Consider the following 144,179-nt stretch of genomic DNA (forward strand, 5'->3'; position numbering starts at 1 on the left):
ATTTGTGAGAGTAATCAAACGCGGTCTCGGGTTTGTGAGAGTAATCAAACATGATCTCATGTTTGTGGGAGTAATCGAAAGTGGTCTCATGTTTGTGAGAAAATACGGTGGATAGCAACGCGTAACTACGCAGATAAATCTATACTACATTTGATTCGTCAATGTGCCCAGTTTGATTGACAGATTGGAAGTATTTTTTCCCCATAAATTCTCTCTTGTATGTACCGTATATTCTCGCTTTTATATTGAGACAAATTGCAAAGTACAAAGATCCTGATCTGCTGCATCATAATGTGCTTGCAGATTAGGATCTATTTTGTTTGTTCTACTGATTCCTCTTACCAAACTGCACAGAAGCAGATCTGCCTGCACATTATGCGACGAAAGATCTGAGTCTGTGCAGTTTCCAGTTGGACTCGTCTGTATGCTGCATTGCCTGCTTTGGTGTTTAATACAAAAAATAACTGAAAAAAACAAAGTATTGTTCCAGATTTTGTAATACAGAGAAAACAAGAAAACTCTAACAAAACTTATTTTGAATTGAACTCTCTTTCTGCACAGCAGGGTTACAATTAGAAGACTTAGAGAAAAGTTTCAAGAAACATTATTTGTTCTTTTTCATTAAATAATTTTTCGTACATGATTTCGAAGCACTTCGAAGCTTTTTTTAATGTTTTTATATATCAGGTTCGTTATCTGGAACATAGTTTATATCTAGAAATAATATACTTTTGCATACATCGATACTAGCCAGGAGCGACCTCGATAATTTGCTTTAGGTGCATTGGTACTGCAAATATACATGTGTGTGTGTGTGTGTGTGTGTGTGTGTGTGTGTGTGTGTGTAAATAATGTATGTAGCTGTCTAATGAGGGATATTGGTTATGTCCCTTTTTTCTCATATAAAAACAGTGTTTGCAATCATTTTCAAAAAACATAAAATTAAATATATAGAATTACATCTTTTATTGCTGATATTAATCTTTGAGTAATTACGCTGACAGTTCTTTTCCAACATCATTCAGCTACCATACAAGACCAGAATATATTACTAAAATTTTGAATTTGGTTCGCTTTATATTTCGCCACTGTACCGATCTCGCTAGTTTTCTTGTTGTCATCGATAACGTGAAACAAATGGCTTTGAGTCGGCAGATGGATTTTGGTGTCGGAACTGAATAAAAGTGATGATTCGAAATGTTAAACACGATCCCTCGAGTATCTGTGCCAATGAACATGATTGAAAATCAGTCAGCCATACTGGCCCTGGCAAGACGCGTTGTAATTACCTTGGCGTCTCTCGCTCTTTCTAAGTTATGCTGTCAAGGCAAATTGGGATAAAGAGAAACGCTCCAGCTCTAGCTCAAGGCCCACTGAGACAGAGAATATAATATGTTGGATGCAAAGTTTAACTCGAAATAAATGGTACACAAGACAAAGATTAACGAGGAAATAATTTCGATCCCTAACGACTACGAGAAATTGCATTATTCTAACCGTTACAATATCGTAGCAGACTCCTTGTTGAAATGTGTTTAGACAGAGGCGTTGAAATAGTCTTGATGTTGAAGTACCTTTTGCTCTCTGTTAACCCCAGAAGTTGAGAGCGTTTAGTGTGCGTAGTTATAGACCAAGCTGTATATGTTTTGCTGCGAAATGCATGGTACATCTACACGTATATTTTTAATGTTTCCGGATAAAAACGATGCCATATTACGCACTAAGAAACATCTGAAATGAAACGCTCACTTTTTACCAATATATCTTTAATTTTTATAACCAGAGGTATTCTATTTGATTGGTCAGTTTTCGGACGGATATCTAGATTACTCGAATCTAGCCTTAAGGTTAGGTTTGCTCTTAAGATTGGTGTGTAAAATCCAGGCTTGATGAGGTACATTTGCTCCATTTAGATTTTGTGGAGCAGTACAACCATTACCACTCGTTCGTGTCACATACCTCAAAAACTCAATGCCAAGAGGCATATCATTTTAATTCTCCAGAAAGTTTCGATTGCAAAGGCAATGTAGTATGTAACTGACAATCTTTAGCGTGTGTGTGCTTGTGTGTGTGTGTGATTTGGATTTTTAACCTAGCTTTAACAAATTTTCATTCATTTCGCTACGATGTTTGCAGTGTGGCAATTTATCGTGATGCCTAGCACTGGGGCATCATGTTGCAGACATGTAGCATGATGTCCCACCCATTCACATTATCCTGCCGCCAGGCCGACCAGTTCTAACACTAGCCTCTTAATGCTGAGCGCCAAGCGAGGTAGCTGTTAGTACCATTTTTGTAAATCTTTGGTACGGTTCGGCCGGGAATCGAACCCACGACCTCCCGCATCCGAGGCGGACGCTGTAAGCGTATGGGTGTATTGCCCTCGATGTCTGCGGAAACAGTATTAGTGATCTAAGCCATACAATGGTGTCTTGCATTGTTTGTTGAAAAGATGAAACAAAGAGATGTGGCTCGTTAGGTCAGAGAGTTGATAATATGATAAATTGATTATGGAACATTGCTTACATGTGTAAAAAAAAACAATCTATTCAATTATTTCATGATATATCTGACTTATTAAAAACATTGTACACCTCTGTTGTCATTAAAATCCATATCTGTTTTTAAATTAACTTCACAATTTTACAAAGAATAGATTTAAGGAATGTGGAAGGGGTAATTTTAAAATTTATTTCAAACAATAATTGTCATTACGACAGATTACACATTATGAAAGATTCCAAACGGTTATCTTGCGTAATTACTACATCCCTTATATAATAGCATATTATTAATACGATACATAAGAACGGCTACATGTGTTTTTTTCTTCGTTACAATATTCATCCTGTGTACATTTTGTTGTAAATATTCGTACGTTTGCAAGTCAGGAACGGTTTTCAAATGTTAGATGATTTTTAGTGTTTGCGCTTAAACGGAACATAACTTATTTGTCTTATTCTAGGAAGTGAATCTAGAGATGGTCTGTGTGGTTCTATAAGGTGTCCCATAAACTAAACAAATGTTAAACACGTTGCAAACAATGACCTTTTAATACAACCATCAACCCTTTCACTACAAAAATTACAAGAATGTGCGTAGCCAACACGATTGCAAATATTTATGTTAGAACAAATATTAGTTTTTGTAAAAGGTTTTCATTCTTTGAGATGAGCACGTCGTCTGCCGTTTCGAAACTCACTGAGTTCTGGCTAATAGCCAGGTGTGTTACTGAAGAGTATTTGGTGAGTCTCATTGCATTTGCTACATGTCGTCGGGACGGAAGGTTTGATGAGTCTCGTTACGTTTAGTACATGCTGTCGTCGGGACGGAAGGTTTGATGAGTCTCGTTACATTTACTACATGCCGTCGCGACGGCAGATTTGATGAGTCTCGTTACGTTTAGTACATGCTGTCGGGAGGGACGGAAGGTTTGATGAATCTCGTTACATTTACTACATGCCGTCGGGGGGGGGGGGGCAGGTTTAATGAGTCTCGTTCCATTTACTATATGCTGTCGGGACGGCAGCGTTTTGTAATACGACACGTTTTGTTTAATGGCGATTCTGTATCTCAAGCATGGATTTTCAAGTGTTAGTTTTAGCTGTTAAAGATTATTTAAAAAGTAAATGTTATTCATTGCAGAGTTTACGGAACGAACTGGGGTTTTCATTTTATGTACATTCTAGAGAATTTTAATGTCATTGTGCTTTGTATTTTATCTTCCTGTACTTTATCCGAGCACCTTTATATTTCCCGAGGAAATAAACACTTAAATTCAATAATTTGAAGAAAATAATTAGCTCATAGCTCGAGTTGAAATATGTACTCCCTTCCTTTTGTTGGGATAAAAAAGTGGGCCTGGTTTCTATATTTTCTCCTTTCTTAGAACTTAGGATAGTACAACATGCTCTTTTGAAACAAAGTCTACGCGCCAGTTTCCTCTCCCATTCCCTATATGTTTTTTTTTTCGGTTTAGAGTGATTTTGCGAAAGTCAAGATAATCCTTGTGTTGTGTCATTGTGTGTGCTCTTGTTGTATTGTTGCTTTTTGTGTTAGGACTGTCACTATCTAGGTAAATTTTTCAGAGTCTTGTTTCTTATCTGAGTCTAAAATATAACTGGAAAAAAATTGATCATATTTACCAAAATTAAATTTATAAGGAAATACCAAAACCTAGCCCCAGACTCAAATAAACATATTGACTTCTTTTATTAATAATCATCCTATTATTAAGCTCATACACATAGAGAATTTGTTCGAGGTTCATTCCCAATAAATGATATTTCATAAACGTGCTTTGTGTTCTGGTTAATAATTGTCATAGTTTCCATTGTATTTCTATACTATTTTCAATACCCACTCTGAAGAAATTAACGAATGCAGTATTACATATATAAGAGAGTACAACGAACGCCGTACTATTTATAACGGACATGAACGATCAAGAACAATGGAACATTATGACATGCATATCATAATTCTTTTCAAAGTTTATTCTACAAGAATAGCATATCATAGCATCCTGCAATAAAAGAGATACACAAGCTAAACTACGAAAAGTATTTTCTCTGTTTTTACCTTAAAGTTAGTGTTCAATGTCGCACTTCAAAGTTGCAAGGTGTACATTAACTATAGAAGGAAAACATTACAAAACCATACACCTTAAAACTAAACAGACGTTAGTTGGTTAAGAAAAAAAAGCAAATTTGTACTGAGAAATACATTTGATGTGAACTTTTCACATTTCATGTAAAAATGGTTTCTAATCTTAAATGAAAAACTAAATATAGTTACTATGTATTTTCCCAATTAAGAATAGCAGATTAGCTTACGATTAGAAAACAAGTCTTGATGAACGCATACACTTTGCTATATACGAATACCTTCGTCAGTCGACTTAGAATATGACTTGGAGAGTATAACAACGTTCTAAACTCGCCCAATTCGTTTACACATTGTTGAAGTCAGCTCTCTGTCAGTGACTGTTCATGCAAGAAACGAAGTCATGTTTATGTAAAAGTTAACTGTGTCATTTTTCTCATGAATCTATTATCAAGCATCAGCAGAGAACCGATAGTTTTGTTTTGAAATCTGCCGCTACGCTTGTTAACATTAGCCAGTCAGGAAGGTGTTGTGCCTCGATGTTATTTATTTTTAGCACCGACATTACAAAAGAAACATTAACTTCTGAATGCAGATGTTTTATGTTTTTATGTAAAAAGTTTGAACTTATGGACTGAGAAACGTTATTTTATTCTTGGGCTTTTCCAAAACATTTAAAGGCTTTTATGTGTTTTATGTACCAATGTCCGGTGTTTCCTGTTATTTTCTAGCAAAAATTTAAAAGTAGTTTTGTAAGAAAATTTATTTATTAGATCGTTTTTGTTTGCAGGGGTTCTAAGATTCGTACTCCAAGTTCTCTGTATTCAAACGTCATCTGTTTCCTTCTCTATGCCTCAATTGTCTATTCTTTGTCTCTTAATGTATTTGCACACGTTACATACTCCCCTTTAATAAACGTTTGTCAATGGTAAGCTTCCTTACTCTCGTCACTATTTCCCGTGATCATGGCTAGTGAACCTCCTGCTGTCCATGTATGTTATGTGTATGATATAATGTCTTGCTTGCTATACATGTTTGTGTTTGGACCAGCCTGTGTATGGTCAAAATATTTTTGTGGTTAATTGATTTTTACATCCTTGAAAGTAATATCTCTTTTATCTTAAATCTGAAAGGTGCTGAATTTTCAAAGTTATATGTGCACGCATCGTTGCCTTGGGCTTTTTCTTTCTTCTCCAATACATGCATATGTATATCCAATCATTTAATGGCCTTATTTTCTGATATCAATATTTAATTAAGAAGAGAATTGCATTTGTTTATGTGTGCGCAAAGATATAACTAGTACAAAAAAAAAACCACATGTATATGCCGTGTTTGTTGATACTGCGTTTCATTCCAACTGCGCTCTTTTACTTATATTTTATATTATCAAAGTAAACATTCTGCCCAAATGTTAAAAAAAAATTTAAAAAAATGGTTAGTTCCTATAAAAGTGATAGCTTTTATTTATTTTCCCATACGTTTGTGTTTGTATATCCATATTTATATGTGCATGCTTTTTAATGACTCTCTCGTAAGCCTGTCAACCTCAAATAGAGCCATATAGTATAATATTACGAGATCATGGCATCTTACGTCCCACAATACGTGGAACCCAGTCACGTATTATTTTCTTTTTGTTACCTACTGTGATGTTAACAATTAAGGAAAAGTTAGTCTTCTACCGAGGAGGAATGTTTCCTCGAAAAATTAATATCCTATTTCTATACAAGCATATTGCATTTTAAAAAATAATATTCACAACAAATGAATGACGACAAAAAGAACCAAGATACCAATATACAAGACGAAGTCAAACAAATACTTTCATAAGTTAAATTACAATTTTTGTTCTAAGGTTTACTCCTTCATGATACTGTTTTATTTAGCCAATATTACGTTATCTTCTATTATCTTAAATATTTTTTTATTTATAAAACTATGATCAAAATCACGTCTAGTTTTTAGCTTATTAGAGTATTAGCTCGAAATTTGTAACAATTGCTTTATTTGTTTTTTTTTTTATCAAAATATATTAATACCATATCACTTTAAAAATTCTGTTATTTCTGTTTCAAATATGTAGCATTTTTGGTTTCTAGGTCCATAGAGTGTCGACTTTCAGCCCCCCTTCACCACAGCGATCGAAACTCCATGCAAACGACCAACAGGAACAAAATCTCCAATGGGCGACAAGTCATCCAAGATAAAAACGAAATAAAGATTTCATTTCACAAAATCTACTTTCCGTTTACAAATACACTCACATTGTGAGGTTTATTCCTCCATGGTACTGTTTTACCGAGCTCATTTTTTTTCTGTAATCAAAACTAAACAAATTTCTCATGTATATTTAGGTTAATGGAGCAGCAGCAGGGAGGGTGAACCCTATAAAAGTTAGGAGGGTCCTTTCGTGAAACTAAAGCTTCCTACGAAAATGAAAATACGAGGTCAATAACGCCAAACCGAAACCTCTATCCGACACTCTCTAATTGGGTTAGTTCATTTTTGATGTTTGTATTTTCATTTTTTATGCATGTTTGTTTACCCACCCGCCCACTCAACATTTGTCGTCACCCTCCCTGTTGCTGTCTCTCAACCAAAACTTGAATTAAGACCTACATGATATCGCGACCGAGAATCATGTAACTTTATCGTGATAAATCCGTGTGGGGTAGCTTGCGCACGTGAAACGAAGTTTTTGACTTAATCATATCCATATCCACTGAACACCATGTTTGATGAATGTTTCGCAGATTAATGTGTATCGACTTCTTTAAACACAATTAAAATATTGTAGTAATCACTGATCGTTTTAGGTATTTGTGTATATCGCTGAGTAACATATATAACATCGGTGTTTTTGTGTCTGTCTCGAAAAAATATCTGAGCTGGATTTGATTTTTTGTCCAGCATCACAGCTTCGTAGACTACGAGCTTATTAATAAATCCATTGAGGTCATCTACAGATGGGGCTTAATGAATATCGGTGATACAGTCAATAATATCAACGTCCAACAATTTTCCATTTTCATTAAAATCCTTAAACACATTGGACCATCTGGGGTCGTCTACGGATGGTGCCACTAAATATAACTTAACCAATCTGAGCCATCTCATTATCAGATTAAGCAATAATTGCGTCTTACCAGACCCAGATGGCCTATGATAATAGCATTGATAGAATTTGGTAGCGCTTTATGATGTTTGACTGGCTCTTGCTTTCGTGTATCTCTGCAATATCAATGACATCCATGTTGTTGAAATATAATAAATAATATTGATTTATATTGTGTTCGATGCAGAGCAGCCACTGCGTGCACTTACCGTACGAAGACGGGTGGTAATATCACTGCTTCATTAGGAAAATGACCAGGAGCTCCATGTGCTAAGTATCCAGGAGAAAGAAAAAAAACATCTTCCTTGATATAATTATTGTTGTACTGGAACCCGACTTGATATCCGACTTGACAAGCGAGATCAACCAAGACATGGAGAGTATCAAATAAATGCGATTATCAAGCATGTCACATTCATGATGTAGCGTATAAAAATAAAGATTTACAACAACCACATATACCAGATGTCAAGCTGATTCACTCGTTAAATTCCAAAAAAAATAAATATCTCAGAGAAACATTTGCTAGCTTCCTAGTAGGCAAACTAGTATTAGGGGCCGGTAATTAATAAACAGATTATAATTATAGAATGGAATCGATTTATTACAGCCCAAGAAGATTTTGGAGTGGTAGAGCAGCGATTAGTAAACTTGTACAAAGCAGCAAATGTCACGTGTTATGTTGCTGCAAAATGGGTAGCAAGACAGGCAATATGGCAAATTTATCTACCACCACCTAAACAAATTTAGTATGCACATTTTGATGTCAGCTCTCCCAATGAAGTTCATCAGGCAGATATTTTGTTTTTACCACAAGATACTATTAAAACACGTATACGTCTATAACGAACATATAAATACGCGAGAACTGTCGTTGAAGTTTCAAGCAGGTATAAAGAAGCAGAACCACTATCAACTAAAACAGCAACTGAAGTTGCATCTGCATTTGAACGAATTTATCAACGTGTTGGCCTACGATGGCTATGGTTGTTACAGGTTGATCCTGGCAAGGAATTTCTTGGTGCAGTATCATCTCTGACGAAAAAGATAACATCAAAATCAGACCAGGGCACACCGCAATTCATCGCGATCAGGCAATCGTTAAGCGATTTAGTCGAACACTTGCTGAGCTGTTATCTGGATATCGTTATGCCAGGAAATATCCCTGAGCAAAGGTAAGCAAGACATGAGGTCTTGTGAATGGGTTGCAAGACTATCAAGTGTGATAGCTGCGTTAGATAATGAAATTACTCGTGCAATTTCTATGAAACCCATTAATGCGATCACAAAAATACATATACCAATACAACGACATGAATTATTCTCAAACCAATCAGTACTAGTTAATGTAACTGTAATATATTAATATGAACCTGTGAACATGAAGGTGGTAAATAAGATCAACTGATACTGTTTAGAGTGTTGACGACACATACAATGTCCAGTGTGGTATATCTGCATTCTTCGGACTAGATCTGCAATCTACAGACTAGATTCAATTGCTCCTCAACGTGGATGTGTACACGAACAAATACACGTAATTTCTGAAGATACACAATTACCAACACCTTCACTTTTGTTAATTGGCGATTCGACATCGATTACATTCAAGCCAGGTCAGCAACCCAGTTCCGCGTGTATGACCAAGACTACTATTCATTCTATCTACTGTAAACGAACTTTTTCAGCCATTCATTTGGAGATGATCTAACAAGAGGTGGCGGTTGACAATGTTCGTCACACATGATAACAGCAGTATTTTAGTTTTAGTCAGTAACCAATCAAGAAATATTTATAATGTCTGCAGCGACACTGTACATATTTCATCCCAGATAATAATCTTTGGAATATATTTTTTACTTACTCGTTCAAGAGTCCACGTATCACCCTTCAGTCGGAAGAAGCTGTGATAAGCATGAGATTTAATTCCTCGTTCGTTTATTTCTCTGGCGAGTCTATATGTGGGCGTCAAAACAAACATAAAAAAATTCCCTGAACAACTGTTCAGGAATATTTCAATCACACGTGTTGTTTTACCAGGACCTCCCGGTCAAGTGATATCAACAGTCATATGTCTGGTCACATGATCATATACCGATGGTGTAGATGACAATTCTGATATTTGATTATTGTCGTAATAAATATCCTTGATTTCAACATCGGTAGATTCAAAATAACTATGTTTTCTCGTTGTATTCTCCATTCGCCCCATGATGCATCAGCGCCGATATGTAGTTGTTCTCGCAACTTCTGTATTTTTAATGATATAAATTGAATATGTGGCGACTTTAACATCGGCATCAAGAAATCTGTTTATCGTCGATACTAAATTTATCGAAGCGGTCGCATTAAAAATCTTAAATGGGTAAACTGCGGTGAGTCATTATCAATATAGCTCAGACTTGTACCCAATTTAGTTCCATCCAGCTAGTAATGATTACTTCGACTTATTAATGTGTTTCTCTCCGTTGCATCTGCAATTATAAAATCGAGCTCAGAATTGTCTATAACTAATCTTGTAAATTGTCGTTTATGATATATGATCCTCCTTGCGTAAATTTACTAATTATTTTTCTGCCACAAACTTTTGCGATTTTATTCTCAAAATCAGTTATGTCAGTAATTTCATCAGGGAAATTTTTCTTTTGTTGTGGTAACCAAACTTGTTTCTGCGGGCGATATGATATAATTGCATCACTTACACCAACGATAGTAATATTTTTACATCAAGCATATATCGCAATAAAACTACTGGAGCCCAGCCGCGTTCGCTAAAATGTTTTCGAAGCCAAACAGAGACAATCGGATGAAGGGTTTCCGGTACAAATTCGAATAACTCAATGATTGCACATCGAGTAAATTCAAAATCCGGTAAGGGCCCGTTTGTCACAACTCTGCTCATCTCGTGTTTTGGATGTCCAAATCTCTTAAAATATGCAGAACACTCTCTCATTCCAGAAGTCTTTGTGTGTGTGCGTTGTGATCAATAATCTCTATCGAAGCTCCTTTTTTAAAATATTCCGATTTCTAAGAAATCTCTCCGGTTAATGTTTTCATTCTTATTGAAAATCCTAATATTGTTTCCACTTCAGTGACGTCTTTGATGGATGCTCCGATATCTTTAACTGTTTCTGCCCATTCAATTATTATTTTACTTCTTAGATCCGTTAAACCGTTTCCACATATCGCGTTTGTGAAGAGTTCATTGTAATATCAACATCGGTCATGATTTTGACTCCACGAACACTTTTGATCAGATTTTTCTTCGTCTGATCAATCCAAAGCCCGCCACGACAAGTCAGATGATATTTTGTCAAGATCGAATCTAGCTTTAGAGGATTTAATCGCAGATAATCTCTCAAACTCCTGCATATTATAATTTTGGCAGTGAACTTTAAAGTTGAAATAATTGAGCATTAAAATTTTATCGCATTTAAGCCAGAAAAGTCTTTCTGAAGGATCACTTCGACTTTCTTCGTACATCTCCACCCATATAAGTGTAAACTTCAAAGGGGCATCATTGCAACTCAGTGGAATTGACCGGGGTATCTTAATACGGTCCTTAGAATGTAAACATTTGAGCTACCAGACCTAATGGTTGGTAGGAATCTATGTCAAATTTTCATGTTTTCAAAGGTTAATTGTTACTCGCCGTCGTTCACAGATTCTGAGCTGTCTAAACCTGATGGAAGGAATTATTTCTTTAGGAAAAATTAGGGACCGGTGCCTACGATTGGGCAGAATACATTAAGGCGTACACCTTAGAAGCAATCAGACTTTAAAGTGACGACCTTAGTCGAAATTCTTTAGCCTGAAATTTCCTGAAAGAGGAAAGTAGTCTTGACTCCGTTGATGCTAGAGTTGCTATGCAATTTATTTTTATTCTATTTCATGGAAAGTGTTGATGCTAGAATTGTTATGCAATATACCTTTTAATTTTACAGTTATTAGTTCATTGGTAGAATTGATTGCATACGATCCAAATGTTCATATGTACAGGAGATCATAGGGTTATATGAAATAACATCCTTTGTTAGGACGATACGGATTATCGTGAGTTAACGATACTTACCTAATTATGTCTTATTTTGTAACGTTTGAATAATCTTGTAGATTAAGGATTTTTGTGAGTTAAAATTTGTGAATTTCATGCAATAGTAATCGAACATGTAGTAGCATATGTAAAAGAATACGGCAATATTCGATAGACCCTCGTGTGATAATTTAAGACCTGCTGCTGCAAGCGAGGTAAATGTCCAACCGTACTAAGTCATTGCTCTGTAATGTGAGGGAATTTTATGTATGTCTATAGAATGGGGTATACAGAAATTTAGAGGTAATTTTGTCCTTTAAGGAACATCTTTCTGGAAGATAGGCGGGGCAGTCTGAAGACAGAAGTCCAAGGAAAAAGAAGGACGAGGTCAGAATAAAAGGACCATGAAGTCCATGAAGGGGAAAAGCATTGAGCTTAGGAAGACAATGAACTAGGAAGACGTTGTTACACGGTCAAAGGAAGGAAGGTGACGCAAATGGGTCGTGGACATTACGCTTGTTTCACCTCTTGTTATGATGATGAAATAAATCCAAATTTGACAATAGAGTTAAATTCTATTGACATAATCTAACTTGAATTGGAATTGCCGTTATTAATTTGTTCTGATAAAATTTGTTATTTTCTTGTCAAATCCAATTAACCACCCCTCTTACTACGAGGGCGACGTTACAATGTATATATATATATATATATATATATATATATATATATATATATATATATATATATATATATATATATATATATATATATATATATATATATATATTCTGGTTCCCTTCTATAATCGTTGTAACGCCTACACGGAATTTCCAGAGTCAATCAATCAATCACGTGATTATAAAAGGTAAGCAGAATTTTTCTCCGTAGTCATTCTGCAAGTATATTCATGAAAGTGAACAGGTAAGGAAAACATTCATGTGGTAATCTAGGTATTGTATCTGCGCTATACTGTACAATTGTATATCGTCCTGTTTGACGAATACAGTTTAAACAGATATGTATCATATAATAAAACTAGTAATGCTATTATTTCTCCAATTCAAACATTACAACATGACGAAATACAAATATCTAATCAACTTGATCCTGATTAAGATTATTTGTTAGTTTGAATCATTATAACAATGAAGATTCGAAAATAGATATACATTACCAGGTGATTATCGATTCATTAAGTAGATTCTGCAGTCTATGTTACGATCCTTGGCGACAGTCGAAGATGCACAAGTTAAATAATTCGTTCCACTTGCACTCGCGAGTGAAAAAATAAGATCAGAATTGTCTCACGAATAGGAAAGAAGAAAGATTGTGAATATTCGCCTAAGGCAGTTGAAATAGATTAGTCCGATTGTGAAATGAGCCATTGTAAAAATGAAAATGAAAGTGACTTTGAAAGTGATGGTAGTGAAAACGACAACAACAGCAAAACAAAGTGAAAGTATGAAATCCTTGATAGTGTAGATGACGAAATCGTTGGGATATAATTCCTTTTTGTGACTGTAGTAAGAAATATATTTTTTAAATTCTGAATTTTAGAATCAGATTAAATGATTTTATCAGTGTAATTTTTTATTTTTTACTGATAATCTGAAGAATTTGACTAATAACCATAATAAATGTGAGTAATATACCCATCACTTTGATGAAATTTAATAATAATCATAATAAATTTGAGTAATATACCCATCAATCTGAAGAATTTGACTAATAACCATAATAAATGTGAGTAATGTACCCATCACTTTGATGAAATTTAATAATAATCATTATAAATTTGAGCAATATACCCATGAATCTGAAGAATTTGACCAATAATCATAATCATCACGGGTAATATACCTGTCAAATCTGATAACGATGATAAAATCATTGGGTCAATAATCACAATTATTAATAACAATGACAATATCATTGAATCCGAAAAATAATTTTGAATTATAAATATTAATAACAATGATAAAATCATTAAATTTGAAATCATAATAAATTCGAATAATTTACCCATCAATTTGATGAAATTGGCTGATAATTCGAAACATTATTGGCAATATACCCGTCCAATCTGTGAAATTAACAATTAATATGAAATATTATTAATAACGATAAAGTCATTCTAAAATCTGAAATATAAAATTATTAATGAATTTAACTAATAATCTGATTTAATTTGAGTTATATACCCATCAATTTCATGAAATTGTTTGATAATACGAAAAAGTATGGTTAATATATTCACCAATCGGAAGCAATTAGCCTTGATATTTTATTTTTTTTTCTGAATCAGATTATAATATTTATTTTTATTCTGATAATAATATTTGTTCAGAATCAGATTATAATATGTTTTACTCTGATCAAATTCAATGCAAGGATGTGCATAGTTCAGAATATGTTCTCTTTGCAGTTCGTTAAACTGTTCATGCGTTAACAAAAAGTTTCATCGTCGTATTCATCAATAATTATATCAACACAACATTTTTCTGCCTTGACTTTTTGAGTGTCAATATTGTTCCAACGTCACTTTCATGTATCTTTTTGTTGTATAAAATATCTCTCACGTGTTAATACATATACCGCATAAATAATTATTTACAGATTCTTTTTATTCTACAAAATACTGATCTTAGTGTTTTCAACATTCTACGAACGCACATACAGGTTTATATTTAAAATTTAATTTCTTAAATAAAGCAAGTATCAGGTTTGGTCAGCACGTTTGAAATGTATCATTGATAATAGCGGATTGTGACATCGCAGATAAACCGGATTAACGGGCTCTAATACGATAAAACTTCAGAGGGCGCTTGAGACATAAATGTGTATAAAATATATCGCTGATGGGCCTGACTGGATCTCTTTGATCTTATTGATAACTACCATCAACTGCATCATGTTCAAAAATGACTACGATCATTGACGTGATATTAACAATTCTTGATGATATATTACGGCCTCCACCATCTGGATCGTTCTTGTGCTTTAGAATATTCGGAGGAGGGGTTATATTTCTCCACAATTCAAGTATCTTTGGAAAATATTCATCGATAATATCATTGACTGACTGTTTTAACTCATCAGTTTAAAATCCTGCAATTATGAATTTCGTTAATTCTTTTTCGATTATTTTATAATGATTGAGAAACACTTTTTTAGTGTTCTTAATAGGGAACCGAGATAAAATTTTCATCGACAATTATTGATTTGACGATAATCCGATTGACATGCTTGAGGTCTGATGCAACCATGTTCAGATGTTTTATCGTTTCAATCATCTGTTGTTCCACGTCGTTATTGTAGCATTGTGCGACACTGGAAAATAAATTTCGTAGATCACCAAGTACACGTGCATCCACAGGTTCAATGTCGTCAGAAAATGATTTGATAAATTTTTCATTGATAAATGGATTATATTTTTCGTGATCAACATCAGATACAGCTATTCTTAATTTATGAAGTTTTGTACCATCAGACGCAACAAAATATAAAAATTCGTCAGAAACTATATTACCACCCGTATTTCTCCATTGTTCTCTTGTCCGATATTCTGGATAATTTAACAATATTCAACATTGTTTATTTCTATCGCGGCTGAACAGTGATAGCAATTTTGGATTCTTTTGTAGATTTGTTTCTGCGCTGGAAATCATCGTTGATTTGTTCGATGTGATAGAACGCCCATAGGTATGTCCACAACATTCCAGTCTGGGGTTTAATTTGGTTTATTTTTATACGCAAATACCAGTGAATTATTTGCTTGCAACCACCGAATGAGTTTGATCTAATATTTGGCCAAGTATGATACACTCGTAATTGAGCTAGTTTATTTTCTTGGCTGGAATCGCAGTTGGAAAGCTAACTCTAAACTGGTTGAGCTTGATGATATCATCGTGGTTTTTTGACAAAGTCGTATTAGCGACGATCTGTTGCATTATTTCTTGCGATGACGACATTATCATTATTTGTTAAACCCCGATTCTAAATCCCGAATTTTTAAATCGGTGGTCTAATATCGTTTCTCGTAGATTCTGACACAGTCATTGCCTCATGATAAATCTTAACTATTTCTGTGAACTCTGATTTGATATTATTATATAGTTGAGACTTGATTAGATCAACGAAGATAATTTGGCATATACTGTATATAACTGTATTGTATATTCGTGTATTTGATCAACCGCTTACGTGGATATTTCTCTTTCGCGATGATATTAAGAATATCAGCGACGCCTGTCATAACGGAATCACCGTTTCCAATTGCTGCTAGAAATGCTGGTGCTATCACGTATGCCGCTGACATTGCGCGAATGACCGTTACGTTCCTGCGATGACGGCAGATGAAGAATACAAATTATATCAGCAACAACGGTATTTTTTGTTTTGCTGTATACTTATCTATGATATTTTTCAGTTGGTTATGTCACGAACACACTATGTCGCATTTTAAATGTTGAACGTCGATTGGGGTTTGATTCATTATATTTTAAGTAGGTGGTAGTTTAATAATTAATTTAAGACGCCAATAGTACAACACGGGGGTGCCTTTTCCTTCAGGTTCCACTACAAATGTTACTTCGTCTTTTTGATCTAGTAATACTAACAATACAGAATGTCCAGATTGTTGATCACGGCGTAAAATTGTGGCAAATGCCGTTAATTTTGTTTCTCCGATTACTGAGAACCGGTGTATGCCGGTAACCTCAACACAATGTTTAATGGATTTATTGAGTGGTGACAATAATGCTGATCCAGACGCTACTGTATATACTACACTGTTGGTAATCTTTTTGATTTCGGAGAGTTTAATGCCGATAACTGTTGGCTTTCCAAGGAAATCAACGATTGCATTTTTTTTTTTGCGAACATTTGTAAACATGTTTATATGATTAGGACATTTAGATCTAAATGTGATCATTCCTTCATTGATTGTCTTTAACCATGTCATCATAGGGATGTTGCTATTATCGACGTATTTCTTCCTTGCAGCTTCGTCGTTTGATTCTGGTTCTCCAAGACCAGTAATGTTATTATCAGTCATATTGAGTGAACCAGTCATTGTATCACCGGCGGTTAGTAAACAATCATAGATCTTAGTTATGATCGTGTTGTTGCTACTGTCTACGTTTATTTTTGTTGACACATCTTCGTCTGATTTTGGTTCTCTCACATTAATAAATGCATTTTCGTTAATATTGAGATCGCAATGCAAAATATCTAAAATTCTTCTGTTGCGTCCAGTAATCTCTTCCATGACTGTTGAAATCGATTCCTCCGAATTTTTAATTTTACCAGTTTTAGCAAACACCACTAAGTTAACTTCTGTCGCATCTGGAATCCGCAGAATAATATCTGTCAACGGTATATTGCTCGTCTTTAATTGTCCCTGTTTATCATGAAAAACATGGACTTCATTTTGGTCTACATTTGCGAGACTAGCGAGTTCATCCTTGACCTCGTCAAGGGTTGCGTATTTAGATAAGTCACACTGAGGTTTGCCCTGAGTCTTGCTCAGAGTAGATCTTCCGTAAATATCTACCATTGTATATTACACTTAGATCTGTTTAAAATTCCTGACGACTATGTTTACTCGTGCACGACTTTATGAGGTGGTGTCAGCGACCTTGACACAGCGTCGAGCTTAGAAATTACTTCACGACCACATATTGGCGAACCGGTTATTGTCTGTATTGGTAATGTTAGATACCATATCGGCGCAGTACTTCGCACTGTGCTTATATATTTTAAAAATTCTTTTGGTGGTGCCAGTCCATACGAATAACAAAAAACTTCTCGTGGATCAATCGCATATGCAACCCAATGGGTACCTGGACCAGAACTTCCATCGAGATAAATGATACCCGTTTCAATACGGTTTGGTTATTTTTGTAATTGGTCACGCATAAAAAGCACCTCTGAAGTTTTTTATGTTTAATTTTATCGACATTTAGTAAATCAAAATTGGAAATGGGAAGTATCAACGAAGTGTTCCGGGAAGTCATAGACCTCGGCCGTACCACTAATGTACAGTTTCTGGCAGTCATAGATATTTGCTGTTTCTTTGGAAGTCTTTATTGCGTGACCTGTTGCTTTTTTATGCCGTCCCATCAGCAGCTCCAACAGCACCAAATGCATTTGCTTTTGCAACGGCTCGGGATGCAGCGGCTATTAACACTGGTATAGCTGAAAGAAGTGGAAATATACCGCCCGTCTTGACTGCATCTTTAATAGCACCTGCAGAAAGATTAAATATACCTCCGGTCTCTGATAGTTTGGCGTCATTGCAGTGCCTGAGTTGACATTCTGTCAGTGATAGTTTATTTGGACCACCTGAGTTCTGTTCTGAATTCAACAATATCTTTATTCCACAATTCCTTTTTGATACTGATTGTAGCTGTTTGATCCGACCGGGAGTCAGACTGACACAAAAATGATGAAATGGCATTATAATATCATGAACGATTTAATTACATGTTTTCTACTGGGGCATCAATAACTCTCATTCGTCCACCAAAACCTTCACGTAGCAGTGTTTTGTCTGAGAGTATGCTCTGTAACCACCAGGAATAACTGGTGAACCAGGTATTCTTTGTGGTGATCGTGCTACACGAGCTCGGAAGTGTATTTCAACGACAGATTGCCTGAATAAATCTAAACGTTCCAACCAAAAGTAATAGATTGGATACAGGTTGTAAAATCACGTTGAGCTTTCTGCAAACCAGAATCAACATTCTGATCACTCCCCATAAATGTCAACAACCGATGCTACATGCTTGCGATCAAAATTCAAGTATATATTTTTGGATTGTTCTTGATTTCCATTTATCCTTAAATAAACCTCACTAACTCCAATTGTTTTCTCGTATATTTTCCTGAAATGCGATGTATATATGTGGCGGTGCAGAAACACCCTGTTGTGATGCTATCTGCCATATAAATAAACCCACTTCACTTGAAATATTGTCTGTTGTCATCGTTAACCATGGCAATGTTTATTTACCACCTTGACTCATAAAAGAGAGTAACCGTTGTTCTTCGTCGATCGATGGAGTCATTACTAGCATCCACAATGAAAGTTTTGTTAGTTTTACTATACATTCACCAACTGCGCCGGGTCGCCAGATTGCATCCTTGTTGTTGACATCAACGATTTCATTGACGAGCCACCGATAAACATTAATGTCAATTATACCACCTGTAAATAATCTCTGACAAACAGCAGCTGCTTCATTTATGATTTCTTGGGAATTATTACCGACCCGTATTCCGCCAATCAGAATTTCTAGTCTGTCCACGTCGGTAATGGACATTATTGGGACAAAGTTTATCGGGCAAAGGAAGTGGATTTTTTTCTCTCTTTTTTTTCAGCGCCAGTGGCAGGACATTTTTTTCCGGATTTTTTGCGTGGGTGTTGTAATACTGGCTGTTGTTGTTGTAACGTGCAAAACATTATATATTCCATTAAAAAATGCAATATATCTTGCATCATTATTACGGGCCTGATCAACTCCGTAATCTATGCGAAGTATCCATTTATACGAAGCTTAGCAGCAGAGGGGGCGAATCCGACAACTTTTTAGACAAAATTTGATTGAGGCTTTAAAACGACAAATAGAGCCTTCCTTCGAAATCTCACTTTTCGAACAAAAAAAAAATAAAGTCTCCGTTTGGCAAATGGAGCCTTAGCGTTTTTTACTCGAAAACGCTATATTTCGCCACAACATCTCGTTGGTGTTTTCCCGTGGTAATCATCGGGCGTCCCGCGTCGATGTCATCGCCCCCTCTGCTGCTAAGTGGTTATTTACAATGAAAATTATTTACAACTAACCGAATATTTGGTCAAGTCCGATACGATATCGTGTCCGAGGATCATGTAAATTTATCGTTACGAATCCATGTGGGGTCGACTGAGCATGACTAAAAAAGTTTCGAAAAACATTAAAGTCCATGTCACCGCCGCACCATGTCTGCCAAATATTTCGTAGCGTGTGTGTATCAACGCCGTTGAACACAGCAAGAATATTACAGTTGTCTCTAATTACTTTTGGAATCTGAGTGTATCGTTGAGTGACATATATCACGTCAGTGTTTTTATGCCTGCCTCTGGAAAATATCCTAGCTGGGTTTTTTTGATTGTCTAACATAACATCATCGTACACGACTAGATTGTTAACGTCGCCATCAATATCATCAATACCCGGTGCATCATTGATATCCGTAATAAACTCAATAACATTTTTTTTAGCGATCGCTGATGCATTCTCGTTGAAATCTTTCAACACCTCGTAGCATCGTTGATCATCCACGCTAGGAGCAACCAAATACAACTTATCCCACTTCATCCATCTCATTATTAAATTGAGTAACAATTGCGTCTTGCCGGATCCAGATGGTCCGATGATAATCATCCGGATCGAGTTTGGTAACGCTGCAACATGCTTAACTGGTTCTCTTGTTTTAGTCGCCGAAAAATCAATTATATTCATATCTCTATACATAAATTATGGATCTATATTGTGTGAAGTGTAGAGTGCGTACTGGCACAAATGATATGACAACCGCTACAACAAGAAATAACAGATCGGCGCTTACTGGTAAGTGTGTACAATGCGGTACAAAGAAATTTAGATTTATTTCTATTAGACCCGGAGATGTTTTAAAAAAAAGCGAGGAGGTGACATCGCAGCCAAATTGGCAAAACTCCCCGGAACACCGTGGGCAAAGTATCCAGGAGAAAAGCACCTCCCAGGATATAACTACTGTGGCCCCGGAACACGATTAGATATTAGACTCGATGATCAAAATCAGCCCAAACCCGGTGAGTATCCAATAAACGCTATCGATAAGGCGTGTCATGCTCATGATGTTGCTTACTACAAAAGTAGCGATCTGCAACAGCGTCATATCGCGGATGTAAAATTAATTCACGCGCTAAATGCTATTCCTGATAAATCCTTCAAAGAAAAATTGGCCTCATGGTTGGTAAAATCGGCTATGAAAGGTAAATTAATGATTGGAAGCGGAGCTTCTCGCGCTGGTAATTGAAAACGATAGCGTTTATAATAACAACATGGATTCCATCTATTATTCTCCGAGAGGATACTGGAAGGGGAAGGCCGCAATTGGTAAGCTTGCAAGCGCTGCAAAGGTAACAAAGACCACTGCGGCTAATTGGTTATCCAAACAGGCTATATGGCAAATCTATCTACCACCGCCTAAACAAATCAACTTCTCGCGCTTTGATGTCAGCGTACCTAATGAAGTTCATCAGGCTGATATACTATTTCTGCCGCATGACAACGGTTACAAATACGCGCTAACCGTAGTTGATGTTGCGAGTCGATACAAACAAGCGGAGCCGTTAAAAACAAAGTCAGCAACTGAAGTAGCCGCTGCGTTTGAAAGAATTTATCGAAGAGGCCCTCTGCGCTGGCCAAATCTATTACAAGTTGATCCCGGTAGTGAATTTCGCGGCGCTGTTTTATCAACGCTGAAACATCATAGCGTCGCGATACGACGAGGTCATACTGCGCTACATCGTGATCAGGCAATTGTTGAACGATTCAATCGGACTCTTGCTGAACGGTTATTTGGATATCAATACGCGAAGGAATTCATCCAAGAAAAACGATCTCGTGAATGGGTTAAAAGGTTGCCAGGTGTAATTGCCGCGTTAAATAATGAGATTACCCGAGCAATCAACATGAAGCCCAGCGACGCGATTAAATACGAGTATATACCCGGAAGATCAAAAATAGATAGCGTTTCCAAGCCGATTCTCGGCGATGTCACTGTTAGATATCTGTATGAACCAGGAGAGCTTGAAGGCGGTAAAAAAAGAGCTACTGATCCTATTTGGAGTGTTACCACACATAACATATCAACGATAACACGATCAACTGGTAGACCACCGATCTATAGACTGGATTCAACTGCTCCTCAGCGTGGATTTACACGCGAGCAACTACAAGTGATACCTGACGATACTCAATTACCCCCGCGTGGTCTTAACTAGCGCCGTTGCGTCTATTGCACTCAAGACAGGTCAACCTCACATTGTTTTTGACATGACCGAGACTGTTATCGATCCTATCCACGGTAAATTGGCGAGTGTCTTTATCCGAATAACGCCAACTCATTATACAATTGCAACTCGCGCAGTGATTATTCTGTTGTTGTCGTAGCGAGATTATTAATTCGGCATCAATATCAAAACGCCGCTGTTTTTTTTTATCCTGTTGGCGGTAACCCGAGAGTTTTCTATCAATGACGCTTGCATCGATGGTGACTTTGTCGCCGGCTTCGTCAGTGACTCCGTCAATAACAATTCTTCGAAGCTGATTTATCCTTCGTACTCTGGACACTGCAAGATAGACTAGATTTGACCATTCGATGCGATTATCAACCATCCAAACAATTGTGTCCGTGATGGTTAGTCCCTGCGAGGAATGTATTGTTGTTGCGTATCCTAGCGTCCACGGGGATTTATCAGCACGTAGCGCGTCCTCGACGACGCTGATATCAACGAGCACAATATCATTCAGCACGAGAATTTGTTTTTTTGTCCCCGACGCTGTCAGGCCTGGAATTTCAACTTCAATGTTCTGCCGCCGTGTGTCCGCGGGTCTATAACATAACGGCACTGGACGCGTTGGAAACTTTTCCTTATGCAACGTAAACAACTTCCGCTGAAGTGTGTCCCTGACTATCTTTCTACTCGCTACAATCAAATCGTTTGGTCTCCATGTTTCCCAGAATTCATTTAACGGCGTTTCCGGAATCACCTCGCGGATTATTTCACACTGAATTCTATCCGGCTGTAATCTGATTAATTTTTTAACCCCGCGCAGTTGTTCATCAAGTGCTCGGTAATCAGTATCGGTTTCTTCATAATAGTCCACAAAACCCTTTAACCAATCATGTGGACCCTCGCCGACAAATGGTGGTGGTTGACCATGGTCGCCACACATGATCACCGCTGTATTCGCGAGCAGCAACCAATCAAGAAACATTTGTAAAACATCTAACGAAACAGTACATATCTCATCCCAAATGATAACCCCAGGAATAAATTTTTCACCCATTCGATCAGGAGTCCACTCACCACCGCTGTATCGAAAAAAGCTGTGATAAGTAACGGCGTCAACATTTCGTTGTTTTATCTCTCGCGCTAGTCTATGGGTCGGTGTAAGCACGATTATACTTGCCCGCGTTCGAAATAATTCAATTGCCCGAGTCGTCTTTCCTGACCCGCCACAGCCGCTTAAATAAACTGTTTTATGTCTACAAATTGGATCAGAACACGGTGGTGCATTAGACCATTCTGACAATTTATCACCGCGTAAGTAGTCGTTCTCAACGGTGACATCTGCTGACGGGGAATAATCGCGTCGTATTTCATTTTTAATTCTCCATGTACCCCAACTCTCGTCCGGACTAGTAAACTCGGCTAAGTTTCCCTTATACGCTACGTCTATATAAAACGAATCAACGGCTACTCTAACCGCGGTATCGGGGAATCTATTTATCATCGAGAATAAATTGATAGCGGCATAACCCAGCATAGACGCCCTCAAATGTGGATAAGCCGGGCTGTCTCCATCGCTGTAGGTAACAACTGTGCCCAACCTTGTTCCATTGGACAAGAAAGCTGTTTTGCAGTTCACGTATCTATTTTTGGCCACTGCGTCCTTGATTACGAAATCATATTCTGCGTCATCTATAATCAGCCGTGAGCAATATCGTTTGTAGTCGTGGTTTTTTCCACCTTGTGTGAACTTACCAATTATTCTTCTACCGAGATCTTTTGCCTCGCGGTTTCGTTGGTTGAATATCCTCCTGGACCATTCGATGATATATTCCTCGTCGGCATCGATGTGTTTTCTGGATTCGTCAATTATGCTATCTAGACGCTCCGGTTCTGGTAACCAGACTTCAGTCTGCGCCCGGTATGATATAATCGCGTCACTGACAATCAACGAAATTAGCATTTTACAATCAATCATATACCGTAGCAGCGCTATTGGCAGCCACTTCTTTTCAGCCATGTGTCTACCGATCCAAATATAACAACAGCGATGGAGTCCTGCCGCGAATTCAAATGATACTATGCGAGCGAATCCGGTTAAATCAAAATCAGGCAGTGGTCCATTAATAGCAACACGAGTCATTTCATGTCTGGGGTGTCCAAATCGTCTAAAGTACTTAGCGGCGGATCCATACCCGAGAAAACTCGCTGGATAACAGGCAACCATATCAACCGAGATCATAGCGTCGCGGTTGTATTCAGTGTTCCATAGTCCACCGTGATAGTATTCCAAACAACTGGATTGTACATCCGGCAGAAATTCCTTGCGCGTTGGTCTCCACGCATTTTTCCTTGCTGCAACATGAGCTACAACCGATGGAATCGTAAAACAATTTGTTAGCAGTTGTTCATCATGCTCCTCAAATTCCATGGCGGTTTGTTTCATCTTGTTGTGAAACGCTTCAGTGCGATATAATTCACCGTTTGGTCTTACAAACTGATCAAAGGTATCCGCATCGTTTTCAGCGCTGCGAAGTAACCACACTGATACAGGGTCGTTTTTACACAAGTAGGCAATAGCATCAAATAGTTTCCTCTCCGCGAGAAAACCATCCTTGGAGAATTGTTCTCCCAGGAATTCTTCGGGTATATACTTTACTGTTCTATCCCGTGGAAATATTGTGATCGCGGGCGTCCATGCGTGTTCGTTATGATCAATAATTTTGATTGGGGCCCCATTTGATTTGTACTTTGATTCGTATAATACTTCACCGGTTATCGTTGTAACGGTTATTGGAAATCTCAGCGATGTTTCTAATCTCGCTATGTCGCTGATGGTTGCTCCACGCTCTTTTACGGTTAGTTCCCACTGGTTGATTTTGCTACGTCGTAAATCAGTCAATTTGTTTCCTTGACACGCATTTGTAAAATGCTCTGTTACTCGTTCTGCTACACAATTTATCCCCGTTGACTGTTTCATCGGCGCTAGTTTTCCGATATCAGGTTTCTTATTTAACGGGTATATTCCATAAACAACTGCTGTTTCAGGATACGCTCGTTCATAGTATGGTCTGTCAATTCCGGTTAACAGCCCCGGCTTGGAGTCGCGGCTAACAATGACTGTTTTCTTGTCGCTGAGAACTGGTTCAAATTTATCACGTATGATCCAATTACCTGATTCCACCCGGACAATGAATTTTACTCTGAAGAAATACCTTTTACCGTCAAGTTGTGATATTATCGTTGCTGCGCGGTTGTCGTTCATGGTAGCATCAACAACACCATCAATTCGAAATGTTGACCAACTATGAGATGCACCATCACGCTTGAATTCATTGATACAATCGCGTATTTTACTCAACAGGGTTTTATCGTTTATTAACGCTTTTGGTGTGTCCTTGAGGACTCTATCAAGATTGAACTTAATATTTTTCCAGGGCTTAATTGCTGCTAATCTCTCGAACTCATCCATATAATTAAAACAAGTATTTAAATGAAAGAATATAGTATAATGAATCACTGCAAATGGTTGATGATTGGGTCGACAACCCCGTGCAATAAATCATGTAGAGGTGAATTCTGCGGATATCATTTACAAAGCGTCCGTAATGGTTCTCTTGGCCCCCTCCCGTGCTTGGTTTGCCACGTCGGTGTAAGAGGAAAATCGCAGTTGTGTATCAATTGTGGCGGAAAGCGATACAGGGAACTAAAACGCTATTATGACAAGCGAATTAAAAACGCCGTCATTGACCCCACCGCAGACTTCGTCATCAAAACCCCCCAGGACTACGTTGAAAGATTCATAATTAAACCAAATAATAAATTAGACAAGTAGTATTATTATACAAATGGACCAAGAATTTCAGCCGCATCCTGTGCTCGTCAATTACGAGGCATCTCGCGACGGCATTGTTAGAAACCGCAAACTGAAGAAGCCGGTTGGTACCGTAAGTAATCAGGGGTATCTGATGTTTGGTGCCGGAAAGAAGAAGTACCATGTTCACAGGGTGGTATTTGAAGCATTTAACGGATTAATCGAAAATGGACTTGTGATTGATCATATTAATAATAATAAGACTGATAATTCTCTTATAAACTTGCAAGCCATCTCTCAGAGTCAAAATACCAAAAAAGGCCAAACTGGTAAATACCCAAAGAAAGCAAAATCCGTAAAGTCATTTGATACAACAACTCACGAGGAAAAAATATTTCAGTCGATGAATGAAGCCAGTAGATACTTTGACATTTGTATCGCCTCAATACGAAAAGTAGCAGAACGAGTATATCAAACAGCAATCTCAAAAAAGACCGGGCATATAATTCGATTTTCATATGTAGATACGAAGTCACCGGCGCCTATGGCGCTGACGAAGTCGCCATGACAATAAATTGTCCATTCCGGAAGAAAACGAATTATTAAACACCTCGGGATTGATACACGGGGTTTCATTTTTTTTTATTTAAAAACAAGATGTTCTATAAGAATAATGAATATCGAAGACATCAATAATATATTAGCCGAGATTTCAAAATTAAAAAATCAAGGAATTGAATTATCTGATGGTCTCGACAGTGAAAAAATATTATCCGATTATGAGATTATTAACGAACAATCGAAACGGGGGCGTTTTACCCTGGCCCGCGAGTATTTTTTTGTAAAACGATTACAACATACGATTAATGAAAACTTGTACCACAATGACGCAAATGCATTCATTGGACTATTTACTGCCGTTGAAATAATACGAAAAAAACTCGGACGTGTTTATGAACGACGCCGGGAGATTTCTAGTAAGATCAAAAACATTAGAAGGATTATAGACGAAAACTCCGTGGAGCCCCCGATGGTACACTCGGCGGAAAATTAGAAAATTGCGGATCAATTTACAATAATGGTAGGTGAATCACTTACTACTCGGCTAGCCAGAGAGCGGCTAGCAGCGCTTAAAAAGTTCATACCGTTACGAGACAGAGTGAGAGAGAAACTTCAAACGCGACAACAAATGCAAACCGATTTTACTGTTGGAAGCGAACAACTCTTTGCCCCGGTAACTAAAGCGACTAAGGATGTTACAGCGGCAACAGAACGAGCAATATATGGGGATATTCCTAAGGAAGGCGAACGGAAAGAGGCACCTCTTCTTCCTGTACTTGAAAAGATAGCAGCAGAGACAGAACAAACACAGCAACGGATAAAACAACTTTCCAGTGATATAAAAACCCAACGAGAGTATGAACGATTAGCTGATATTGATGATTCTGAACAGGGTGATGTTGGTGAACTTCAAAAAATTTCCACTCAAAAAGGAGTCCCCTTTATAGATAAACTCACTGAAGGGGCTATAGCACAAATAAAACAACCTCAATTACTGAAATCCGACGAGTATAGGTTTTTTGGTAATTTTGCCGCTCAAAGCTATCATTCAAGAAAAGACTTTTTAAAAGACGAGTATAAAAACAGTAATATAAAACGAGATGACTGGGTTAATTGGTTGTATAAAACGAATAAAGGGGTTGATCGCTTGGATACAAAAGAATTGGGATATAAAGAATTTAGAAGGGGAATTGATGATTATGATATACTACTACAACAACAAAAAGGAGAAGTCCGAGAAAAACGTCAAAAAAAAGCTGGTTCTAAAAAAACAAGCGGAGAGGGGTATCCAAGTGGTAGTGGTCTAGTTGAAAACGCTAGTGTTACCTGTCCTGGTAGTGTTCTCAGTGATATATCACGGCTAGAGGTACTAATCGGAGGAAAACGAGCCGGAAATAACTCTACGGAAATAATCAATGAGGCCGCTGATATTTGCAAGCGGTTATTTGCAGGTGGTATCATAGACATTAATTCATATCGAACGCTCATAGACGAACTCGTGGATGATTAATTGGAAAACTGGTGTTTTTAATAAGGATGATCATACACTACAACCATGATAAACCAGTACTCGTCTACGTGGTAAACTCGCGATTGCCTGTTTACCGCGCGTACTATGGAGATGGTCTTGGTAGCACCATTGCGGGGTTATTTACAAGAATGGCTCCAAAAGTAGCGCCGTTAGCCAAACAATTAGGAATGAAGGCTATTGATGTTATTCGTGATAAGGGTATTAGTGCCATTGGAGATGTTGCCGGAAAGGCGCTTTCTGCAGCAAAGGACAAACTAATGTCGTTGGTGAAATCCAAAAGATTTTCAAGAAAAAAACAGAAACCACCGGTGATGCCATCAACGACGGTGATGCCTGCAAATGTCAGTAAAGTAATAAATAACGCCGTGGAAGAAAAACTAGAGTCGTTGGCGGCTCAGTCATCCACCAACGCGCCCATGAACACAATAGCGGGGGAGTGGTCTTAAACAGAATTCAAAGAAAATCGCAATTGAAAACATCAACATGATAAATAATAGAATGTTTGCGCGAACCGCTGATCCCGCGTTTGATATGGATGCCCCAGTGCGCAGGGATGATTCTGTCCGTGATTATCAATATTATTCTTATTATGCAGCGCAACCCGACCTACGATCGCGAATTGAACTTCAAGTCCAAGATACCAGTAGATACTTTCTGCCATGTGAAGCGTTTATCGAAATTGAGGGAGAACTCGTGACAAATACTGCCGATAATGCACCATACGCAGATAACGATCGTGTTCGAGTTGGCTTCGTTAACAACGGTATCATGGCGTTATTTGAGAGCGCCAGATATCTTATTGACGGGCGAGAAATTGAATCAATAGAACGCGAGGTTGATGTTGCAACGACGATAATTGGGTTAGCGAGATACTCGGACGATTATACGAGATCGACGGGCCCATCTATGATGTTTGCGAAGGACACCACCGATAACGCCGACCATTTTCAGTACGTTAACGTGCTAGTGGAAAAAGATACCGCAGTTGACCAGGTTGAAGCAAATAACCCAGACCGCAGAGCAAGACCAGACGCTAATTTCACTGTTATAAAAAGTCTTAACGATAATTACAATATGGGATTCGCAGCACGAGTAACAATGTTGCAAAGACCACGCCGACAGTTTTCATGCGCGATTCCACTCCATCACATATTTGGATTCTGCAGAAATGTCAGGAGGGTTATCTATGGGGCTAAGCATACAATCGCGCTGACGCGAAGGGGCGATGATAACAATGCAATATGGCATGCTGCTGGCGTCGCTGCCGGTAAAGTCATTTTAACTAAAATGGCATTGTGGATGCCGGTGCTGACTCCATCAGTTACCACGGAAGCACGATTGTTAGCATTTATGGAACAGGGAGGAAAATCGTTGTTGAGTTGGCTAGCGGTAACAACTGATGCTAAAGAGGATAACGTCGCCGATACGTTTACATGGCACCTGGCATCAAAACAGGGTGTTTCAGCCCCGCGTCATATTTTTATAGCGCTACAGAATAGGGAACGATTGGGCAGTCAAGAACGCAGCCATATGATATTTGATAAATTAGGAGTCAGGGATGTTTCGCTGAGAATAAACGGACAACAGGAACCATCCGAGGATATACAGCTTAATTACGGCGACAACCATGTCGCACGTGTGTATCATCGATTGCTGTCATACATGGGTCGTGATCAAAACGTCGACACTGGTTTGCAAATATCACAACTTGATTTTAAAAACCTGTATCCGATTTATTACTTTTCGTTGGAACATCTTGATTTAACGAGACAGTCCGTCGTTGATATACACTTCCGAGCTCGTATAGCCCCGGGTGGTGTTAATTACAGAGCGGTTGCTGTCATCCTCAGCGATAAATCAATGCTGCTAGAAGGTGTTGGTGGACGAATGAGAATCGTTGATGCGCCAGTGGAAAACATGTAATTGAAAGCACAAACACGTTTACAATAAAATGTCGTATAGTGTCGTCAGTGTAGAGTTGACTGATGGTCAAGTCAAGAAATTACGATCAAAGTCGGCTAAACAGTGCGGGACCACAATAACGCTGAAGCCGTCACAGATGGCGGGTGGTAATCATAAGATATCGTTGACGGCGCGTCAAATAAAACATTTCAATAATGCGATGAAGAATAAAAAGGGTGTTCAAATAGATTTTTCGGCCGCAGCGATTAAAAACATGGAAAAGACCGGCGGGATATTTCCGTTGTTAGCTGCGATTCCAGCGTTGATTGCCGCGGCCGCACCAGCAGTGGCGAAGGCGGCGGCGTTAGGAGCCGTTGGTACCGCGGCGGGGATGGCATTGAAGAAGGCAACCGGGAAAGGCTATAAAAAAAAACGATCCGTGGCCGGAAAGGGTCTAAGACTACCGGGAACCCCGTATTCATGGTACTCGGGAAAGGGTCTAAGACTACCGGGGACCGTTTAATGACCCCCATGTCTAATTTTGATTTAATAGACGCCGCAAACGCGCTAGCGATAAAAAACTTCAGAGGTGTTTTTATGAGGGATCAATTATCGGCGGCACCAAGGAATATTGAAACAGGCATAATTAACCTCGATGGGTCCTCCGGAGCGGGAACTCATTGGGTTGCATACGCGATTGATCCGCGTGCGATCGTCTATTTTGATTCATACGGGTTAGCTCCGCCAAAAGAGTTTATGCGGTATATCCGGGCGTGTTCAGCCCGGGCGTTTTATTCCACGTTGCCAACACAGCGATTAAGTGACCCACCGATATGTGGCCGTGAGGTATTAAACGTACTTGCGGCGATTTCATCATCGCGAAAACCACCTCATGTAGTTGTAAACGAATACACTAGTGGGGTCGTAGAGGCCCGGCGGGTTAATTAGAAACGCCGTTTTTTTTACAATAACGATGATTGATATTTGGGGACGACCGGTTTCGGCGCTGAAGGAATCCACGGAAACGCTCGCCACCGATGACATAAAAAAACTAATCGAGGATGAAATCGCCGATACGTTGAATTTAACCAGTGTTGACCCAGGCGAAATAGTTGTATTTCAAGACCGCCAGGGTAAATTGAAATCCGGTAATGTGTCCCTGGATGACGTTTTAACACGACAGCGTGACGCCGCCGAGGGCACTATCGCGCTGTATACCGGCGACGGACGACTCAAACCGGGTGAACATATATCGGCGGTAACATTAGTCAAAGACGGTTTTATAAGGTTGGATAGATCGGTGACCGAACTCGACGCGCAGGTGAAAAAATCTGCCACCGAGGTGAAAAAATCTATCACCGATATACAGCTCACTACCGCTAGTTTTTTCGGGACCCCGACGGTAACCGAACCGAATATTACAACAATAAGGAATACTATTTTGGATTTTGCAACGCTGTCGGGCCAATTTTACACGTTGCGAAAAAATGTTAACAGGATCGATGACAACTTTGATAAATTCTTTGGTAAAAAAAATACCAAGCTGGATGAGATTACAACAACTATAAATGATATCACTGCGTATGGACAGGAAATAAAAACAATCAAAACTGATGTTGCAACAAACAAAAAGAGTGTAGACGCGCATGAACGGGAAATAGAAATAATCGGCGCTAATGTTGCAACGATCATAAATAATGTAGACTCGCATGGACGGAAAATAGAAACAATCAAAACTGATGTTACAATGATCATAAATAATATGAGCGCGCATACACAGGACATAATGACAATCAGAGCTGATATTGAAGCGAACAAAAAGGGTGTAGACGTGTATAGAGGGGAAATAGGAACGATCAAAACTGATGTTGCAACGAGCAAAAGAAATATAGACGTGTATGGACAGGAAATAAAAACAATCAAAACTGATGTTGCATCGAACAAAAGGAATATAGACGCGCATACAGGGGAAATAGAAACAATCGAACTTGATGTTGCAGCGAACAAAAGAAATATAGACGCGCATACAGGGGAAATAGAAACGATCAAAACTGATATTGTAGCGAATAAAAAAAGTATAGACGTGCATGAACAGAGAATAGGAACGATCAAAACTGATATTGTGGCGAACAAGAATAATATAGACGCGCATGAATGGAGAATAGAAACAGTCAAAACTGATGTTGCAGCGAACAAAAAAGATGTGGACGCGCATACACGGGAAATAGATACACTCATTACTAAGGTTGCAGCGAACAAAAAAGATGTGGACGCGCATACACGGGAAATAGATACACTCATTACTAAGGTTGCAGCGAACAAAAAAGATGTGGACGCGCATACACGGGAAATAGATACACTCATTACTAAGGTTGCAGCGAACAAAAAAAATGTGGACGCGCATATACAGGAAATAGATATACTCATTACTAGGGTTGCAGCGAACAAGAATAATATAGACGCGAATTTGCGGAGAATAGAAATAATCGGAACTGATGTTGAAGCGATTAAAGACGGACTACCGAGAGTAGCACAGCAATTCGAAAAAATAAAAATTCCTCATGAGAACATCATCAACACAGTATACACAATTCGGCATGGATCATTCGATTGGACTCCTACACAGAATACAGTAAATACTACCGCAACTGTTAAGGGCATTTATCGATTGACACTGGTTTCAATGATGCAGTTTAATATATTATCGTCGAGTTCATCCGGGTTTAACAATACAATATCAACAATTATAGACAAGAACGCAACTGAACAGTTTACAATTTATGCCGTTGATGGAAATTTAGCCCGGGCAAACATCACATGGTATGTGGAATTTGTAGCGAATCTAAGTAATTAAAAACACTAGCTCTTTTAGAATAAAATGACCACCAGGGTAATTGAATCAGAGGTATCACCGACGTCACATCAATATCGATTCGATACCGCAAAAGAATTCTCCGCGAACTTAAAAACGCTTTCCGAACAATACCGTGCAAAAATAAAAAAATACCGTCGTAAAATAACCGCCATCGACGCGGTCGTGTACTCGGTGTCGGGTATAGTAGCTGGCACCGGTGTTATTTTATCCACGGTGACCACGATAGCCCCGATCGCTGTTCCAAACGCTGTCTCCGCGATGACAACAGTTGCTGGAGTCGCCAACGCAATCACTAGAAAGATATCATCGTGTTTTCAGAAAAAACTCAACGAGTATACAGTAAAACATCAAATAGTATCCGACGCATACTCGAAATTATCCGGGTTGATCTCATTATCGATTGATAATTTGTTCGTATCCGATGTTGAATTCTCCGCGATGGTCCAGTTGTATAGCTCCGCGATGTCAAAAATCGAGGATTTTTAACTGGAAGCCGGAACCACCTGGTTGCTGAAATTAGACACTAAAGACAACGAATAATAATAATGTCGCTGAACCCCGAAGGGTTTCAGTTGCTTCAGTGGATCGCGGAGAACACCACTCCGGTACAAACAAGTATGATATCAGTGACATCAACGAAACCCGAATTCAGTGTGAACTTTCCATCACCGGTTCCAGTGAAGGAAATAGCGCTGGCAAAATTGCGAATATATCACAGTTGGCCTAATATCCGAGCGGACGCATTTAACGGACAACAACCTAATAACTCGCTGGTTTTTGCATGGACAAATAAACCCGATGGAACCCCAGACTGGAAGGAGGTTACAATACCAACTGGGTCATACCAAATAGAACAAATCAATAAGGAATTTCAACGCAGGATAAAATCGATCACAGGAAAAGAATCAAAAATCGCTATTACGGTTCATGAACCGACGTTATCGTCGACGATTGAAATAAGCACACCGGGGTATATGGTTGATATTTATAACAGTTCAATAAGAACCATACTAGGATGGCCTAAGAATCCACCCGCGGACGCCCCCCCATCAACTATCCTCAGATACGATAACGGAGATGGTGGTAGGCATATTGCTCCATACAACGTAAATATTGCATCGGTGATAGCAATCAATCTGGTGTGTGATGTTATCGAAGGGAGTTACCAGGTGGATACCAAGCAATCAAATCAAGCTCAACAGGGGTATATCCTTTATTCGTTTTCACCAACAGCCCCTCCGGGATTTTTGATCATTGAGAGTCCGATTAATCCGGTCTATATGCGATGCCATAATCGGCTTTTAACGAGAATTAATTTCAGACTTACCGATCAGTCAAATAACCTAATTGATCTGCAAGAGGAGGAGTTAGTGATCACTCTGTTTGTAAGATCATAGCAGCAGAGGGGGCGATGACATCGACGCGGGACGCCCGATGATTACCACGGGAAAACACCAACGAGATGTTGTGGCGAAATATAGCGTTTTCGAGTAAAAAACGCTAAGGCTCCATTTGCCAAACGGAGACTTTATTTTTTTTTTGTTCGAAAAGTGAGATTTCGAAGGAAGGCTCTATTTGTCGTTTTAAAGCCTCAATCAAATTTTGTCTAAAAAGTTGTCGGATTCGCCCCCTCTGCTGCTAGCTTCACGACCTACAAAATCATCACAAATATTAAGTTGGAGGATTGGGTAAACAAACACGCATAACAAACGAAAACACAAAAACACAAAACTGAGCTAACCCAATTAGAGAAGTGTCGGTTGGTTAGAGGCTTCGATTTGGCGTTATTGACCTTGAGTTTTCGTTTCCGTAGGAAGCTTGTTCTTTTTTTGCGAACGGATCTTCCTATCTTTTGTAGGGTTCACCCTCCCTGCTGATGGAGCATTGATGGGAAATTACTTCACCTCCAGACCAGCCTGACCAGCCAAGGCCGTCCACCATCAAACAAACATGTAACAACGACTGAAAGAAAAAGAAAAAAAAAACAACAATATTATTCACAAAAAGAGAAGAAATAAAGAATTGTTTTTATTTTACTATCATATTTTATCATTTGTTTATAAAATGCTTTCAAAAACATTTTTTTTGTCGATACCTTGTGCAATTACCTCGTTGTTTACCTTCTTTATATCGTCGCTCTGGTATTGCTTGAATTATATGCCATGTATTTTTAAGCGCAATGTTTTCTTGTAACAATTTCCCAGTGCTCTAAAATTTTCCATCATGTTATATTTTTTAAATTAATTATACATTCGTTTCTTATTGCAATAGCATCCGAATGCCACCCTACATAGTTACTATATCCCTATTTATGATACGTATCTCTTGTACTATTATTATAATGTATTCTCATAAGCTTTCTTTCATAAGATCTACTTTCATTGATACGTGTACATTTATCGTTGCCTTCTGAGGTTCATTGCCTCCATGGTACTGTTTTTTTAAACATATTTTATTCCCTCCAAGGTACTGTTTTATTTACGCATTTTGTTCCCTCCATCGTACTGTTTTATTTCCTTATTTCGTTCCCTCCATGGTACTGTTTTATTTTTTTTTCCCTCCATGGTCCTGTTTTTTTTACACATTTTATTCCATCCATGGTACTGTTTTTTAACGAATTTTGTTCCCTCCATGGTATTGTTTTATTTACGTATTTTATTCACTCCATGGTCGTGTTTTACTGCCTTATTTTATTCCGTCCATGGTACTGTTTTATTTACGTATCTTATTCTCTCCATAGTACTGTTTTATTTACTTATTTTATTCCTTTCATGGTACTATTTTATTTACTTATTTTATTCCCTCCATGGCACTGTTTTATTTTTTTATTTTATTCCCTCCATGGTACTGTTTTATTTATACTGTTTTATTCATTTATTTTATTCCCTCCATGGTACTGCTTTATTTATTTATGTTCTTCCCTCCATGGTATTGTTTTATTTACGTATTTTATTCACTATATGGTAATGTTTTATATACTTTTTTTATTCCCTCAATGGTACTGTTTTATTTCCTTATTTCATTCCCTCTATGGTAATGTTTTATTTTCTTTTTTCCCCTCCATGGTCCTGTTTTTTTAAACGTATTTTGTTCCCTCCATGGTCCTGTTTTTTTTACGCATTTTATTCTCTCCATGGTACTGTTTCTTTTGATACGAATTTTGTTTATTTCCTTATTTCATTCCCTCTATGGTAATGTTTTATTTTTTCCCCTCCATGGTCCTGTTTTCTTTTACGTATTGTATTCACTTCATGGTCGTGTTTTACTTCCTTATTTTATTCACTCCATGATACTGTTTTATTTGCGTATTTTTTCCCTCCATGGCACTGTTTTATTTATTTTTTTATTCCGTCCATGGTACTGTTTTATTTACGTATCTTATTCCCTCAATAGTACTGTTTTATTTATTTATTTTATTCCCTCCATGGTGCTGTTTTATTTACGTATCTTATTCCCTTCATGTACTGTTTTATTTATTTATGTTATTCCCTCCATGGTACTGTTTTATTTACGTATTTTATTCACACCATGGCAATGTTTCATATACTTATTTTATTCCCTCCATGGTACTGTTATATTTACTTATTTTATTCTCTCCATGTTACTGTTTTATTTCCTTATTTTATTCCCTCCATGGTACTGTTTTCTTTACGCATTTTGTTCCCTCCACATTACTGTTTTATTTACGTATTTTATTCACTCCATGGCCTGTTTTATTCACTTATATTAATTACTCAATGGTCTTGTTTTTTATACTTATTTTATTCCTTCCATGATAGTATTTTATTTACTTATTTTATTCACTCCATGGTACTGTTTTATTTATTTATTTTATTCACTCCATGGTACTGTTTCTTTTATTTATCTTAATCCCTCCATGGTACTGTTTTATTTATTGATATTATTCCCTCTATGGTACTGTTTTACTTACGTACTTTATTCACTCCATGGTCCTGTTTTTTCACTTATTTTATTCTCTGCATGGTCCTGTTTTATTTTTTTATTCATACCATGGTACTGTTTTTTACGCATTTTATTCCCTCTATGGTACTATTTTGTTTACGTATTTTATTCACTCCATGGTCCTGTTTTATTTACTTAGTTTCTTCACTCCATTGTCCTTTTTTATATACTTATTTTATTCTCTCCATGGTACTGTTTTACTTACTTATATTAATTACTCCATGGTCCTGTTTTTTTTTACTTATTTTATTCTCTCCATGATACTATTTTATTTACTTATTTTATTCACTCCATGGTACTGTTTTATTTATTTATTTTATTCCCTCCATAGTAGTGTTTTATTTACGTATTTGATTCACACCATGGTACTGTTTTTTTTACGCATTTTAATCCCTTCATATTACTGTTTTATTTATTTATTTTATTCTCTCCATGGTTATGTTTTATTTAAGGTATTTTATTCACTCCAGGGTTCTGTTTTATTTACTTATTTTGTCCTCTCCATGATACTGTTTTATTTACTTATTTTGTCCTCTCCATGATACTGTTTTATTTACTTATTTTATTCTCTCCATGGTACTGTCTCATTTACTTATTGTATTCCCTCCAACGCACTGTTTTTTTACGTAATTAATTCCCTCCATGGACTATTTTATATACTTATTTATTGCTAATTTTCTCAGTTTGTTCGCGTATTGGTGTTCTTTAATTACTTTTTTCTATTGTCGAATCTGGTCACAATTAAGTAACTTGTACGAACCTAAAGCTCCAGAAATGTAATAGAGTGTAAGACGAATGAATGATCAAAGAAATACAGTGACAACATTCGATGTTCAAGATAAACAGGAAATTATAGGGATTTACAACATTTGAATCCCAAACCTCTCAAATCTCCAGTTCGGATTATGTGCAGTTAACGAAGTGATACTTGGGATATCCGTTTGATGTTGAGAAAAATAAGAAACCTCATTTTAATAGCAATCAGTGCAATTAGAGATAGACTTTACAACCTGGGCAAACACTTGGTTTGTCCATTTAGGGCGATCTACAGGGCACTATTGATTGATATGTGTTCAGCGTATTCCTAATACCATACAGGTCAAACATCGCGAATGAGGGTGGTACCGGCAAGAATTTTGAAGCAGAAGAAGAATTTCCACTTAGATAAACCAAACCAACATACAGAATTGGGGGTCAGTCTTAATAGTACATCCGATATAATCGTCTCTAGTGGATCGTAGTGAATGAAAAACTGTCAAGGAAAACATATAATAATATTGATGTTAATGTAAAAATGTCAAGAAAACATAAAATAATATTGTAGTGAATGTAAAATTGTCAAGAGAACATATAATAATATTGTAGTGAATGTAAAACTGTCAAGAAAATATATAATAATATTGTAGTGAATTTAAAACTAGTTTGGAGGCGACAACGACAATGTAATTTTCAAATCCAACGTGCGAATGCTTTCGGAACAAACGTTCTAGGATAATAATAGACTTCAACTTGGCTACAAGGTCATGTATTTCCTTACAGTGACGGACATCGATGAAAACGTTCTCAAATTTAATCTTGGCTATGTACACATTTGTTCCTTATAGTGATAGACATCTATGAAAACGTTCTCAAATTTCAACTAGGCTACATATACATGCATTTCTTTATAGTGGTGGACGTCGATGAAAACCGTCTCGACTTCAATATTTGAGGATCAAATGTGTTAGGGGTAGAAATATTTAAACAAAACCGTCTTGTCACTGAGTTGGCGAGAAATCATTTTTAAATTTAATGTCATTGAGACCAGTGAGAAAATGCGACATTCGATTGATACAGTTTGGTGGCATTTCTATCTTCAAATGCAATTTGGAAATTAAGTCATCAAGCAGAGTCGAAGTAAAGAAATATGCCGCAGATGTTCTTGTTTCGTCTGATAAAAATAAGATTTAATCAAGACTGGAGAAATGGTATTCAAAAATTAATAAAGGCGAGAGTAATTGATGACAACATTTTGAATTACGGACTACAGAAATCACATCAAAGTATTGGAAAATATTTCTCAGACAGGGAACATTCATGTTGACAAGGTGAAGATATATATAGGACTAATCTCTAATTTAATATAAAAGTAAATTAAATAAAGCAGCGGTAATTCTTCAATTTTGCCATTGACATGAAGTAAGGAATACTCCCAGCAATTCATTAGATATCCGAGATACGATTATTAACTCCAGCACTTTCTTTTTCGGAAATTAAGACGTCTGCATTTCAAATCACGTGATTATCACTGGCATGCTTCTTCCATAGCTACTGTTTTTTTATTACCACTATATGTCCCACACAGTATATTCATAGCAACAGCGTTATCGGCTATATCAAAGTGAGCATTTTGCAGCCTTGTCGAATAGTACGTCATCAACTGAACCGACTTACAAAGCTTTTCTTATGTTCGTTTTGAAAACCGCCGAAGCATTTTTGATATAACATAGATATTGCCTTGTCAGTTGAGTAGAACGGAATAGCAGCTTAAATCAAAACGCTACACTCTAAAAATAACTAATGTATCACGACATAAGGACACATTATTAAAATTTCATGCTTATTGTTAAGATGTCACATTTGGGACCAGTGAGATTTTATCGATCGGTTTAGGAAAGGAATAAGTCTAAAAACAGTTTCAATGATTTCGTAATAAAATCAGTCAAACAGAATTTGACTTGAGTAAAAGGGCTCACTGTGTATGTCCAGGTGATTGTGTCTATAAAAATATGTCCAAGAGATTACGTCTATATAAACATATCCAGGTCGTTATGTTTATATAAAACATCTAAAGGTGATCATGTCTATCTAAAATATCTCCAGGTGATTATGTCAAAATAACATATCTCCAGGTGATTATGTCTAAATAATATATCTCTATATGATTATGTCTAAATAGCATATCCCCATACCATTATGTCTATATAAAATATCTCCAGGTGATTATGTCTAAATAACATATCTCCATATGATTATGGCTTTATACAATTTCTCCATGTTATTATATCTGTATAACATATCTCCAGGTGTTTTTGTATTTATATATAACAGATCCAGATGATTATGTCTGTCTAAAACAAATCTCAGGTGATCATGTCTGTGTCAGATATCTACAGGCGATTATGTCTATATAACATATCTCCAGTTCATTATGTCTATATAAAATATCTGTATATGATTATGTCTATCTAAAATATCTCCATGTGAATATGTTTTTCTTATATAAAATATCTCTAGGTGATTACGTCTCTTTAACATATCTCCATCTGATTGTGTCCATATAAATTACCTCAATAATATTATGTCTATATAAAATATATCCAGGTGAGTACGTCTATATAAAATATCATCAGGTGATTACGTCAATATAAAATATCTCCAGGTGATTATATCTATATAACGTATGTCCAGCTGATTATGTCTAAATAAAATACTTCCAGGTGAGTATGTCTATACAAAATCTCTCACATGTAACTAAATATCTCCAATATACAAACTTCTTGTTTTTGAATTGCAAAGACGTTCCACATTAAACAACTCAGTTTGATGGATAGATAGATAAATAAATAGATATATAGAGAGATAGATAGATAGACAGACATACAGACAGACAGACAGACAGACAGATAGATAGATCAGAGCACAATAATTCAATTAAACATTTAAATATGCATTCCATCATTTATCTATTTCACTCGAAACTCACAATAAAACTGTTTAGAATACATATACAAATATCACGGTCATATTCTTGTACTCGTTATACGGTGTCTAAGATACATAAAGAAAAGTTACGCCCTTCCGTATATAAAATTCAGAGGCTGATTTGAGCGATTTAGTATGGCTCTTTCTGAGCACGATGTTGCATGCATAGTAATATATGGTGAAAATTTACAAATTGTGTCCATGCACATTTTCCTCCACAGGCTCATATACTGTATAGAGGATTATGTATGAGCGTAACAATCAAGCCTAGGATATTTCAATGTTGAAAGTTATCCCAGGAAATGAATTAGATGCTGAGATCGATTCTTCAAACTCGCAGCTTAGAATGTCTTATTTAAATAAAACATTCATCATAGAGTGTTATTTCCCTAATTTGGAAGCCTGTAAAAGATTTTTTCTTATGGAACTCCTGTGATGGATTATAAAAGAGAGACAGAGATGCAGAGAGATGAGTTATTGTCGCTTTGCTTAGTGCCGCAAACATAATTTCTTGCTAAAGTTTGTAGTCATTACACTGACTTTACCTTCGATCCATCAAGTGGTATTGATGCTGAAATTCCGAAACCAACTGACAGACACTATAAGGAATGACCAATTTTATACGATGATGGAAAATCTAGGGACGGAGAAGTGATCGGTCGTCACTTGTATTAACCTTTATCTGCTTCGGCAGGCCTTTGGCAGTGTGAAGCATATTGGATTTGAGGCTTGATTTCAATGTATTCATCATAACATGCTACAGCTCAGATGTCATCATTTGTTTGTCTGGAGTCTGGTTTTATTAAGGTAAGTAATGACTGGTTGATGGCGATTTTAAGATAATTTAGCATTGATGAAGTTATGTTTTTACAAGGCTTATAAAAAGTCAATAGGTGACAAATGTAAATTAAAAAAAATTGTGCGTCTTAAATATGAAAAACCAGATGGATAAATAGACATGTGTTGTCATTTTAATTATCATCCGAAGTACTTACACGACAGTAGATATGGAACCTGAAGAGACTTTTCTGTCAATCTTATTGGTATGATTATTAAAATTAACTTATTTATATAGACTGATGACTAAAAATAGGAAGAGTCAGTCTTTTAACAGGAACTATCAGAAGCGTGCACCAAACAATGGTACAGGGAAATTCAGTGAATTGTCAATTTTTCAAGTTTGGAAACATTGAGATGGTGCAGTTTTATAAATTCACAAAGATAGACATATAACGAAAAGATACAGTTATTAACATTTCTATCAGACAAGCGGAACTGATGAGATTATAGAAATATTCCGTGAGACTGAATGTTTCATGTTGACATTTAGAATCAAGATTATTGTCAACCTTATTATAACTATTATGTGGCATTACGAACTAAAATTTGATGTACGCAATGGTTAACCTTTGATGTACGCAATGGCTACAGTGACATCATCCACAGGTTCATCAGTGTTCTCTGATAGTGAAAACGAGCGTTGAGTACGGAATATTCGTCAAATCAGATTGAAACAATGTTTTAATTCAAATCAACGAGAACATAATGAAAATGTAGAATTTATGTAGCGTCATATTTGCCTCAGAGTTAAGGTGCCTAGAGTGTTTGTTTCCTGTTAAAGAAAGTGCCGCTGTTCACATGTTGCCTCTCTTTCCATTTCTATTTACTGGAAGCCCGGGTTGGGCATTTTTAAAACGTTGTTGTTGTTGATATGTGGTTTAGTGCCATTTTCAGCACAAGATAGGCTATACATGGCGGCAGGTATAACTGGTGGAGGAAGAACACGGGAAGAAACACCGACCTACGCGAAGTTACTGGCAAACTTCCACACCTATTTAAGACGTGAGAGGAATTATATAAAAATGTGTTGCCATCAAATTGTACCTCTTATATCATGTTTAAAAACAGTTCATACGTTATGGAATTCTTTGATGGAGTTTTTTAATACAGGGAAATACATAACTTTACTTCCCATAACACTTAAACAATTAACCATATTTTTCCTATTTTGACAATTTTGTTGAAATGGCTTGAAACAAAATTTAAAAATGAGCCATATTTGTAATACTTGAATCATCCTAATTTTTGCATTATTGCGAATGTAATAAAATATCTTAAAGTTGGGAACAACATCTACAGAAGAGATACAATATCCGATCTATTTATACGCCTCGGCCAAATAAGTCTAATCTTATCAACTACTATAAAAAAGCTAACTTTGACACCCTCGGACAAATTATTAAGTTTAAAGTGATCTGAAGAGATAGCAAATATTTTTAAACGATGATTAAAGCTTAGTAGACACAGTTTAACATGTTCTATGGTGATTTTATAGTTTTTCGCCATGTTATTATATGAGTCAAAGTTTACGTTAGAGGCAGCACGAACCAACAGCATATCTAATATAAGACAGATCTCTTTAAATATACTTATTTATTCCAACAGAGAGTGATCCAAGTTTATCTCAAGGAACACACTTTTATTCTGTAAACAATAATTCAAATATAAATGAGAAATTTGTTAATCATGTTTTCTAATAATGCAGAGGCGATATGAGGAATGATAGTAAGTGGCATATGAACAAAAAAATACGCTTTTATAACTGATGAGAAACTGTTGTTCAAGTGAGAAAGGTAAAATGCATCTTCCGATTTCACAATCGAAACAGTCTTTTGAACTTTCATGATGATACACGCATGATAAAATATTTATGAATTTGTGATCAATATATTACAACGGTACTATCAAAAAGCAAATAGCTTCCAACCGCTAACCTCCACATTCATGTTAAAATTCCAAGTGTTTCCAGCTATATATTGAAGACAGAACTCATATTTGAGACCATTCTTGCAAAAGATTTGCATGGTAATTCAAACGCTGTCGTGAAATGTGGTCAACAATTAATGGAAATTTTTAACACATCCTATCCGAAAACAAATCATGGAAATTTTAGCATATCACATTCAAAATCAATTAATGGAAATGTTAACAGATCTCATCCAAAGCGAAATAATTGTAAAACAGTTGTAAACACCGTGTGGTTGTGCATATAAAATTGCCTTTGTGTAAATCCCACAGATGTTATATTTTGTCTATTCATTAAGATGAACCATAGGCAAGTATTTACAACTTACTATGTATCAATGTTATATTTTTATATTATTGGAGAATAATGGATGACGAAAACATACAGGGAGATACTGGTGTTATAAAACAATGGGATTATATGGCTGATCACTGTGTTCAACTTCATTAGAAAGTCGCATAGAATAGCTCCGTCCCAAAAAGAGGAATTGGACTTGATTACTCAATAAAAAACACCATATTAGGAGAATGAGGAAATACTTTCCAAGAGAGTGCCGAAGGACTCCTTTGTGCATCGTTTGATTTGTTCCATACACGGGAGGACTCTAAGTTATAATGTAAAATGGAATAATTATTAAACTTCAAATTCAAAGACCAAATAAGCTATACAAAATCAAACACGAGAGTCCCTAAAGTCAAAGAAAACATCCTAATGGGTACATCACATAGCTAATGTATCTATGTCAACAGGAGAAAAGAGCAAAAATATTGATGCAATTGTAAAACAGATTACTTAGGAGCTAACAGCAAATTTCGGGCTAACTATAGGAACTGTTTGATTTTACTTATTATTTTGCTCTCTAAAAGTCACGAATCTTAGTTCTGTTTAGAGCCTTTATAAGTGAGCGGTCATAAAATAAAAGACATTCAATCCTTTAAACTATTTTGCCTCAACCAGAAAAAATAAAATACTTGATTTCCCGTTAAAGCGCGTCCAGACTACAAACTATCTTTCTTACAGCCACACACCATAAAAGCTGGTCCGTGGCATATTGTTTCATTCTCAGGAGTTCTGCTATCGAGTAAAATGGCTTTCATCTATCTGGTTTGTAGTTCGAAAGTGACGTGCAAATAGAGAAATATTGAGAAGATTCCTACACGCCTTGCACTATGATGATTTCAAGTAATATTAGGCAATATTAAAAACATTACAAGAGATGTGCTACTAAAGTAAAACAAATACCAACTATACCAATAAAGTAACATGATGCTTTTTATAATGTGTCAGTATGCTTGGTGATCCATTATTAAGTGTCAGTATGCATAATGATCCCTTTTTAAGTGTACCAGTATGACTAGTGATTGGTTTTTAAGTGTGTCAGTATGCCTGATGATCCATTTTAACTGGGTCAGTATGGCTGATGATCCATTTTAAGTGGGTCAGTATGGCTGATGATCCGTTTTAAGTGGGTCAGTATGGCTGATGATCCATTTTAAAGTTTGCCAATAATGCCTAATGAAACATTTTGGTGTGTCATTATGTCTAATAATCCATTTTTAAATATGTCGGTATGCATAATGGTGCATTTGGATGTGAAGATGAAGAAATGTGGTTTTTATAATGATTATGTGACCTTGACTTGCCAGGTTTGTTTAATGAATTAAATATTTCTTTTTTATTAGGAGATTCAAAAAGAGCAAGTCAGTAATGAAAGAATGGTACAGGCAGTGCCTATATATGTGCGTGTGTGTGTGTATCTGCGTGTGTGTGATAGAGATTTGGATTTTTAACGTAGCTTTAAATAGTTTTCATTTATCGCTACGATGTCTGCAGTGCGGCAGTTTATAATTATGTCTAGTACTGGGGCATCATGCCGCAGACATGTAGCATGATGTCCCACCCAGTCACATTATCCTGACACCAGGCCGACCAGTCCTAACACTAACTTCTTTATGCAGAGCGCCTAGCGAGACAGCTGCTAGTACCATTTTTATGTCTTTGGTATGACTCGGCGAGGGTTCAAATCAGCGACCTTCCGCATCCGAGGCGGACGCTGTAACTACTTAGACCGCCGAAGTGACTCTATTATATATTCACTTACGTATTGGTGCATGGAAAGGGTGTGCTTGAGACACATGTAGTCTATATTTGTCATGTCAAAAGCAGAATACGATTCAATCACCCTTTGAACCCCTCCGGTTGCCTCGAGGTTAGAGCGTCCGCCCCGGATGCGGGAGGTCGTGGATTCGAACCCCAGCTGAGTCAAAAGGGTTTAATTGTCTTGTGATTAGTTGCGCCTTCAAGTGAATACAGACAAAATAATTTTTTTTTTAAAAACAGGAATGAAGAATAGCAGATGATACTTTATCCTTTTATAATGATTTATAATTAGAGGATGTAAAAACAATCCGTTTCTTTATGTCACAGCGGGTGTTGGGTTATTTAACACTTGCTTAACAAATGCAAGGTTTACACACGACATGCATAAATTTTAGATAAAGACTACAATTTACCACATTATATCAAATGAAATGAATACGTTTTTAATGAGGACCATAATACTCCAACTGCTATGTGCCTTTTTTTAGCAAAGACCACAATTTATCCGACTACATCAAATGTCGTGTACTTTTCAGTCCTGTAAGTGAATTAAAAAATAAATGTTGTTTGCCACTGAAATAGAAGTATATAAACTTTTATTTCTGGAAATGACCTAAGCTGAAATTTATAAAATTATTACATTTCACGAAATCTGACGAGAGCATACATTATGGAAATGATAGAGCACTAATCGAAGATAATAAGATACTTACAATTGAATAAAATTACACGATTCTCTCTCTCTCTCTCTCTCTCTCTCTCTCTCTCTCTCTATATATATATATATATATATATATATATATATATATATATATATATATATATATATATATATATAGTATTGATTGAATGGTTCTACAAATGATACATTTGATTTTATTGTTTTATTGTATGTATCAAACGAACCACCATCAATGTCTGTAACAAATACCAAACGTATCTGCCTGCTGATGGCCAAAAGACTACATGCAAATAAGGATTGAATCTGTAATTTATAACGGGGATAAATGTGTCAGGCAGCAATATATAATCAAATTAATTCATGATTGTTTCATGGTACACACAATCACCAATAAGCGGTAATTAATTGAGAGTAGCTGATAGGTAAAGTAGTATACAGCTCCGAACAAAGCATAACTGAGTAACTAAAAATAGGCATTTTACGACTAATGTTTGTATTTTTCATGAATGAAAACAGGCTTTTCGTGCCTGATTGTATTTAGCATGATAACGGAACAACATATATCAAGCCATAAACCTTAAGCAAACAGAGAAAAAGAGGTAAGCCGGAACACATTTGGGCTACCAGTGATGAAAGCTCTCGTCTTGTACCCCAAATCACATCGGTAACATCTTTCTCTAAACTGCTTAGAAGAAACAGAAGAGATAGAAAGAAGAGGATAGAGAAAAGTCAGGCAATTACATGGGTATATTGTTTGACAAGTGCGATGCTTTAAATGAGAACGTGGGTCGAAATATAGCAAGAACTACTTACTATTTATATTTCTTGCATGAGCACGTAATTTGTTGAATATATATTCGATTGTACAGTTTAAACTGTCACAGTAGAGCGAAATGACGTGTTCTATAAAAACAGCGATCTTTTCAAATGTTATTCACATTTTTTTTTTGTCTTGTTTTGCCTCTCTGTACTCGGTAGGAAAGGGTTTTGTTTTTGTCTTAAAACAAAGGATTTGGTTTGGTTTTTGGGGCTAAACGCCAGTCTCAACACAATTTAGGCTATAGGTGGTGGCCAGTATACATTTAGTGGAGAAGAAACCCGGGAAGAGCCAGGGAAGAAAATCTTTATCTCACTAGGTCCCCTTAGCTTCTTTCAGATCATTTAACAATTTTCACACTAATTTTGCAAGATTTTCAAATAACAGGTGTGATGTCGTTCATGATAAAACATAAGCTCCGGATAATTCCGAAAATTTCAGTATCGTTGAGATATAAGGGTATATTATCCTTTCCTCTCTTTTAAAGAGTTGTTACGAAATATGAGATCTAGACGCTGTATACATTGGATGTAGATTGCACAGTCTTTATATGAGAACTAGACACTGTATACATTGGATGTAGATGGCATATTTATATGAGATCTAGACACAGTAAACATTGGATGTAGATGGCACAATATTTATATGAGATCTAGACTCTGTATACATTGGATGTAGATGGCACAGTCTTTATATGATATCTAGACACTGTATATATTGGATGTAGATGGCACAGTCTTTTTATGAGAACTAGGCACTGTATACATTGGATGTAGATGGCAGTCTTTTTATGAGATCTAGACACTATATGCATTGGATGTAAATGTCACAGTCTTTATATGAGATCTAGATACTATATGCATTGGATGTAAATCTCACAGTCTTTATATGAGATCTAGACACTGTATACATTGGATGTAAATGTCACAGTCTTTTTATGAGATCTAGACACTATATGCATTGGATGTAAATGTCACAGTCTTTATATGAGATCTAGACACTATATGCATTGGATGTAAATGTCACAGTCTTTATATGAGATCTAGACACTATATGCATTGGATGTAAATGTCACAGTCTTTATATGAGAACTAGACACTGTATACATTGGATGTAGATGGCACAGTCTTTATATGATATCTAGACACTGTATATATTGGATGTAGATGGCACAGTCTTTTTATGAGAACTAGACACTGTATACATTGGATGTAGATGGCAGTCTTTATATGAGATCTAGACATTATACATTGGATGTAGATGGCAGTCTTTTTATGAGATCTAGACACTGTATACATTGGATGTAGATGGCACAGTCTTTTTATGAGAACTAGACACTGTATACATTGGATGTAGATGGCACAGTCTTTTTATGAGAACTAGACACTGTATACATTGGATGTAGATGGCAGTCTTTTTATGCGAACTAGACACTGTATACATTGGATGTAGATGGCAGTCTTTATATGAGATCTAGACACTATATGCATTGGATGTAAATGTCACAGTCTTTATATGAGATCTAGACACTGTATACATTGGATGTAGATGGCATAGTCTTTATATGAGATCTAGAATCTATATACATTGAATGTAGATGGCACAGTGTTTTTATGAGATCTAGACACTGTAGACATTGGATGTAGATGGCACAGTTTTTATATGAGATCTAGACACTGTATACATTTGATGTAGATGGCACAGTCTTTTTATGAGAACTAGACACTGCATACATTGGATGTAGATGGCAGTCTTTATATGAGATCTAGACACTGTATACATTGGATGTAGATGGCACAGTCTTTATATCAGAACTAGACACTGTGTACATTGCATATAGATGGCAGTCTTTATATGAGATCTAGACATGCATTGGATGTAGATGGCACAGTCTTTATATGAGATCTAGACATTGTATACATTGGATTTAGATGGCACAGTCTTTATATGAGATCTAGACAATGTATACATTAGATGTAGATTGTAGTCTTTATATGAGATCTAGACAATATGCATTGGATGTAGACTGCACAGTCTTTATATATATATATATATATATATATATATATATATATATATATATATATATATATATATATATATATATATATCTCTGTGTGTGTGTGTGTGTGTGTGTGTGTGTGATTTGGATTTGATTACCTTCAAACACAATAATAGTGTTCTGCAACATCTGAGAAAAAGACTTTGAAATGCACTAAGTGGCAAAATGTAAAATTGTGCAAAAATAAGTGGGTTTTTCTTTTAACCCGTAAAGAAGAGTCAGCACGCTGAATTTCTGCAGTCTTGTTTATCCAACGCTTGGATGACTGATTTTAAGGTCTGCAGTCCGCAATGCGCCGATTCTTCGTCCAAAAATGATTATGGGTAAGCAAGTAGAGGAAGCCCATGTCACTTGACTTCAGAGTTCTGAATACTAAAAATATATCTTCAACTGACTGACGTTAAGCTTAGAAGACCTCGGCTCTAGTGTATCTGTACAACACAGAAGCTAATGCATGATACAACCCAACTCAAGTACATAGGAAGTCAGAGAAACCAATGTAAAGCATACTTGTACAAAACATTCAGTAAATAAGGTATGATAGCTGTCAACTACCCCGGATACTCGACCTTATGGAAGTTTATGCAGATCTATATCGTAACATCGATACCATTATATAGACTGGGTGCGAAAATGGCAATCTGTACCTCTGGTATTCCCCATAATGGCATTTCAAAGAGCAATAATTTAAACAATGTGCTAAAAGGTGATAAAAAATCCATATGTTTTCCACTAGATCTTTGACTGTGCTTGCTTGTGTGTGACCCCCTCACGATCGAAACGTTGGCCATTGTGCCTTGTTGTTATTGATATGGTGTTTTCAGTGTCGTTCAAAATCTACTATACATACCCATCCCATCTAAAATGAGGGTATAAGCTGACATAGAAAACAGAACAAAGATACATTTTGAAGGCAGATTTACACCACTCCGATGACCTAAGTGATTAGAGTGTCCGTCTCGGATGCGAGAGGAAGTGGGTTCGAACCCGGCTCATATTAAAGACTAAATCGGCAATAGCAGCTGTCTCTTTTGGCGCTCAGAATTACAAGATTAGTCTTAAGACTGGTCCACGTGGTGTCTTGATAATGCAACTGGGCGGAACAAGATGCAAAATGTCTGCGGCTAGATACCCTAGTGCTTGACATCATTATAAACTGCCACACTGCAGACATCCCAAGCGATATGACTAACATTGTCAAAGCTATGTTAAAAATTCCAGAAACACACACACAGACACACACACACACCCACGCGCGCGCGCGCACTTTTACACCAGACGTATTCATACCTAGTTTACCATCTGCAGTAAAATCTGTCTTTTAGTTATGTCTAGCAATAATTTGAAGGGTTTATGTATTTAAATTATTCATTGGAATTACAAATTGTTCTGTGATACATTAGCAATGGAGACATCGCAACTATTTTACTAGAGTTGTTATAACTACATTAAAAATAAAAAGTACAATACACACATGAGATGTGTACGAGTCAAAAGAATATATATCATTCTTTTTTTTTCTTAGATACGATGCTATAGATATTACTTTGTTAATGTCTAAACTCATCATATGTCTAGCTATTAATTGTCTATATCTGAAGCCGTTCCGAGTCCAGTAAACAGTAGTCCATTACAATAACATGTAATGGAAAAAATATTTTAAAACTAACAGACAAACAATTAATTTAAATATACATAACAACATTCAAAACGCCGATCCGCTGAAAATTTCACTATTTGTTGATCGTAAAATAGCAGCAGAATCTAGACTAATATGTCATAAAATTCCCATTTGTTTGAATGATACCTAGCGGGAAAAACATCCTCTAAATCTCACTGAATACAGCCATAACCACTCTATTAGCACTGTCGATCCAGAAGAAAAACATGATGAAATAACGATTCTACAGAGAAAATCTTATTCGGGGGAAACCTTTAAAGCACGCGTTACAACACTGGTTATGCATCTGATCTATGGATATAACGCAAAAGATATAACTCGATATATATTCATTGTTTTCTCTTTTTGTAATATAAGTCGGCATATATTTTCACTTTTGTAGTCGTGTTTGCGTGCATGGTGTATTATCAATATATAAAGTCCTTAAACAAGCTAGACACCAATAAATAGGACATTTACTTTAGAACAAACGAATAGCATCACTACCTACCTATATATATACCAACCTACCTACCTACCTACATAACTACTTACATAAATACCAACCTACCTACCTACCTACATAACTACCTACCTACCTACCTACATAACTACCTACCTACCTAACTACCTACCTAACTACTTACCCACCTACCTAACTACCTACCTACCTAACTATCTACCTACATACATACATAACTAAATTCCTAACTACCAACCTACCTACCTACATACATAACTACCTACCTACCTACATACATACATACGTAACTACCTACCTACCTACATACATACATAACAACCTTCCTACCTACCTACATACATAACTACCTACCTACCTACATACATAACTACCTATCTATCTGCCTACCTACCTACCTACATAACTACCTACCTACCTACCTATCTACAAACATACCTACCTACCTACCTAACTACCTACCTACCTACCTACATACATACATACATACATACATACGCACGTACGTATGTACGTACGTACCTACCTACATCCGTACGTACGTACGTATAACACAGTGCTGGAGTTTTTCAGTTCATCCGAATTACCCATGAACGTAGACACACACACACACACACACACACACACATACATACATATTACATATTAATGCAACATACATAGACAACACTATGTGCCTCTGGGTGCTTCTCATCATTCATATGTACATACGTCTTAATGTCATTCCATCAGTTCGTCCAAACGTATTCAAAGAGATTAGCATAAACTGGCGCTAGGAACACTTCTACTGACTTATTATATGGATTGAAAATGTAAGAAATCTAATTAATTTGAATATTTAGATGGATTATAATTTGTTTAAAATTTGAATTTTCTCGACATTTCTGAATTAATGGCATCTTTTCTTGGCAGGCTTCTTATACTATAAACCCGTCTCTTTTATATTAAGTCGATATATTCAATATAGTTTGACTTTTCTTTATATTACAAATTGGTCGATTTCACCTCTTAGGTGTTTTGTTCGTAAGATTTCAAACAATTGTCCTTAGCACCAAGCCAGTCGATCCATTTCCCTTGAGTCAGTTCACTTTAGTCCGTGATTAATTGATAAATTTCACATTTGTATTGGAAGTTACAGTAAATAATTCATTTAAGATTAAATTAATCCACAGTATGAATTTCATACACCGTTCCATTAAGGATCAATGTACAACATTCTAACGATTCTCCGGCAAGAAGGAGATAATGTTTGAGCTTTCAAACATGTTAAAAAGAACATTTTACACCCTGTTCACGAGCAAATCATGTTTGGCTTTGTTAGATTGCTAATTTAGTGAGCTATTCGTTTTAGGTGTTCTACGATTGTAAATATAAATAGTACGCCTTGTGCAGACTCTCTTGGATTTTAGAATACCGTTTTCTTTTCATCATTTGTCAAAAATAATTAAGCATTAAAATTAAAAAGCATTAATAATCAATCCATCAAAGCACAAACTTCTAATCAATTTTTTTCCTTCCTTACAATAGGAAGAATAAGACTGTATTTGATGCATAACTGTAACGTTGTAACTTGCAATTCGGTATTTCTTTGCATATAACACTTTGCAAGTAATATCCAAAGACTCCCTATTAATTTTAAATAGTTTCCTTCTTTTTGCATTATGAACTCGACGGCATAGCGAATACAACAATAATTATTTGCAGAAAAGTATTAAATGGACACTCTTCCGTTCATTCATTTGTCTCAGGAAGTTTCATAGTATGAAAATGGGCAGGGAGGAATCAAGCTTTTGGGCGGAGCGGAAACAAAACAACTGGAAGGATTCATAGAGTAAGTTGCCTTGGTTAAAATTATACCCTGAAAATGATTAAAATGTACGAGCTTCCGAGATCTTCGCCCCCACGCCCCAACAGATGATTCCGTCCCAAAGACTTCTGATATGTCCTAGGGGTTTAAATTATATAACAAGAAAAGGTAAAGCCCAAGAAGCATTCAATTTTGCAAAATATAAATTATACAGCCAACAAAGTGAAAGAATTAAAAAATATCTTATAGTATGGTGTTACGTGTTTAGGCTCTAATAAAGAGTAACAAAAGAAAGAGTAAAAACAACACGTTTTGAAAAATTTAACAAATAATGTATTTCCCAGAAAAAATACTGTCAAAATAAAAATAAAAGAACTTACGGCTTTAAGAATCAAATCCAGAACTAATCCAAGCATTATCCACGAATCAAATTTAAGAAGTCCTCGTAATGAAATGTTCTAATGAATTCATGTTTGAATCCCGACGAAAAATTCAAAATGGAAGGCGATGACGTATACCATATTCAGTATGGTGTTATAGTGTCTACAGTTCTTTGCTGATTCACAAACAATACTATTCCGGTGTTTTAATTTCCTAATAAAATTTAAATAAATGTCTTTGTCCAAGAATTCTCTATGAGCACTCAAATATTTCCAGGAAAAAGAATTATCTTTTAGAATTCAAATAATTTGAATCAAAATTAAAATGTAACTCCAACTGGTCAGAAACACACACTTTCCAGGGCTAAACCCCAAGTTGAGAAATATCTCTCTAAACATCGTTAATAAATCGAACTACTGCGCAATTTCGGAAAACCCATTATTGAAAAATAGGGCTGTTTACAATCTAAAGTCACATAGTCCTAGTATGACCTTGATAAAAACCGATCATTTTACCCGATAATAAAATAAAAATAGAAAGTTGTTTACACGTTTCAGTGATTTCTGAATCAAGGTCGGGAAATAAGTCAAAAATAGAAACAATGTTTCTATTATTAGATGATTATGAAAAGAGTCAGGTCACACTGAATTTTCTGGAAAAATACTAGTATCATATTCCTAGTAAACAAAATTACATTACTTTGATATGTAATAAAATTTAAAATAATTTAAAACTTACACAATCAAATTAAATCAAATATAAATTAAATCAAATAAACCTAAGATATGGTTTTAATTCCTTTAATATTTCCTAAATGCACCATCGATTTCGCGTTAATCCGGGGAAGATCCAGTGGTATTCCGAATGAAGGTTCTAATGTGAGTATGTACTTGCACCACAGGGAATCACTGTTCCAATATTCATAAGTTTTATTTAAAGAAAAAGCAAATGAAACTTGAATGTCACAAATGTACTTCACTATTTCACGATAATCAAATGAAATCAATTAAATATATATGTCATTGAATAATTTCACGGTATTAAAACGAAATTAAGAATATCCACGTCCTTGAATAATTTCACAATATACCAGCACGGTACTGTTTGTTCAAATTAAATGTTTTCTGCTCTGCAACTTCAACATTTACAGTACAAGTAAATCACAGTTCCTTTCATGATTCTCACAAGGCTGAATATAAATGAAGAATAAACCGCTACATACTGTAGTATCATTTATTTTTGTTGGGCTCGATAATCGTGGCTTTGTAAAAAAAGGCATATTCGTGGGTATTTAAATTCGTGGATTCGCCTGACAGAGTTTGCATATTAATAGGTATTTAAGTTCATGGGATAACGCCTACAAATACCCAAAATAAAGAATAAAAAAGAATAAAACCATGCCGACGCAAACGGCAGTCACTTTAATGTTCAAAACAATACTACAACCTGTATGAGCACAAATTGAAGACCTGCCTACATCATGTGTTTCGACCACGTGAATCGCATCAGTCGAAGCCGACGCAGCCAACAACACTAAAACAATATTTCCATCTCGATGAGCACAAATAAAATATCTGTCAAGATTAATCACTTTCGACGTGTTTTCGTTTGAATGCTCAACATCAAAGGAAGCCGACGCAGCCAACAACACTAGGCCAATCGGTTATTAAAGTACATATGAATGAACTCTTACTTGAACCACTGTCCATCAAGTTGCACGATCTGTACTTTCTGACGATCATGGTGTTAACACAGTGGTTAAAATAAGGTAAAATTCAAACAGTGACAATATTTTATATGTTTAAAGCCCACCGAAGATGCTAACTAAATTCAAAGACGGTGGAATCAATCCTTTGTTTGTGCCTGCCTCTTGTACAGAACGACTTCAACTATTCAGCTTGACAGTAAATAGTGTGTGTGTGTGTGTGTGTGTGTGTGTGTGTGTGATTTACATTTTTAACGTAGTTTTAACAATTTTCCAGTTACATCGCTACGATGTCTGCAGTGTGGTAGTTTACCTCTGTAGAGTGCATGTATTCCTAGGATCACGTGATGTTGACATGACCTGCTTTCAACTCTCATGGCCCACGTTTTGTTGACGATCTTTGAAATCATTTGAATTAATACGCTACATCATTACACAATGTGACCTCACATTTAAAGTGACTTCTATTGTGTTTTAATTATCAATAATTATAATATTGTCATAAAAGCAAATTACTTAAATAAAACATATATATACTATATATATATATATATATATATATATATATATATATATATATATATATATATATATATATATATATATATTGCTAATAGTATTTGATAATAATAATAATAATAATAAAGAGGACTTTGTGTAGCGCCTAATCTTTAGAAGCTCTAAGCGCTTTACAGCATTAGACAACACCTATAACATAAAAAAACCAAACATATAATAATATGATTACAAAAACATATATGTGATATAGAAATCCGTAACACCTCTTGCAGAATTTCTTCATGCGGCAATAGTTCAAAACAGATTATTTCTAATTTCAGAATAATTGCAACTGGGTATTGCACAAGCAGTTTACATTGTTCCGTTTAAACCTGTCTTCCGTTCATATTTAGAGCTCTTGATTTATTTTGAAAATGTAACACTGAACTAGATCTGGATTCTAACCTCCAGTCCTTGAACAAATCCTTATTTCATGTATCCAAATAATAGATGGATTAGTGGTTTCTCTTTATTTTTCTATTCAATTTTGTTTTAGTTTTAATTAACCTATATATCATATGTCATCAGTACATTTCAATAGGATTTTTTTTAATATTATTATTACTACATGACCATCATCAGCATTATCATCATTATCTTTTCAGTATGCCGCTAGTAACATAATAAATGAATCACTTAAGTCACTGAAGTTGCTCTTCTAATATTATCAAATGAAACTATTTATTTGACATCTCTCAATGTAATCACGTTTTATTGTTATTTCTTTGTTCTCAGGGCAAAGAAAGGAAACTACAGAGGAACTGTTGCACTTGAGATGTTCTATTTCGTTTTGTATCCGGTCTATGGCAAACATCGCTATACTTTGTTCACAAAACACAAATTTGTCAAGTATCTGAATAGATTTTCCATTCAAAGAAGACGTCCGTTGATTAATGTCAGGGCAATAACATTAAATCACCTTCAATACGACTGACATCACTCAATAAGAATATTAGATTTTATATGATACAAACACGCTGTTAAGGTGCCATAAAGTCTGTTCAATGATATTTTGTAGAAAAAGACAACGATAAAAACATAAAACCTGCTAACAGATGATAACGCTGACTAGACAGTCATTTTCAAAACCTACCAATTGTATACTTTTTTTTCTCGTCTTGCATCGAGGTATGGTCTACGTTTTGTCATTTTTTCTTTACTCTGTATGTCGTGTTTTAGTGGAACACTAAATGATATCAACTCAGCTGAAATTTATTTATGCCCTGATCTATGTAAAACTGATATGTGAAATATGCACCATTGCAAGTTATAATTGCACGTAAATGTGGTGGGGATTGGCGCTGTGGAGAGTTAATGACACTTTGAACACGTTATTGGCTATCTCATACCAATGAAGTGGGAACCAATACACACACACACACACACACATACATACATACATACATACATACATACATACATACATACATACATACATACTTCTCTTTAAATACATTCACTCATACAGATATACAAAGACACACATACATATATACCTACAACATACATAGGAACAGATAGATACGGAACATATACAAAGACAAGGTTGAAAAAAGCAAACACCATGCAATTAAAAACAAACACATGCTGACGATAATTACGGAAGTAAACATTATTAAGTCTTTTAGTCTCCTCTTGTAGTCAAAATAGGTGAGTTTCAAGATCACTGTTGAATGAGATCACGGTGCCGTTGTGTCAAAGACCTATGGGCAATTCGTTACACGTAGATGGGTCCTAGTTGGCAATAGAACGTTGTCCGTATGACTTCGTTTTAACGGTAGGTACAATGAGAATGCTAGTCGGAAGAGGAGTGTAAGTTTCTAAAAGGGTGTACACATGGGTGAGGTCAGAGAGTTATATTGGAATGGAGCCAGTCAACGAAATGTAGCATAGTGAACAGATTTTGTGTTTGACTCAGATCAAATGGGTAGTCAGTAAAAGGTACAGAACAAGGGGATTTGTGTTGAGTTCTTCGTACTCCAAGGGCGATCCGAGCAGCGGTATTTTAAACGTTTTGAAGTTTTATTAGTAGAAACCAAACATAAGTGAATTACAATAGTCTAGTCTTGAATGCATTAAAAGATCACAATGTTCATTAGCATCAAGAGAAGGAGAATTGCGAATAGAGCTGATGCATCTCAGCTTCAGATAAGCATCCTTGCAATTGTTCATTACATGTTGGTGTAATCGGAGCAAACTGTCTAAAGCAAAACCTAGGTATCTTACTGTCTGTGTAAATTTAATGTAGGCATTGTTGATACTTATTGCTTGATGTTAAGGATAAGAATAAGAACGTCTTTGCGTGGTGATCCGGATGGCTTCAGTTGTATCATATTTCATCTGCAGTTTCGTACGTGCCATCCATGACTTCACATCGGAAATACAACTCATTACACCTTATATGATAGCATCAACTTCAGGGGCCAGGGGCCAGTTTTTATGTACAAATTTAATACCGCAATCAGCGACCTAGTATAAAAAAATCATAAAAAATCAAATACACAAGTGAGGTCAAAAAGGTCCATATCTTTAGATACCTATATTAAAACAAAGCATAAGAACAGTATTCACTTGACCAGAGAAGTCAATGGCAGTTCATAGCAGAAGAAGTTTATGCACCCCAACCCCTATTTTATACATGCATTTTTCACATCCAAAGGTCATTTTTGACAGCATTTAGTGCTCACAGTGCAAACGCAAGCTCTTTCCCTGCATGAAAATTTTGAAAAACATTGTCTACTAAATTGTTTGATGCAATTCAGAATAGTTGTCATCCAAGCCGTTTTTGAGATACTCTACTTGCCTTGAACCCACGTGTCTACTGCTATGGGAGGCTAGCTCTTCTTCCTAGCCGCCTATTGGTATTTCACTATCAACATACTGCAGAGCAACTATGGAAAGTGTACATGCCTGACATCAATTTCAAGAACAACACAAGCCCGAAACACCTAGTTCACAAATATATTCATATCTGTAAATAGTAAACAATAATAGCTGAAAAAGTCACACCATAGCCTTAAGTTAAGAAATTTGCCAGGGGCCAATTTACGAAACTGGACCCTGCCACCTCAGCTGATCAGCTAGATTTGTATGTATACGAGTCATCAGCGTACAATTACTGAGGCACCGGATGTCGAGAGCTGCTGAGTTTATAGAGTGAAGGGAACGGGGCTTAGAAATGAGCCATGAATTCAGACCATATGGAACAATTGAACGATATTTGCTAGGAAAGAAATGAAATCACGTGCTTCACACACACACACACACACACACACACAATATATATATATATATATATATATATATATATATGATGACAGAGCAACATTGTGAAACAGCCATAGTAATGCTTAGAAAGAGAAATAAGTGTAGAAACAAAAGAAAACATCAGATATTAAGAGACAGATGTTGCTGATCGTATAGTCATCGTATCTTGTTTTAATAATTTATTTTCTGTAGTGTTTGTTTCTATTTGCTGATGTCTTATTTACACTCAGTCTTTATACTAACCAAACAATGCGCAATTAAGTGTGCTCTATTCACAAGGGAAAACATGTTCTTTTAGCCGTTCTGATTACAGCTCGACGGAGGTACGCCAGTGTGAGAATAGCAAGACAATGCAGGAAATGTCGGCAGCGCTGGACCGAATGCTGATGAACTATGACAAGAGAATACGTCCAGATTATGGAGGTAAGTAAATTAGGATCACAGTCAATGTATTCACATCATGTTAACACACATGTTTCATTGAATAGGTTTACGTAATGGCTGAAACTTAAATACATTAAAACAGAAGAGAATATTATCGCACAGTTAAAAATAATTTCAGGAAAGAACAACTTCAAAATGAAACGTTCTCATTAACATGATTAACGCTTTTATACAGTGGATATTCTTTATAAATGTATTTAAATAAAATTTGGTTGTATAATAGTTCATTATAATCAGTTCTCAACATTTCTTGGTTCAGGACGTTTTGAAAAATAACTTTCGATATGTTTTCTCAGAATTTATCTGTTTTCGTGAGTATTCTACGGACAACTTTCAATGAACAACAAACAACGTCGAACGTTGAACGAACAACGAACAACATTCAACAGCTGATAACTAACAATTACCCTTTGGTCGGTACCAAAGGTTGTTGATTGGGAAAGTGATCATATCATTTTCATAGAAGTTATCAGGTTGTGTTCACAACCGTGAAAACACTTAATACAAGGCCTTTAAATTCGTTCTTTGTTGGAATCACGAAATCCATAAAAGTTATTACCGCGCAAAAATAGCGAATCCACTGTGTCAATAAATATACAACTTGAACATCCGGGTAACTATAGGAATTTACAATGTCTACACTATTAAATCATCAGGAAAGGAATTTAAATTTTACTTGAATTGGCAATTATTGAATAGCAAAATAAATTATAAGAGACTTGGGTGGCCCTTATAAATACCGTATCTTTAAAAGAAAAAAGCAATTTAAGGACATGACATTATCAGTATTAACTGTCATAATCTCTTTCCACGGCATAGTCTTGCACTTCCTCCTGTTGTTTTGCTGCTTTGGTAATGCTACTAGTTACTGCTGCTAATGGTGTGCCTGGATGTAGTGATGGATGGTTTAGAAATCTTGGTATCTGAAGATGTATTTGTCTTATGTTTACTTAGAAGTTGAATACATTTTTCTGGGATACACCCATCGTGATATTTTTGTCGCTCCTTTTCTTCCGTCCTTCGCATCTAAAAGTTTTCCTAGTGTCTTCTTTATCTTCTTTTCCCCTCTTCTTGGTAATGTACAATAAGTGCTTCGTCTGTTGTTGTTTATTTTCCTTCGGATGCTGCAAAACCTTTCCAATGTTTCCTTATGTCATTTCTGAAATCATCCTCCAACTGTAATGATGGAGAAGGAGTTCAAGGTGGTATTATCGTCCCAGGCAAACATTCTGGCAAAGACGACAAGGAATCAGCGAAAGACAACTTTAAATTATACTCTTCTTAAATAAGAGTATCGGTTTCAGCTGTATTAGTAGTTGTAGACATGGAACTGCTACTCTGAGTATGCAAGTTGTCCGCGGCACTTGCACCGCAATATATTATCTTTATTGTTTAAGCCGTAGATATGGTACTCAAACTGCGCCGCAATGGTAAATATTAGCATAGCCGACGCGACTATATATTGACATCCGGAGATTTCTAAAAATATATCTTATAGCAATAACAACTCACCAGATCCAGACACATGCACAACAAGGTAAAGGAAAAATTGGATATAGTAGAATATGTTTAGCCGAAGAGCATTTACTATCTCAATGTGGAATAAGTTTTAGTACCAATTTGTTGTACATACATAGCAATTCCTATCTGAGACATCAGTCTGTGTATATGTGCGTTAGAAAAGAGCACTTTGAGCATAAAAACAGATATTTATGCGTTTTGGAATACAAATTCATGGACACGATCGAATAAGCAGTTCAATGACATGTATGCGGCTCTGAGAAAGAAATACAAAGGCTATCTGCTATTGAAGTATACCGCAAAGATAACAAGTTCCGGATATTCAACGGCGGTCAACTATTGAACACGACCATGATGCTGTCTTTCATCTAGATAGCAAGGTCTCACCCCCACCCCACCCCTAAAACGTTTAAACAGCCCATTTGCTTATTTTGATGCCTTGGATGAGTTTAATTGTGACGAAGCTGCATATATATGGCATTTTGAGACTAAAAGTCTGATTTATATTGCAAGAATGACCGATGATCGTGCAGCATCCATTTAATAGTTTCTGCAACCCAACAAAAGATAGTATCTCAGAATGAAATTTATCAAACTTTACAATAATGGTGAATGGTTTGACCAGGGTAAGATGGATTCAGTACGCAAAGACTACAAAATGGTGTATCGGTTGTTTTCATAATGTCTACGTCAAGGCCGGGATTATTTACTGGCATCGAGAATGTTTATAACGAAATAGGAAATCCATCCACCGTTGTGGTATATGCGATCGTTCATATAAATGATTCAGTAAAAGAGTCATTGACGCACATGAGAACATTGGATGACATTAATTGTGTCTGCACGCATCATGGAACATTTTACAAAAGCGTTGCGGGGTGCCATCGTAACATCGCGAATGCATGAAATAATAAATAAGTTGGAAAAGAAAAGTTAGAGAAACGGGAGCTAGCCTAGAAGATGTCGCTGAGTTCGAACGTAGTTTAGAAACTCCAGTCGTGGTAAAGACAATAACCTTCAAAGTTGTTCGTGACTCTGGCAAATACACGAGTACTTGGGGTGCAATCTGACATTTTGATTATAACGCCCATGCAGTTCCTGCTAAAAAAAATAATCCAATACTATATCGCGGTCATTTACAGTGCTATCGAAGATGTCGTCAGCAATGACCAAGCTTTGGTCAGGTTGCTGCGAAGTGATGTCGATTTAGAGTGTATTGCCACTGTTATCGCACTGATCATCTTCAGCGGCAGTTTATGGCGCAGGCGTACATACATATACTAGCCTGATGTGATTGGCAAAATAGCCAAAAATTCATTCATTTAGGTACTTGTTGTTCATATTTCCAAAAATAAAATGTTTGGAAACCCACCCCAGATAGTTTTCCCAAGGATGTTCAATGTTCACTGGGTCCTTTGGAATACAACACGAATGATGTTTCCATAGACACGGTTGACTGTAACCCATCAAGTTTTCTCAGATAAGGAGAATGTTGTTCATGGTTCACCGGGTTTGGTGACCCCGCATATGAACTTACGCGAATATCTATCAACGGCGTTCTTCCTTACCTTGACTTAACTGATTTTAGCGAAATTAACAGTTTTATTTTTAACAAGGACGTACATCTAGTTATTCCAATGTAGTGTATAGACCACTCCTATAATGTTGGATGGGCCCTGAATGTTATTCTGACGTTTATGCAGGATAAAAATATCATATCCTACAAATCACAAAAACAAATATGGTTTCAAGAAGCTTGAGTGCTTAGATCCAGTATACCTTCACTAACTGAGGAATTCCCATCATTTTTCAAAGCTGCCATTGTAAAGCCTCTGCTGAAGAAATCAACACTAGACCATAACGATTTAAAGAACTACCGCCCAGTTTCTAATCTCCCATTCATATAAAAAATCTTAGAAAAAGTTGTTCTCTCTCAGCTTGTATCTCATCTAAATTAAAACAGTTTTTTTACAATCTGCATATCGCCCTTGCCACAGTACTGAAAGTACTCTTCTAAAAGTAGTTAATGACATTCTCTCTGCGTTGGATAGCGGAAAGATTACAAGATTACAGTTATCACCCACCTTTATTAGTCAGCAGCATTTGACACAATAGACCATGATATATTACTTCACCGTCCCCAGCATGTATTTGGCATTCATGATACAGCCTTACTGTGGTTCAAGTCCTACTTGGTCAACAGAACACAAATTGTGTCTGCAAATGGAATACACTCCAACCCAGTTGATCTATGTTGTGGTGTTCCACAGGGGTCTGTTCTTGGACATGTTCACTTCCTTCTGTACACTCAGTCGCTCTCAAGTGTCCTAGATCATCATCCAGTGTCTCGCCAATTGTACGCTGATGACGCCCAAATATACAAATCTAGCCACCCAACTGAAGTTGATGCTACCATCCAAGGTGTAGAGATGTGCATTTCTGATGTGAAATCATGGATGACATGTAACAAGCTGCAGACGAATGATGATAAAACTGAAGCCATTCTGATCACAACATAAAGACTTTCTCATTCACATTCTTTACCTCAAACAATAAATATCAGCAACACCAACATTACATTCACACAATCAGTACGAAAAATTGGTGTTACTCGGGACAGTACTCTCACATTGCAACAACATGGCATGAACATATACAAGGCTGCATATCTTGAGCTGAGACCCATCAGCTCAATTCGCAAATATCTTTCAGTTGATGCCACTAAAATACTTGTGTGTTCATTAGTACTTTCAAGACTGGACTATTGTAACTCAATTCTGTCTGGTTCATCTCAATATCTGCTCCAAAAACTTCAAAAAGTTCAAAACACAGCTGCTCGGATCATACTTAGAGTACCGCGATCAGAGCACACCTCCCTACTGCTCTGTACCCTACACTGGCTATCCATTCAATCCAGAATGAAACACAAAATTTGTTCTCTGTGCTACGTGTCACTGTCGGACACTAGTCCAACATACCTATCCGACCTCACCCATATGTACACACCAACAAGATACTTACGTTCCTCTTCTGACAATCGTATACTCATTATTCCAAGTATGAAAACAAAGTCATATGGGCAGCGTTCGTTTGCATACCAGGGCCCACCCAGCAACGTGGAATGAATTGCCCACTGAACTTAGACAAAAAGGACACAGTGATCACATTCAAGGGGGCTCTCAAAACTCATTTATGCAATAACAGACTTAAAGACCTAATAAAGTTTCCTACCTTAAATATTCTCAGCATGTTTTTCAATGTTTTCTGATTTCATGGTGTTTGTTTTTGTAATCATGTCATTAAATGTTTTTTATCTTATAGGTGTTGTCTAATGCTGTAATGCGCTTAGAGCTTCTAAAGATTCGGCGCTATTCAAAGTCCTCATTACAATTATTATTATTATTATTATTAAGAAGCATCAAAAGACTTTACGCCCGGAAAAGTTTTAGACACGAAGAACATAGGAAATAATTACATAAGGAAAATCACACAAGGCGCGTCAATCGATTGTAAATGGGTTAGTAACAGACGTTCGATGATACCTATGACAATTTTAACGAACCGTGAACGGCTCCATCAGTAAATGAGCCGTTGACCAAGTACAACTTTATGTATCTGAATGGAGGAGGTAGCTCGTGTATAACAACGCGGACCATTAACGTGTTCAAAGGCCTCACTGACACATATACTCTTGTCATTTTGACGCCGACACATAAATTCTCCGCAGACCACAGATCAACAGGACAAGTACAGTACCAGTGTTCCTATATTCTTCTGCAAATGTTAACTTCGTTCATCCTCATCAACGCGGTTACTTCTCTGAGAAATTCTAAGCCAGGATTAACATTCAGCAGATTAGCCAAAGTAATAGCCCATGATAGAAAAGTATGTAAACCCATCTGCAACCTCGGATGCTTTCAGGACGTCAACGGCGAAGCTTCATTGTAGAGACTGGCCACATCAACAACTGTCAACCCGTATTTGTATCTGCCGTCGTGTGGTAGAATCACAATATCAGCCTGGTGAACTTCGTTGTTAGGTGCTCTGACTTCAAACCATTTTTTTGGTGCCGACGAACAATCTCCCATAATGTCTGTCAAGCCAACGCAGGACCCACAATGATGTTTGCGTAAGACATCACGGATAATTTTGATGACATACCAATATTGTTGTTAGTGAATACTGCCAGAGTAAACAAGGATGATAAATAATTATCTGAAGATCAGTTTGGAAAGATAAAAACCAGGGACGCTAAATTAACTGATTAAATCAGGATGCTACTCCTGGATGTAATATCTCACAATCTTGTTGAAATCTGCGAGGAGCATATGATTAGGGATCGGGAGAATCGAAAAGGTCTACCTCATGCAAAGTATCTGTGAGTGGAGATCCCCCAACATAGGAGGCAACAAGGTAGTTACTGTACGTGACCCAGGATGTGGCTACAAAAATATGTTGACACGGCAGGTGCTAACAAACCGAACGTGATGAACACGTTCAAGCATTTATTTACTCAATTACGCAAAAAGGCGCAAAGAGACTCTATAGTCCTGGATGTTCCCCAAACCCCTGTTGTTTCGATAAAACGTGCCGAGATTGCAAGGACAGACTTTGACCCGCGATTACTCCGCGTGGTTGCTTCTGGAAATTAGATATGGAAGTCACATGGGCCATTCATTGGGCCTTTTAAATTGTCGCAGGTGGATATTACATATTACCTTGTAAGTAGTTTTATTGGCATTCGTATGATGATTTACCCTTGAACTATTAAATACAGATCTTGTTGCCTTTAAAATGATACCAATGGTATAATCGACGCGGTGTCAGGCATAGCATCAGCTGCCATTGAGTTTGGTGTGACTCAAATCAAAACCACGTTGATAGTAGATATGTCCCAGTCAGAGTAGCTAACAGTGCCTTATCGTTAATCGCTGAAGGATACGTCGCTGAGGAACTATGTCAACTAGTCTAACCACGACATTTCAGACTCATTGCGATATAGAGAGCTGCGGAAGGAAACTCCGGCCCTCCATCTCACGATCCAGCCCTGAATATATTTAATTTAATTTACATATCTAAGCCATTTGAAATCAGTAGATTAATAATAATCAAGCAATTTCCTTATTTTCTGCCGCTTGTGACAATTTCGGCCCCACGATCAAAAGACAGTAGCGTTGCACAAACCTGAACCAAGAAATCCTTATGCAGAGCCTACCATGACAGTAAATTGTCACGTTCACCTGTCTTGTCAGCACACTATCGCTAGAATTGCTACACCAAACGTGGCCTTTGGCAGATTTAGTGCAAATGCGTGGAAGCGCGGAAAAATCAATATACAACCAAAACTTAAGGTCTACAAAGAAATTATGCTGCAGGGCATGTTGTTTTCTTGCGAAACATGGACATTGTACAAAAGCCATGCCAATACTCTGAATCATTTTCATATGAGCTATCTGAATAAACTGATGAGGATAAGATGACAATACAGGGTCCAAGACACAGAGGTTCTCACAAAGGCAGGCATTTAAAGTATTCACGCTATGCTGATGAAATTTCAGATGAGATGGGCAGTCCGCGTCACCATGCTGTTCGAGGAGCGACAACCAAAGAGGATCTTCTGCAGTGAGCTGAAAGAGGGAACTCGATTTGAGGTTGGTCAGAAGAAGAAATCCTTTAAAGAATCCCTCATAACATCCCCGAAACACTTCAACATTGACACTGTGTATTGGGAAGGTTGTACACAGGGTCCCTCAAGCTTGGGTAGTCTGTTCCAAACTAGAGCTACAGACTGTGAATGGAAAATACATTGCAGAGGCAGACCACTGGAAATTTCAGAATTGCAGCACTCCTGCCACGGCTCAAGCTGACCCAAGCGGCATCTCTTGATTAAAATATACCTCGTCTTATTCCAGAAGAAAGATCTCACTCCATGATTTGCTTAGCTTTATACAATTATCTTCTCGGCTATTTATATGCAGGGATTATGCAATAAAGAAAAAAAAAAAAAAACATTTCCGATAAAAACTTACTTCTTAGCTTCATCCCATTTAACATAATAGGGTAATTAAAATAATGTGATGTTCAAATGCATTGATTGCTTGCAAAAGCCTATGGCGTTGACGTTTTTTTCGGCAATTAATTATTTGCACTCGCGGAAAGACCCAAACATCTAGATGAAATTATAAAAGGCGAAAGGCCCAGATCAAAATAGGAGCAGTAATTTCTACATTAAAAGGCGAAGGTATACATAACGTGTTTGGTTTCTTTTTTTCAAAACTAAATTTTATTTGAAACTTCTTTTTTAATGCATAAAATTTGCAGCAGAAACGTAATTTTGTTTTAAGAATTTTTTTACCAACCATATTGTCACTCTTGAACCTTACCTTCAACTATTGATTTTATTTAATTTAATGTGTTTGTTTAATCACAAAATTCACTTGTCTAAGCCTTTGGAATATATATATATATATATATATATATATATATATATATATATATATATATATATATATATATATATATATACATCTTAGAATCATAGAATCCTAATTATTTTAAACTCATCTTTTTTATTGTCTTTGAAAGGATATTCATTTCGATTGAATTACAACACAGTTCACCGTCTAAAAATGTTTCACTTGCATTGCATCAGTTCAATGAAGCAAATACAACAGTTTTATTGGCGTTACTATGTCTAGTGTTTACGTATCTATCAAGCATGGGTATCAACGGTAAAGGTTCCATGTAGACATGTAAATACTTCTATTTGCAATCCTCCAAAGCGACGCAATATGCAACGACACATATTATCAGGAGTGCTGTAGACATAATTGTTAAAATAAATATTTTTTGAAATTTCTACATATAGAAGAGGACTTAGCGAGAATGGTCTGTTATAAAAATATCTTGTAAAAATTTAGAAGTAAAGGAGACTTTGAATCAGTGATCCGGAGGTTCTGTTACTACACTTTATGCTAGAGGCGCGCAGGATGATGTTCCAGCTATTTGTGTAGTAATTTATTCAGTAACACACCAAAAGCAAACCATGATAATTCTACTCTTGCACATTTAGGAGATCCTGTCGAGGTGACTGTTAACTTCAACGTGCGCTCTATGGGACCCATCTCAGAAATGGACATGGTAAGAGGACATTCCTTAATTTATTGATGTTGTAACCGCTTGGAATTCTTGATCTGCATCATAAGAATTTTTAAAAATTTAAAAACAATGTTTTAAAAACAATTTTCCAACTGTCAGAAAAAGCATTGAGCAATTTGCATGTGTTCAAGTGGCTGTCAGGAAAACTCTTTCAGCGTTAATATTAGTGTATTACTTAATTGCATCATTTCTGAAGTTTAACCTATGTTTTCCCTCTGCCATGCTGACAGTAACACACAGGTGCACTTAATCAATATGAGATTATATATTCTACAGCAACAATTTGAGCCCTAACTTCATCAAAGTCACGTGATCGTCAAAAGAGAAAGAAAAAATATATTTGCTGTTTTCTTTTCCTCGTTCCATAAATAACTAGACAACCAAGTATACCTTTAGTTAATGTGTACAGATGAAATCCGTGATATGTTGACCTTCGAAAAGAGAGGTAAAGGAGATGAGTAACAATATCCAATCATCAACCGAAAATAGTTACAAATACTTAGTCAACATGCAAGTATTTAAGTATATTTAAATCTCTATAGAAAGTTGTAACACAACAATGCCCTTTTTCGCTTGATAATATGAAGCGAAGATGTGCTCCAAAGGCAGGATAAAGAGTCTTGTTTTCTGACAAAGGAAAAGGGTCATTAGATCATGAAAGACTTTGGACCAAGACTGACTCTTGTAAACTTTTATGAATCTCGAATTAGTTGTTTATATCACCTTTACAAAGAGTCAAAAATGATTTTTTTTCCTTTTGGCATGCCATATCGAATCACATTTGTTTTGGCTATTGTCATGTGTCACAAAAAGAAAAAAACGTTAATGAAAGCGAAATGGATGCTTGCGTCATTCTGTGAAAGCAAATTAAATCAATTATTGTATATCAATGATTTTATGTCTAATGCAGAGGGATTTGCAAATTAAATGTATGAACCTGTACGTATTTCGACCTGTGTATCAATTATAAACTTTACAGTGATCTTTATGACATGTGAATTAATTACTTTACATTTTGGAGCATTTTCGGCGGTTTAAAGGTCAATACGATATATATTTCTTTTTGAATCCAGATCTTCACCATGGACTGCTATTTCCGTCAGATATGGACAGATAAGCGGTTGGCGATGAACATAAGCGGCCTTGACACCGTGGCGTTGAACATACAAATTCTGGACCGGATATGGTTCCCGGACACCGTGTTCTACAACGGCATGAAATCCTTCTTGCATATGATCACCACTCCTAACCGCTTTATACGCATACATCCTGGAGGCAAGGTTCTCTTCTCACAAAGGTCCGTACATGTTATATTTTGTAGTGTTATTTTACTTACTATACTTACATAATGTTAACTAGTGGTCATGACACATGTTAGAATATGTCTTCTTTTCTACCATAAGATGAGATATATCTGGAATTTACGTAGGTAAACACGATATTCTTTTTATTTACAAATTTGCTCCTAAATCGATGCTTAGACAATTAAGTTTACTCTTCGGCACCTCTCGTGATCTCACCAGTTTCAACTGTATACACAAATTGATCATAAAAATATCAGCTATTCAAGAAAACGGTAGGTTTTGGATAAGCAAATATGCAAGCTATTTTACTCAGTCGAGCCTAAAAGCATGTTCCTTCAGTAAGTTCATGTAATCGAGCGTGGCATAGCATGATGGATCATTTTGTATTTTCACTGTTGAAAATATAAAGAGATATTTTTCATTTACAAAAATATAGGACTGAAAAGCAAGAAAATCACTCCACCAACAATGTCACTTACCTCACAGTTAAATATATAATAAAATGATGTTTCTTTAATGGAAAAAAAGAAAATATTTTAAAGTTAAATTTAATTACCGTAAGCTTTTTTCAAGCAGCATCTACTATAAGCACCGTTGGCGTCGTTCGTCGTCGTCGTCGTCACCATCATCATCATATTTACCAATATTAATAGCAGTCTACTTGAACAAAATCAATTAGATACTAAATGAAACAGACATAGTTTACATGTAAGGTACTTTTTAATTGAACATATGAGCTTTATACAAAACATTGACTTAGTATATACGGCAAGAAAGCAGAGACTGGTTGTTGTGAATGGAGTACACTATGAAACTGGGTCATTCACTTTAGTTACAACTACATATGCATCAATATAATACATACTAATTAACAAGAAACATACTAAAATAGTTTCATATGCATGGGCATGAGTAATACTAGAATTCGAACGAGGATGTTTAATTAAACAGCCTTACAAACTTTGCAAAAATTAACACAGACCCTCCCGCACATGGCACCCATTGGTTTAAACGGACATATTAAACTGCATCTGACTGCTTTGTGAAGGCATCGGATTACTATTTCGCCAAAAGTGGTGTGTAAAACCATATAAAGAGGTAAATTCAATACGATTGGATATTGTATGATGGGAGAAGAGCTAGAAAGGGCAATGTACATCTTTTGGAATTAATGTTCAGACATTTCGATGAAAACAGGGTATTCGCTCTTCCGTCCTCCCGTTTCACCTAAATGTCTGTATAATAATTATTATTACATTTCAACTACACTTTTAATATCGATTAGACATTGACGGTTTTCGAGTATCGGCTGTTTGTTCCATTGCTTGGCGGAGTTGTGGGCCTTAATTGTTAAACCAGCACACTTTCATTCCCGCACAATGAGTCATTTAATTATCCTTGCATTTCAACCGAATCTGGAATATTGCTTGATATTGACAAGACCCTAGATGAGTTTATTTGCCAGTATTTTACATTATCGCTTGCTAGCGTTTTAGACTCTGATTTTAATACCCACTCACTCTTGTCTGAGCACAATAACGTTCTTGATGATGATGACGACGACGATGATGATGATGATGTTTTTATTATTATTATTATTATTATTATTATTATTATTATTATTATCGCATTTGAACCGAACTTGGCATGCAGCTTGGTATTAACATGACAATAACAGTTTCATTATTCGCCTTTTGCATGATCTTTTTGCGGAATTAATGTCATGATTGTCAGGCCGATCTTGCCACCCACTTTGATTTCCCCACAGCAGCTTCATTAATTATTTGTGGATTATAACCAAACTGTATTGGCTGGTTGATAATAATGTGGCTTTAGCTCAGTTTTATTGTCAGTCTTATGTTAGGCTCGAATAAAATATAACAAAAGAAAGAGTGAAAGCAACAAGCTTTGAAAAAATTAACAAATAAATTATTTCCCTGGAAAAATATTGTAAAAATGAAGAAAAAAATAAGAACTTACGGTTTTAAGCATCAAATCCAAAAATAATCCAAGAATAATGCACGAATTACATTTTAGAAGTCATGATAATAAAATATTTCAGTGAATTCAAATTCGAGTCCCGACGAAAAATCCAGGATGGAAGGCGATGACGTATACTTTATCCTTTATGGTGTTGTAAGGTCTACAGTTTTGTGTTATTCACAAGCAGTAATACGGTGTTTGAAGTAATGAAATGTCTTTACTCAAGAATTCTGTATGAGCGTTCAAATTTTTTCCACGAAAAAGAATTAATCCTTTTGAATCCAAATAATTCAAATAAACATTAAAATATAATTCTCAAACTGTCGCAAACAAACGAACACCTTGGCATCAAGTGATTTAAGCCCAGACTGACCAATTATCTCTATAAACAAAGATTATACAGTAACCTGAAACGCAAACCAGATTCCCGGATAAGGGTCAGCTTTCCAGAATCTTCGAGAAGTATTTTTCGTCTAAAAGCACATAGTCCCAGTATGATCTTGACAAAAACCAATCATTTTACTCTAAGAATAGAATAAAAATAAAAAGTTGTTTACTTGTCTCAGTGATTTCTGAAATCAAGGTCTGGAACTAGGTCAGCTTTAGATGTTTAGAACTGAAGAGTCAAGGTCAAACTATTTTCTGAAAATAATATCAAGTTCCTAGTAAACAAAACTACACTATTTTGACATATAATCAAATTAAATATTTTTTTAATTATTTTTTTGTTTTTGCAAACAATTAAATTAAATCAAATATAAATTAAATCCAATATATATAACAGTCAGTGTTCTATTAACCTATGGATCCATAGGCCCACATGTCAGACTCACTCACCTCGATATTTACACAATGACTCGTTTATTTGTAATTGAATTTCGACTAGATGTTAAATAATAACTTGATAGGATCTTCACTGTATCTGATTAATATGATTATCAGTGTCCTTTTTAGCGTTATCTGTCAGATATGTAGCCTTTGGTTATCAGGTCAATTTTTTCTGCGAAATGAATATCTCAATTATTATTAGATTTCAATCACATTTTGTATATAGCTTGATACTGATGTGTTCTTGGCTGAATTTGATTGTCCAAAATCTACTTTACTCTATCTCGGAGTTATAACTCCTTATTCTTTGACTCATCCATATTCCTTTCTGCTCTAAGATTCCTTGGCTTAGTTATGGATTTGAAACAAACTTAGTGAGTTGCTGCATACTGATAAGGTTCCATCGTTGATTATCAGAGTTACCAACTTAGATTTGCGACATATAACCTGATTGTCCGGTCCATATATAACATGATTGTCTGGTCCACATATAACATGATTGTCTGGTCCATATAGAACATGATTGTCTGGTCCACATATAATACGATTATCTGGTCCACATATAACATGATTGTCTGGTCCACATAGAACATGATCGTCTGGGCCACATAGAACATGATTGTCTGGTCCACATATAACATTATTGTCTGGTCCACATATAACATGATTGTCTGGTCCACATAGAACATGTTTGTCTGGTCACATAGAACATGATTGCCTGGTCCACATAGAACATGATTGTCTGGTCCACATATAACATGATTGTCTGATCCACCAACTTTTCTTTCCTTTAATTCTTACTTGATTTCAACCAGATATTGTTTACAGGTTTATCTTGAAGCACCTTATCCAGAGTCGATTTCCAGCATTCTGCAGCATCATTTGACAAAGTAATATCCCCTGGTTTTTAGACAAATTCACATGTGTTGCCATTCAATAATTTCCTTAATTAGTATTTGATTTTTAGCAATTTTATCTGCAGCTCTTACTAATACAACTTAAGAGGGATTTGATTCAGTATTCTCTGTTATCATTTAGTGTAATTTTGGCCATTGAATGTTATACCCATGTTATCTTTAAATACAATTTAGAGTGGCCGAGTGGTCTAAAGCGCACTCTGTTACAAATCACTGCCATCTCACCTCTGTCTGCGTAGGTTCGAGTCTCGGATTCGGTCAATGTGGGTATGTGAGAAAGTTTGCCAGTAGCTTCTTGTGGGTCGGTGGTTCTTTCCGGGGTTTTCCAGGGTTCTTCCTCTACCATTAATACTGGCCGCCATACATAGCCTATCGTGTGCTGAAAAATGGCGTTAAATCCCATAACATCAGCAACAACAACAACAAATACAATTTTGCCCTATGAATGCAAGACCCGTGTATTTGTTGCAATCTCTCAATCGTGTTTTAATTTAAAACATATTCTTATGCAATTTGACACTGCTGATACATGATATTGTATCGATTCTTAGTGTTTTACGTCACCTATGTCTTTCTTTACAATTCATTGACTATATCACAATTGTCATTGAACTCCTTTCTCTTCAAAACAACTCAACATATTGCAACTAAAAGTGGAAAGCAACCATTGTATGAATTTGTAGAGTTTTGGGCTTTAATTTCTCAGTATTATCAGCATTTTACGAGATAGGCTTTCAATTGCGATCCATTATATATCATAGCTATGCGTGGTAAATATTATTAACTATGATGTAACTATTTTCAGCAGTGCTTAATAGCCTCTTGTGTGCAATATTATTTTCTGGACCACAGTTTAGTCGTTCTTGAAAGTATATGCAATTTTAGTTACGTTTACTTATAAGCAAGCTTCTCTTTAATACATACAACTTGAACAGTCGCATATATTATCTTAGTTGTCAGACAGATATTGATTGTAAATGATTTTCCCATTGGTCATCTTCAGAATCAAAGTTGTCCTCGAATTCATGTTTGTTATAACATCCGTGTTACTTCGACCAAAATTATATTCCATCGCGTGTTCCATTTCAATCCTGTCTCTAAAGAAATATACCGCATTTCATGCTTTTTCCGTTTTAAATAACCTGCAACAACGGAATTTTATTGATGTGATTAGGACGTATTTCAGTCATTAGGAAGGATATCCTGTTTTTCATGCTGTCATGACCATGATCAATTTAGAGGGATCAAATGTGAATTACGATTTTCCTCTAGTGATGCGGAAATGCAATATTATGTTATAAACTGAATGCACCATTGCTATATACTTTCAAACGTTGTTAAACCCGATGTTCCAATTTATATGTATGTGTTTATTTTTAAATTTGCTGTCCTCTACTTTCTCAATTAATATGTGTGTGCACCAGTCGTTAGAAGCACTTGCATCTCATTTGGTCTTAGCGGTTTTTGTCCATTGGTTTGTCGAGGAAATCCTCTTAGAACGAATACGTACAATACATATTGCACAGCAATTAAAATTTATTTGGCCTGTTTGAATGTCCAAATCGAATCTCCATGCCATGGCATGTTTGAATGCGTATGTCACTGACCAAACTAGGTCTCATGCCATGGCATGTTTGAACGCGTACGTCAATGACCAAACCAGGTCTCATGCCATGGCATGTTTGAATGCGTATGTCAATGACCAAACCAGGTCTCCATGCCATGGCATGTTTGAATGCGTATGTCAATGACCAAATCAGGTCTCCATGCCATGGCATGTTTGAATTCGTTTGTCAATGGCCAAATCAGGTCTCCATGCCATGGCATGTTTGAATTCGTTTGTCAATGGCCAAATCAGGTCTCCATGCCATGGCATGTTTGAATTCGTTTGTCAATGGCCAAATCAGGTCTCCATGCCATGGCATGTTTGAATGCGTATGTCAATTACCAAACCAGGTCTCCATGTCATGGCATGTTTGAATGCGTATGTCAATGACCGAATCAGGTCTCCATGCCATGGTGGATGTAATTGCTCCATTTCTATAATCTTCTGAACTTCCTGAACTCAAATAGTTTGGGGAACAGCTTGCCATAATTATTACAAAAGAAAAAACCAATCAACTTTACAAACTTGAATTCAGTTGGAATGTTATTACGAAGACGTTCGGGTTAGATTGTCACTCCATTGTAGCAACCTGTGTATTTTGGTGCTCAAAAAGTGTGCATGTGTGTGCGTGCGTACATGGGTGTGTATGGGTGTGTGATTGTTTGACAATGGTGAAAAGCTCACTCTAATAACTATACAAAAAGCGCATGACGTAAGGAAGTAAAGTCCGATATGCAACTTTAGGTGTATATGTTATGACCTGGTTAGATTTTTTCTACTTATTTTTTTCGAATCCAACAGGTTTTCAGTTGTTTTTTTATTCAGACGTTTTTGTTAGCATTGCGCGCATAAGAGTTCTAAAAAAAAAGAATCTCTTTCTAAACTGTAATCGTTCATATATTACTTTATTATTGTTATGTTACGTAATGATTTACTGCATGATTTGATTTGTTCTGGTTAGCGGTTCTCTTCCATGATGGATTATGTTACGAATTTATTGTCTTAAACTAAGTAACAAATAAAAAGGTTAGTAAAATTCAATAATTTCCTTAGAATACAAAGTCAAAACTTAAAAAGAACTTTCAGTATTGTGAATTAAATCCCAAATAGTCCTGAAAGTTATATCACAAGTCCAGAAGTGCAGAGAATGCCTTATGAATTCATGTGGTATTCAGAATGAATTCCAATATTGAATATTCTGATGTGCCAGTAGTCTTGAATGTGCTAATGCGCCAACAGTATAAATGTATCATAATGATATAATCCAAAACGTCATTTAATGAATTCACAATAATTCAAAAGTAGGGATTCAGCGGCTTATTAGCGTGTGTATACAGGGGTTTGAGGTCATAATTTTAGCTACCTATAAAACTTAATCGTTGGCACCGTTTCTAAGATTTTACACAGAGTCATGCGTATTTGTGGAATTGTACATGAGTCATGTGTAATGTGTAAGCAGGTGCATATTGCATATCATAGAAAGAGCATTAAACTGACTATCTGTTAACATAATCAGTTTGGCATGTATAGAATATGTATCTGTATTATTTCAACGGTATCAATTATACCAACATTTTAATTATAATTTTCATTAAATATAAGTTTAGTTGCAATGGACACTACTGCACTTATATTGAAAGGGCTCCAATCATAAAATACTATATTTCTTGCTTTTAATTTATGTGAATTATTTTAGGGATTTATTCATGTATATTTTGTTTTAACGTTTTTTTTTTGAATATACAAATATGAACAAATCTCAAGCGTATCTCAATACCAGGGACTGGATTTAAAAAAAAAAATAACTAACTAAAATACATAGGTTCCTTTTCAATTTAATGTATTCTTATGCTAAACCATTCCACAATTTAAATCTAAGCTTAATTTCTACTTAAGACATTTCACCTTCGCCTCGCACTAATTGTTACGAACGTTAAGTAATATTTAAGAATCCCCTCATTTGAAAACATATCCAGGGAATAATTCCAATCGTATACGGGATGAAGCACTAACAAAGAATTAAAACTGGCTCCAGAATCGCTCGTTTCTTAAACTGACAGGGAAACAGCGATTATGCCGACTACAAGTGATGCAGTTTGCTTCAGCTGTTACTTGGTCATCAATAACACAGCGAATAAAGCTTAGCCTAGCTTAAGACGATCTCCTTTAGGAATGAATCAGATCGGCAAATTGCCAATTCCATTACGCGACTTGATAACACTTCTCAAGCTATCCTTCGTTTCCCTGGACATTAACGCAGCACTGGTGATTGAAGTGAGCGCTTTCCTATCCGATTTAGATTGTTATAACAGCCATCCTCGACATTTCAACACTTGTAAGTGGGAATCGAAATCATTGCGATTCGTTTTATTGCATTTGTTGAACAGCTTGATGTGCATTATAAGATGAAGTTAATCAGCCAAAACTTGTCGAAATGATGATGACGAGATGCCTAATGTGCCAATCTATGTTAACCAAATTTGATTTCTATATTTTAATTATCTTTTCGAATTAAACTGGAGTAAAACTGTCGATTTTCAATTGACCCTATGACCATAGATACTGGAATTTGGAGATAAGTTATAGTGGCGCATTAGGTCCTATTGTAGTTAAGAAACTTTTGATGTGTAATTATTACGTATGTACAAAGTTTGATGTTCTTTAACTATATAGAAAGAAACGTTCGAAGTTGCGTGGATTTTGCGTGTATTAGAAACGTATTTTACAGACGCTTGATGCAAAAGGTATGGAGACTGTACTTTGGATGCACTAGTGAAATCTATTGGATGAAATTTTGAGAAACATATATGTTTTTCATAGATAAAATTTTGAATTAAAAAAGGAAGAAAACAGCTCTTTATTGTTACTTTTTCAATAATGTCGTTATTGTCTTTTTGAGCATTCACAATGCACGAGGCGTCGAGGTTCCACGTTTCTATACAAGTACAGATTATTGTATTGGTTAAATTATAGCTTTTGTTGTAAGAATATACGGTAGTATGGTGGGCTGTTTACAATGATAACCCCAATGTCATTCTGAGGATACTGTGCCAATTTTTATGAACATTTCTCTATGCAAATGGCGGATATGGCCAGGTAAGGATTAAGGTTAGGAGGGATCTAAGGCTAATATGAGAGAAGGTCGACAAGCTGTTAATTCAATTAGGAATGCAATCCCTAAAATACGATGACCCACGCCTATGTTCTTGTCAACCTATGAGCTAATCCAGCCCTGGATATGACCATGAAAAGGTTGTTTTTATTCGAGACTATCCTGACTTTGTGAATGTTTTAAGCTAATTTTAGTTTATGACTGGTTCATAAATGTTTGGATTTTCTCTCTTAAAGTGTTTCGCCAAGTATAATTCAAAATTGCAAGTCCACTTTTAACTTTGCGACTAACGAGTTTACGTAATCATCTGTTTTGTGCTGATTATTGGTTTAATCGCTTAATTAGTACGCCAGTTTCAAATTATTGAAGACATTGCTGATAACGAAAATCTTCATAAAAGTGTTTTTATTCAACAGGCTGACAGTGCGTGCCCTCTGCAAGATGAATTTGCAGAATTACCCGCTTGACACTCAGATTTGTCCTCTCAATGTTGGAAGCTGTAAGTCTCTCTCTATCTATATGTAATATTAATAACTGCATGTATATACCATGTTTATTTCGAAAATATATTATTTCAATAATACGGACTTTTTGCCTTGTTTTCCGTTCATGGCATTGACCCGTGGTGAAATAGTCCAAAAGCTAACCGTTTTTCTTGCTTATTTTTGATCTCAATATAGAACATTTCAACCTGCTTCACTATCTGCTTATCTTCAGCTATACACAACTAGTTGTGCGTGTACTGATAATTCATCATGCCTAGTACTGCATATAGTTTCATAAGAAATTAACTCGCTTCACTCGGATACAATTTATTTAATTTTGTCGGTACCAATTGGGAACACAATTTTAATACAGTATTTAAATTGGTATTAATAATGAACTTGTTGCTGAAAGCAAAACAATTGTGAGAACTGGGCTATATCCCCAATTATTCTAGTTAGACCAGACATGTTCGTCTTGAACTCTGAGTGATCTTAATAGATTCTCCCCGATTAGGTCACTAGACGATGGGCAACCTCGAAGTTTCTCCTACATGCGACCACCAAACTTGACCATTTTGAACAAGGCACACTGAAGCAAAATCAAATTATAAATTACAAATAGAGGTAATAATAGAAAGCCTGATTTGCGTTCAATTTACGTATGCATTTTATGTAACAGTACTTTGAGATTCAAAGAAATGTATTTCAACTTCCAAACACCATATAAACACAGTTGTAAATCTGCCAGCACGCTACAAATATGTTTGCTGATGACGTCATTCGGGAACTATCTACATAGATGACACTGTATTTGGTAGGTTCCTGTTCTCAATTAGTACTCATGTGTTACCGAAATAATCAGAACAACGCTTTATTTTCAAGAAAGGTATAACAACAGGCATATGAGGTTAAGCATAAAAGTGACTTATTAATGGCCATATTGCGAATGGAGTGAAGTAGAAAAGAATAATAGAAAGAGGCGTATTGTGACCAATGTATTGGACATACATAACGAAATGGGAAGACAAAATTGTACTAGACGTAACAAGTTTAAATGGAAACAAATTATTTAAATATAGTTCTATAAATTGAACTAATTTGAATAGTACGTAAACATTAGTGTTACATAGCAACGTACAAAATTTGTACGTTTTAACAGCTTTTTCAGATACTTTTTACTATATATTGTTTTCCTATTTCAGCCAGATGTTGGCACTGAAAAATGAATGAAATATTCGTGGTCTATATCTTGTGTGGGGCATTATTCACATTTTGTTTTACAAACATCCAGATATTGCCAAAGTCTAGTTTCAGTGCGGAACGTATGATTGGTTATATGGAACTTTGTTAAAATTATTCTTTTCTTTCTCTAGCATATTTGTTACAAAGGGTTTAAACTTAAAGAATTTTTAAAACTATCCGATCAGTTCTACTAATCGGAGAATAGGAAATACTGGTATCGGCATACTGAGTTTGTATAGATTGAATTTTGAGTAGACTGTGATTGTTTTATTTAGTCAATTGACACATGGCAGTGATTGTGATATTGTTTTCTTTAGTCAACTGACACATGGCAATGATTGGGATATTGTTTTCTTTAGTCAGCTGACGCAGGGCGATGACAGTGATCGTGTTTTCTGTAGTCAGTTGACACAGGGCGATGACAATGATCGTGTTTTCTGTAGTCAGTTGACACAGGGCGATGAGAGGTATACTGTATTCGTTAGTCATTTCACAGAGGGCGGTGACTGGTGTATTGTAGTCTTTAGTCAATCGACACAGTGCGATGACTAATACACTATTTTTTTTTAGTAAATTGACACAAGGCGATGACTGAGATACTGTGCCAATTAACAGAGAGGAATGAACTATTCAGATCTGAATCTCACACAATCTATTTGATAGAGGAAAGCCGTTTAAAACAGATTATACCAGCAGCAGCATCACATTCATAATGTCGTACAATAATTGTGAAATTTTGCTCATTTTGCCAGTAACCAGTCCAGACCACAATGAAACAGCTCTACTTTTGATAAAATTCTCGTTGGAAACTTACCTGTTTCTCATTACAAAACGTATAAATGGAGTATATTTTATGAAAAATAAAACTATTTGTAAGAAATTAGAGTGTGCATATTCAATAATCACTAGAATCCATGATCTCGCATTCATATAACAGATATTAAAACATTGTTGTACAGCGTTATCATCAGCCGCAGAAACGACAGTTTCTGTCTTACAGCCGGATTGGGCACCATAGGCAATTCTTTGTCATCCACAAATCTTCAGACTTTAACCTCATCGTTGGCCTTCTGACAATACGCATCGAAATGTTTGTCTCGAGAAAGAAAGGTCGAAGCTTTTACTATATAATATCACGTGTTACAATTTTCTATCCCTAGATGGTGTGATTGTATTATTTGTTTAGACTTGTTCTTTGTTCTGAAGGTTTGATAATGAGATAAATGTCTGTAAAGGAAAGCAAAAGGTCCGTCTGAAGTACAAATGTCACGTGGGAGTGGTGCCTATAGCTTGCGCGAAACGCCATAACCAACTCTGATGCGACTAGAAGTGTTTTGGTAATTATAAAACCTTGAAAATGATATACTCTAATGTGTAATTTGTTTAAAATTATTGTTATGAGAAGAGTTATATTAAGATTTTGCATTATTTACAATAGCCACATGTGGGCAAACAAACTTGAGAGACAAATCGCAATTGTGTCTGTTGCAGCTCTTCAGCGTTAGGAGAGAATCGCAAATTGACAACTTTCCGAATCTGTGATATTTTATTGTCTAATAAAGCCGTCTGTGTCCAAATTTGTAAGTCTAATTATATGTTTTATATCCATAAACTATAATTTGCATGTCTTTGTGCAAGGCACGCCGTGTACCTCGAAGTCTAATTAGACACTTTTGCAACCGGAAAGTTGAGGAGAGGGAGAGTGGAGATATAACTATGTCTCTCCGACCGAAACCATTTCTTAAAATCGTTAAAATAGCTCTACGAAATATCGCATACATGTCACAGGGTACGTTTTGGGAGTGATATTGAGAACATCAGCAAGCAAGAAAGTGGAAACAAATTTATACACACACGTGACGGTGATAAAAGACTAATAAACAATGAATTGGTATTTATATCTTGGACAATAATAAGTCAAGTGTTGAGTGAGACGACGAGGCAGTCGAACGCATTGAAAGACTCAATGCGGATTGACATTTGTTAAAATAAAATGTTTCTGAATTAAATTTCAACATATCAAAAATAATTACATGAAACTTTAACTTTCTATTTTCCCTTGTCCACTCTGCTTTTTCATGTTTCATTCTGCCCTTCTCCCTATCCAATGTACAATGAACAATAATTGCATGATGCTTACATTATTTTGGATTTAGGTAGCTGTGTTTGAAATTACTTCAAACTGCTTGATATTTGTTGATAATTAGTGGTGACGGCGAAAGAAAGTGCAGTGCTATACAAGAATACAATTGAAAGAAATATTTTCTTTCATAACATGAAAATAAATATGCTCATGCCTGCAATAAATAAGGAATAATTCAATTATTATTTAATGAGAGAAGGTGACTTTAACACCTTGGATAGCACATGCGTGCTGATTAAGGCCATATTACAAGAAAAAAGTATTGTTTTTATTACCGCAATTATCAGTGGAGAAGAAGGATATAACGGTCAGTTCAATGTATATTTTAATTAATACGTTTTGATATGGACATGATAAAATAACGAAATAAGCAACAATGAAGAGAATATATATATATATATATATATATATATATATATATATATATATATATATATATATATATATAGATAGATAGATAGATATAAGCAAACATTTTTTGTATAAATCGATCTTTTTCTGTATGATGAGAGATCTTGTGTATATTTAATTTGTATTGTTTATTGGCTTTTCTTAATGATTATGTGTTATGTATATCTTTGTTGTAATTGACCTTTGTCTTGAATCAAGCTAATGGTGAACCTGACCAGTGACATTTATTTTGTAAACAGTATAACACTTCGCTAATATATCTCTGTTATAGATTTAATTCAATCATTATCAATCCAATCAACAGTGTTTACTTATATGTGATATAAGTTTTTCACTTGGAAATTCCTAATTTTTTTGGACAACTTTGAATGTTTTAGAGATGAGACTGACCTACATCCTCGCTCTATTGTAGTGTCTTAGCTTTTTATATCAATGTGGTTTACTTGAAATATTACTCATTTTTGCGTTAACATCGGAAGCGGAATAAGTTGTATTGTTGTGTTCGGTTTTTAATTCAGCGGGATTTATTTAGTCAAATTTGTATTCATTGGAATTAAAGTTCTAAACCATATTCTTAGGCAAAAACATTAATTTGGTATTATAGTGGATTCATTCAAAAATATTTCGTATTATATTATTGTGATACATCAGATGGCTGCTAACACCAGAACAATGGCACATTGGCACGTTCGAGACTACAGGCACCTTAGCAAATTAAATATTGGAATTTGTTTAGAACACCGCCGGAATGCAATCCAAACTTCATATATGTGAACATGTGATAGAAAATTTAGGGCTGTCCAGGAAACTACTTTAGGACTATTTCGGATTTAATTCTCAATTTGGTAAGTTCCTTTCAAATTTTCAATTTGTATTCTAGGGAAATGTAAATTACGTTTTACAAAAGCTTTTGGTTTCGCTATTTCCTTTTACTTAGTTTAGGACCATAAAGTCGCAACACCATGCCAACTAGTTCGAGATAAAAAAAAATACAACAGTCAAGATATATTTGCATCCGTCTCTTTGTTATCATCATATAATAGTTTGATATTGCATACGACTAGCTAACCACATGACTGACAACGACCTTTCTGTTAGGAAAACATACTTTGGCAAAACGTCCTTCTAATGTCTGGTTTCATTTTGAACGTAATAGTGTCACATGATAGTCTTTGGAATTCTGTTTAAACATTTCCACCACAGATGTATTTAGTTTATGTGAGCAAGTTGAAAAGTATTTAATACCTTTCTGCAAGAAATCCACAACTTCCCTTTTGTATAATCATTTTCCATCCTATTTCGATTTTTCCTTGTCTGAACTCTTTCATCTTTTAAGAAATCATGTCACCGTCCGGATCTATTTTTAATCATCGCTGAATGTTCGTACGTTTGCATTTTAACAATGTCTGCCTTTCATTAGTTATACACGTGACTAATATTGACCTTTATCACGGAACTATTGTTCTTGCTTGCTTATTTAATGTGTAAGTAGATTGCTCATTTAGACATTTCTTTCTATTCATTATGCTGTTGTTTTGTTTATGTGACATTTACTTAGTTTCCGTAAATTATATATATATATATATATATATATATATATATATATATATATATATATATATATACATATATATATATATGGAATTAACTATACTTTCGGTTTAACGAGGTCTTAATACTGTTCTCTTATAGTCACTGTTCCCTTATAGTCATATAACACTGTATGAAAACATCCATAAAATTATGCTGCGCTTAAAGATGTGTTTTAGACATTATTGACAAGAGAGCAGGATATCCATCTACAACAGAATCATTAATTTTCCACAATTTGCAACTTTGATTCGTTCTTTAAAACCCGCTTGTCTTCAGATTTGTCATATTTTATAATTCATTTCGTTAATTCAAACCCGCTTCTTTATATGTTTAATCATTGCATGCTGTTTTAAATCAAACTTTATCAGCCGCATATTCTCTGCTTTAATCGATTTTGTTTCTAGATTGGTTTTGTAAAATGACTTTGTAACGATTACGAGGTCTTCGAGTTGCAGAGCAGACGTATCCGTGAGAGAATTTGTTCATTAATCAGCGTCAACTGACTAATTTATGCCTTTTCATTGCAACATGTTTGAACAATCCTACTATTAAATTTGATAACTTATTAGAAAGATCTGCGAATCTCGATATTTTCTAGGAAAATTGCAGGGATTCTTTTCATACTTGAATTAATAAATCAACATTTAAATTCGTTAATGCATATTATTTCATAGCACAATTAATAACAAGGAAAATTAACATAAAAACTGTATTCTGAAATACGACAGTTGCGGCAGAAGAGCAATATAACGTTATTCCATAGGTATAATATTAATATGACGCTTGGAGTACAAATCAAATTTAACATTGGTCTTTAAAATCACTTGCCATTTGTACTTGTATTTGTTTGAAACAAAGAATGTGAGGACAAGAAAATAATACCGATACATGTAGACAAAACTGATACTGTAAGCACCAGCGGAATTGCAATGTTAAACTTAAACGATATAATTCCCTTTGTACCCATAATTGTTTGAAGAAATGACAATATGAGCTAAAGGAGATTGTCAATGTTATTAAATGATATATACACATACTAATCCAAATACCATTTTGACTGACCATAACCCAGTTATCTACGGACCAACAAGTACTTTTACTAGCCAACACGCCCGTTGACTGATCGGCTCCTACATCTACTAACCAAAACGATGTCTGACTTACCAGCACGCATGTTACCTACCAACCAGCATCAACAACTACTAACCACAAGCGGAAACTAAGACTGAGAGAAAAAATGTCTTAAAATGCCTCCAGAGCCATAACTGGAATTAAACAATGATTCTATAAAAATGGTTTCTAAAAAGACCCTATAGACTCGAGGGAATATATAATTTTAAAATATCCACCATTTTATTGATCAACACGCCACATTTACTGACTAGTACCACAATCTAATGACCAGCGCACACCTATACTAGCTAATAGATAGGGCTGAACGAAGTAGAATAGAGCACATTACAAGCCAAACAATTACTCCTACAACTGTTATACTTCTGATAATACTAGCAAAAACGAGAAAGGAGAAAAAGGGTAGGATCATTCAAGCATGCACAAATATAGTATCGCCCATGAAGATGTTGGGAAGTGTCACACACACATACACACACACGTTCGACACACAAACGTGCATATTATCACCGATGGGGTGAAATGAGGAAGAAGACTAGGACTGATCACATACACATAGTATCACCCCTGAAATAGGTATGCATGTTCACACGCACTAAACACGCATATATACTTGCATACAATCATTTATAAATTGCGAGGAGAAAGAAGTGCAGAACAAAGCGATTGTCTGTGCGAGAATTCATTTCAGCTTAGAAAGACATATAAAACATTTACGTATTGTCGATTCGGTTGGTTTAACATGAGTACGATACTTTTGGGCATAAAGAGAACGGTAATGGTAAAAGGTTTCCTTACTATTGACCACATACTGACCATCACCTACATCACTAACTAACACACTATTTAACAGCCCACCTCTTCTCACCATCACCTCTGAGAATTAAACATTGAGAGACACTATATCCTTCTGCATACATTAAACAGGATAGAGAGAAGAACAACCGCTTATGTAAGAATATGTACTAGCTTGCTTTTACAACCCAAGAAATATGTTGCAATATATCAAATTTCAGCGCTATATGGAGCCAAGTGGGATTTAAAATTCGTAATACTGTTGCCGTTTTTGTGGTCTTGGATGTCAGTCGCTCGCAGAATGGCTGCCTTTTGTCGCGTCCATAAATATCGACAGGAAGTGTGTTAAAAAATATGCATCGTCTGTTTGACTCAATTTGTTACAAATGTTTTTGTCGCTCTCGATTCGATACGCTGAGTGAAAGTTTACCTCTGCCAATGAGATTCGAGATTTAGTTCGCATGCATGTTCAGACTAGGTCAGAACTAGTCAGGGAAAGCTTTCGTTGTACTGTAAAGTTATGGCGTTGTCTGAGTTTGAAATGAACAAAAATAATATATCATATTTATTTATTTACTTGCATCTAGTCTTGACATAATATAGTTTCACATGTACTTACATCTGAAACCTGTTTACAGCTCCGTTAGAACCTACCTGGGGACTTTAAATGTGATAGGGATAAAATGGATTTATAAAATAAATCGACTTTCTACTGGATAAAAATATCGTTGATCATACAATATTATGGCGTGTTATATATTTAATCTGCAATATTTACTATTTTATTTACCCCTGTGACAGTCATTTAAGTAAGAAATAATCAAACGGTGTATGAAGCATAAAGGATAAAAATAATACGATGACATAAAATTCAAAGAAAAGAAAAGAAAGAAGCAAGTAACGTTACGACGGTCTGGGTTATTCAAGTTACTGGGAATGAATCAGTGCTGGACATACGTGTAGCTTAAAATGGTGATTATATATAAAACAGCATCTGAGAAAATAAAGATACAAGATACTTTAGATTACACGCTGCGTACCTTTTCTAAATAGTATCGTTCGCAGAATGATGTATCACTCGGATTATAGAACATGAAGCGAGTATGAGAGTATTTTTAGTCCGTAGCTGGGGAGGAAAGGGAAAATAGATATGGTCCATTGCATTTATTTTAAATGGCTGGATGGTGAAGTTGAATGAATAAATTAACGAACAAGGGACAGATGTTGGGATCCTTAAATCTAATGTAGGGAGATAAGGCTATGCTATGATTCCGAATACATCTCTAGGAAACAAATACTCGTACAACAAAAGTGCTCAGCGCTAGCATGTTGTTGGAATTGTGTAATAGTAATATAATTCAATGTTCACCGGGCCACCTATGGTCGGATGTCTCAGTGTATCATTAGCTAAAACGTTTTGCTCCAATTTGTGCGTTATAATTAAGTAATAATGTATTGAAAGCGTCGTTGAAACCATCAACAACAAAATTTGTTCTTTTAAGGCAACCAGTGGCAATGAACCGTGTACTGTCGATTTAAATGCCGTATGACACAAACTGGGCTCTTTGATTTGTTGCAACTTAACTTTTTACGTTTTGCCGCCTTTGAATTTATGTGCTTACTAACCTACTACATACTGTGTCTTTGATAAACATTGATATAAAGTGTGTAAAAAAAATATCCAGTGTCAGTGCTTTGTACGGCATGTTTGGTTCTTCGTTTGCTATATATTTAGGATTTACAATTTGCCACCCTCGATTTGATAGGCTGATTGACTGTCATCCATTGTGTTTTTGAAATACGTTGCCCGAGTTTGTGTTGGAAAATATCCAAAATGACTTCTGTATGAGGCATGTTTGGCGCTTCACTTTGTTTAAAATTTACGGTTTACGTTTTGGCTAGCTTGATATATTACACTTGCTAACTTACTACACATTTTCGCTTTGAAAAACACTGGAAGAAACTAGGATTCTTCACTTTGTAAAAATGTACTGGAGTGTTTGCATGTGTTAAAAGAGAAATTTTTCGATGCCACAGAAACCCGAAACTTCACGATAGGCAGGTCCTTTTGTCATGCACTGACAATCAGTATCTGTAAAATATACTTCATAATTTTAAATTCGGAAAAAGGTTTTGATTTTCGAACTGATTTTAATTAGCTCTAAAACGCGTTTTACAAATTTATTGGCTAGATATGAAAAGGATTCTTTTGAAATTCGAGTAACTAGGTATTAGTGCAATTTCTTATTGATTAAGGAGTCACATTTATGTTTTCTTACAACAACAAAAACTGAAATACATTGTTGTCGTGTATCCTACATGGATTGTATGTACTTATAAATAAAACGTCAGGGTTATGCGGGTTACATGGGTGGTAGTGGTGGTAGTTTGGTTAAAAATATGTTTGGTTTGTATTTTTCCACCTGGTCTTTATATCAAATCCGTACATTATAACCTCATTGTTAAATCCCCCTTCAGGAGAATGTAAGGGTGCTGGTCAGTCAAATAGCGTGTTGGTTGTTACGTGTGGGTGTTGGTCAGACAAACTGTGTATTCTTAATAAATGGAGATGTTGATCAGAAGATAACTGGGTGATGGTCAGTCCAAACGGTGTGCTGTATAGTAAGTGCAGCTATTGGTCAATGACGTAGTTTATTGAAATCGGACATCTATAAAAGGATCCGACTGTAATATTCGTTTCTTGTCCGCAACATCTGTACATTTACCAAACGTTTATGAGCAAGACAGCGTTATTACTTTACGCTATAAATTTATTTTTTTGAAAGTGTATATCAGTTGGGGATGTGAGATAGATCATGACAAAACCGTGCATTGTAAATCGGTTGAATGCACAATCTAACTAAACAAAATAATCGCATTTTTTAATGAAACGCCATTGTTCCGAATGTTTCAACGTCAGTAACTGCACTTGGATTCAATGTAGGTTTCTCTGTGGTTTTTTTTCTTTTTTTTGTTGCTGAAATATTCTGCAACAAATAAGAACACCTTAATTTTTAATAAAACACTCAAGTGTATAGGTTATTTGCTTCCATATGCACATAATATTTTCCAGTCGCTTACTCGAAGAAAGATGTCGTATACCTATGGCGACAGATGGATCCCGTTGAGATGGCATTTGACATGATGCTGTCCCAGTTTGATCTGATGGGCTATCCGGTGTCGAATTCTACTGACTTAATAAAGGGAGGCAAGTTATGTTGTACTACTTAACGTTTACCAAGTTTATTTCGCTGTTTATAGTCACTGGTGCCTAGCTGTATCATGTTTCTTATTTTACCTATTTTTTTAAAATTCCTCTCCGTATGATTATTATAATTGTTGTTGATGTTGTCATTCTTATTGCTGCTGTTATTATTATTATTATTATTATTATTATTGATGTTGTTGTTGTTACAAGCAAAAGCTATATTTCAAACGTGCGAAAAGTCCATATATTGAAAAGAACTTGTATAGTATATGGCAAGTAGAGAAAAATCTGTTGAGTTCATCATCCTCTCATAACTTTATCAGCATGCACAAAGAAGCACGTATACTACCGTCAGCTAGATTGAATACATTTATGAATGGGCTGTACATATATACGACCTATAGACGCACAAACACACACACACACACACAAACACACACTACCGTCAGCTAGATTTAATACATTTTTGATAGGGCCTTACAGAAATATGATATACAGACACGCCCACATATACACAAATATACCATCAACTGGATTTAATGTATTTAGGATAGGGCTGTACAAGTCTGTGATATTGAAACACACCTACAAACAACACCCTTATCCCCATATATATATATATATATATATATATATATATATATATATATATATATATATATATATATATATATATGAGTGCATGTATGTATGTATGTATGTATGTATGTATGTTAAAGCGTTTACGTCACCTCAGCACAATATTGGCTATATGGTACCAATATAAGGCAGAGTTCAAGAAACGTAAAAATGGAAAATTACACAAACGTTTAAGAACATAAACGTTTCATTTAATTGTATATACTTCGAGATTAGAACAGGCGAAGATTTTTAAATTTCAGTAAAAGATCCTTTAAAGAAAACAAAAGTAAGCATGTAAAATCCTTATCTTTTCTTTCAAGTTGTTATTTTAACCGCATTCCCTCAACATTGACGAGAAAATTGTCATACCTTACATCTTTTAACTGGAAGGAATTTACATACTTTAATCTGTTAACAATTTGAATTTTGCTGTGTTACCTCAAGCAAGGCTCTATAATATAAAAAAAAATGTTGAAATGTGTTAAGGCCTCTACCTCCCTCTCTCTCTCTATCTCACAGACACGCACACAGAGACAGACAGACAGACACCCTCTCACAGACCACTAGATATTAAAGGTTCAAGATCGACTCGAGTGGGATACATGCAATGAACGAGTTGCCGTAAAGCACTTTGTGATAGATTGTTTTCATCTCGAACCTACACGTGATGGTTACTACAACGTTCCGCACATTAAGGATCTATTTTACACAATAAATTTATCCTGCATTTTAAATTTATATTAATATTCTCAATTGTCCTGGCATATCGCGTTAGCTTAGAATAGCTTTTTGCATGTTTGTATCAGAACACTTGCTGGATTTGAAATCGATTTTTGTGCATAATCCATTTCTCAGCTCAATTTCACATGTCTTTCCACTGATTATGCAGTCACACGCTTAAGGAAATTCTATGGAGTTGTTGAAATCTGTCCAGAAAGGAGGCGATTGGCAATAATAGCATAATGCATAATAACAAAGTTTAAACAGCATGGTCAAAAACGAAGAATGGAGACATTTGATGCATACATATAATATGCATGTATGTATGTATGTGTATATAGATGTGGTCTTTTCAGCATCCCTAATGAGCGACTACGACTTTGATGTTATTAAAAACCTTTGCTAATTGATTGCAATAATTCTAAGAAGACAGCATATTAGTTTTAAAGTAGATACTAAATTATGTTGGAGCCAGGATATAAAGGTTTTCTCGGCACAACTAAAACTTGCTCATTGAATAAATCATAAGAAGGAAAAATGTGTATTAAATGGAGTAAACAAGCATTAGGACTTAAATGTACTTTGATTTATATATTTGGACATACCCAGAGTGACTTTATCAGAATTTTTTCCAAGCAATTGCCACTGGCCACATACATATTTATGTTCCGTACAAGCATTGACTTATGTGAGTGAATCTCGAAGAAATATATTCTTAACTGAATTATCATTGACACTAAAAGTAGTTGCCCTATTTGTTTCCATTTCTATACATCAAACGTTTGCGTCTGAACGAGACTCTAACCCACGTCTCCTGCTATTTGACATAGGACATCTTTATTGATTACGTTATATGAACAGATAAATTTGAAAACTTGCTGAAACAATAGCTCATTTATTCACTTCTTTATGAGTTAATTGACTCCATGCAACTCGCAAGAAAGCTTTGTACATTCCTAAATACACATACAAGTCTATTCCAAATGAGAGATGACCGCTATTATTTTGTTGCCGAATATTTACCAAGTATGTTTTTCTTTTCTTTCTGAGAACTGTATGACTATTATATCATTTGATACAGTAAGACTCAGTTTCTATTTGTCTGCTATTAAATTATAAATAATCTCGAACCATTTTTTTTTTAGCGATGCATACTATCCTGTATGTCCATTTCAAACTGAGGCGCCATATGGGGTATTTCTTGATTAATGTTTACGTTCCGTGCTGCCTCCTTGTAGTTTTATCCTGGGTGTCTTTTTGGATCAACAGGGAAGCTACCTCAGACAGGATCGCTCTAGGTATACTCATTTATTATTATTATTATTATTACTCATGAGTAGCAGTAGTATTAGTAGTGGCAGTAGTAATATGTATAGGTATTACTACTACTACTAGTACTTTATAATTCTGAAGACGCATTAAAATTATTGTTCTGCCTGCCAATGTGATCAGGACCCATATATGTTAAATCTGTCCTAAGATCTCAAAATACAAGTTCGAAAATCGCATATTAATGGGAAAGAACATGAATTCCTAAGTTGCATGAAGAAGTACGCTTGGCCATATTGCTTTTGATGCATATCCTCACTTGCATGAAACATTATCCATAAATTAAACCTGACGGCAGTAAATTAATTTTCCATACACATTTAGTGTAATATATAATACATAATAATCAGCTAAAATTCAGCCGAATATTCTGTATTTCTGGTTATTGCTGACGCAAAACCTAGTCCACCTGTGTCTTAGAATCATTTGTAATGTCCTAGGCCATTTCAGTCGCACTGCAGAAAAGGTTTCGATTGAAAATAGTGGCCAATTTGAACTACAATAAAGCCCGTGCCCGCTACTTCGTCTAGCAGCAGAGAGGGTGAACGGACTACTTGTTGGAAGGTCCATTTTGAAAAATAAAACTTCTTCCTACGAAAAATGAAAATAAAAGGTCAATAACGTCAAACCGAAACCTTTAAACAAACCCGAGAGTTTCTCTAATTAGGTTAGATTTTTGTTACTTTATCTTTGTCCTTTGTGTTTTTTAAAATTTTGTTTACCCACCAAGACGCTTATTTGTGGTCGCACCCTCTCTGCTGCTATAAATGTGTGAGTAATTAAATCATTATTATACCAATAATGGAATCTTACACCAGTAGATTAGCTAGAGAAAGATTAGAAGCAATTAAAAGATATCTTCATGTTCGTGATGCTCTCAAACAAAAACTGCAGGAACGACAAGAAACACAAGTTGAATTTGCAGAAGGAAAATATTTTTTAAAAACCTGTTATAAAGGTTACTGAAAGAGTTGCAGAAGCTACTGAAGATCTTCTTTCAGCATTAAAACAAACAGGTGAGCAAACGGAAAAGATAGCAAGAAGAACCAAACAGACACAACAAATTTTAAGAGAACTCCACCAGAACTTGAAAGTGAAGAACCAATTACAAAGAAAAAAGAAAAAAAAGGAAATAAATGAAAGAAAAACAGATTTACCCAAAGGACTATTATGGCATAAAGCGATATTAAAAGGTAGGCGATTTAGCTGTATTTGCCGCAGAGAGTTATAGTAAAAGAGATAGATATTTAAAACCTGAATATGCTCCTATATCAATATGAAAAGATACTTGCTATAAGTGGATATATTGAATAAATCAAGTATATGATCAAGTCAGAGATAAAGATGATGTTAATTATATTGCTTACAGACATAAAATATATAACTATCTCAGATGTGCAACAATATGTTAAATCTCAAAGACAAAAACAACTTGAAGATCAATCTCCTCAGCAAAAATTAGACAAACTTAAAGGTAAATTTAAAGTTAAAGGTTTACAAGATATCAAGCATGCAGGATATGATCCACTAGTAGATATTGATAAAATGGAAAAATATGAAATAAAAGAGATGCTAAATCTTGGACAAAAGATGATTGGATCGAGAATGTTTATCTTGTCAAATCTAATCAAACCTTTACAACTGATAATGCGGATTTTGTAACATTCAGGAATTATTTAATGCAACAAGAACTAAAACCTACTTATCCTCAAACGATACTAAAACAACAACATGTAGATACGTGTGAATCTTTTATTATACATAAATTTACACCGGACGGTTTAGAAAGTATCAATAATGAAGATTATTTTGGGTCATCAGAGGTTGCTGCGAAATATGATGAAAGAAATAAATATTTTAAACCTGAATATGTTGTATCTACGCCAGAAACAAATTGGATTAACGATATATGATATAGATAAGCTTCGAACATTTACAGATGTTGTAAAAGGATTACAAAAATGCATGAAAAATATAAGTAACAACTAGAAGATGTAATTGATGAAAGCGCTGCACCAAAACCCGTAAGTGGTTTAGGAATTGGTCCTGACAGTGTTCTTGCCGATGTTAATCGATTAAAAATTCTGATCGGAGGAAAACGTGCAGGAAATAATTCTCCAGAAATTATTAATGAAATATTTGATATTTGCCGAAGATTATTTACAGGCAGTGTTATGGATCGTAATGTTTATCATTTTCTCATTAACGAAATTGTTGATGATTATTACAGCGACTGAAATTTACTCAATTAATTAATCAACTTGTAATTTTTAAAAAAAATCATTATACACAATGCTCAGCGTGGATCTCTAATAGTTAGGGTAGTACATTCGCGATTATCAACGTACAAATCGACTTACGGAGGTGGACTCGGTGATGTTGTTCAAGGCTTATTTAACAGAACAGTTCCAAAAGCAATATCGATTACAAAAGAGTTAAGAATGAATGCTATTGACGCCATCCGAGATAAAGGTATCGTGTTGTTGGTAACGTTGTCGGTAAAGCATTTTCAGCAACCAAAGAAATATTAGCCTGATTAGTACGAAGAAAACCACAACCAGTAAAATTACCCGGCACTGACGCTATGCCTGCATAAATATGTGAAATAATAAAACAAGCTGCAAATAAAAAATATAGCAGATTTGGCTGTCAATGAAGTCGTTCCTGCAAAGTTGACTAATGAAATTATGCCGGCAAATACCAGTTTTATTTCAGGAAGTGGTCTTTGTGTTAGACGATACCAATTATAATAAAAATGTTCAAACTAATATCCGATCCAGCATTTTATATGGACACATCAGTTCTTAAAGATGAATCTATACGCGATTATCGATATTATTCTTATGAAGCGCGTGTACCAGATCAACGTAATTAAATTGAATTACATGTTCAAGATACAAGCAGAATGGCAAGGGGTCTAAGATTACCAAGAACTTCTTATCGATACGGAAAAGGTCTGAGGCTTCCAGGGACACTTCGTTAATCTTTCCCACGTCAAATTTTGATTTACCTGATGCTGCTAAAAAACTACATATACAATTTTTAGATGTGTTTTTATGCGTGACCAATTACCAAAACAACCACACATTATTAAAACAGGCATTATTAATCTTGATAAAAGTTCCGGTCCTGGTACTCATTGGGTTGCATACGCGATTGATTCACTTGAAATTATTTATTTTGATTTGTATGGGTTGGCTCCACCAAAAGAATTTTTAAATTACGTAAACACAATAAAAAAGCCAGTATGGTATTCAACATTACCAACACAAACAATAACCAATCCGCCAAGATATGGCCGTGAAGTAATTTCTGTACTTGACTCTGTGTCATCATCAACATTACCACCTCATATATTTGTGCACGATAATACAAGTAGACGCGTGGTTTTAAACAGGTCTTAAAATATAATGGTTGATATTTACGGAAGAGCTTCCTCTATACAAAAATAAAAAACCGACGGAATAACTCATCAGAATATAAGTAAACATATTAGTGATGAAATATCTGAATTATTCAATCTTGCAAATGTAGATTCAAACGAAGTGGTTGTATTTCAAGATAAGCAAGGAAAACAAAACAAAAATTAAAAAAATCAAGTAATCTTTCATTGAAATATATTATCGTTAAAATTAACATAGGAACTGAAAATAACATAGCTCTGTTTGATAATAATGGAAAAATTAAACCCGGTGGTATTATGTCAACGATATTAGATAATATTCGTTGTCGAGTACAGAAATCCGGTGATACAATGACTGGTTCTCTCAATATGTCTAATAATAAAATTACTGATTTTGGAGAACTAGAATCAGATAATGCTGCTGTAACGAAAAAATACATCCTTCCAAGGATGAACTCGTTATTTTCAGTTAATTATGAAATTACCTCATTTAGAACTGATTATTCTAATCATGTTCAACTGTGTATGAGTTTTCGTTGGAACATAAATAGATCTATTAATTAATTTTTTGGAAGTCCACCAGCCATCGATATTAAATTGTCTGACATAACAAAAATTACCGACAGTGTAGTTTATACAGTAGCGTCTGGAAAAGCATTATGGTCACCACTTAATAAATATATGAAACATCGCGCTGAGGTTACCGGTATATTAGGCTCTCGGTGCTTACAACATTTACAATATCTACCACAATGTAATCAAGACTAAAAGATATCGATGATGAATATACAGTAAAAGTAAAACAAATATCGCAGACATATAGTTGTCGTTGACATAAATTTGTATTAGGCGTCTGCTGTAAATGGTGGAACCGTTGTATTATTATCAAACAAAAAACAAAAAAAAAAACACCATCGCTAGCGATGGCACCAGCAGTTATAACAATTTGTGCTTCAGCTGCAAGAACAATTGCTGGCCTTCATAATATTATTTCAAGTACATGCACAAAAGCAAAATTCATAATTATATAATAGAATTACACAAGCGACGCTAACATACTCCAAATTATCTTTGTTAATATCAACAAGGCTTAGTAATGGAAAAATATCTGATTTTGAATTTACACAGATGATTGGAATTTACAAGGAAGTAATGACTGTGATAGAATTAACGCCTGATTTTAATAATGATAATAATAATAATAATAATAATAATAATAATAATAATAATAATAATGTCAACTCCAAATGAACTACTCCAGCAAATCGTAATTAACACAGCCCCGTCAAAACAACGATGAAAACTGTAATCTCTAATAATCCTAAATTTAGTGTTAACTTTCTATCTGCAATTCCAGCGAAAAAAATAGCGCTAGCACAATTACGAGGATATTACAGCTGGCCAAATATCAGATCAAAATCATTTGGTGGATTGTCAGCAAATAATTCGCTTGTCTTTGCAAATGAAACAAAAATATTTGGAACTCATGATTGGCAAGTTATGAACATGCCTACAGGTAATTATGAAATTAAAAAAAATCAACGATGAAGAGAATCAAAAATAGCTATTACTATTCATGAACCATCATTATCAGCTGCGATATAAATAAATTCACAAGATTATGTTATAGAATGGCCTGAAATTCCGCCTCTTTATCAAGGACCGCCAGAACCAGATTTAAATGTTTTCCTTATAGATAAGAAAACATTTAAAACAACTCCAAAATATTACGAAGAAGAATCTCCATTACATCCTAATCTTTACGTTCTCTATTTTACTAGCATGGTCCGATCGGTAGAAGCATTTTATACTGTTAATGAAGAAACATTAAATCCATTAACTAATAAAATTATATATGAACATATAACTATGTCCACGACATTAGTAAATCTATTTATAAATTATATTCTGGAGTATCATAATGAATATCTAAAAAAGAAAATCATTGAAACAATAAACATTTATCAGATCTTGACTATATTAATCAAAGACGTATTGAGTATATTGTTAAGGGAAATATTGCAATACCACAATATAATAGAAAAGAAACTTATCAAGAAATATAACTCGATTATTTTAAATTATCTAAATCAGAATTACCAAACTGACGAAATAAAAAGAAACATCAATAATATTATCAAAGGAAATTTCCAAAAAAAATTCTCAGAAATAACAAAAAATCCATACGGTGAAAGATGTTATTAATCTGTACTCTGTTGGTAGTGTAGATCTATCTTCTAATGTTCGTGTTTGCAATCATTCAAAATCACACAAAAGAATTCTGAATCAAGTTAAATTTTTATACCGTCGTATTTTAATTTTTTAATTGCAGAAATAATAACATTAATATTGTCAAATGTCATTGTATATAGTTTTAAGAAAAAATAAACCTAAGCAAGATGAGCGGTTTTTATTCATGTGGTACCTTCATATTGACCATTGTGTCGTTCCATAGGGTCCTTTTGTGAGATTTTTGTATGGTCTTCTTGGCATCCCACGAGGATTATCTTTTTGGCTGATATTTTTTCCGAATCTTCTTGTGTGGGGTACGCTTCAGTGAGATTGAGAGACCAGAACACGCTAGGGTTTTTTTTGCTGTTGCTGTTGAAGGCTCCAACTGCATAGACCCGCTCCCCTCGTCCCCCCACCCCCACCCCGAGAATCCCTTAGAGATTCAGAGGCCTGTCTACGCCTTTCAATTTCATGCTTACACACCCAATATCAAACCCCCGGGGAGAGTGCAAAACGTATTGACCACATTGTTTGACCACTTTGTTTGACGTGGCGAGGAGGTATACATGAAATCCTTTTGGGGTTTGGTGACCCGCTTTTAATGAAAAATCGCGATTATCGCCACTGTCGACAGTTTGCCAGTCACGGGATGAGAACGCCAACCATCGAGTATTATAATTATCCACGCTACCACTGCGCTATGTCCCAACCTTACATTTATATGTTACAGAAATTATTATGAAGTTACCTATGCTGGATTTCCTACAAAGCAGTATTATAATAGCTACAACGTGGATTTATTTTCCATTTTCCAGAACACATCATACTGAAATAATCATATATTGTATGTATTTCTGCCTTTGACTAAGTCAGGTTTAAAAAAACATGTATTTCTGTATAAAAGACAAATCTAAAATAGCTACTGCATTACAAACCGGGCGATTGATTTTGTACCTTATCCTTGTCAAGGGAGACGAAATTAAGATGTAAATATCTTTTCACTTATTTGAACTATTACAAAATCATATTATTTCAATGATGCTAATTATTATACAGATAGTTAAAATACTGAATATTTGTATATAATTAGCTACGATGACTAAAAATGCGGTCAATTACGCAGTAATAAGCGAGAACACTAATTAATTACCCTACCAGAGAGAGCTTAACTTGACATAATTATCTACCTTCAACAATAATGAAAAGTTATTTTTTATTTATATTTCTTCGAAAAAGCAGATCTGGTAATATTATCTGCAACTTATTTTACCGAACGCACTGAAATATCAAAATATTTAACACCTATGTTCATTAATTGAAATATTATTTCTTCATCAGTTTCTGTATTGACAGACTTCAAATGTTTTGCAGTTCTCCAATATTTACCAGTACCACCAAATCTGCTGTTCTGGCATTGTGTAAAGATCCGCAAAATATCTAACTAGTTAACGAGTTTATGTCTATTAATATGATCGATCAGAAGACCGTCTTCGATTACCCACCGAAAACATTCGTAGACAAATCTATGACTGGAATAATGTTCATTCCCGTTAGTACTGATCATGAGATAATCAGAATTAGTGACATTACCAACTGGTTTTTAAGTCTATAGTTGTAGATTACACCATCACGAGATGCTTCATAATTCTTGGCGATAGGATGTTTTACGGATTCTTTTGGCTCCATTTATATAATATTATTATTTATTTAAATGCTTAGTTGTCTGAATGGTTATTTTGAAAATCTAGCGCGATACCTTTCAGCGTTTTTCATTACTTTTCATTATTATCAGAGTTATTTGTTATCATAATATCTTTTCAGTTGTCAGTATTTTTTACCACCACATTGCACACACAACTACGTTTTTCTTCTAACATGGTTTAGATACTTAACTCCCTCTCTGTACACTTTGTAAGTGAAGACCAGATAATACGCAAGCTTTGTTACATCGAGTTGTAGAACCTATCATATTCTTTGTTTGAATCATTATTTATATATATATATATATATATATATATATATATATATATATATATATATATATATATATATATATATATATATAATATAAATGAATTTAAGACATTTTCAGAGATTAAGATTAAACCTTCTGAATATAGATTCGATCTTGATAGAAGAACCCCTGACCCACGAAGACGATCTTCGGTTACTCCGACGGAAACTCTGATTTAAAGTATTTGTAATGCTAAGAAATAATTTCGCAACGATAATACATTTCATGTGTGGTTAACTTTAAATATCACACACAAGACCAATCTTATTGATGCTACAATGAACGACCAACGAGCGGCGACAATTATTAATTATCTCGACAATCAAATATATTTTTTCAGAGTAAAGTTTATTAATGAAGTAGACAATACTGGGATTATCAGTGACAAACGTGACCCTGTCCTTCATAATGTAAATTAAGTAAATATTCCAAACCAGGAATGTTGACTGTATTGACAAACCGTATTACGAAGGACCGTATCCTGTAACCGCGTTTATTTATGCAATATATCTGCTGAATGATAAACCCAACGTTCATGGTCTAAAACCGAAGTAATTTTCGAAAATAAATTGTGATGCTGACCGAGTAACAGAACATTTTTACAATTTCATCTCCTGGAAATGGTTTAACGGATAAAAGACGTAAAATAATAAATGATTGGGCAGAAATAGTTAAAGATACCCTAGCGTCTATCAAAAACATTGCTGAGCTAGGAACGAAATTAAAAATTCCAATAATGGTTAAAACGAATCAAAGTAAAAATCGAAAGGAGCTTCGATTAAAAATGTTGATCATAATGCGCATGTGTGGACTAATGCAACAACAATATTTCCACGAAATCGAATTGTTAAAATTTACCAAGGAGATATATTTGATTTTATGAATGATATAATCGAGAACGATCATGTATCAGTATGGTCATTTCAAAGTTTCGATGATGGAAACTATGATCAGGTTGTACGACCTAATGGGGATATTTGTCGCACAGAATCTCTCCACGAAGAAATGAAAGCTATTGCGCCAAAATACCTTCATGACGATGTCATGCATGAAAAGTGCTAAGTAAATGTTTTATGATTTTATCAGTTGCAGCTCATTTTGCTAGAGAGAACAATTCGTGGAAGCCTGCGAGGCTTGATTTTCTCTGTGATATAATATCGAGTTGTGTAGAACACGGTGGATTATGGAAAACCAGATACGATTATAAGGATGCTATCTCAGTTGATATGGTTGCATGTTATCCAGGAAGTTTTCTTGGAATGGGAGAATGTGCTAAGTATTTTGAGCGATTTAGACATCCAATACACGAGATGACACGAGTCATTTAAGTTTGCCGAAGATTTTCATCTGATTTGTTATGTCTGGTTTGGCAAACATTTTTCACACAAAAATTTGGTCACAAACAGATTTATTACGGTATATGCTCGATGTAACAATATTGATATCGTTGATTGTAAGTGAAGGAATCATATCATATCGTCAGCAGATAGAAGTTTGTTTACCAAAACAAAAGAAATATTTTGATGATGAAAATCCTGATATGACTGATTTTGAGAATAAAATCGCAAACATCATGACAGAAAATAATATGTAAATTTACCCAATGAGGATCATATGATCATAAAAGACATTGTACAAGATTAATTACAGATGATACTGAACTCTGTTTTATTATTACTGATACAAGGAATAGAAACACATTTATAAGTCGAAGTAATGTTAATATATCAGACTGAATTAAATTAGGTACAATTGTGAGTTGTATTGATCGTTTTTTTACCGCAGTTTTACTCATTTAAGATCGTACTATTGTGTTGTCTATCAGCAGATACGCGACGACAGAATATCGACGTTGATATACCAGGATCGTCAGAGAAACAAAATCTTGTGTTAAATGATATTGTTTTAGTTCCTGTCAGTGTTGTTGAGAGCACGTTAACTAAGGACAATACTCCATGGACGCTAGGATACGTAATGACAATTCATTCATCACAAGGATTAACCATCTCTGGTGCAAATGTTTGGATCGTCGATGATCGTATCGAATGGTCAAACCTAATTTCTCTCGCAGTGTATCGAGTCAGAAAAATAAATCAGCTGCGGGATGAATTGTCGTAGTCTTCAAAAAAAATAATAATCAAATTCAGGAAACTAACGATGTTGTAATAAGAATTCAATGAGTTATAAACAGTGTGACTAAAAAAATTAAGCGCGACTTTGATCTCGATGCTAAATATATCATGACATTGAAACAAAACCAAAATAATCAGTATGCGAGCTGTAACACAGTAATGTTGTGGCAGTATTCAAATAATAATCCAAGAAAATTTACCGTATATATGATTAATAGTAGTCTTGGTCATACACGCGAAAATGTGATGCTGACCTATCTTGAGTGTAATCGACGTGGTGATTATGTGTCTTCAGGAATTACTTGTAATTGGTTACTTACAAATCCACGTTGATGAGCAGCTAATCTGTAGATTGCAGGTCTACCTGTGGATCTTACCACGCTAGAAATTGTATGTGACGACACACTCCAAATAGGATCAGTCGCTCTTTTTTTACCACCTTAAAGTTCAATAGGTTGATATTAATATCTTAGAGTAACATTACCTAGTACTGGTTGTTTTGAAAAGTCATGTTGTTGTATTGGTATATGTTTTTGATTGTAGTCGCATTAATGGATTTCCATGAAATTACACTAGAAATTTCATTATCTAATTCAGCTATCACACTTGGTAATCTTGCAACCCATCCGCGAGATCTCATATCTTTCTGAATTATTTCCTTTGCATATTTCTATCCAAATAATCGCTCAGCAAGTGTTCAATTAAATCCTTCAACAGTTGTCACCGTGAATTGCAGTATGTCCTCGTCTGATTTTCACGTTATTTGTTTTCTTCAGAGATGATACGGCACCAAGGAATTCCATGTCAGGATCAAACTGTAGTAACTGTGGCCATCGCAATGGTCCTTTTTGAAAAATCCATTCAAAAGCAGATAAAACGTCACCAGCGGTTTTAGTTTGTAGTGGTTCTGCTTCCTTAGTTCTACTTGCAACGTCAACGACAGTCAACGCGTATTTGTATCTGCGTGATTGACGTCTACCAATTTTCGTAGTATCATGTGGCAAAAATAAAATATCTGCTTGATGAACTTCATTAGGAGTGCTGGCATCAAAATGTGCATGCGGAATTCTTTTAGGTGGTGTTAGATAAATTTACTATATTGCCTGTCGTGCTAACAAATTTGCAGCTTCAGACCGTGTAACATTTGCTGCGTCAGCGAGTTTACTAATCGCTGCCCTACCCCTCCGATATCATCTTGGGCTATAATAAATCGATTCCATTATTTTATAATAATCGCTTGATTGATTACCGGCCCCTGATACTAGTTTACCCTTCATCGCATACATTACCAACCAGTTAGCTAATGATTCGCTGAAAGATTTATTTGTTATGGCATTTTACGAGTGAATCAATTTCACATATGCAATATGTCGTTGTAGATCTTGATTTTTAAAGCTACATCATGAACGCGACATGCTTGATCAATAGCATTTATTGGATACTCTACAGGTCTTGGTTGATCTCGCTCGTCAATTCGGATATCAAGTCGAGTTCCACAATATTTATATACTGGAAGATTTGTTTCTCCTGGGTATTTAGCTCATGGAGTTCCTGGTAATTTTCTTATTGAAGTAGCTATATTACCACCTGTTTTCATACGAGACGAAATAAATTTATATTTATTTGTACCACATTTCACACATTTGTGTGTAAGTGAACGCTTTTTATTTTTTTGTTATTATTGTTGTTAATCCACTTTTGGGGTGGATTCTTTACATAGAACACAATATAAATCCATATTATTTGTTATATTTGCATAACATGGATGTCATTGATTTCTCAGCGAAACGAAAGCAGGAACCAGTCAAGCATCATCCAGCACTGCCAAATTCGATCGGAGCAATTATCATAGTTCCATCTGGGTCTGGTAAGACAAAATTATTACTTAATCTGATATTGAGATGGTTCAAATGGGATAGGTTGCATTTAATAGCTCCGTCAGTTGATGATCAGAGCTGTTACGATGTACTTAAAGATTTGAATGAAAATGCGAATTGTGGGACGAAGATGGTAACGATAGTATTAATTTTAACACCGATATTGATGAAGCCCCATCTGCAGATGACCTCGATGGATTTGTTAATACTTTAATAGTATATATCGACGTAATGCTGGACAAACAATCCACTCCAGCTAGAATATTTTCTCGAGGCATATATAATACTAATACTAATGATGTCATATATGTTACTCAGCTATATACACAAATATCTAAAGTGGCCAGAAATAACTGCAATATTTTGGTTGTGTTGAATGGAGTCGATCCACGTTCTCTGCGAAATATTAATCAGACTTGGTGTAGTGGGGATATGGACATGATTAAGTTCAATACTTCTTTTCAAAAGCACAATCTGCTTCACACGGATTTATAACAATAAATTTTCATGATCCTCGATCACGATAACGTATAGGTCTTGACAAAATATTTCGTTGAGCGACTGATATAATAATGACTTAATTACACATTTATAGCAGCAGAGAGGGCACAAATGAGTCACGATTGGTAAGCAAAATTTAGAAAAACACAAACGACAAAGATAAAGTGACAAAACAACTAACCCAATTAGAGGAAATCTCGGTTTTAGTTAGAGTCTTTGGTTTAGACGTTATTGACCTTTTATTTTCATTTTTTAGGAGGAAGCTTTATTTTTCAAAAATTGGACCTTCCAGCAAGTGGTCTGTTCTCCCTCTCTGCTGCTCGTCTTAATAACCTATTAACGTCACAACGATTTCATGACTTGTTGTCACCGAGAGCAAAGTAGACAATAGTTAGAGGTATTGGAAACTGGATGGTTTCTTCAGTTTTGTTTTCACTCTAAAGCTTCAGGAAAAACAACAGAAATAAAAGTGTAGGTTATTCATTAATTGTTGATCATTTTTGCCATTGTTTTCAACGCCTATGGTTTATTATGATGATGTACATTTTTCGGACAATTAAGATGATATTCGTCAAAAGATACAAAAATGTTTCACCAGTTTCGGAAGTATGACTGAGATACCACTGAGTCACTAATACGCACACCTCGGGGCTTTTTAGTAAACATCCATACTACTCACAGGGGGTTACTTCCTTTGGTTTGATAATTCCATTGACAACGCGCTTTAAATTTGCTTGTGAAACGACCTCAAGAGAATACCATACTCTTCAATAACAATATCACACACAATTTAGTATTGTCTACGAACATGTTTCAACGCTGTCTTGAATGTGATGTTGTGTAACATCTAGAACTAGAACTGTAATTTTGTAATTGAAGTTCCAAGTAACAATAGGAAATATTTCCGTATTTCTTTACTTCTATGGTTGGAGCAGAAGGTCGATAATATTACAGGAGTAGCTCGAGAGTAGACACAACAATATACCACTGATGTTAGAGTGATGTGTCTCTGATATTTAGTCTGGTTCGTTCTCAATCGTTATTTGTAGAATTTCATTGTGTTCGATGAGAAGTTACATAGTATCCAGTCAATGTGCTTATGCATTATTACGCAGAGACGATATGATAAGGCTCAACTAATTTATCGGTCAGTTCATCGGTATGGCAGCAGTGCAACCGGAAAGAGTATGAGTTGTGAGGAACGTTTCAAATTTGGAAAAGCTTCTACTGAGTGATTAAGAGTAAAAAGGATGGAAAAACAAGAAAATCGTGAACTAAGACAACCGCTAAATTAATTCTTAGTAATATATTACTGTGCTTAAATCATTACGATGCCTCGAAGTTCTGTTGCTACAATTTAAGCACAACAAAGTAGTTCCGTTAAGTTCAGATTATGTGTCAGATGAGTCAATGTTATCAAAACATAAGCTGATGCTGTAATGGTTCGTTACATTACCGCTAAGCACGTTCCTAGACAAATATATGTTTATAAAATAAAAATGTTACCACGCTCAATTTCTACTTATGTCAGTATTTTAATTGAATGGTGCTTTGTTCTATACCAAAATGGACTTAAGTTTGTGATAATTTCTGACGAGTTAAAGAACAAAGGATTAAACGGTAATTTCACGCTGTTTATTTGTTTATTTGTACAAATGCAAAACTAATTTCATGATTTCATGTAGAATTTAATTAATAAATTAAATACAACAAAGACATGCACTTTAAATTTGAATATAACACACAGAGACGTAAAAAGGGAAAGGAAGAGAGAGAGAGAAAGAAAGAGAGAGAGAGAGAACATTTGAATTAACAGTATAGAAACATCCTATCTAGTCATCAGAAGGGTCCGAAGACACTCTGTGGCATTGGCTCCCTAGTAATCAGAAGGGTCTTAGGACACTTTGTGGCATTGGCTCCCTAGTCATCAGAAGGGCCCTAGTTTTCTGCTCAAGACATTTGCGCAACGTAGTTCAATTGATGTCGAACGTATCAAATTATAATTTACAATATTTAACAATTTAGTTCGACTTTTATGAACATTCATCTCATAACTACTAGTCTTTGATAAGAAAATATGAATTGTTTTACTTCATGTATATCAACACCTTTGTTCTATGTATTTTCTATCTATGATGGGCATCATCCTTACTGGCATAACATATTCATAAAGCTGTCTGAAATGAGGTAAAACATGCGGTACACAGTCATGGTTGTATTTCTGGCATCATATATTTACATATAGCTGAACGCTGGGCAGGATTTATAAGGGTGTGGTCCTCAAAGACTGATAATGCAAACAGTAGTGTACTATTAACGTATTAGCACATCACCAAATTGGCAATTTCAAAGTAGGCTCCGTCCTGATTGACTTAATGACTCATTACTAAATCCTGCGAAAAGAATCAGCCATTTTTATTGATACAGACCTTGACATCATAGAAGAATGAACAAGCAGCATTCACAAATACAAACTTGATTCCAGCTTTATTTCTGAAAAGCAGAAAAATGGCCGATATACATGTCTATAATCTACCGTCTGAACTCGCCTATAAGTAAAGTCAAATTTCAAACAAAAAAGATCTTGGCCTGTCGGATCATTATGCGCATGCAGATGAGGGTCTATGCTATTTGTTCTACTGATTACTGCTAACAAACTGAACAGAACCAGATCTGCCAGCGCCTTATAAGCAAATGCAGACGGTAATCTGCGAGATTCTGGACAAGATATATTGTAATGAAAAGCAATTCAAGTTTGATATAATCATGGCTTAATTTGAAATTCTCTTAAATTATACACATATAATATATTGTAATTATACCATTATATATTGACTGGGCAAAATAGTTACGATACACTGCATACTGTCAACGCGTTCATTAAACCCTCAGTCACACGAAGTTCTTATAAATTGAACCAGTACCAGCTGATAATAGAATTTGTTTCAAACAATATATATATATATATATATATATATATATATATATATATATATATATATATATATATATAACTTTCAGTACATCTTTTATAGTGTGTAGATATACTAATGTGGAATATACAATTTGGTTTATTTTCAATATGTTAGTAATTCATTCTCAACTTCACAAAAATAATGATACGATCAGATTAAAAATGTTACCGATTCTACAGAAAAGGATCGACATGTGTTTTGTCACAGATTACATAACCACGAAGCTTTTCATTTACGTTTCTGTTCTCATACACTGATAATACAATTGTATTCATTTGGATGCTGAAAATTTCCTTGTGAAAAGATCTGAAAGAAAATCGTTACGTTGAAGTTTTTAATATTGTTAAATAGACAATTTTTTGTACATTTCAGACTAAAGTTATTTTCTTTTTTATTACAAAGTTGTATTCATTTGCATTCTTTGTTTCCATAAGTAGAATCATTATGCCGTTTTGTTTGCTATTTTCTTGTATTTGTATTCCTGATATACGTCTCAGCCTATATCCCCTATGACCTGTGCCTATTTTGGCAAGCACGCCACATATTTGGTGCAACCTGTGGATTATTAATCCACAAAAGTGAAGATTGTTTTACTCGATTGTTTTTGTCTGTAAATCTTCTACGAGGTTACATCTTTTTGCTCGGTGTTGTCGGTGAGTTTCCATTTCTACAAACAAATACTCGAAATCGACGATCATTATTATTTTATCCTCGATAGCCACAAAATACAGCTTGCTAATCGTGTTGAGACTACCTTGTGCATCTGCAAGCAGTTCTGAATAAACAAGTATTCGTGAATAAAATCACATCGAAATCAATTTTCTAGCACAACCAGACACTGGTTACTTTCGATATAGCCCCGACAATAATTTCAATTAGTGCACCCATATTGGTCGTCCTGGTTGAGATTCCAGTCACGCCAAAGCCAACAGTTGTTGTTGCAGCACGCCCACAAATAGCATTTATAGCCAGACACGCGAGTTTGCATTTTACTAATACCACGGTTCTCATGGTGATTTCATATTGGAACTGGTGCTACATTTCGACTATTTTTTTTCACGTCATAGCAATGAGGTCCAGCATAGTTCGCGTAGTACAATTGCAATACTGACAGACCCTGTCTATACCCATCGCGTCCAGGTGCAATATGCACGCGCACTACTAGCCAATTATCGTTTTGACTGGTACAACTGTCGTACAATCATAGAAATTACCTTACTATGGAATATTTTAATTTCAGGCGATTGTGCGTCCTGGAGGTCTAGCTCACTTTCATTTACAATACACCGATTACGCTTGTAACATTTGCATCTAACGATCATTATTGCCATTAAATGTTTTACAAATAAATGCTGAATAACGGTATATTTGTTTTCTCACTTCACTCAATGTTGATGTATGATATTCATTGGCAAACGTGACCGGGGTGGATACAGTGGAAAATATCACTTCACCGTTGTAAAAACAATCCCTGAGTATTTTGACATCTGGTGGTGTAATGAACTTTTGGGTGTTTGCCTGTGCGATTATTCCAAGTTGGCGTCGAATTAGTTGTGGAACATCAGGTTGGCTCCAACAACCAATTTCTACTTGACCCTAAACAAAATTAATACGAGGGTTTGGTAACATCAATTAGATGAAGATATCCATCGAGAAGTGGAACGAAATTGCTATCAATTGATCCAACACTTGGTCGGTCTGAATCCAGCATATATATGTAATAACAAATCTTAACCATAAACACCGAAGACGTTTACATCATATTAAATGTTGAGTGTTTCGAACTGAATTTCATCCTCAGTAACTAATGACACTGATAATGCAACTGTGTCAGAATCTGTAACAGCACAGTCGACCATGCTAAGTTGTAATACTAGTGGTAAAAATCAAAACGCAAGATACCACTTATTATTTATCAACATTCTCATTCGACCCCGCGGACATTTTTCGGTTATGACAAGCAAGTATAATCCGGTCTTGCTCACCTTTAAAATGTGAGCTTTAGTTTCAAAACGATTTGCTCAAGAACGGAAAACTATTCGACCATTTGCTAAGGTTGTCTTTCCATTTGGTTTCTTCTTTGATTGATATTCCAATAATTTGGCTCCAGAAGGTTACTACACGTGGTGGTGCTGGCACATTTGGGATATGTTATCCACGTATTGCTTTGTTACAGCATTAGTATCATCAACAAACTCTTATATAAACGCAGCCGATAAGAACCAGTGTTTCTGATTTCACCGTTTCAGATTATTCTTTGCGACAGCACCTCGAGCCTGATAATAATACCTTAAATTTCAACATTAGACGTTTGATCTCCAAAACATTACAGGCTTACCTGGGTAAATGCCAATAATAACACGTCTAGTACACTCTGTCAAATCTGCTATGGTGGCAGACTTGCTCAAATCTACATCAGCACCGTGTAGTCGTGCTGAGTAGCGTCCGTAAATAATAATGGCCATTTGTATAACATTAAACGTACTTTAATGTGAAATATATGTGCTTGCGGAGTTGGTGAACGCTCATGTGTATGTAACGCTTCAACCATAAGATGATTACATATAGGCCCATCAACCTAGTTTGTATTGTAATATTCGAATAAAACAGTGGATATCGTCCAGATCCTCCGCCATGGGCGCTAGTGTCTTTTCTTAAATAATCAACAACTTTCACTGGCTGCACAAGTTCATACGAATCAAAATACAAACGATGCTAAGGCGTTACCACGTATGCGACCGAATGTGTTCCAGGTCCTGTTGTCAAATACACGATGATAATGAAGGTTTCACGTGTGCCTGGCACCATTGATGCAAGTTCATTTCGCATGAAGACACAACGGAAGCATTTGTGAGAGAGGAACTGCAAATCGTTCCAACGAGTACTGCCACCAAGATTTGTTTCGATGGACCAGTGCATAACAAGAGCATGGTGACCAAACGCGTCGGTGGTGATTCAATCGGGAGTTATCCATCGTTTGGATATCAGCGGAGACAAACTCAATTTAGTGCATCGGTATACGCCCATGTGATGTTTCTGACAGCGTATCATGTTCGCCTTGTGTGTGAATTCACTTCAGTCTCTAAGACGTTCCATGTACATGCCGTGTTTGAGATTATTCTGCACAATAACCCGTGGAGCACTTTGGCCATTCTAATACTTTTAGAGCTTCCGGCTCCAACGGTGAGACCGCTTTACGGTTCTACAACAAGCTAGTACATTTTAGGCCGAAGTCCCGCATACTTTCCCATCAGCTTTCCTAAACACTGGTTCGTGAACTAACTATCAACCTTTTTGTTGGTGTTACTAAACAACAAATGATCTATGAATACTCGCTGGTATCGAATTCGACCATGTCCGCATACACGCCATCGGTTGTGATGTGCATTAATAGAATACCTGTGTCCATGTTCAGCATCTAACATTTTCATCGTACCTCGGCTTAATATTGTAGCAAATCTCGTACATTAAAAACTTAGAGATGACATCACAGACGATCCAACATAAATAGGTTTTGTTAGCTTGAGATTCGAATTTTTAGTGTGAACGGCAACAAGTCCTCCATGTAAGAGTTTCATTGATACAAATGCTGGGTCAGCCATGTGCCTTTGAAATATGTCTTCTTCACTGTCACGAACAAGATCGACTCGAATTTGTTTACGCAGATTCTTCATCGTCTTGCCCAACACAGCATTGTTGATGAGTTTAAAGAAAGCTTTCTCAAACTCATTTGTGCACAGTGCGCAGATCTGTATTCATTTATATATACAATGCCATCCTGTATGCTATCGAAATTCAAGTACTCAGTAATATGTTTAAATGCACAACAATCGCAAATACAAGTGCAGATTTCTCACGTGGAATACATAAATGATTTTTTTGTCTTTAGGTTCAGTACTAGCTTTGTAAATTCAGTAAACTTACGTCCGGATTCATCAATGAATGTGGACTTATACCTGCCTAACCACGTACCAGGCACTGACAAAGCTTCTGGCGCTAACGGATAATCTTTGTGCATATAATGCAGTTGTTCTAGATATTATAGATCAACTTCAAAGAAGTATTCTTCGTCACTGTTGCTGTTGTTATCGCCTATATGTTTTTTTGCCAGTGTATCTTGGATTAATTTTCTGAAACCCACTGGCAGGTAACGGTTGTACCATTACCCACTGTATAGGTTATTGATTTCTAGATACATGATGTAACTGGGGCAGCGAGGTAATAATTATCTATACCTGAGTTGTTTGCTCGAGATTATATGTGACTTGTCATGAAATTTCAGCTGCGAAATGGTCGGTCAATGAAAAGATGATGGTCAATATCAATGAGCAATTCCAATTCGATTTTGGTTTGATCAAAAATGCATCCCAGGAAGTAATGTGCACGTTCAAGGCAGTGTCACGAGACTTCTCACACATTAGCTAAAAACAACAGCAATGACTGGGTTATGTGTTTCAAAGTTGTTTAGTGTGGTCGTAGTAAACTACTCAGGAAATTCGATATTGCCAGGTTGGATTTCACATAGGTGGGGCCTGTATTTTAGATCTTTATTGTCGCTATCGGGATGTAACGCCGACAAAATTTCCCACCCAAACCATATGTTGTCAGAATTCTTTACATATATTGCAGACCTTGGCGGGAAACAATTTGATGTTGGTATCTAAATCGATTCGCGAAACAGCTGATACGGAGAAACATTTAGCTCGATTGACCAAGAGTCTATCCCAATCCTGCACTGATGTATTTTTTTTCAAAGGACTTGCACATCTTGTCATTGCCTTTATCAAGTTTGTTATTGATGTCACTGGTGTCTCTACGGTTCAGGATTGTGCAAACACATCTGTGAATCTACGGTGTAGTAATTTTAAGTCCATCCTTGTCACAACTTAGCGGCATAACCAAATGATCATCGAGGACAATATATGTTTTAACTCCTGTGGTCAAAGCCTTGTAATACTGATACGATACCAGGAATCATATTTGTTAACAGTTGTCGATCGTTTTGACCTGGTGTGTATGTGTCTGGGATAATTTCTTTGTCAGAGCATACGCACCAGCATCAGCAGCAATACGTTTCTGTTCATCCTGGTGATGGTTTTTTCATCCTCAATATAATGACGCTTTTGTTCAAAATAGACTAATATGCGAGTATGTCAGCTTTTCTTGCATCTCTTGGTTCTTTGTTCATTACGCCCACGTGCATACTCTTCAGTTGTTGTACCGTTGTTTTTGCTATTGTATTGAGACCCGGTAGAAGAGCAAGTTGATCCAATGTGAATATAGGTCTAAATAATTCAAGTATATAAGCTTTTCGCATACGCTCTGGTATTTGCATTCCATGCTATTGTGCAATTTGTTTAGCTGATGCACAGTTGGGTGGCTTATATAAGGGGAACGTCTCCTCTACTTAAGAAATCCATCAATGACCTGTTTTTAAATTTTATATTTTAGCCAGATCACAAACTGCAATTGGTTCAATCCTGGCCATTATTTTTTTTCTTCTGTAATTGTGTGTTTATTGTTGTATCTGTTTTCTTATTTGTGTGTCAATCACAAGCGATTTTGCTTATCTCTGACATCGAGCGTGATAATATTCACGAACCGATCCACATAGTCTCCAAAGTTGATTATGAGATTTGACTCCGATGCAGCATAAAAGACATGGTCGAGCACCGGTGCCAGTACGCTATAAAAGCAAATGTGTGTTAACAATAATCATAATGACGTGTTCTTCCGCATAGTTCATCATTTCAAGGCATACACCTTTACATTTGTTGCGTCTTAAAGCCTGTGAGCATTATATATATATATATATATATATATATATATATATATATATATATATATATATATATATATATATATATATTATACATATATACATATGATAATATTACACAATATTATGGCAATACGAAATTTGAAATCTGGCGTGTTATTTCTGGAATCAGCGTAAAATGTTCCAAATGTTGATGTAAATTCATCTGTGAACGTATAATGAAATAAATTCCAGCTTAATGTTATCCCAAGTAATTCAAAAGACCCTTCACTGAGTAATGCATCAACTCATATACCAGCATATTGTGTACATGTTTGTGCAATAACATCACATGTGTTTGGGCGTTGGTAACTTTCTCAACATTGTTTCCTTTCTTGCTTTATAGTGTCTGAAAAAATGATTCTGATGATTGCGTCGCTCATCTTCTGCGTCATTATACCACACTTCATTGATATACTGATGATTGGTGATTCCATTATTATATTAATACCCCTAGCCATTGCATAATTGGTGTCTTCTTGAATACAGTCATCATTAAAGCTGGAACATTCGATTAAATCATCAAAGGAATCATTCGAATAACAATTCTCGCTTGCATCAGATATAACGGGTGTTTTACTAAACTTCATTTTTTCTTGGACTATATTTCATAATTTTATTTTAAATCTTCCTCTCGTAAGGTTGGTCTAGTTTATTCAGTTCCAGTTCTACAATCATGCCTACGTTACTCAATTTATCAGTAAGTTGTGATATGTTTCTGAAAACGCATATTACATCTTTTGAACCGCTTTGATAAATCTGTGTGACGCATTCAAGCGAAACAATAATTTAAGATTTTCTGCTGAATCCTTTATATGCCATTCATTTGATATATTAACACCATTTTTAGAGCTGTCCATCCATTCATTCAAAATAGTGTTAGCGTCAATATGATATTCACCATTATATGCCACAGTCATTCTTCAACAGAAATGAGATATATCTGTCCAAGCTTTGCTTTTTGATTTGGTTCTGTGAAATAATTTGCTTGCCACTAGTGATAAGCTGTTCCATATGACATCTTACGGTCAAGGTAATGTGTGCTGTTCACATTAATTACAACGATTCTAATGGAACCCAGATGAACCTTGACGGCGTGCCAAACGACACTCTAGAAGGTTTAGAGGTCACTTGAAATCAGATAATCTTAGTAGAGTAAACATGCCACTCATCGGAAACTGATTTAACCTTTATATCACCAGCTTGACTTTCATTTTTCATATTTCACCCGCTCAGACTCGGTAGTCATCACAATTATCAAAGAAAAACTGTCTTCGGGAACTTGGACTCAATCCAGCAATGTTGTATTTGAAAACACGATCATTTAACTTTCAGAGCCATTGTTTGTGTTAATATAGTAAATGAAAAACGTCGTATTTCAAGTTAAGCATTTTTGAAAATCAGGGAGCAAGCCTCTCCCTACTAAAGCTGATATCTAAAATGTACGCGGTTTCAGTAATAGTAATTTTATCTCAACCATATATTTGCCAGCGTGATCAATATTAATATCCCGAGTATTTTCGATATTAACAGATTTTCTTTGACAGTTACAGATTGAAACTCGTCTTAATTTCTCTTTGAAATGAAACATGCCGAAATAAATACATCGCTAAACTAAATAAAATTAGCTGAACTGTTTTGATTATTTCCTGCTCCAGTATAAACGGGATGATGTAATTACGCAACGTGTTATATTGTTTGGGTCTCGATCGATACAGTACTATTTGCTTTTGAATGATGCCTTATACATCTTCAAGAACGTGTATGTGTTTGGTACTTTAGTGGATTAATAACCCACATATTATATAGTTTGCTTGCCAATATGGACACAAGTCATGGAGGATAGAGGCTCTGACATATTTTGGGAATAAAAATGCCAACAAGCCCCAAGCTGGTATGACACTACTCCATCTGTGTTCTGAATGAACACAATTTTTTACTTTAGCCCATGCAACTTTATAACAGAAGCACCACTCATCCCAGCCTTATTCACTTGTGGTAAATCAAATATGTTGTGCAGTGGTGTCATAAAACACGATGTTATTTTATGTCATTGTAAAGGTTTTCTGCCTGAAAATAAATTGTAACGATTAAATATCAGCAAGGAGCAAACCATTCCTCACATCCCCGTATTTGTTTTCCCGCTTAATTAATTTACACATTTACCATTTAGATAAATCTAACACTGTATCACTGTACATTTTGCTCCCTAACTCGATGCTGCTGTTTTTAAGACTGAACAACACTAAGTCATTCTCAGTAATTATTCTACTTGGAAATTATATATGTTTCTGAAAATTGAAAACGTTATTTTAATTGCTTTTATTTTTACAGTTGTTTTGTTCGGAACTTTCCATAGCTTTAGAATATTATATTAGTCATCAATTTCAAAAAGTCTCTCAGGAACATATTTCAAACAATATACCTCTGTGCCTTCTCTTTAAATCTTGACCAGTAATGGATTCCATACAGAATTCTAACATTTCAAACGATGTCACATTAAATCAATGTAGCATTTGCTTGTAATTGTACCCAAGTATTTCTGCTTCAAATGTTAGCCGACATCCTAAATGTACTGGTAACAGTACTGTAATATGCTTGAATAATTTAGACTGGTAACAGTCATTTAATAATATCTAATCATTTAGACTGGTAAAAGTAATTTAATATTCTCTAAGCATTTAGACTGGTAACAGTCGTTTAATATTTTCCAATCATTTAGACTGGTTTTAGTCATTTAATAAGCCTGAATAATTTATACTTGAATTGAAACTCTATTACGATGGTATAGCTGTTTCCTCGAACCTTTCATACCTGTTCATGAATTCATATTGAAGGATATTTGCTATGATATTGGGATTCGTATGTATTTATATTTTTCTATAATATTTGAATTCGTAATTATAGGTTACTGCATTGTATAGGCGAATATGAACGAGATTTTTGTCGGATGGATGATGCACAACCTAGTGGAGTTCAGCATCCATCCAACAAAACGATTTCATATTTTCCCATACAAATGCAGTAACCATTTTATTATATGCTAATTTTCTTATTCTACCTACGACTAGATTATAAAAAATACACTTCAAGAAACAAAATAAATGAATTTATGCTGTATTCCAAAAAAAATAAAAAATACACAGGCGCAGAGTCATCAATACACAACAACAATATTAATGTGCACATAACTCCGCCCAGCGAAATTTGAATTTAGTGGCGCGTTCGACGTCACTTTCATAACTAAATGTCGCTTTTTGGTATACTTAAAATTGAAATTGTGAATATGTGAGCATTGTAAAAGCTTTTCAAGTTAGTCTGGAATGAAATAGATTTTTTTTTCGATTTTACTCAATTCCTCCTGACCTGGATTTACTAGCAGTGTCATTTCCACACAAAAAGCATGTTTCTGCGATTTGAGCAGGGTGGGAAGTGTTTGGACTCGGCAGCATGTGTGTTTCTGTTCTGGCATTGAATGCTTGGAATCATAATGTGGGAAATATATGAACTCTTTCAGTTCTGATTATCATAAAGACGCTATGGAATGTGTCCTTCATTTCATTTTGAGTAGAGTAAGGAGAATTTTATTGCACCTGGAACATAGTCGAAATTGCAGTGCAATTTCGAAATGTGTAATCAAGCTTAGAACCTATGACATAGCTCATGTAATTCGGATTTGCCGAACTAAAAAACTACATTTTGAGGAAGTTCAAGATACACAAATGTAAGCATATTTTTTTGGCTATTCTTATTACCAGCTAAAGAAGACATGTTTAAGCCTGGTTACTTGTATACTCCCTCAGATGTGGTATGACCTGTATGAAGTCTATCGCAAGCCTAAATCTGAAAGATTGTATCAAAGGTTAACGCACAAAATTGTAAAGCCGCTGGTGTGTAACAATCCATTCAGCCAGCATAAATACGAATTCTACGTCGTCTTGGCTTATTGGATCTGATGATCTTACTTTTCTTCCAAACCTTCATTTGTTCCCCACGAATTTAGTATTTTCTCTTATAAAATGGTAGTATCTGATAGATATGTGATAGCCCTTGCCCTCAGTATGCTTTTCTATGCTATTTTTAAACACCCCAGAGAGCATTTATCTAATATTTTAAATCGTATGGACTGATATCTTTCTTTAATACTGAAGTAAGTATGGATTGATATCTTTCTTTAATACTGGAGTTAGCATGGATTGATATCTTTCTTTAATACTGGAGTTAGTATGGACTGATATCTTTCTTTATTACTGGAGTTAGTATGGATTGATATCTTTTTTAATACTGAGGTTAGTATGGATATGTATTTTTTCTTACTAATATTGGATTTCGAATGGATATAAATCTTTTCTCTAATTGGAATTCGTATGAGTAGATACTTGTCTTTAGTTTTGGAATTTCATATCTCTAAAATGTTTAAGTATTTCTGTGAAATTGTATCATTTATGTATGTATCAAGCCGGTTCAATTCAACGTGTGTGCATGTGTTTCTGATCTTTTTTATGACATTTCGCCAAGTCTCTATCTTACATATGTGCAACATGTCAACCCCGTTGTCTATAGCTTCTACGTCCTGGGGATGGAGGGTAATTATATTAAAGTGGACCACGCACCACTGCCAGGGGAGGCTACTAATTTACAGAGCTTTATATACACTCTATAACCACAATTGTTTTAGGTCCTTTTCACATGTGACGTTTGCTATTCTTATAGTAAATCCCATAGGAGAACAGATTATCCATGTAGTAAAACGTACTACAGCGCTTCAGTTTTGATTCACTTGTATCAACATTTCTTTACTTTCTAATTTTCATTACTTTTCTTATTTTTGTTCATTGAATCACGAGGCTGTCATGCATAAATCACATGTAAAGCCAGCTCCATTTCATCCTTCTGCCTGCCACGGACACTTCATGCTCTAATATAACAACTTTGGTAAATGTCTCTCCTTCTTTTCTTAGTTGGCATACATTATTTTTGGTATGCACATTTTATCCTTTTTCCTAATCGCGCTGTTTTGTTTATAAAAAATCCTGATTAAATAGCGTGCAATGGCTTCTAAAGACAACAGACGCTTTGCAATAATATAGAAAAATTTTACCCGTTACAGAAACCGTAATTGCTTACATTTCGATCTACAACACTACTTGTTACCCCAAGATCAAGTTTCGCTTGTAACTAACACAGAAAATAAAGAAACTGAAGTTTTACATGTATGAAATGAAACATTTGTTTCCCTGTACAGTAGGAAACAATATTTTAGTATGTCATCACTCTGCTATCCGTTTTTGTGTAAGCAGGAGTAAGTAACTGCATTTAGTGGTCCTTTATGTACCATATCAAATTAAATGCAGCAAAACATCCCTTGTAACTGAATATAAAAATGTTAATTAATTCATGAATTAAATAAGTTATCTATGAACTCTAAGCAGCAATATGAACACTACTAGAAATAATCACTTTTCACACATTGAGATAAAGCTAATGTTGTTGTTGTTGTTGTGGGGTTTAACTCCATTTTTCAGCAAACGATAGGCTATACATGGCGGCCAGTATTAATGGTGGAGGAAGAACCCGGTTTTAAAGAACCACCGACCCATGAGAAGCTACTGGCAAGCTTTCTCACATATCCACATTGGCTGAATCCGAAATAAAGCTAATGAGAGGTGAACTTGAAAACCAATATTTTTAATAATTAACTCGTTAGCTTCCGTAACACATTTGCCGGTGGGGACAATGCGAAACATTTTAGCACCATTTTTGTTTTCCTGCAGGTACAATGACGGTGCTGACGATGACATTTTTAGGTCTGGAGAGTCGCAACGATCTTCCGCGAGTATCCTACACCACAGCACTGGACGTGTACATCGCCATGTGTTTCACCTTTGTCTTAGCCACCATGGTGCAATTTGCAGCCGTCCATTCTTACACGAAGCATGGATACGGGGAGCCAATGCCGGATTCGCCCACCACTCCCGATGGGGAAGGGGATCAGGAGGAACAACATCAACTGGTGTGTGAGCATTTATGCACAGCCAATGTAAAAATCTATTCGACCTCGTGATTTGGTCAATCGATTCAAAGGATGGGATGGGGTGATGTTTCTGGAGCTTCAAGAATCAACGTGTGTCTAAACATGACCCAGAACTATTACCCGTCCCTCTAAACTAGCTAGTGAACATATCCGTGAATATCATTTTAATTTGTGTCTGTAAATGAATATATATTATTACCTTTTCTGAATAATTTCAGTTAAAAGACCTTTCTATACCTGGACTTAGCCACTTCTGGAATTTTAACGTTACTAACCAACTCCGTAACCAAATGATTTCGATCTGTCGGGTACATATCTCCCAATCTCTCTAGAAGGAATGGAAGAGGGCAGAACAATGGTTACCCCGTCCGCTTTCTTATCATTTAAAAATAAATTGCCTTTCAAAACGTTTGTAGGTTTGCAAAATTACCAGCTTCTGTATCCTTTTTAACTTTGGTTCACCAATAAAAGAATGTAATTAGACTTTCCGGTCACTCAAATCTTTGCATTTCGTTCCGACACAAAACGTCAATGAAGTTGATCACATTTTGAGGTCCGGTATCAAGCGATTTAATGTGCATTTCAGATGTACCTTTCTTGTGAATTAGTCCTTAAAAAGATTGCTTGTGGCCGTAGCAGAATTCTAATAATTGTTCCAGGTGATACTTGTTCAGGAATATGCCTTTGTCCATACCGCGAAATATTTTATCTGAACTGATGTTGATTCTTTACGAGAAAATGAGTGAACAAGATCATATTTACATTAATTTTTCTTTTTATGCTTTATTGCCCTCGTTATTCAAATCAGCAATAACTTTCACCCCTAGGACCATTAAGCCGTTTGTGATGCACAAATACAAAGTGTGGAGAACATTCTTCTGCAACTGTTTCGTAATATTTTTCTCTTATATGTAGGGTAATAAGGCCATGTATTACCAAGTAGGCTAATGAAAAATGATAATTTTGATGAGATCAATTTCTTGTCGACCGTTTCTCGAGATTTGGTGAGTCACAAGCGAAGACCTTTAAACTTGAGATGCGTTCAGAAACCATGTTTCACGCTGAAAAGTTCTTGGCTTTTTTCAATCAGTCAGGGTTATAATTTTGTTTTAAAATTGACATTGTATTTTGTTAAGAATTTTATTTTTATTTATGTTTATCTATCGTTTTAAATGCCTTTTATGTGTAAATGTACTCGGCACAATATAGTCCTGATTATGTTGATATGTCGTTTAAGTACATACATACATACATACATACATACATACATACATACTCACATACATATAAAGGAAGACCGGTTTGAATTTCTTTTCTCACTCGTGTGACCTAAGTTGTGATCGAATCAGGATTAGGTTTGGCAATGCCCTGACCATAAATATATTTCACTTTGATCATCTGACGACCGTTTTAGTGACTTAGTTGTGTACCTGTATGTGACTTGACTGTTCTAACGAAAATGTAAGAAAGCCATAGCCTCAGTTCCTAGATACGGGCACATTTGCATGTCGCCAACGATAAATCTAACCATTTCATAAAATGAAGTTAATAAAACGCCTTTATTGATTGTTAGAAATGATACATGAAGAATTTCGCTTAGATATAAGTTAGTGAAAATTGCATTCATGTTTGTTTTAATGAATATATTTTAGCGTTTAAACAGAGACATATGTTAGGTCGCTAAATCTTGGTCAGAATAAGCGTCTTTGTTCACACCGTCAAAAGTGTTCCAACCGCAGTCGCTGAAAAAGGCAGACAGTGATTTAAAGTAAGGTAATCGTTACAGTGCATGAAAACTTTCTAAACTGTTTTGTATTTCAGCTGCCGCCGACGAATAACAGACCATCACTAATAAAGAGAAGTATCCACGGAAGGCGCCGTTTTTCTAGGATTTCCATCAAACGGGCTGCCTCCAGAGTATGGCGACGCTTGACGATGAGGAGGAAAAGAAAGAAGCTCGAGGACGAACGCAATAGCGTCAGCAGCATAGACAAGGCTTCCAGAATCCTGTTTCCCCTTGCTTTTCTAATTTTTAATCTTCTGTACTCTGCACTGTACATCAGTCTATTTCTATAAGACAAATATATTTATGTTCACCTTTTGGGCCGACGTATTCTGCTAACTCTGTGGCAGATATATCCCTATTCTACACTTACTTGATAATGTGGTAAATCCGACGTAACCGTTTATACTCAAAGGCAAATCAGTTACAGCGTCGGTCGAACACTCTCGGTACTTTGGACATAAATTTTGATTTTATTCCAGTATTTGCTTGTGTCAGAGATTGGAGGCCAAATTTCAGACAAGTTTTACGCCGAGACGAACCGTGTCATTCGGGTTATGCCAGCTATCCAATAAGTCATGATTCAGATATGGAAGTGTTATTACATTTCGATTTTCACCTCTGAAGACACAAATATCTGAAGCTTCTCCTTGTTTTATAGCTCTTTGAATTTTGTTCCAAATGCGTGTGTCTAATACAAGGTGGCAAATGGTCTTAATGTATAGTTAGTACGGTATATTAAAACGTAAAAGGATATACTTGAGTTTTTAATTATCATTTTGCACAATAAAATAGCCATTTAGTCCACTCTTGCGCCATTAATACTGTACCTACTGCAAGGACATAAAACCTTTTCTCTCTGATCTCTATAATATTGCCCTTAAAAATAGTTTCTTGATTTTCAAAACATTTATTGCACTTATTAGACAACCTATATGGAAAGTAAACTATATATGTCACATGACCGTACATGAAGTCAGCACAAAAATGTCTAACGACCGCATTTTCAGCATGCTACATCAGATCTTACCTGCCTGTTTAGTGTATTTTTAGCTTATAAGAAATTAAAAATAGTAAAAAGTGTCGGTGGTCAAAATCACAAAAATATAATAGTTCAAACCTTTTTGCATATGCTAGATCTCTCGATTTATTGTAATACCCAAAAATAATGTTTTCACAGTAAAAGTAAATCTTACAGAACAAATTTACATAACAGATGTATGATAATCAGCATGCTGAAATCACAATTCTGATAATAGTTTACAGTAGCAGGTGAAAATCAACCTAAATGTTCAATTGATTATGATTCACATAATCTCAAGTTGAAATAATCATAACTTCATAATTAATCTTGCACAAAATGTGATTTGATTGTCACTAAATATTTCAAATATTGTTTATGTAACGTACTGAAGTGGTAATGTTATTGTGAGACGAATCAAGGTTCGGAACCAGACTTCGGTTCGTGTCTGAGTGTTAAACGATAAATATATGTGGAGGCACGTTCTGATGTCAACAGGGTAACACCTGGATTGGATGCGATACCGTATGTCTTTTTGTACTGACACAAAATATCTTTGTGTCCTGTAGATTTCAACATCCATATGACACAAAAATTATAAAATGGCTGAAAACTTGTGACTTCAAATTGATAATTGTGACTGAGTAAGAAATTCGATAATGCCAAACGGAATACTGATTTTTCAATGGATAGAGACGTCTGTATTGATGACGGTACAGCGACAGTGTCATCAATTAAATCTCTATGTGGAAATTTTGTCTGATATTAAGAGGGAAATAAACGTTGAAACAACTTAAGAGAGTTATTATAATCAATATTAGTAGTGTGTCTCGACTACAAAGTTTGTGTTGGAAAATCACGAGCTCAGAATTGTTCTTAGCTAATGGTCGGCATTATGTAGAGTGTGAAGGCACTTGAACGGCCAGCATTAAGAATTACTATATGTAACAACTGTACTTTTTAAGATCGTATGTGTCGAAAAATAGACTACTTTTCTGTTATGCTCAATGAAAAACAGTCGAGATTGGATAGTTTTTTGTCTTAAGATCTTAACTGGAACCCAGCTGAAGCACACCTACCAGAACGATGGATCTCATCCCTATTTATCGGTTTTGGGAACACAGTCAGTATGTTCAACGATACAGTTTTCGCGAATATTAACAAATATGTAAGAATTCCTAAAAAAAATTAAAAAAAAAAAAATGTTTAAATGAGTGCCATCTAGTGGGGAAGTCAAATGGTCAATGAACAGTAGTAAAACTGGCGCCCGATTTAAAACAACAGGAATAGCACACATTTTGCAATGCGTTTTAAGCAAAATTACAATATTGACATGAACACTTTCATCGTAATGATGAAGAATAATTCTGAAAATACATTAGCATTGCCTTAACCTTAGAGATAAAGCGATAAAATTGCTATGTTGAACATTTGAACAAATCAAACATAAATGATACACTCGTGCTAAATTAACATTTCTTGTATAGAAAATTCATCTTTTAAAAAATGTTGCTAACAGTTTCATATTATCGTCATTTGAAATCGATGTACAAGCATTAGAACATGAGGAAATGTAAACATAAAAAGAGATTATTAATTATCCCAACGCATCCGGATATATGCAAATATTCCAAATAGGAAAATAATTTGACAGGTAGTCTAGTTTGTTTCAATATGCGATATAAAATGTGCATAAAAACTCTGAATGATAAATCTTCCATTGAAGATGCTTATTATAATACATTCACTGCTATCAAATTAAAAGGCTCATGAGAAGGGAGAAGACATTAGGTATAATGTTTCAAGCAGTTTGGTACATTTCACAAGATCTGTGTTAATTTGACTTCAGACTTTTAACCATTTAGTCTCTGGCATTTTTATTTGAAAATTGTTTCGCAATTGAAATATAAAATACAGGAAAGATATTTGCAAAGTAAAGAATAATAAAAGCAGATAGAGAGAACATAAGGATTAATACTAAATAATTAGTTACCTATTAACGGATTATGTTAACGTAACGTTGCACACATTCCAAAAAAGAATACAGCTGTGTGATGGCATTCTTTATGCACATTTTCATACCATCGGCAGCATATAATGTAGGAATAAAAAGGCCTCAAATCAAATGTACACTATTTAGATGTTATTCACGTCGTCGACAGGCTTACTAGTGTAAGAATAGAGGCATTTAATCAAATATACACTACTATATACACCGTCGACAGAAATTATCGTGTAGGAATACAGAGGCATTAAATAAAATGTACACATTTATTTACTCCGTCGACAGGCGTAATCTTGTAAGAATACAGTAACGGTAAATCAGATACATACTATTTACGTATGCGTATAATGAGATGCGGTATTGTTTACTCAAGCATGAAGACTGAGAAGAAAAGGCTCCTGGTTTCGACATCAAATATTTATATATTGTCATCAAATTCGAGCATAATATATCTACTGTTTAAAACACTGCCTACTATTTACACACACACACACACACACACACAAACACACACACACACACACACACATATATATATATACATATATATGTATATATATATATATAGAGAGAGAGAGAGAGAGAGAGAGAGAGAGAGAGAGAGGTTTATAAAGAGCGTAATTTGGTTTAATGATCAATTAAACGGTTAGAGAAGCATTTGGTTCATATCAAATAAACTTTAACTCAAATGGTATTCTTTGTCACTGATCTTTCGTTATTCCGTGATTATATTTCCATTCGTTTCAATTAAAGTATCAGCAGAGCTGCAAATAGTGTCTGACATTTTATTGAAAACCGCCAGAGTAAATAACCGTTCGTGCCGGTTATTGAGCCATCTGCATGCATATGAGATCATTTGATTAGTAATTCAACAACATTTCACTTAAGCCCATCGGCATCTATAATCGTATATGTGATGCTGTCTAAATAGGATCTGATTACAGTTTTGACAACAACTAGTCGGATCATTATTTTGATTGCAAAAACTCCGTACAGACCCGATGCTAAGATGATCATAACGTTTCCATTCTACGAACATTACATTGTTCCCCTGTTGGGTTAAATAACTTACGAAGAGATCTCTGTATCATTGTTGATTGCTGATGACATTGTTTCTTGCTTTATCGAAATTTAACAGCATATAGACATAAAAAGACTATTATATTAATGTGTATTGTCCACTGGAACACCACGGCGGCAAATACCACATGGTACGGGTAGGGTTCAAACCCGCATCATCCTGGGTTTTAGTCCAGCACGAGGACCACCACCATGACTCTTAATGATGATATTTAAATTATTGTTTGGCTGAAAACGTCAACGCTTAGTGGTCATGAGTCTTCATTACGATGACGTATTGATATATATAGCATTCTGTAACATACAGCATTCACATATGTATGCGAATGGAAAAATCCATAAGCCAGCACGAGTCTGTGCGTTGGCAGACCCCTCGCCTATTGTGAATCAATCATCACTTTTGGGCATATTACCATAAACAGAATGAAGACTTTCTCCCGACGGACCATTGGCCTATTGTTAGTGGGTAAGTTGCCTGTATAGACAAAGTTATATCATAAAAAATATTCATTGCATGTGAGGTTTAATCTTTCAATATTTTGCACTAAATACTGTAGGCAAGTTCTTGTAATTTGATAATGTGTAGACTGATTTTCCATCCGTTTAACCCCGCTTTATGCACGCAGTTTTCCTCTTGATACGAATTTTGTCACAGTTGTGAAAATACTGACAGAAAGCGCAAAACAATAAGACCTTTTCATAGTCATATGTAAATTGTGAAACCGATCATGTCTTCCAAATTTCGGAGTATATTGCCTAATTTTCTTTTTAGATTATCTTTGTTAATTGAAAAGATTATAAACAGAAGAAAGAATAACAGACAGTTGCCATGAAAACGATAATACCACCTGTTATGGTATTTTTACCGATTTCCTAAGTTTTGTCTTTTAAATGCGGATTAAATGTTGATTATATACCTGTATTAACAAAACTCCCCGTCTTTTACAGTATGTTGATTATATACCTGTATTAACAACGACTTTGCGAAGTTCGACGAAGCGATCAAGACGTCTATGTGCATATTCGTTCGTCGTTACATATGTCTGACCATTCACCCGCTGGATTGTCTTTAGTGTTAAAGTTTGTTTCGTTTGCTTCATTTCAATACCACTTGATAACCTTGTTCAGATTTGGAATAAAGCTTAGAGTGCGAAGTTTCATATTTGTTAATTGAGGATGGAAGAACTGCTTCGCTACATATGCGTCGTCACCTTGTTCAATGGCTTATTTATATGCTTCGTGGTTTCGATGCATTTCCTGAGTTTGATGATTTGTCTTTTATGAGTATCTTAACCTCTTTAATTTCTTTTAAAGAGGGCCATCACGTAGAAGCACATTATAGTCACTTTCTTTGGAATCGTTTACGAATGGTCTGCTTTAAATGCCACTCCCCGTCTTTTACAGTATTTTGATCATATACCTGTATTAACAAAACTCCCCCTATTTTACAACACGTTGATTATATACCTGTATTAACACAACTCCCCGTCTTTTACAGCATGTTGATTATATACCTGTATTAACACAACTCCCCGTCTTTTACAGTATGTTGATTATATACCTGTATTAATACAACTCCTCGTCTTTTACAACACGTTGATTATATACCTGTATTAACACAACTTCCCGTCTTTTACAGTATGTTGATTATATACCTGTATTAACACAACTCCCCGTCTTTTACAGTACTTTGATTATATACCTGTATTAACACAACTCCCTGTCTATTATAGTATGTTGATTATATACCTGTATTAACACAACTCCCCGTCTTTAACAATATGTTGATTATATACCTGTATTAGCACAACTCCCCGTCTTTTACAGTATGTTGATTATATACCTGTATTAACAAAACTCCCCGTCTTTTACAGTATGTTGATTATATACCTGTATTAACACAATAGATATATAATTTGATAACATCTCCGTTTCTCACAACATTTCCTTTTACAAATTTGCCAAATATTTTTAAAAGTGTAATGTACAGGTTAAGGTGACGTATTATTCTCTTCAAACACGTTTGGTTTTTGAATAACTTGGATCACATTTCGGAACATTTTAGAATATATGAAAATTTCTCGTGTAATTCGATATTAAATGAGCACATTACTACACGGAATGATACGCAAAAACATTCCTTCTTGCTATATATATGTGATTTTGCAGTCTTGTGTACATGAAAAATATAGCTCCATGTTTTTGTTTCCTTTTCATTCTTCATTATGTAATGGATTTATCAGTACATATGTCGCCTCTGTAACTTTTTCTTGTCTTCGTGAATGCATTGTCATAGATTCTTTGTAGTCTTCAGATTTAAGTTCTTTATGGGCCTAGACCTGTTGAATAACATTGGTTTGAAATATTTCATTTGGAATGCGTTTGAAATCAGATGCACGTCTTGGTTAAAACATTTGATGTCGCATATGACATGTAACATAGCCATAATTAATTGAAATCAACGGTAATTTGGGTAATGACACACGTTATGTATGCATGTATGTATGTATGGATGCATGGATGCATGGATGTGTGTGTGTGTGTGTGTGTGTGCATGTATGTATGTATGTATGTATGTATGTTTAAGACCATATATTCGCAACACGGATTACAAGCGTTCACTAAATTCATTAATTTGCGCGAATATCAAACTAAATCTTCTGGAAAATTTTACTTTTAATGGCACGCAATTATCAAAATGAGTTTACTATTTCAAGTTTGTCTCTATACATAGCATTTTTGTTGCCTTTCATTACAATATTTACAGGCTATTCGACCTTGCTTGGAATGACCTTGGCGAGAAACTGTTCCATTATCAGTAAGAAACTGGAAAAATGTCTGGTTGGCCACGGTGTGGATGAAATGCTGTACAAGTTTCCATACATTAACGATATTCTGATGTTGGGCGTATTTTGCAAGTAAATGTCTGTACACTTGCAAAGTTGTCACATATATTTTCAAATGCTATACACAAGTTCCACTTTTTCAGATGTGCATCACATGTAACGCTTATAAAGTACAGATATGTATAACCAATGCAAGTTTACAATCACGTCAAACATATTCATCAAATATAATAAGAATTAACATATGTGATTCATATACATTCATGTGTACCGGTTATTCCTTAAACACAATTGCATGTTAATTGTCGCACGCGAAATATACGTTTTTCATGAACAGTATTTAACATTCTAGCATATGCTTGGCACCACATCTGATTAACACTATGGAAAATTGTATAGGTAAAACATGTGGTCAATTACGTCTTTTATATCTAAGTCTATAAATGATTCCCACATGTGACAACTTCGGCAGTGTTCTCTCTCTCTCTCTCTCTCTCTCTCATGAATAATACTGATTTTTGATAATTGTTCCCAGTCGATGTGTTTGGCTACACGAACTAAGTCATAACGAGGTCTTTCATGTTGAAAATATGTTTTCCAAAGGAATGAAAATACATGCCTAACTGTTTTAGGTGTTGTTTACCCGCGGACCCAGGTTCGAATCTCCATAGCGTAAGAATTAAAATTCACTAACCTGTGCAAAAATTATATTTATTCCTATTTATAAAAATGAGGTAGGCATTTTCAAGCGTTCTCCTGCAGAATCAATGAATATCGCCTTCCGTTATGTTTGGTGAGTAGTCGTCTTTAATTATTTCGATATACCTTAATTTGTGTCTCGTGAATCCTGAATGACCGTGTACATATGAGAACTATTTGCTAGGTCTACTCGTGGGGGTGTCTGCTAATTACGAATGCCTAAACCACCGACTCTGATATCATCTTTTGTTGATGTGTGAATGGTCGGGATGATATATTGGCCAGTGCTTATAGGTAAGGCCAAGGGCGCCATTAACCTTAACCTGCTTCTTTCTTTATCTGTTTGTTGTTTGTGTGTGTGTGTATATATATATATATATATATATATATATATATATATATATATATATCTCTGATTCAAAAATATAGATAAGACAATGCTGTTGTTGGTGTCATCACTAGTTTTCTTATAGTAATGTGGTCATATAAATGTGTAATAACAACAACTTGAAAAACACCATACTGTAGTCTTAACAAGAACTGAAGTCTGTAGCGATTGGTCAATAAAAAAAAATGGAAGAAAACTTTGGTAAAGAAATCTCCTCACCAATGTCAAAATGGTTTTAATCACAAATGTATATGATTTAAAGAATAAATTTTATTAACAAACACGTACGTTTGTTTTTCATGATGATGGTTGCAGAGTTGGTCTACTATAGTTACTGAAACAGTTGTACCGCTTGTTGCCTTTTGGATACCTTTCATAACAAATGCAACAACAGGTCATTTAATGTTAGAATAGGGAAATTGTAACGATCAGCTTCATCACTGTCAGATGTAGTTATCTTAGCAGGAATATCTTTGATGGGTCAATGTTTACCCATTTTTCATCTGAAGGAAGCAACGATAGAGTTAAAAGAAGAATACATCACATCAAATGACATTAGATACTTCACTGGCAGTTTTATCATTTAGGTCCCAGCTTGTTAACAACTGAAAACAAACAGCTGAAAACGCCACCAAGGGAAACATAGAAACAAAAAACAAATAGTTAATACATGTGTAATGAATTGGATCCTTCTGTGCAAAAATAAAATAAAAGACAAAACAGGTTAAAACATGTTTCAAAATTTCCACAGTAATAAGTTTGACAGTGTTCAAATGCTGTATATTAATGCAAATAATACTATCACACAGGTTAGATAATTTTTAATTCGTACTCAACGGAGATTCGAACCCAGGTCCGAGGGTAAACTGCATCCATCGCCTTGCCTGCACACACGAGCCCATATTCCCCCACTACTAAGCACACATCACCAAAAAATTATGTTACTCAATCGGTATTATGCATTTTTATTAATGATTTTAGGTTTAATTTGAAGTAACTAGTCATTTGTAATTTGCAATTAATGCGAACTGAGCTAAAACGACACAAACAAAACTGTTACCATAAAATAATAAACAACTCAAAACTGTACGAAATACCGTAGGACGGTTTCCGGATTAGTATCAAATTGATATTACGATTTTGGATATCCTAGGAGTTCATACACTGTCAGTTACTTTTAATGTTTTCACTTTGTTTGATTATATATTTTATTTAAATAAATTGCAATTTTAGAAAAGTGAATGATTGCTGGGTTTGTCTTAACTTGTTACTTAATGTCAAGCCCTTAGACGTAACACCACGTAATAGTAAATTCAGGCATTTGTAGTTGATTACAGAGTGTTTGAATTGTTGAAATATCGATCTGTTCACACAAACGTATGGAATTCGAATACGTTACAAGGCTAATTATTTCCTTTTATTAAGACCGCTTACAATAAACTCCTGGATAACACATTGGAAGGGACCAGAAAAAATAATTAAGTAGATGAATGAATACTAGTGGGCCTATGTATATTTACACATCAACTTCAAAATTTAAAACAGTAGACAACTTTTAAAAATTAAAGGCACTGCTAATTCCCTGACGAAAGCCTGACAAATATGCTGCAATAGAACGGTAAAGCAAGAGGTACAACCTCCAATCACCCGAAAGTTAGTTAACAAATACATTATAGGGAATAAATGGCATCATAAATAAATGATTTCAATCGGTGATGCTTCAGTACCTAGGAATGTAAGAAGACTGCACATAATTTTATTCTGTCCTGTCTGCATATCATAAAAGAGTTCAGAATCATAAACATATACAATCGTTAGATATAATAATCAACAAAGCAGTCTAGGATTCATTGAAAAGATCTTGATACCAACTGCAGATTTAGGACTGTGCGAGTCCGATGCGAAATGAGAACAAAGGGTCGGCCCGTCAAAATCTCATTTCTATATCAAAGAATAAATTCTGTGAAATATCCACAGAAAAAAGAATTTGATTTCGAAATCAAAATTATTTGTAGATAACCAGCTTTAATTATAATGTTTTATTTTTATTTATTTAAAAACTCCAAAGTTTTGCCCTACCCCCAACTTTGATGGCCCGATTCTTTAGCACCTTCTTCATCTCGCTAGGGCCGCAATTTTTTATACAAATGTTAAGCAGTCTTGGACTCGTTTGAAAGAGCTTGATACAAATGCAGAACTGTAGTTAATACAGTTAAACTAGTGAGATTTCCATCCATAGCAATGTCTTACCTTTTGATCAGAAACTATAGCGTAAGCCCTCGTTATGGCTTTAGTAGCTGTAGTTCAAGAGATTTGCTGGGTACCAATATCCACCCCATTGCTATTTCATTTGGAGTTATAAAGATTGGCTGGGTACCAATATCCAGCCCATTGCTATTTCATTTGCAGTTATAAAGATTGGCTGGGTACCAATGTCCACCCATTCCTATCTCATCTGTAGTTATAAAGATTGGCTGGGTACCAATATCCAACCCATTGCTATCTCATCTGTAGTTATAAAGATTGGCTGGGTACCAATATCCAACCCATTCCTATCTCATCTGTAGTTATAAAGATTGGCTGGGTACCAATATCCGGTTAAAATAGTGAGATTGCCATCCATACCAGTGTGTTACCCTTTAATCAGAAACTATGGCGTAAACCCTCGGTATGGCTTTAGTAGCTGTGGTTCAAGAGATTGGCTGGGTACCAATATCCACCACATTGCTATTTCATTTGAGGTTATAAAGAAGGGCTGGGTACCATTATCCACCCCATTACTATCACTTTTGTAGTTATGAAGATTGGCTGGGTACCAATGTCCACCTCATTACTATCTCTTTTGTAGTTATAAAGATTGGCTGGGTACCAATGTCCAATCCATTGCTATCTCACTTGTAGTTATAAAGATTGGCTGGGTACCAATAACAACCCTACACTCCATTACTATATGAACCAAGATGAGATTGATTTCTTTTTTAAAACTAGCATTTATCTATAAACCTTTACTATTTTAATGTCCTAATCATAAGACTGTATATCCGTCGAAAAACGGGTTATGTTACTCGCATGGTATTCGTAATTAAACGGATACTAAAATATTACAAATATATTACGGTAGCCATGTTCTATACAAACAAAAGGTTGTATTTCTTGCTCAAATAGCAAATCAATCGTTCCTAGTCCAGATGATATGTTGCAATAATCACTCAAATAGCAATGTATATATATTTTCCAGTTTAATGATCAATGCATGTTTGTTCACGACACCAATGTCACTCTGTGTGGGTTGATATGCTTGCATGGCCCAACACAAAAGAAATACAGTGGGTCCACCAACCCCACCTTCACACAAATACATAGAGGCGAATACCATAGAACGGTTCCCCAATACGGCGAATCCTTAGTTTTTGTGGTGCAATCGAGTATATGGAGGATAATACCATCGATCCGATCTCCAAAACCGCGAATCTTGAGTTATGGGGTGCAACCGTAACGTGCACTGCACCCTCTTTTACGTGCAACGTTTGAAATTAGGTTTAGATTCTTCTCAGCAAACTCAATTTGAAATCAAATCATAACATCTTTCAAATTCGACACCTTCAGTTCATTGAATGGTGAAATGCGCAGGAGTTTACTTAGGGTTGGATGCAGGAGTTTACTAAGGGTTTGATGACATCAGTACGGTGTTATCTGTATGGTTGCGCGTGGAGGATGACATTGACAATGGAAAGCAGTAACGTGATAAGTATTCTATAACGAGTTAAATCGCTTTCGCATCCGTCAGGTTTGACACGCACAGCATCACTTTCCATGGTAGGTGTATCGGTAGTAGTAGTCCTAGCAAAGTTCAATGATGAGCTACTGAATCACTAAGGTCACAGCGTACGGAATCGCTCTGATGGCAAGGAACAGCATCACACTCCACTTGAGAATCACCAAACATGAATGATGACTGTTTAAAAGTATTCATCTTTCTCGCTTGGTCTGTGTAGTTACAATAAAATGTATGTCTAGAACGTTGTCTCTTTTTATGTGCTGATCAATATCGACGTATCCGTACGGCAAAGTGAAGTGTTTGGGAAGTCACACTCGCTTCTAGTACACAATTTGATAGACTTTTTACAAAGGTCGACTGACGATTTGGTGTGTGGGTAAACGTTCAATCTTGTGAAGTTTGTAGGTGGAACTTTGCATTTTCCATCCTGTCCAGACTGCAAGGCTTTTCCAGCACGCCAAAGTTCACAATTCGACTGGTGCGATAATTGAGTCAATCATTTCAGTTTAGACTCCGTGTGAAATTTCCCTTGTGGGTCCCGGTATTCGTAGCCGTAAGTTTTAGGACCGCCACTAGCAAAACTTAGAATCTTATTGTCAGGATGCTCGTCCGTCCAGGCTCTTAAGCGGTCTCCTTCGATGTTATGGTGGTGTTGACCCAGGCGATCCTTGTAGATGCAACTTTGCTTGTCAAAATATAGGACAAGATCTCCTAAAAGTTCTAAAACTTCGTACAATTGTAAGAGAACATGGGCTGTCACGCAAACCACAATGATGACACTGCCAAATGTGTCGGCTTCTACAAAGTTCAGTTCTTGCTCGTAACTAACCAGGATCAAGTCTTCAGGAATGATGTCCACGTGTTTCATGTGCTTGGTTTCGTCGAGAATCATCTGGAAGTAACGGGAAGGTTCTGTCAAATACTCCGTCTTGGATAAACACGGTCGTTATGCCATTTTACCAGACAAGCAATTCAATATCACTGTGGCTAATTAATGCCTTCCTGCTCCCAGTATTTCTCTTTGAATTGCCTTTGGTCATCGGAAGTGTGGCACCAGGAAAGATAGCCGCTGACTTCTTGTTTCAGTTTCAGAAAGGTATCCACGTAGTCAGTGAACATGCCTTTCTGAGTTTAGTCAGCCTTGTGGTACTGGTTAGTCAGCCTTGTGGTACTGGTTAGTCAGCCTTGTGGTACTGGTTTGTCTTAGGAAAGTGGTAAATTCCGTACACTTCTAACAATAGGTATCCTAGGTCAAGAGCTTTAAGCAATTCCACGCTGACACACGTTCCCATCAACGGGCGTTCTTCCTAGGTGTGTTGACAAGGCAAGTCTTGATTGCACGTTTTGGCACAAGTACGGTATAGGGGAAACATCAGTTTTCCATGGCAATTTTATTTGATGCCTTCTCCTTTCTCCTCGTCAGCGTGGTATAACAAGCAGGTGGCATTCATTCGTCGTCCGTACTAACTGTCCCGTGGGTTCAGAGGGTCCACCAGCATGTAACTTTCCACGATACTTTTAAACTCGGGATCGAATTTCAAAAGGTGATCGTCCTCGTGCTCCAACCTTTCCAACACTTGGTATCCATGCTGTTCTAACTTCAAGCTTCGCTGACAAGTAGCCTGGTACAAGTCTTCCATGGTTCGTTGTAAAAATTGATTTTTAGTGTCACGTTGAGAGTAGCAGAGGGGACATCCGTGCAATAAGCATCCGTTAAACTCGTACACGATTTGCTAAGTCTCAGCCATCCACCGAATACGTTCATATGGTCTTTTTGCCTTCTCCGGTTGCGGGCTTGTTGGATCCATTTGTCTTCCTTGTCGCAAGGTAATGTATCCAGCGTAGGGCTTTGACCGAGTATTGACGTTTGACAAAGTTCGTCGTTTGAGGGCTTATGACAGCCAGGGTTTTCTCGGACATGAATCGTTGACGGTACACTACGGAACACGTTTTGGCAATGGTGCAGGCTTCTTTCAAAATGTATCAATCCCTCCGTGCTCCATGAAGCGTTTTCCAAATTTTCCACAGTAACACCGTAAAATATCCACGTAGGAACGACAATACTTTAACATTTCTTCCTGAAAGTCGAAAGGGTCCGAGGCTTGAGTCTGTTACCAAGTGTAGAAAGCTTCTCGTTGTTCGGTGCACATGTTATCTGGATCGTAAAAGTGAGCCTCGTGCAAATGGGGGAGAAGGCGTCTTGATTGGCTTCGGTATTGAGAAAGTGTGGGAAATAGCATTTTGCCATTTCTGTCATTCCAAACGGTTTATGCATTCGACTCAAAGGCATGGCCAAGTAGTTCATCGAATCTTTAAAATGCCCTTGACCCACTTGCATGGAAATAATTCTGGTTCCGTTCAAAGACACTTTAGAACGTACCGTGCCTTGTTCCGTATAGTATCTCAAAAGAAACCGTCCATCGTATCAAGAGAAGTTTCGAGTCAGTACCGTGGCATGGCGATGACAACCTCCGTAACGTTTGATATCCTCTTGGCTCCACGTCTAGTCGATGAGGAAATCGCCTAGCGTGTTCGGTCTCCGAAAATGACTTAAAGATAGGCTCTTGGATGCACTTCGCGTAAGCTTGATGAGCCACGCAGAAATTAGTCTTCTGCATGCATTCGAAACCGAAAAAGATGAAACTGTCTTATTTTCTGGTGGTCATTTTCGTCATCTTGTTGGAATGGTATTTTTTAATTAAGCATTCGTTGTTCATGTCCAGGAATTTGCGACAAATGTGACGTCGTTTCTTTCCTCGACTAATGTTTAACTTGGCACTATTGTTCCGTATGCCTTTGTCCACAAGTAGAGAACAATCTCAGGAGTTGGCTAACACTTCTGTGCTTGTATGCCTTGCGTATTCAGATGGTGTTGCTTGTACTGACAATGATGCGCTGACTAGCAGGGCAATGCATTCATGGTTGTCCTTCGTCCAGACAGGGTTAAGAAGCCAAACATTCTGGGCATTTCTATCCACAATGCTTGTATTGTTCTCGATTGTTATAACAAAAGACACATTCTCACAATAATCACCGGATCCCAGGAATCCGATGATACTGATAATGACATCGAAATGTTCATCGTAATGATAGAGGTGAATGTATTTTCCGTATTTGAAATATTTGCCTCGAAACAAGAAAGGTCCGCGCACTTCTTGAGGGTGCACTTTCAAGGTGTAGCGTGGAGCCAAGACGGCCTGCAATGTTTGCATTTCAGGAATGCCACAGGGTGTGTCTTCGGATATCCCCGTTTGCTACAACAGGAGTTCTGCTTCTCTTTGTTGTTTGAGTCGGTTCAATTTTTTTAATAATTTGCCAAGCTCTTTTCCATTCTACCTTGCCGTTCTTGTCGGCATACGTTCGTCCCACCACTATGGCCCTAGATAATTACATGTGGTCTTGAGGGTTGTTAATCTGGACGAGGCTACGCTTGATGATACGAAGTTCGTCCACCAATAACCAATAACTCTTTTCTGCGTTGTCCGGTCCCTTTGGGAAGAGACACGTGGATCATGAACAATGTCGCTTTTCCATCGGTGATGTGAAACGTGTCGTTGGATTGTTGCACGTTTTGAACCTTGCCGATGACCCATGAAGGTGTAAATTCTACTGGCTGCTAAACTCGATCCAAACAGGGGACTTTAGACTGTCGTGATGAATGGAAAGTTTCAAGGGATCGTCTTCTTTGGCTTCACATTGTCGTTTCAGTGTGGTGAACAAAGAATCCTAACCCCCGGTCATGAACCCTTCTGCTTTCTCAAGCGGTACATCGGACTTGAACTCATTAAACTTCACCGTGTACGTATCGGCTTTTGTTCTAAATTTTCTGGAGGAGGCTTTTCCTTCTCTCGAATGTGGTAGTACATTTTAGGGTTTATGGTGGTGGTGGATATTGGTAAGGTGTAGTCTCTTTGGGTCTGAATTCGGGCTAACTTATGTCATCTTCAAAATTGCTGCTATGAATCTGAGCTAAGACTGCAGCTGCTGTGCGAGGCAATAAATCACGCTTCTGTCTCTTATTTTCTTCTTCTTTCTCCACGAAATGATATGATCGTTTCATCTTGACTGCAAAACGTCAAATGACCACATTTTAAAGCCATACGGCCTATATATTCATGTCATTTTAATGAATATGTAAAAGACTAGTGTCTTCCCTCCCAGTATTCATTTCACTCTCAGTCCTTCCAGAACGATGGAAGACCCCACACAGATCGAACTTCTGATTAGAGCTTAGCGAGGTGTCACACGAAAGTTTTCTTCAGACAAGCCGACGTACTTCTTTTCCTTCTTTTCGAGATAAAAGTCAACATACTTGCTATATCTTTAAGAATAAAGGGCATTGGGCTAAGGAATGTCAAGACCGTCATAAAAGCAAGACATGCATTAAAATAACCAAAAGTCAAGATACCTGTTATGATTGTCAAGAGAAAGGACATTCATTGATCTTCAAATTGCCATAAGAAACAACGGGAGCAAGAGAAAGAGATGGGTTTCTAACAGGAAGAAGAGGTACCCTACAAAAAGGAAGACCCCAGACATGTCCAGAAAGAGGCAAAAATCAAGAAAAAAAGACGAGGAGAAAGTGCGGAGAAAGAGCGGAAAAAACCTGTGAAAACGAAGAAACTAAAAAGAACCACACAGAACAATTCTATGAGCTTTTTAAAGTGTTCTGTTGTGAATTTGATTGTAAACTTTGTACCAGAATAGACCAACTAGAAAACGTAAGTGTCTCTTGGTTTTGATGTTTTACAATATGGACCTACACTCGCGCACTCACTCACTCTCAAACGTACATCATGGGGTGAAAAATGGATTTTGAGGTTTAAATGATTTTAGCAAAATGAAGGTATTTCCTTTCGAGAGAAGTGGGTGGCCTGAAAAGGACCGTTGGATGTTGTTGTTTTTCTATTTAAAAAAAAAGAAAAACAAACTCAGGAACGGGACGTAATCCACTTTAACTGCCTTAAGCCTTTGTAACGGCCAAGGCCTACTTCTGGACTTGCTCCTGTCAATGATTTGGTAGAAATCACTGGAGGTGGTATCTCAGGTGTAGCAACAGGGTTGGGCTGATGGCTCGGGAATTCTTTTTTCTTGGGTCGTAATAAAGAAGTCTGATACATTTGTTTCAGACTCCTTAACCCTGCCAAAATATCTAAGAGTACCGTGAAAATTTGATTTTCACTGTCCTCCTTCTCTCTTAGACCTTGTTTCTTCTCGCTGCTTATTCCTGTCGTTACATTGTTGCCTCTTCTCGCTGTTGCTGTTGAAGGAAAAAAGCTTGTTCTGCTTCTTTCTGCTGTTGTAAACATTTCTTCAATTCCTCTGTCTGTCTCTATTTAAAATCCTCGATGTGTGGTAAAGAAGGAGAAGGTGACGAAGGTACTGATACCGGAATACATTCTTGAGAAGAAGAAAGAAAATTGACTAAATCCCAGTTAATTCGGTCTCTTCTGGAAATATGACTGTGTAGACTGGTAGTCGCTGCTATGCCATCGCTTCTCGTTTCCCCAGCCAGTGCATTCCAATTCATCGTCTTCTGAGTTTCCGTCATGTTTGAAAACTTTGGCGCATGGATTCACTGCTCACAGACGCTAGTGCATTTATACAGGAATGTGACGTCACAGTCAGCTCTCTTCGGATTGGGAGACAGACTCTACACTGTGATTCAATTTTGTAACACGTATTAGGATTAGTGGGGAAAAAATCCGTTTCGAACCTCCCTTCCACTATAAATAACTGCAGTTCATTTCATTCCCTTCACCTATTCTCGTCACAAGATGTGGAGTAATGTTGAATCATCTACTCTGGTATCGTCGACGCTGTTCCGTACAAACTTGCCAATAATCACCGATACGAGCGTTTGGAAATGAAAAATTTATGTGGAGAGACAGGGCTGTTTGAAGAGAGTCTTCATCTACGGTACAGAAGTCAGAAAACGTTTGCAGAAGAGAAGAAGACATATGTGATGCCCTCTATGTTAATGGAATGATGTTAATAAAACAGAAAACACAAAGGCCCTTTTCAGGGCCACTCATATGCCTCGAAAAGATATGTGTTCTCTTTGCCTTATCTGTGTTTCATGTTCACCAATCTATGTATATGTGTTGTATGTGTTATATATGTCTATGTCCCGCCAGTCCCGCCCCGCCAAGCGTTTTAGGTTTTTTTCCCCCGCCGTTTGGTCAAATTGAGGGCAGCCCCTTGCTACATTGTTACCAATGCTCAATACCGTGACGTCACCTCACCTGTTCCTTTCCTATTGTCCCTATACAACAACCCCACTTTCCCTTGTTCATATACAGTCCCAACCTTCTGTCAATATATTCCTTGTCCATATATCGTCCCAGGGTTTCTTGTAATTCTAATTCTAATTATCCGTATAAATCTTGTCCGTATATCGTTCCAGTGGGTCTTGTAATGCTAATTCACATCGTCCGTGTATCGTCCTCTATTGCTACTTACACCCGTATTAATACATCTTAACCTATGACTAAACTGATAATATAACTTTATTGATATTGCTATACAATAACTAGACTAACAATACTGCCCTATTGTTATTGATTATACTCTGGTTGTATAAATGATACAACTGTATCGTTATTAGAGCTGGTTACCACGAATATGTTTGTACCCAGTGTTATTTTTTTAAACGTACCGCAATATGTACCGCGCGAAAGTGTTGTGTAAGAAAACAGATGAATTTTTATAACCATTTTGTCACGAATAATGAAAACATGTTGTTAATATAATTAAATTTGTAACAATATTGTTTTGGAATATCCGTACATTCCCAACTGACGGAAACAACGGACGTACCGCTAAAGTAAAAATGAACCATCAACGTAACACTAGAAAATAACAGTAATACTGCAAACCTCTAATTGCTATTGCTTATGCTAATAATACATCTTTATTGTTATTCCTTATACTCTGGATACATTAATATTGTTACAGTTTAAGTACTTGGGAAAATTTTAATCAAGAAGTTCCCAAATTTATTAATATACTTAAAATATATTTGATACAAAGAGTACGAACAAATGCAAACAATAAAGTAATATTAGCAATGAGTTTAATAATAATATAATATAATATAATATAATATAATATAATATAATATAATATAATATAATATATAATATCATATAATATAATATAATAAGGTAGGCTAAGAAGTAATTATGTATACAAAATCATATAAAATGATTCTAGTCAGTGTCTATAAAAAATTGAAAAAGGTTGTTCAGCCAAGATCATTTATCCAAAATTTTCTAGCAACTCAGGGACTGAAAATACTCATACAATGCAGTTTATAGATTTCGACATGAAAACCTTGCATTACTGTGGAAAATGATTAACATTGACTTGAAATATGATGGTGTGTTTCATTATATCTAGGAATGTGGAGTGTATCTTGGCCTGTTTTGACATCAGTATAGGAACATGTTCCAGTCTGTTGTTGTATTTCACCTATGACATTGGATCCTACAAATCAGCCTACAGAACCATCTGTCGGAACCAAAATGGTAAGAAATGCAATGAAAAAGCAATTATTATTGCCCCAGCCTATATAGCGGGGAGGAGGGGGCGGAGGCAGTAATTACTTCTGTTTTTATCTGTGTGAATAAAATAACCATGAACCATTGCTTGGAATCATTGAGGTAATGTGGATTTCTTGGTCATTACACCACCTATTTGGTCCGTATGACTTCACATGAGCAAAGCAGAAACTATATACTGTAATTAATTCTAACTGACCCGAATGCCTAGCTTTCATTGTCATAATTTCAAATAGGTATAAATAATTAACCAACTGCCACTAGAACAAGCGTTTCTTTTAACTTTCAAACCTTCACCAAAAATTTGACAATCGTGTGGTGTCTGACAGGACTGACGTAAAATCCGAACGTTTTCCTAAGTACATTCATTTTTCTATTGAACTTTGATCACCACTGATATAAGATCTGATAATTTCCATAATTACATTCTTTGATTATATAGACCCTTGATCAGCAAGACATGATATGGTGTCATACCCACTGCTGCCTCTAGAGACAGCAACATATGTCGCATGCAAGTTACTCACTTTTAAAGCCTTTTCGATCACAAAACTGTCTTTCGTGGCAAATCACGTAAGCAAATCATCATATTAAATGCTATCAGGACACGTATCAAGGTGTATCATAGATTAATTGATTTCGTTTGTCAAGGGCAGTAACTCTTTCACTAGCAAGATGGCAGTTCAGAATTTTCTTTCGGGTAGCCACATATACCAATGGTTCATAAAATTAGGAAGCGGATCGACGATTCTTGGATGGAACAGTTATATTTCATGTAAATAGATGGATTAAGTGCATTACAGAAAGCAAACACTTGGTTACTATTTCGGATCGCCTTTCTCTTAAGTCACAGTTCTGAAACTTTGTACGAGAAAGATGGAGCGCGTAATGAGGATAAACGGATGAGCGAATTTTTGTTCATGACATCAAATCAAATTAAATAAATTAAACAAAAGATGTGTTGTTTTTCCAGCTACCGTGATGGCATTTAAGAAATGCCTCCAAGACGTGGAGACGATGGGCAGGGAGTGCTTCGTGCCTTTTCGGGCGGAGTCTTACGAGATTGTGCTAAGTTACTACTACCAGCCTACGGAGTATGTAATCACAAAATGCAGGTATTTAAACAGACGTGGAATTAAATCCGAGATCCTCGCAGTTGAGAGACAAGAAATTATTTTTGGAGAGTCTTTTCAGTTTTATCCATTCTTTCAGCGCGTTATTTTGGATATAAATAAACTTATTATGGAAAACATTTTGAACAAAAAGCTCAAGCTCAAACTGAAAACCGACAAATGAAATGTAATATTTAAAGCAGGCCTAAGAAAGATTACCTGACCGTTCTCTCAAAAGAACATCGTTACAAAGATTGTCAAAATTTCACTTGAGATTGAATAGCCGCGAAAACTCAACTGATAGAGCCAGCCCCGGACTCGTAGTCCAAGGGTCGCGAGTTCTGTACACTCCTGGGGTATATGTCTCAGAGTATAGTTCAGAAAAGCACTATGATGCCGTTTTCCTTCGCCTCCCTCAACACGACAGAGCCATTAATGTGTGAAATTTTCGTTCAGAAAACTAAAACGAAGAAAAACAACAACTAAATAATAATAAAAACAACCAGCAAACAAACAATAAACATACAGCTATATTGTACACTATTCTTAGAGGTCCCTGGGGGCTGAGTAGTCCAAGTTCCTCGCTTTTACAGATCACTGATGTTTCGCTTCTGTTCACGTGGGTTCATGCCTCGCAACGGCCAACGCAGATATGCGAGAAAGCTTGCCAGTAGCTGCAAGGGATTTGCATTGGTTCTTCTTCCACCAACTATATTGGCTATCACGTGTGCTTACAAATGGGGTTAAACTAAAAAAAATCAAGCAAACCATATATTATTTTTCATAGTTGTAACTTTTTTAAATCAGACTTAAAGGAAGAACAAAATAGCACGCTTTGAACATTGCCCCTTGAATATCATGCACAAAACTCCTCCACTTAAGCAAAGTCGAATTCGTAGTTTGATATTGCATTCTAAATAAACTAGCTGAAGTATAACAATTTCAAAGGTGCAATACAATTAGATACATATATTTAAAAAGTATGATTCCTTTTTGTAATAATTTAGCAAATATATGACCCACGAGTTTGTGTTATGAAAAGGTTTAAGTCCATCGGATTTTATTTTATTTTTTGTATACATTTTAATAAATTACACTTGAACTTGACAGATAGCGAATGCTCTTCTATATTCCAGGTCTCTTCAGAATCTTTCCAGCTGCCTAGCAACAGAACCAAAGCCCGGATGCACTGAGGAGTCTGTCACTCTTGTTAATAGTGTGTTGAAAACATTCTTTCTGCCTGATAGATGTGAAATGGACCCTACAACCACGGTCCTGTGGGATAATGGACCTATTCAATGTGGGTGCAAGGGCATATTTCTGACTTTTCGGCAGTTGTACGTGATAATCATTGTAATGTTAATGGTATATTATTTCAACATTCTAGTTCTATGAAAACGTTTAATTCAAAATGCATACCATGATGCTACTCCCATTTAGTATGCTATCAATACATATACTTCCCAAAGTTGTTTAACTGGATACTCTTCTGAAGTGCGAATCTCATATATTTATTACAAATAATTGTCTTAAATAATAAGGAGCAAATGTCTTGATTCTCTTTCTTATTCTTTCTGTAAATTCAATGATGCTCACTCATAAACTAAAAACAACGGAGTTGGCAAAATAAGTGGCATATCCTTTATACATTTTAGTTCGTAAAAAACGTTGATAATCATTTTAAGTAATTCTTAATTAATCATAATCGACAAACGTTGTATAACCAGAAACCTCCACCGCCTTGGTTGAAAACCTCCACAGCCTTGGCTGAAAACTTCACGAACATTTGTACAATTTTTTTCTTATCTCGTGTTCAGCGGGGAACATATCGCTCAAGACTGTTAGAAAGTTAACGGGCTCAACTACTGCTAATAAAATTATCGTCGTTAAACCCACAACAAAACAGCAGTATAATTGCGTCGGTTCCTACTATTAATAAATCGTGTATTCGCCAACACTATACTAGATTTAAACTGTAAAATACCAGGTTCAGATAGACCATTAGGCCTACGCTATCTAAATCCTGCTTACACGCGACAGGTAGATGTGCCAATCATCTTAGCCTTTCATATTTAGTGATAGTGGGAACAATTGACATATCTAATCACCGATCTTAACTCACATTCACTCAATCTATGAATATACTTCATGGGTAAATGTATGTGGAAATTATGCCAGCGATTTATAAGTTTGAGCTCGACAGTGAAAGTCAGGTATACGTTTATCATGGGTCAAGTTGCACGTGTGCAAGCTGCTATGAGAGAGAGAGAGATAGAGAGAGAGATACGAGGTACACAGTCATATATATGTACAATGTGTGAACAAGTTCCATTTGTAACGAAACAATCTGTAACCAAGCATGGTGTACTAACCAATGAGCAAAAGCGGCTCAGTCGACTGAGATATCTGAGTGCATTTATCAATAAATGATGAAAAGTTGATATAGTCTGAAAAGACGCAACCCAATCGAACCATTAAAACCCTTCCAGAGTTTGGCTATTTCTGCATATAAAAAAGGGGGTGCAGCACCTTGTCAAAATGTGGACATTTTGGTACGTAATGTAGCACATTATTTGAGCAATCACATAATATTATACATTTATGAGTGTTTTTGATATGGCTTTTTAACGTAGCTTTAATAGTTTGTCAGTCATATCGATACGATGGCTGCAATGTAGCAGTTTATGGTAATGTCTAGCACTGGGGCACAGACATGGTGCATAATTTCCCACCCAGTCTCATTATCTTGACACCAGGCTGACCAGTACTAATACTAACCTCTAAATGTTGAGCGCCAAGAGAGGCAGCTGTTAGTACCATTTTTAAGGTCTTTATGATGACTCGGCCGGGCTTCAACCCGCGACCTCCCGCTCTGGACGGGAATGAGTGAGTGGTAGCAGCAGGGAAGTTGTACAGACCAGACGTTCCAGACCAAATAAAGCTTCCTACGAGAACTTTCTCCGTAGAAGCCTCAGATTTCAAAAATAAGCCTTCCTACGAAAATTAATTTGCGTAAATTCAACCCCGATTGCAATTTTTTGTGTGCAAAATTAATGATTCTGGACAAGTAAAAAAAGGGGGGGGGGAAATTTATTCTGGTGTCGATGAAGTTTGCGAAGTTTTGGCTGCGAGTCTCATGAATAAATTTGATCAAGACCGATTCGATATCTACTACGCGGATCATGAAGATTAATCGTGATAAAACCATGCGGCGTTGCCTGGGCGCGGCTGAAGAAAATTTTGAATTTATTTATGTCCATATCGCCGTTGCACCAAGTCTGATGAATATTTCTCAACGTGTGAGTATCGACGCCATTGAACACCGATAAGATATTACAATTGTCCCTAATTACTTTAGGAATTTGCGTATATCGCTGCGTCACGTAAATAACATCGGTATTCTTGTGTCGGCCACGCGAGAATATCCTAGCCGGATTAGTTTGCTTATCCAGCATAACATCATCGAAAACAACAAGATTATTAACATCGCCATCTAAATTTTCCACGGATGGAGTTTCATTGATGTCTGTGATGAATTCGATTGTGCCTTCGTCGGTATTGTCGCTAAATTCCTTTAGCACTTGATAGCAACGCTGATCATCAACGGACGGTGCAACCAAATACAACTTATCCCATTTTAGCCATCGCATTATCAAATTTAGCAACAACTGCGTCTTTCCAGAACCGGACGGGCCAATGATTATCATCCTTATCGAATTCGGTAACACCGCGTTGTGTTTCACCTGCTCGCGTCGCTTCGTGGCTGAAAAATCAATTACATTCATGTTACTAGAATACATGGATCTATATTGTGTTAAGTGTCGCACGCACACAGCTACGATAAATCCAAC

At 35.9% G+C, this 144,179-nt stretch overlaps 1 protein-coding gene and 1 long non-coding RNA gene across 2 annotated transcripts; both read left to right on the forward strand.

The window, feature by feature from the left end:
- Window positions 1-40,693: 40,693 nt before the first annotated feature.
- On the forward strand, window positions 40,694-120,593 carry LOC149797376 (gamma-aminobutyric acid receptor alpha-like). The gene is made up of 9 exons (XM_089960405.1): window positions 40,694-40,998; window positions 58,831-58,940; window positions 67,555-67,622; window positions 68,714-68,937; window positions 77,807-77,889; window positions 88,264-88,398; window positions 90,885-91,037; window positions 117,795-118,033; window positions 119,876-120,593. Exons 1-9 carry the CDS (start codon window positions 40,946-40,948, stop codon window positions 120,128-120,130), a joined length of 1,320 nt encoding a protein of 439 aa, XP_089816531.1. The 5' UTR covers window positions 40,694-40,945; the 3' UTR covers window positions 120,131-120,593.
- A 19,617-nt stretch (window positions 120,594-140,210) lies between these two features.
- Window positions 140,211-141,956, forward strand: LOC149797377 (uncharacterized). Its single transcript, XR_016421515.1, has 2 exons — window positions 140,211-140,331; window positions 141,465-141,956. It is a non-coding gene; the product is annotated as an uncharacterized LOC149797377 (long non-coding RNA).
- The last annotated feature ends 2,223 nt before the right edge of the window (window positions 141,957-144,179 follow it).

This window comes from Sinohyriopsis cumingii, chromosome 6, assembly GCF_028554795.1.
Source record: "Sinohyriopsis cumingii isolate HCF-2022 chromosome 6, ASM2855479v2, whole genome shotgun sequence".
Taxonomy (NCBI): Eukaryota; Metazoa; Mollusca; class Bivalvia; order Unionida; family Unionidae; genus Sinohyriopsis; species Sinohyriopsis cumingii.

Coding starts and splice junctions, on each gene's coding strand:
- LOC149797376 (XM_089960405.1), top strand. CDS start 40,946: ATGCTACAGCTCAGATGTCATCATTTGTTTGTCTGGAGTCTGGTTTTA. Junction 40,999..58,830: donor TGGAGTCTGGTTTTATTAAG/GTAAGTAATGAC, acceptor TTCTGATTACAG/CTCGACGGAGGTACGCCAGT. Junction 77,890..88,263: donor TCCTCTCAATGTTGGAAGCT/GTAAGTCTCTCT, acceptor AATATTTTCCAG/TCGCTTACTCGAAGAAAGAT.